Raw genomic sequence first — 144,179 nt, forward strand, 5'->3', positions numbered from 1 at the left:
TGTGTTCGACTATATGTACGAGATTACAGTACAGTGGGGGTAGGAAATTCATCCATATCCACACTGTAGTGTGATCTTGGAGTTGGAATAAATTAGCAGCAGTGGGTGTGGGGTTGCAGGGGGGCTTGCCCCCCCGTGCAAAAACGTGATATGTCATATAAGAGTTTGATTTACATCAGCTCCTATATGGCTATCACATCACATTTTCAGCGACAATGTCGACTACATTGTGTACACTCAAAATGTTTAATTTCGGTTTAACATTTTGTTATTTTGAACAGCAAATGTTTTGCTGTTTGAAATAACAATAGTAAATCATATATACATATATATATATATATATATATATATATATATATATATATATATATATATATATATACATATATATATATATATATATATATATATATAGGTAGATAGATACACATATTTGTGTACATGTTTGTATGTGGTTGTGTAAATATTTACACATGCAGTTTACATATTTTTTGGTTTCTCTTGATTTTATCCTTTTGTTTTGCCCATCTCTGACCCTTTCCCTTTCCTCTCCCCTCTGTGTTCTGAGCTTGGGAATTTTCATACACACACATCTTTGCACTTGTTTTTTTTTTTTTTTTTTTTAGATTGTCCTAGTATCAACTCCAAGGGCAACTGGCTTTATTCTCTTTCATACACACACATCTTCTCACTTGTTTTTTTCTTTTAGCTTGCCTTAGTACCAACCCCAAGGGCAACTGGTTTATTCTCTTTTCTCATATACTTCCCAGACTCACAATCAGTTGCTAAGTCCTAATTACACCTTTGCCCTTAGCAGCATAATTCTTTTTTGAGTTCGGATAACCGTTATGCTCCTCCTCTCTAGCATCACAGTATTCGGCACAATGGTGAATCTCACTGCCATCTGTTTTTATTATTTACTGCAGTAGTATAACAGAAATGTCAGACTAGACGTGTTGTTATTTGATGCTGTACCTAGCACATTGATTAACAGCCAGATAAACATTAGATAAGGAGTAAATAGCACCAAACATAATACAAATGCAAACGATATATGTAGCACTGCTCCAGTCACTGTCACTCAATGTCATCTGTTTAGGTGCTCTTGGATTCATTTCTTCATTGTACATAATTTACATTGCTTTTTGTATATAAAATGTATATTATGTATTACTTAAATGTATAACTTAGATCTGACAAGGACAAAAGCTCTCATCTTTTGTTTTTACATAATAAACCATGGTTTAAACAAGCAATGGCAGCTTAAATCCTGTTTTCTTGTTTATAATAAGTATGCAAAGTGATCTTTAACACAGATCTTATATTAGAGTTTATGACACTAGTCTATTTAAGCAATATGTATGCCGATATCATTCCTGTATAACTAGGTTTTTTTTGGTTTGTTCTTCCTTAAGGAAAGTGTTTACTACCCTTATGTCTAGAAAACCACATTACTCAATACTAAGTTTAATTGTCTGAAAACTCCTTCTCGGATGGTAATACAATCCTCCCAAATAATTTTTACAGTATTTGATGCATACAGGAAGTCTTCAGTTATGTATTAGCTTAGTTACCTGCAGAAGGATTAGCAGTGTTTAATAGTACCGGAAGTGGCAAGAAATGAATTTTGTTAACAGAAAGCTGTATTGTACATGGTAGAACAGCTGGATAGTGGGTAACTAAATAGGAGTGATTGTATATTTACTGTGTTGTATGCCATAGAACACATACAGATTATGGTTGCTGTTCTCTGTATGATGCAATGTTATACAGATGTGGAAAGAAAACAGATTTTGCAGAGTGGAATTGTAATATTTCTGCTTTGCCATTTATGACTACATGAATGTAACATACATAAGTTTGAAAATGATTATTTAATAGTAGCATTTAAAACTGCACTGTTGAAAATTTATAAAGCTAGAACAGAGAATCTTAGCAAGTGAGAGAATGACAGTGATTTTGGTTTTAGCTTTACATTTTATGACACACACCTCTCATTAATATTAACAGTAACATTTCTTATCAGTAGCGCATACTTTTGAAAATGAATTCATTTGAGTGCTATATTGCTTTGATCTTTGCAGATCTGCATATGGGTTTGCTTTGAACTGGCTTTGACGTAGCCTGCCTTATAGGACCATTTCACAGCAAAAAACACTGTGTATGGTCATTTAATTTAGAGTAAAAAGTAATATAATTTGACAGCAAGTATTAACAGGAGGTAACAACAGTGAGAACAGCAAGTGAAGAGAAAGTACAACTGTAGAGTAGAGCATTCATTTTAATGAAAGGTGGTGAGTGCAAGGAATATTTACAGCTATTTGCAATTGTAAACATATATAGGGGAGTGAAGGATCATGTTATGAATAACTGGTAGATTAATATTTCAGTCTGCCAAAAATTCTTATCATTGCCCTATCATGCACCAATAAAACATGATAGATTCCACCAAGCTGAGAAAATCTTGCAGAAAGCATTATCTCCCACAAAGAAGCAGACGGAAGCCCTAACAAGCTTGTCATCTCCTCAATTTTGTCGTACAGGTGGATAGATACCAGGATTTTACATCAATATGTTAGCATGGGAGGCATGGTAATGCATATCATTTGAAGGTCATTTAAAGGTCAGGAAGGTAATGAGTAGGTTGGTTGTTCATAGCGATGGATATCAATGTAACGTATGAACTTTGTGATCAGCCAGGACTGTAAAATAACACATTTTATTTAATATCCTTTTTGAGGCATGGTAGGTGTACAAGGAATAATCAGTTCACTATTAACTTCAATGTGATGCAATCTAAATTAGCTAGGAAATTCTTCCAGATAGAAGCTAGATGTAGTTGGAATTCTCTGCCATTGGAAATTAGGCAAGTAGATAGTGTAGAGATGTTTAAAAGTAAATTGGACTTATTTTATTTATTTGTTTTACATTTGTTGACCGGGAAAGTCCGGCTGGACACGTCCATTTTCAGCGGATGCCAGGGGAGAAAAGCTCCATTTACATACAGTACACTATCATACTACTACAGACTAGTAATTATTTACAATACAGAGATAAGACACTTCTAGTAGAGTATGGTACATAGCAGACATAAATTCTGTGCATGCATTTGTTTACAATTTATAGATGCAATATTTTCCAATTATGCTTTCATTAGGTCACATTAGAATTAGAAACTTAGAGGGAAACTTTGGTCTATGGCTATGTAAATGGTTGTTGCTTGTATACTTGAAATGTAGATAAGGTATTTCGGATTCTGTCTTCATGGAAAATGACCAATAATTATCTCTCATGAGGTTCTGGACCATTTAGAAAACAGTGAAACATCAAGGCATTGACAACGTCGATATAGATTGAGTAACAAGAAGCAATGCATATTCTAACATATGAATCAGTTGATTAACTCCAAGGGATTTCTTTGGCATTGATATGAGTAGACTAAGTAGCCTGTAGCTGAGTTTAAGCTGTTGCAGTGACTTCTCAACTGCACTTTCTACATGAATCTAAAAAGACAGAGGTTGATCAAAACATAGGCCTAGATATGTTTGATGCTGTACATGGCCAAGAAGAGTATTGAGTGAGTCTAGTATATGACTTGGGTAACTTCTTTTATTCTTAATGTAGTCCCAAGAATGATTTAATGATCCTTACAGGTTCATAAGTTAATGTTAGCTCAAGAGCCTAGCCAAGCTTACCCCATACTTACCAAAAATATTGCTGATGTGTCAATATCCCAAAGAATTTTAAGGTTATAATAAATATTTAAGCATATTTTTTCAAATGTTTCATGGTTAGTTGAGGTCCCAGGTTTAATATTTATTTTCAAAGGAGACAGATGTGTTGTCCAAACTATCCAATGAGGACTTTACACAAGGGGTAGTGCATTGTTCTCTCATGTTTGTGAGGACCAGATCAAGGATACTTGCACCCCTGGTGAGTGTACAGGCTAGCTGTTCGAGAGTATTTATGTTAACAAAATCCAGGAATCCCTGGGTCAACATATCTGAGGTTGTGCATCATTACTGAATAACACAAACTTTAAGTAAAACAACAATTCACATAAACTCAAATATCAAAAATAAAGTGAACTGAGTAATGTAACAAAAAACAATAAACTTTAATGAAAAACAAAACTTTCAGTTCACAAACCCTTCATCAGTGTTAGCATCATATTCCAATAAACACATTTAAATAGTATCAAATCCACTTCACAGCCAATCAGTTAAAACAATTAACTCAATTAATTTAAAGATACACTTCTAAAAAATCAATTATATACAAAGCAATAATAAAAAAAGATATAAATAGAATATATGCACATTGCTACAATATTTAAAACACTATACATATAACCATAGACGATTTTTGTTAGATAATTTCAAAAAACTTTGTCTATGTTTAAGAATCAGTTTCAACATTATAGTCTAATTTAAACATGGCATTTGATCTGCACATAATCGCAATATCCATTTATATTCTTTCTTTCCAAACTATTAACGTCACCTCTCCTAATACCAGTAATGACCAGTAATGTCAGTGACTCTAAATATAAAAGAATGCAGTGTATTGGTTTCACTAATGTGTTTTGCTAAAGCATTTAATGTTACATTTCGTCTAATGTCTGAACTATGTTCTGTTATTCTGTCTTTTAGTCTCCTAGTTGATTTTCCAACATAAAAGCTGGGGCAAGATTTACATGTTGCCAAATAGACCACATTTGTTGAATTATAAATAGAAAAATACTTAAATTCATATTTCTTACCAGTTACAGGATGAATGTAACTGGAATCTTTATTAATATAGTTACAACAGCAACAATTGTAGCATGTATAAATACCATTTTTACTGGCTTCTATTTGATGGAAACAATTTTTTATGTCTTTATAACATAATTGTTGCTTTAAGTTAGGACAATTCCGATATGCAAACTTAGGTAATTTGTTGGGTACTTCTATTATAGGTGTTATGTAACGTATAACAACATTGTTATTGTTAACATTATTCATATGGACCAACATCTCAGAATTTACAACTTCATTACTAAAATATGGTCTAGCTGTAGTATTTCTTAGTGAGATTACTTCATTATAAGAATCAGTTAACATATCATTTCCATAGCCCCTTTCGAGGAATTGTTGCATCATCTCTTGTTTTTGCTTCTGATATGTAGCAAACTCATTATTCAACCAGCTCAAATGCATCATCTGAGAGCTGACTATTCCTTTAAATATATGGGGAGCATTTATTTATTATTTATTTTATTTTACATTTGTTGACCGGGATAGTCCGACTGGATACATGTCCATTTTCAGTGGAGGCCTGAGGAGAAAAGCTCCAGGTTACAAAAGTAAACAATTCCACTTATAAAACAATAATATCTATACAGTACTTAGGGAGGTGGCCCAGTAGAGGGGGATCACACAAAAATGACAGTGATTACAAAATACATGTTGAATATAGTAAAAGCAGGGTTATATGCTTGAGTTGTTAAGCAGCACATAATGAGATAGAAACTATTTACAAGTTACTTACAGCTTATTTACAAAATTACATACTCTGTGGTCTTAGGGAGGGAGTATAAAGACTTTTGCTGCATATCAGAAAGACTTGGCTGATATCAGTAAAGAAGCAAGTTTGGCCTACATAAGACAGATGGTTAAGATAGGAGTTAGTCAGGGTTGGTACAGGAACAGAGCCAAAGTTCCATAAGATATTGTTTGAGGCCTTTTTTGAACTGGTTTAGTGAGGGTTCCCAAGTAAGAATAGTTGGGAGAGAGTTCCATGTTTTTCTAACGAAGTTGGCAAACAGGGAGTCACCAGCAGAATTATATGCTTTTTGAGTTTGGACAAGTGATTTGTTGGATGATCTAAATAGTCTGAGATTATGATATGGTTTTATGATATTTGTTAGAACTGGAGTGTTTTCAGGTTTGTATAGTATTTTGTGGGTGACAATGAGCTGGTTGAACTGGATTAATGTGGGTAGTTTGAGCCATCCGAGGAGCTTAAGGTTTAGGCAATGATGGGACCTGTATGAAGAGCCTGTGGCAAATCTAGCGATATGGTTATAGCAGCAAGTAAGTTAATTTAGCTCCAGTTTATTCAGATTGGTGAGAATGGGGGAATCGTAGAGAAGGGTTGAGAGTAGGTGGGAGCGGGTGGTAGCAGTCCTAGCTAATGGGGTTAGGAAGGATTTATTTCTATATAGTAGGCCAAGCTTTGTATTAATGGTTTTGATAGTTTTATTGATGTGCAGGTTGAATTTGAGATTATTGTCAACTATTACACCTAGGAGCTTAGTATGGCTCTCAGGAGTGATAAAGGAGCCATTGTTGGAGGTTATGGAGAAGGTGAAGGTGGTGGATCTACTGGTTGGGGAGAAGAGTAAATTAGTTTTATTTGTGTTTAAAAGCAAGTGGTGATTAGCGAGCCAGTTTTCAACTGTGTGAAATGCATTCTGGGTTAAGGTTTGCAAGCTGGACAGGGAAGAGGCCATACAGATCAGTGTGGAGTCATCGGCGTATTGGATACAGGTTGCTTCAGGGATGGCTGAATGGAAGTTATTAATGAAAATTGAAAAGAGTAGAGGACCTAAGATAGAGCCCTGGGGGACTCCGAGGGTGAGAGGTAGCAGGGTGGACAGTTTATCCTGCCATAGGACAGCTTGCTGTCTACCACTTAGATAGAAATGGAACCATTGAATGGCAAGGTTGTCCAGGGAAATGGTTTTAAGTGTTTGTTAAAGAAGATAACGGTCGACCATATCAAAGGCCTTTGATAGGTCTATGAAAAGGGCAGATGAAAGCATGTTGTTATTCTGATTTTGGTGGATAGCATTAGTGAAAGAGAGAAGGGCGGAAGTGGTGCTGTGCTGTGGCCTGAATCCATGTTGGGAGTTAGCTAGTATGTTGTTCTGGGTAAGATAAGTTGCTTGTGGACACATTTCTCCATGATCTTCGCTAGTGGTGAAAAGGATGGCTATGGGTCTATAATTGGATAGTTCTGTAGAACTTCCCCCCTTATGTAGTGGAATGACATGGGATACGTTCCAGATGGTTGGGATAGTGCCCTCTGTTAGGGTTCTATTGATTAGGGTGGCAATGGGGTATGCTATGGCTTCTGCAGCTTTTTGTAAATACTCTGCTGGTAGGTGGTCGGCTGACACAGAACAGCTGACATTTACATAGAAGAAGCATGCATGCTTTTTCTATGTCAATATTTATTTCTATGTACTGGTTTCTTATACATTGAGGTATGTATGTCTAATCCATCATATTGAAGAGCAACATCTAAAAATTCCACCCTTTCTTAAGAACTAATCCACAGAAAAATTCAAAAAATTGATACTATCGTTCAAAAATTCAACATGCTGGTTAAATTAATCATCAGTACTATTCCAAATAAAAAAACACATCATCCACAAATCATTTAAATAAGCAAACTTTGCTAGAAAGATGCACAGATGCATTAAATACAGTTTCACTCTCCCAATTACTTAGAACTAAAGTGACATAGGTGTTTGCCACAGAAGTACCCATCGTTACCCCATATATTTGATGATAGTATTTATTATTAAATACAAAATTATTATTCTCCAAAACAATTTCTAACAGCTCACAGATAATTTCAATCTCTTGACCTGTTGCTTTACCAATTTCTAACAATTTCCTGACTGCTGATACCCCATATGCAATCGGGATAACTGTAAAGAGGGATTTAATATCCATCACTACCATAGTAAAATATGTCAACTTGCTGTTCTTATACCATACACTCAGCTGGGTAAGGAAATCAGCAGTATCTTTAATGTAACTTTTTACGTCTCTATATTAAATTGTTGAAATGGCATTACAGTGAATGCCATTTCGCCGACATGTAAAGAGCAAAATGCTCAAACAGCGACACCCCAGGTCACCGGTAGACCAACAAAACAAAACACACCATTTAAAACATTTTAAAGTAGAAGGGCTTCTCCCCCACACCCCCCCAACTAAATATACTAACTCTGAGATCATACTACAGTGGGGTAAATGGCAATGTCACGGCTCAGGCCAAGTGACTTTTTTCCCTAGGAAAAAAATCGCTGACCTGAGTTTCACTGTTTGAGCATTTCGCTCTTTACATGTCTGCGAAATGGCATTCGCTGTAATGCCATTTCAACAATTTAATACAGACCCCCTTTTTACATATCTTAAATAGGGGCATAAGATAGTTTGTAAATAAATAGATATGAGCTCAGTGAGCCACCCTCTCCCAGAGACAATTCAGCTCATGGAAGGGTTATCCAAAGACTTATGCACCTTAGGCAAACCATATATAATTGGTATTACTGGAGATGGTACTGTAAAGTAATTAAAAGTATCAATATCAATATCATTCATCGCTTGTAGAACATATAAAATCATATTAACTTTACTAATCGTTTTGTTAATATCTACATCAGTAATTTCCTTAAAGGTGTTAAAGTCAGATAAAAGAGTATACAAAGACTGAAAATATTCATTCTCATTCATTACAATTGCCCCACCCTTGTCAGCTTCTTTTATCACAATATTATCAATATTTTTCAGTTTGACAAGGGCATTGCATTCCTCTTTAGATAAATTATAAAATTTACAGAACTTTTGAGCATTTTGACGTGGCAGAGTTGAAGATGTTAAGATTTGCACTGGGTGTGATGAGGATGGACAGGATTAGGAAAAAGTATATTAGAGGGTCAGCCCAGGTTGGAAGGTTTGGAGACAAAGCCAGAGAGGCAAGATTACGTTGGTTTGGTCATGTGCTGAGGAGGAATGCAGAGTATATTGAGAAAAAGATGCAAAGGATGAAGCTGCCAGGTAGCAGAAAAAGAGGAAGGCCTAAGATTAGGTTTATGGATGTGGTGAGAGTGGACATGCAGGTGGTTGGTGTGACAGAGCAAGATGCAGAGGACAGGAAGAAATGGAAACAGTTGATCTGTTGTAGCGACCCCTAACGGGAGCAGCCAAAAGAAGAAGAAGAAGACAGAACTTTTGAGGATCTTAAAGACATTGTATATGTAATTCACATATGCTGTAAAATGCATGTGCAACAGGATGGCTACTAGGGACAAAAACATTTATTCACCTACAGGCAAGATTAGATGCATCAAGACTGTTCCTAAAAATCAACCTTAAGTCTAACAACTCATGTATAAACAGTTTTAAATCAGTCAATGCATCAGGTGAGCTGCCCATGTTTGCTGGTATGAAACTTAAACACTTTTGAAGTAATGATACATCTGATATCGTTAACTCTGTGTCTGACAAGTTAATTATAGAACAAAATACTGCACTACCTATTTCCAAATCTTGTTGTGCATATGAGAAGTGCTATGACTCCTCACCCTTTTCCTTTGTACCGAGCGTCCTCTGGATACATTCTGTTTATTCGAATGAAGTTGTTCCAGTAACTTCAAATGAACCGTTTGTTGAGGCAGTTGAAAAACCACAGGAACTTCCTTGTTCTGTTTATTAATCAATGGTCTGAAGTTTTGATCAATGTTGGAAGCACTTGACTAATTGATTGGTTGTTGTACCACTTGTTCATTCTTTATATGGCCAACTGGTGACTTCACTGACCCAATTTGTGTAAACAGTATTGCAATTTCATCTAGGGCATACATTGAGCCTGATTTTGATGGAAGTTTAGTATTTCCATTGTCAGAACTGATTTTATACAGTTATATACCTTTCTGTCGAGGCCAAGAAAATATACGTCCGATATTAAAATCATTAACGTCCCTTCGTAATTTACAGCATTTGGCAGTTTCCAATTTCTTGTCATATTTATTTAATCATTCCAGCATATTATCATACTCAGCTGTGTGTTCAGAGAAGGTGGGTAACAGAAATCTCACCTTCTAGCTTACTTATTTCCTCTTGCAATTGTTTCTCAATGTTCATGAAATAATTATTCATTAGGAACATATAATCAAGTCCCAACTTTATGTTTATTTCCTTCCATTTTTTTAGCAATATAGGATGTGTGTTGCCATATGAGGGCATCTTTAGTATTCTTAAACCCTGAGGTATGATGCCCAACTCTAGATATATTGAGAAACTAAAGCACTGCCATTGAAGTACCTTAAATGTCTCCACTTTACGCTCAAGTTGATTAAGGAGATAAGAAAAATTTTGGTCCTCAACTACAGGCTCCATCTATGGTTGAGTAAGGTTAACCAAATTCATAAAGTATAGTAACGGATTTGAATGTGCTGTCAGCATGTCACTCAGGTCCCAACTCATATTAAAAAGTTGTATTAAGAAGTTGTTATAAATGGCTGCATGTGGTAAAAACTCTTTGCTGTAATATTGCCGATACATCTTAAGAAATACATTTTTACATAGAAGAAGCATGTATGCTCGCCATATATTTAAAGGAATAGTCAGATCTCAGAGGATGCATTCAAGCTGGTTGAATACTGATTTTGCTACTTATCAGATGCAAACACAAGAGATGATTTAACAATTCCTGAAAAGGGGCTATGGAACTGATATGTCAACTTATTTTTATAATGAGGTAACCTCACTAAGAAATTCTACAGCTAGACCATATTTTAGTAATAAAGTTGTAAATTCTGAGATGTTGGACCATATGAGTAATATTAACAATAATAATGTTGTTATACGATACATAACCTATAATAGAAGTACCCAAACAAATTAAACAAATTTTATCTGATAATTGGGGTATATTGAGAGCACTACCTGAGCAACTTCAATTTATTGGTGGTATACCTAGGTTTGCGTATCAGATTTGTCCTAACTTGTAGCAACAATTATGTTATAAAGAAATAAAAGATGGTCTCCATCAAATATAAGCCAGGAAAAATGGTACTCATCCATGCTACGATTGCTGCTGTTGTAACTATATTAATAAAGATTCCAGTTACATTCATCCTGCTACTTGTAATGCAACAAATGCAGTCTATTTGGCAACATGTAAATCTTGCCCCAGACTTATGTTTGAAAATCAACTAGAAAACTAAAAGACAGAATAATAGATATAATTCAGACATTAAAAGAATTGTAATATTAAATGCTTTATCAAAACACATTAGTGAAGCCAATACACTGCATTCTTTTATATTTAGAGTCATTGACATTACTGGTAAAGGTATTAGGAGAAGTGACGTTAATAATAAATTGGAAATGAAATAATATAAATGGATATTGCGATTATGTGCAGATCAAACACCAAGTTTAAATCAGACTATAATGTTAAAACCAATTATTAAACACAGGCAAAGTTGTTTGAAATGATCTAACAAAAATGTTCTATGGTTATTTGTATAGTGCTTTAAATATTTTTAGCAATGTGCATATATTCTATTTATATCTTTTTTATTATTGCTTTGTATATAACTGATTTTTTAGAAGTGTATCTTTAAAGTAATTGAATTAATTGTTTTAATTGACTGGCTGTGAAGTGGATTTGATACTATTTAAATGCATTTATTGGAATATGAAGCTAACACTGATGAAGGGTTTGTCACCTGAAAGCTTTGTTTTTCATTAAAGTTCATTGCTTTTTGTTACGTTACTCAGTTTGCTTTATTTTTGATATTTAGGTTGTGCATCATTCCCAGTTAATGTTAGGGTAGTTAAAGTCCCCATTGAATATTGTGTTGGATTGAATGAAGAATGTCCCCAGTTCATTCAAGCACATGGCATGGGCTTCAAGGGTCATGAAGAGGAACCTGTAGCTTTGGGACTTTACTTATGCCAAGCTGTGTGTGGTGAAGATCAAGTATGACTTACTGTTTGACCAGCCTTGAGGTGTATTCATGTTTGATGTAAATTGAGACTCCTCCACCTTTAGACCCTACTCATGCAGTAACTAGTATAAATGTGTAAAAGACATTATAGCTTTGCACTGCTGGGGTCCTCTCTGCAGGTTTAAACCAGGTATTAGTAACTGCAGAGATGTCTATGTTCTCCAGGATAATTAGATTTTGCATAGGCAGGAGTTTTCTGGCATGGATCAGTAACACCTTCAGATTATTTTGAGGCAGTTTAGTTATGTTAGTAGGTTTATCAGATTAGCACTGCCTAAAAAGGCACTGCGAGTGTAGACAATATTTTAGCCAATATTGAAATACCTTTTGGGGTTGGACAGCAGTAGATCATCCCTAGGAAAACTACAGGATCTGTCTATCATATCTTCCCAGGCAGACAAATATTATAACCCCTTACAGTGAGACAAATACTAAGCCAATTATTAAAGTCATTTTTTTCCTCTGGGTACTGTAGCATAGTCTATGGAGAAGAAAGAATGTTGCTTAGTACTAGGCATGTACAGGCCTAGGACATTAAGTCTGACATCTCTATAATGTCTCTCTTCATACAGGCCAGGGAACTACATCAGGTCATTTTTCTTAGGGTCACAGGTGTGTACTAGGCTAATCACCAACAAGGGCCTAAAGCCTAGCTATGTATCCCAAATCTCTGACAAGTTCTGGTACCCTAGATAAGTGTAAGCGGGAGCTTGGGACATGATTTTACACTCACATGGACTATGCAGTCATACTGGTACATATGGTGCAATGGCTTGAGTGCATGTGTGATCTGGTGTACCCTGGCTAATGACGGGCAGCCGACTGCGACTTTTTTCTTGCTAAGCCTGGTATATGGGACATTTGTGCGTCTCATAATAGAATCTCCTGTGACTAAAATGTTATGTTGTGGGGTGGTATTCCTTACGGGCTTAGAGGTTGAAAAACCTTGTGATGATGCTTTATCTTTCTTGGTACGTGTTACCTTAGTAGAGTGCTCTGAAAATTGATGAGGATACTTGTGTTGTGTGATATGTCTGGAGGCCTTTAATGTTTTGGAAGATTACATTTAAGAACCTCAGCATACATGAGTCTATGTATCTGCTCTGCACTATGTGTAGTAGGTGTGTTACTGGAAACCTGTTTCATGTTGTTTTTGTTGGTAACCAAGGGCCTTGCCTCCAGTGACATTGTGTAACAATATCTCAAACACGCTGTATCAGTTTGCTTTAGAATTAGGTGGTTATCAGTAAGCATGAGAAAACTGATACATTTCCTTTGGATGCCCATACCCACCAAGATGGCTGCAGCTATAGCAGGGAAGTACATATCCATGGATACAGATCCTTAATTAATTTTGTTAGTAGTAGATGGTACAAGAGGGGTTAATGGCTGGCCACTAGGCTATTACTTGTTTTTGCAGGGCTGTGCTCCTCAACACAAAAGTTAGTTGCTCTCTGTGCAGCTAGTTACTGGGGAGTTTTTGAGGTCGTCTTTTATAGGTAAAATTTTACTTCAAAGTTATCTGTGACTATACAGGGCAGTATAAGGAGCCTCCCAAACTTAATCTCCACTAAATCTAAATAAATAAATCTAACTCACTAATTTGGCACTAAAACAGTGCAAGCAGTATCATTAGTAAGCATCTTTTTACATTGTAAAATGTCCTTCAAATGACACTTTTTACTCTGTCATGGACTGTAAAAATTATGGAAACTAGTTTCTTGTAGACCAGATTAGAAGAGTAGAGATAGAAGTTTATGTACAGTCAATATTAAGGATTTTATCAAAGGTCCCTTAGCCTGGTGAAAAGCATAATAGGAGAGGCTTTGAAAATTATGTTTATATGCTTATTGTCAAGAGCAAGTAAATGGAAAGTCACAGGGTATTATGTTTAAGGGAGTGGGCAACAAACACTGGGTTTAAGAACACAGTTACACCAGTGTGTATAGGAAAGTAAACTACTGGAGCCTTTGCTTTGAGCTGAATGGTGTATAACTGTTTTAATGCAAACACAAGTCCTGAACTAGCCTGAGACACAGTCACTACATATAAAAGAACCTAAGGATTAATACTAACAGTTATTCCTCTTAAACAGAAAAATGCAGTGCAGCTACGTATCCTTTGTTGACCAGACTAGTCCCAACTAAGCTAGTAGCCTATTTTCAAGGGAGACCCAAGGTGATATTTATGCTACTAGGAAAACATTGGCCAGGGCACTGAGGAACTTCCCCCAGCTTTTTTCAGTAGCTGCCATGGAATCTTTTACATCCATCTGAGTCACCACCATCTCAAGAACATGTGGTCCAAATGGAGAGACTGGGGTAGCAAGCAAAGGGGAGGAGTAGTGCTGAAACTGAATTCATCCTCAAGTCTTGGTGAGTACCTTCACAAGATGGACCCTGTTTCCACAAAATCTCACCAAGGCGACACTGATATATAGACTGTATTTATATAGGATACTCCATGGACAGAACTAAGTCAAAAATTAAAAGAAATAGCTGTGTGCACAGGACCCAGGATAAAAAAGTGCCCAATCCTGTTAGGCACACTGGTGACAGGACTGAAAAAAATGTCAGTGTAGAATCCTCAAAATACAGAAACATTCCTACAATGGGGCCAGGTCAGGTCTAGGGGGAGGATGACCCCCTGTTGCAGAAGGAAGTAGGAGTCCACAAAAATCACAAAAACAGATAGGCCAAAGAAGAGCCATAAAGATGATAGAGTGGACATTTGAGGATAAGAAAGAAATTATGTATTGTTACTATTATGTAAAAAGCCCAGAATTTCCAGACACAAGATATACAAAAAGACTGAGAGAGAAATTAGAGAAAAGAAAAATACTTCTGCAAGAAGAACTGTCAGAAGCTTCAAATGAAAATTTGTGCTCATTAATGCAACAGATTTGTGAAAAACTTTAATATAGATCAAGAAACTTTTGATCTGTTTGGAAAAAAAAGCATCTGAGGAAGTGCGAAAATATAAACACAAAACCTAGAGATATTTGAACAATATAAAAATAAATATGGACATAGGAAAGAAAGAGAGATGTGATATGGTGCAATATTTATGCAAAGGAGAAAGCCAAATTAATCAATATAAAGAAGGCAGCCCTAAAGATATTCAAAGAGAAATACAGGTAAAGACATCCGGATATGGAAAATTTTACAATAAAAAAATAATATTACAAAGATGGAATGTAGAAAAGAAGATTAGTAAGGTAAAAGTTAAAAAATAGAAGTTGAAGTTATGGAGTGCCTGCAAAGTGAAAGATTTGGTGTAGAATGTCTAATACAGGTTATATCACAACATGATGGAGTGAGTCCCCAAAGTAATGAGAAACAGGAAGATCAGGAAATATGGACATGGGAAAGAAAAAGAGATTTAATATGGTGTAATATCTATGCAAAGGAGAAAGCAAAACTAACCAATACAAAAAGAGCAACACCAAAGATACTTGAAGAGAAATACAGGCAAGGGAATCCAGACATGGAAAACTTTACAATACAAAAAAAAAAAAAGAAGACAAAGAGGAAAAGTAGTAAAGGAGATCAGTAATGGAGAAGTTAAAGAAATAGAAACTGAGGTTATGGCGAACCTGCAAAGTGAAGGATTCAGTGTAGAAAATCGAATGCAGAAAGCACAACAACAGGATAGAGCAATATCCAAATTAAGGGGGAACCAGGAAGCTATTGGTCAGGAAATCAGTATAAACATTCACTTGAAGCGAGACAGCAAGGGAAGGAACAGGAAACTGTGGAAACTCAGATGCAGTCAATGTTGAGGAGTGATAGGCCAATGAGTTCCCATATGACAGAGCAATGGATGAAACTGAAGAGAAGGTACCATAGGAAGATGCTATAGAACTTTCTATAGAATGCCCACAGGAAATGGAAAACAAGGGTGTGCCCTCAGTTTGGAAGAAAATGAGCTAAGAGAAGAGTTGTTTGTTTTAAAAGACATGAAGATCAATGAGAGAAATAGACTGCAGGAGGTCAGTAAAACCCAAAAAGTCAGAAGTCTAATAAAACAAATGAACACATAAATTAGAACTGTCCATAGAGATCCATGCAATATAACACAAGTAAACATGATATAATACTGTGCTGGTAAACTAATAACTGATAAAGTTCTACCACAAGAACACAGGGTAGTGAGGGAAAGGAAGGGGAGGAATCAAATACCATCTTGGAAATATGGAATATAGAAAACTATAAAGCAATTAAGACAAGAAGTGGCACTGTTAGAAGAATGTAGAAGAGGGAATAGATGAACAAACATAGTGAGAAAGATGTGATTAAAGCAATGCACAGTATTAGAACAGACCAGGATCTATCATGCACTATCACAAATAAGAAACTAAAAAGTTCAGCACAAGTGCAAGTGGAAAAACGTAGAAGATACACAGATAAATATAAAGGAAAAGTACAAAATAAGCAATTTATTGATTAAAAAAAGTTTTATAGAGAATTGGGAAATAAGGTAAAAGGAATTGAAAGACTGACAAAAAAGAGGCAGTAGATACATTTTGGAGAAGTATCTATGAAGATCTTATGGAACATAACAAAGATGCTAAATGGATAGAAGAAGTAAAAGGAAGGATAAGTAGTTTAAAGCTGCAAGATATGAAATGGGATGAAGTAACAGCCAGAGAGCTTGAGATAAAGTTAAGAAAAGCCTCTAATTGGAAAACCCAGGCCCAGATGCAGTACCTAACTTTTGGTTAAAAGTATTAACATCTTTGCATGAGGATTTAGCCATGAGTAAAAAATATTTATATGCGCACCCCAAACAGACACCAACCTGGCTAACAACAGGCAAAACAATGCTCCTTCTTAAGAATGAACCTGCAAGCTACCCTAAAAATTATAGATCAATAACTTTTCTTCCTATGACGTATAAACTATACACAAGAATTGATGCCGATAGAGTTTATGGTCATTTAGAAGAAATCTCAATTATGACAGTAGAACAAAAGGGCAATAAAAGAAAGTCATATGGAAAAAAGGATCATTTGTTGTTAAATAAAGTCATACTGGAAAACTGTAAAAAGGGGAAGAATTTAAGTATGGCTTGGATTGACTATAAAAAAGCATTTGGTAGTATCCCAATGTATAAGATACACCCTAAACTGATCAACTCTATTACAGTGACCATGAAACAGTGGCAGACCACTTTGCAATTAAGCCATGATAAAGGACAGATTATTATCCCAGGGATAAAAGTTCAAAAGAAAATATTCCAGGGTGACTCTCTGTCACCATTGCTATTCTGCCTTCCCATTAACCCATTAAGCTGTTTACTTAACAACTTAGGCCATGGCTACAATTTGGGTCCTAAAAAAACAAAAAGTGTAAAGACTTTTCATCTTCTCTTTGTCAATGATTTAAAACTGTATAGTTTATAGTTCTGGCTCAGAACACATTTTTAAGTTCTTTGTACTCCAGGTTTTAGATGTTAGTATTAGAGGGGGTGACACATCTAATAAAACAGAAAGGGCTAAACAGTAATGGATCTTGCTCTTGAATGCAGAAAAACTGCCTGCTTTAAATGGTGTTTCTAGCCTTAAACCATTCTTGAAAGCATGTCCACTTAAGCATTAATGTTGTTTTTAAACTTAGATTTTTATTTTGTATTGTTTCCTTTGTATTTATAACAATTGCTGTATTGTTTGTGTGTGCACCTTTTAGTCACTTCATCAGATTTGCATACGATAACTGGTTGGTTTTGCTTTTTTTTATACTCATGTTTTTTATTTATCAGTCTGAAGAAGTGATAGTGTTATCATAAAAGTGCTAACTTTACTTTCTATTTTGTTTAATTAACAGAAGTTTTTGCCCAGCCGTGTTGGTTCAGTACTTGTTTTTTACTTCAAATATCTGCTGACCTCACTAGACCAAAATGTAGTGAAAGTCTTGAAACGTGAGGAGAATAAGTCTAAGATGACTTCTCTGCTTAATTTAGTAGAAGCATATCGGCTTCAAGCAGGAATGGAAATCAAACCAGAAGTAGATAAAAATCAGGCAGCAACTGAATGTGCCAAAAAATAAAAGAAAGACTATAAGGTGAAGGACCAGATGAGAAGGCAAGAAATGCAAAAAAAGCATAAACATAGTTGCAAGTATAGAAAACTTCTGGAAGAACCTCATGTTGATCAGGAATGAACACAGGAATGGTTAAGGAGAGACGAATTCAAACCAAGAGATGAAAAGTTAATATTGGCAGCCCAATACAGTGGGCTACGTACATGCTGGTTTACAAAGTCCATTGAACATGTGGGAGAAACAGATAAATGTAGGTTTTGTAAAACCGAACTGGAAACAGTCATACACCTCATTGCTGGGTGTGACATACTAATGGGAGAAGGACTGTATACTGAAAGGCATAATAATGAGGCACGACTGTTGCACTGGGGATTTTGCAAACATTATGGTATTGAAGTGGATGAAAAATACTGGAAACATGAGCCACAAAGCATTATAGAAAATGATGAAGTTTATATCACATAGGATCACCCATTACTAATAGTTCAAAAGATAGATGCTAGAAATCCGGATATAGTGGTCCAAGAAATGAAGATAAAAGTAGCATTGATCACTGAAATTGCAACACCCAGTGACTACAATGTCTTGTGTACAGAGAGACACAAAGTCATAAAATATCAGGATATGCAGGCAGAAACAAGAGAAATGTGGAAGAAAGATACCCAGACAGATTCAATAGTAGATAGAGCAATGGGTTTTATAAAAAAGAATTTACAATCATATTTAGATATGTTAACAATCCATGTAACCCCGTACGAATTGCAGGAGTCATTACTGTGCACATTGCGAGTGCTGCGAAGAGCATTTTTGGCTGACATAAGAGAATTAAACAATACTAATTTCATGAACTTTTATTGTACTTTGACTTAGGAATGGGGTCCATTCCCATCATAGTAATAGAAACCCAAAAGATTTGGAGAAATTTAAAAAAAGGCCTCAGTTTAACATCTCATCCAAAGTTTTTCACATTGAAGAGTGTAGCACCCCATTACAATATACTGCAGTGTTAGCAATTGATCTAACTAGTATGGAATTAGAACCCACAGCCTTTCGCACAAAATGTGAGTGTACTACCTGTTACACCACTGACACAGAAAATACACTTCAGTCAATAATATAGACATAATGACTTTAGCTAAAATAAATTCAGATTATTAAAATGAACTTAAAAATAGATCAAAAAATTGAAAAGCTTAACTTATCTTTGTTGCTGTAAATACCCTTCTTTCTTTTTTCTTTCTTTCATCCTCTGCCATGAGACTGTGATGTGAGCACAGACAAAAGGAATTATCCAGTAGCGATGACTTTTTCAGTCTGTAACTAGTGGAGTGGAAAGCTATTAGTTTGCTCCGGTATTCATAAGAGTTGCATTGAGCAACATGAATAAACTCAACAGCTGCAGAAACTTGAACATTGTTTTCACTGTGAGTTCCTCTCATAGGTTCATAAGTTTATAGGTGTGTACTAGGCTACTGACCACAGGGGCCTTTTTAATCCTAACCACGCATCCCAAATTTCTGACAAGTTCTGGCTCCCTTGATAAGTATAAGCAGGGGCTTGGGAGAAGAAACATTTACAAGCATGGACCTGGGAGATGGACCTTTTACAGGATGCCTGTGTCCATTAGAGACACAGGTGCCAAACCAGGGATGGATTTCTTGTTTCCCATCCAATTGTCCAAGATGCACTTGAATTGGGTTAAGGAGGAACTTTGCTTCACATGGAAGAGGAGCCTGTTCCAGAGAAGGGATAATTTAAGGGATACATACCTGTCTCACCGGCAGGTTCTATTTATATTACAGGCAAGGTTTAAGTCTTTAGAATGGGTAATTCTGGTGCTGTTTTTTTTTTTGCGGATATGTTGGAGGTCCATTAGAGTGGGGTCTGACAATGCCTTCTATGCCAGGCATAGGTCTCTCCTCAAAAGTCTGTTGGAGACAGAATAGAGGGATAGGACCTTCAGGTGGCCTGCACAGAACATGATATTTATGTCCTGTATTCTTTTAGTGAGGAACCTGTGTGGACATTCCAAGTGTCGGATATGCCCTTTACTGATGACCACCAATCACATAGCAACCCACTAACAAAAACTGTAAATGAACCAGGACTACATATAATTTGTTCTCTAAGTTCTTTCCAGCTCCCAAATTGTCCATAGCAGAGATGTAGCTGATTTCTTATAAGGGCACACCGAGGCTGGCTTACTTTGAGGACACACTTCAGAACTGACTCCTTATAAGGACAGACTTCAAGACTGACTCAGTGTAAGGGCACACTTCAGGGGTTACACAGTATAAGGATACACTTCAAGGTTGACTGCGTATGAGGGCACATTTCAAGGCTGACTACCTATAAGGGCACACTTCAAGGCTGGCTCTGTATTAGGGCATACTTCAAGGCTGCTCCATACAAGGGCACACTTGTATAAGGGTACACTTCAAGGCTTTGTCACTAAAAGGGCACATATCAGGGTTGACTCAGTATAAGGGTGCACTTCTTGGCTGGTTCAGTATAAGGGCACACTTCAAGGCTGACTCCTTATAAGATCACACTTCACAACAGCAACATAAGTACCAAAACAGAACAAAATGCCATACAAAAAGAAAGGAAACATCCCAGCAGGAGGCAGAATTGCTAGTCCTGGTCCAGTGGTGGGGCATCACATTTATTGTTGGCAATGGTGGGATCACTATTTCACTTACTGGGATTCAGTGGTGTGGATACTGAACTCCTGTAGCCTGTAAACAGTGGTCACTAAAGAAGGTGTTTGTACTCTCAAAGCATCCACACAGTGAACATTCAGACTTTCATATCACAATAGTTTTATTTATTTATTTATTTATTGTTAGCTTAGTCAGTCAGGGAGAGCAGGCAAGGATGGCAGCAGAGGAGTGTGGCAAGCTGACAAAAAGCAGTTGGCTGAGATGTGCCAAGCCAAAGGATGGGGGCATGCCAACCTGACTAAAGCAAAAATTATTGCAGCCTTAGGCACAGCTGTATCACAGACCAGCAATCAGCAGGACAACCAGACTGGCCTTGGGGATGTACAACTCAGAAAATGGACAATTCAGTCTTTCCACAGAGGACTTAAAAATTCATCTGGAGTTAAACAGACTTGAAATGGAGGCCAATCATTTGGAAATAGAATCAGCAGAGAGACTGGGACATCTGGAGGCTGAAGACAATGAGAAACTGAGACATCTGGAAGCTGATGAAAAGGAGAGGCCGAGGCAACATGAAAAGGAGATCCTGACACTTCATCAGGGTTATGGAGGTAATGGGGAAGGGAGTAATTGAACTCCAGAAGCAACAAAGGTCAGTAAAGTTTTTCCACAGGGTATGTAAACAGTATAATGTTGACCAAGGGCTCTGGGTATGGTTCCCAACCCCCTTACTCCATGGTTAAGCTGTAACTGCTGTTTCTAAATTGGCTAATAGTGATTGCTTAAATTTTAATACTTTTAGAAATTGTTTATTAGAGTGTTTTAAGGTAACACCTGAAGCTTATAGGAAAAAGTTTTGTGAGTACAGATGCATAGCAGATGAATGTGTGTGTGAATATATTGCTTAACTAAACAGTTATTTTAATAGGTGGGTGAATGGGTGTCAGGTCACCACTTCGGAAGTGCTGGCAGACCTTTTGGTGAGGGAACAAGCCCTTAGCACGTTGCCCGAGGACATGCAAATCTGGTTGGCAGATAGGGAATGCAATACTGCAGAGTTGGGGGAAAAAGGGAGACCTATACCTAGCAAGAGGGCATCACTGCACAGGAAAGGGATACCCAGTGCTGTACATGCATCTAAGGGAACCCATGGTGGGCAGTCTGTACTGCCCCAACAGAGTCTGACAGTAGCAGGGGAATCCACTAGTCCAGGTACACAGCCAGGACCAAGGTTTAAATATTTTAAATACAACCAGTGGGGCCATGTAGTATATAGATGTCCATGAAGACAAGGTGAGGAACAAAAGTTGGGAGAGCCAGTAAGTGGGAATGACAGAATGCCAGCAGTAAGTTGTCTGGAGACAAGAAGGGTACCAAACTACCATAAGAGGTTATATCCTATCTTTAGTAGATGGGAAACAGGCCACTGCTAAGAGACACACAGCCTCTGACCTAACCATTGTGAAGCCTACAATGGTTAAAGAGGAGCACTACTTGCTTGAGCAGTCTGCTCCAGTCAGAGCTTTAGGAGAATCCCATTCCAAATACCTTTGGGTAGGGTTCACCTTGGCTGGGAGGGTGGAAAAATAATGAAGCAATTAGGTGTGTTTGAGGATATCCCTGCAGATGTCTTGATAGGAAATGATTTTGATAATGCAGTACCTTGTGTGCATGCAGTTACATGCAGTCAGGCTTAGAGACAAGCATGTGGGTATAGTAGCCTGGAGGGACCAAGACAGACCGCATACAAGGTGAGGTAGCTACTTCAGGGAAGGAGATAACCTGTAGCAGTGAGACTGAAGGTGACACACAGCTGCTTGTGGGTACTAATGTTCCCTTGGACAGAGTGACTGCAATGTCAGAGGTGAGTAGTAGTACTCAGGCTGATGGTGTGACACAGCTGTCAGAGGATACCAGACTTCCTGTGGAAGGGGAGCTGGGAAGGGTTACAAAGAGAGAGTTGAGACAGGCTCAGCTCTCAGACCCTACATTACAAGGCTTGAGGGAGGTAGTCACTGAGTCACCTGATTTACAAGTAAAAGGGGAATCTGTATACTGGGATAAAGGGCTACTGTATAGAGTGGACCCCTGAGGGAGGGCTAGAGAATGAGAGAATGCAGCAGTTGCTACTGCCCAGAGACTACCATCTGGCACTTCTAGCCATAGCCCATGATACTCCCTTTCCAGGTCATATGGGCATAAAGCATACCAAGAGATGCAATATGCAGAATTGTCATTGACCTGGGATTTCTAGAGCTATAACCAGGTACTGCAGGACCTGTGAGCAGTGCCAAAATGTAGACAAGGCAGGAGACAAGGTCAAGGCTCCTTTGATGCCTTTGCCTGTGACTGAGGAGCCATTTAAGATGGTAGCTGTGTATATTGTGGGGCCTCTGAGTACCCCAAGTTCCACAGGGAAAAAGTATATCCTAATGATAGTATATTGTGCTACCAGAAACCCTGAAGAGGTGGCCCTATCCTCCACTGAGGCAGAAAAAGTGGCAAATGCTTTGTTAGAGATTTTCAGCAGGGTAGGTTTCCCAAAAGAAATACTAACTGACAGAAGTGCCAATTTCATGTCAGATTTGCTGGCTTGTCTGTGGGAGCTCTGTGGGGTGGAGCACATAAAGACCACCCTCTACCACCCCCAGACTAATGGTCTGGTTTAAAGATTAAAGTCTACACAAAAGACCATGCTACATGTCTTTGCAGAAAGGTTTAAGAGAAAGTGGGCAAATATTTGCCCCATCTGTTGTTTGCTTACAGAGAGGTGTCCCAGGAATCCACATTTTTTCACCCTTTGAGTTGCTGTATAGGCATAGGGTGAGGGTGCCTCTAGAGTTGATTCTTGAGGAGTGGGAGGGTGAGTGTGAATCCCACAAGGAGTCTGCTGTGGCATACATCCTAAACCTCAGGATGAGGCTCAGGGAACTCATGTGCTTGGTCCAGGAGAACCTGGCAAAAGCCCAACAGCAGAAAAAGGTCTGGCATGACAGGAATACTCAAGCTAGAGAGTATGCTGTAGGGCAGCAGGTTATGGTTCTCATTCCTTTCAGACACAGAAATCTGCAGGCAGCTTGGGAGGGACTCTTCAAGGTGGTGAGGAAGGTCAGTGATGTTAACTATATGGTAGAACTGTTAGGCAGGAGGCAGGGGTATAAACTGTACCATGTTAACACAATGAAACCTTTCCATGATAGAGAGACCCTAACGCTAAGCATTTGCAATAGGATGCATGAGGAGTCTGAAGGGGATCTATGGATACAAGGATCCAGCCAGCAAAATCCCAAATTACTATGGTGGAGTCTAGGATTGCAAGCATACGATAGAACATTGCAGCACTGTACTGGGGTCAGCAATGCCAGGACAGCTGGAATCTCAAGACAGAGAATGGGGTAATGTATTCCCATATAGGCTCATCCCTCTCAAGAAATGTTTCCAAGGGTCATTTGAAAAACTAGCCTGATTCTTTGGGGGGTGGGCTTTCACAAAAGGAGATACTGCCAGTCCAGCTATCTGAAATTTTGTAAATAATTATATGCCATTTGTGAATATCAACATGATTCATATAAGGTACTTGTGTTACAAATGTATTAGAACTATATGTCAGGTGTATATCAAAGTGCTGGTACAGAAGTGTGTCTGTTGAAAAGTTTTTTGCAAAGTGCTTAAAATATAACAAAAGCATGCCCTACTGGAGTAGAACAGAAATGTACCTGCACTATTGTAACTGTTTAGATGTATATATTTTAACAGTGGACTGGAATACATAAGGTCAACTTCAGAAAAATAGCTGAAACTGGAGTAGAACAGAAGTGTACCTGCACTATTGTAACTGTTTAGATGTATATATTTTAACAGTGGACTGGAATACAGAAGGTTAACTTCAGAAAAATAGCTGAAATTAAATTACTTTATGGCCACACAATAAAAATATGTTATCTTTCAGTTTCAGCGCAGCAGGAGACAAAGTATTGTCTTTAAATGTGGAGGAATGTAAATTACAATTTCCAGCATTTGCCAAAAAATCTGAGGTCTATGTATTTTCACAGGTGGATGTTAAATACTGCTAGCTTTCAGCAGTGGGGATTTTACCTGGGATAGAGTCAGATGACTGGACATGATGTCATTTTGGAAGCTATCCCACCAGTAATATTTGAGATATTAATTTGGGAAGTCTCTGATAGAGAGATACTGCATTCTGTATTCTGTCTTTGACCTGACATCATCAGCTATCACACATCTGATTTGCTGTTCTAATTAATTAAGTGTGCTAAGGTATAGTAATTCTCTTAGATATAGTCAGAAATATAGCAATGCTTAGCTTAGATGGTTTTCTTTATTTATTAGAGACTGTCCTGCAATGTTGTTTTAAATATTTTCTGTGATTTTGAACTATGCTGTCACTGTAAATATATACTGAGTATTTTCTTGTTCTTTTAATAGTTATTATTAAATATGTTTAAACATTTCACTGTGGCTGATCTTTGTGAAGATATTTAAGTTCTGAGAGTACTTGCATATTTATTGCTCTTGGTCAAATTACCATTTGTACTGGTAGCAACATTACACAGTAAGATTGGACATCCTTTGTTAAGGGCCTTAAAGTAGCTGATAAGGAGCTGGCTGGTGGCAGTAATAACTATGTTATAGTCTGGTCAGAAGGGGGCATAGCTGGTAAACCTATGCCAGTGTTTCCCAGGTGGTGTGTGTGTGTGTGTGTGTGTGTGTGTGTGTGTGTGTGTGTAAATCAAACCTCAACATGTGTGTGTGTGTGTGTGTGTGTGTGTGTGTGTGTGTGTGTGTGTGTGTGTGTGTGTGTGTGTGTGTGTCAGCTACTTGGGCAGGGACACAAAGCACTGGTTGGACAGAGAGAATATCAGAGGTCTTGGCTTGGTCACTCCAGCTGAGATCTTAACTTTATAGCTGTGCCAGTGGGGAGTCTTATTGGGGATCTGAAGAAAGAGGCAGAAAGCAGCCCTGGACTGACTGTGGTCTCTGTGTGCTCTTAAGGGAAATTGCACTTGGTGCAAAGAGCTGCATCTGGAAATACTGTGTGTGTACCTGTCATCCTCCCAATGTACGTCCTCCACCGGTGCTAGTGGTGAGGATTGAGGCTCCTTGATTATTGGTCCAGTGGTGGGGTGTCACATGCTGAATGAAGGATGATAGTTTATACTGATCTGGACAGATATTTATGAAGAAATGAACAAGATAACTAAATACAGGATAAGATTATGTTCAGACCTGAAATCAGTATGATGGCAAATCTTGTTTCATTCATAAGAAAACAACATGCTTTATCTGAGTGACTTTAGAGAATTCTAAGTCTGAAACTGGAAAGCTGAGACTAGAAAACTTAGCAAATGTGTCTTACCTGTGGAATACAGCACGTAAACAAAATCAGAAATAACACATTTCCTTGGGCAGAAAATATTCTAGCTTTTAGCAAAGGACTGTATGACATATTAAATATGTAATTTAAATGCACAATACTAATACATTAATTAAGTGCTTCTGCTGCAAGAAGTATGTTCCTTAGACATTGCTGTCAATCTCTATTGAAGAAACTAGTAGAGTGCCAAGCTTGGTACAAGCCTAGTAGAGCTTCTGATTAGGAAACATGACCTTAACTGTCAGCTTAGGCTGTCCTCTTTAATATCTAGAACATGCCTGAAGTGTGCGTGTGGGATAAGAAAATACTGAAGTGTCATCTCCGTAGATCAAGCATGCTGTTGGCCTCAATTAAACCAAACAGGTATCCAGAGACTGTCGGTTTAAGGAAAGACCATCTCCACTTTTAATTAATGGAATATGTTTGGAAGGATATGCCACTCTCGCAACTGATGCCTGATTAATGTGTGTTAAAATATTCTTGCATTTTCTAGTGGAAAAAAATCATCTGGGATGCATGTTTGCGGGACCGGTTAGTTCTCCAAATTGCTCTTATGACCTTGTAATTGTGTTAACATTTTAATACTACTTAAACTTGTGTCTCTGATTTTCTGATCTGGTCTACATGAAACTAGCTTCCATAATTTTACAGCATAAAAGCAGTCATCTGAAGCACATTTTACAATGTAAAAAGATGCTTTTTATTTTACCTTTTTTTCATTAAATATGTAACTAGGTAAATCTTGCATGCTAGGCAAAATAAAAGTCCACTGAATTTGTATTTATATGCTTTAAGATGCCTCTCTACCTGAACATTATAAAATATGTTTCCCCATGACTTTTCTGTATAAACTATAATATGGTACAGAGTACCTTTCATGCACAAATCAACAGAGCCATGTATAGGCATGAAAGTTGCTTTCAGTATCATGCCGTGTCCTTTCCTTCTGAATCTCATTTTCAGTACTTTTAAGAGTATGAAGTACTAAAAAGCTTTGGGGGATTTTCTCACTTAGCGTAAAATTACTACCATCATAAATATTTAATGGAGCAATGTCACTAACCCAAAGGCTTCTTGAAATGATTGACCTGAGGAGATATTCTTAGGTAGATATATGATCACATATATCAAGCCCTACACAGCTATTGCCACCATGATTTCCAGAGAATCCTATGGAAGGTGACAGAGAAATGTGCTCTTTGCAATAGAATTCAAATACAATATCTGCCTTCTTATAAGCCAAAGAGCAGTCATGAAGTCCTAATAGGTGTTTTTATTTGTATGGTAGGTATGAAAATGTGAGATTCTTTTTTGGCAGTTAGATGACAGTTCTTCACTGTTTTTGATTTCACTACACTACATTACTATCAGTTATAGCCATGTTACAACCTCAGATATTTCATGTCCTTGTCTGCATTAAGGCCTAATACTGCAGCCCACACAATCCTCATCACTTCCTAGGGAAGAAATGCATCATACAGCAATGCCTACCCATCATTCACAAATGTCAGCTTAGCTTCTACATCTTGCACCAAACCAAGATCCAGACTATAATCTGTAAGTCCTAGATTTCAGTTTCTGCCTGAAGGACCATCAAAGAATTTCATTAAGGATGTCATGACATCTAAAAGGTTGCAGGTGTGTTGCTAATTCTGGCAGCACCACTGACAGTACTCAAGTTCATGATAACAAAAACATCACGTCAGACTACACTTGAAATGCGCATGCAAGGTGCAAGGTGGTATGCATGGTACACACACTACTGCACAGCCAGGGGAATTATGAGGCAAGAGTCCAAAGTCTCTGGACATATCTTTACCATGTGTACCCTCAGTGTCATATTGCACTTATAAAATGAGCATCTGTATTTTTTTGGAGTTTGAATTTTCCATTCAGTAGTTTATTTATAATAGTTGTATGTTTTTTAATGCAAAGATATTTCCTCCACTTATTTTAGATAACTGCTTATTCTGTATTGTTATAACTTTTTTAACTGTTTAGAATTTTGGTATGAAATGTTCAGGGTGGTCATTTTAGGGACCCTTGTCAAATTGCTATGTGCTGTAGTACAATTCCATTTGTAAATGTTATCCGATAGTCATTTTTGTAAATCACATTTTGGATCTGAGTTGTACATATTCACTGTCATAGTTTAGATGCTATGGTGTCCCACAGATGAGCTCAGAATGTTAAGTCTGGCCACAGTTATAGGCGTTTGCTGAAACTATTTGTTTAAAAAATGCATTACCAATTGTAGCTAAGTAGATGGTTACATCTTTTTAATCTATGTTCAGTTTTTATACAACATTTTCAAGGTTGCCATATTAGGGACCCTTCTGTCTGTTATGAGCTGCTGTACAATTTCTGTAAAACCACAAAAACTGAGAAGGCCAGTGATACAAAAATGCAAAACACTTTGATAAAATAAAAAAAAACATGCAATTCTCTTAGTGCATTAGCTAAAACAAGCCTTTACAGAGTATAACCTCCTTTATTCCATACACTCCTTATATATGCCCCCAATCCAGCAATCAAACAATTAAACAATCAAATAATATAACAATTAAAAAAAAATCCCACTTACAAAAATCACTTCCAGTTGCATTCCCTATTGAGTCCTACAGGAAAAGGAGTATTAAACTTTAAATAAATACAGGACAGAGACAGTCTGTAAAATAACTCATGGCTCCAACACCCAAAGACCCACTACCCTGATACTACCTCATCCCATATCTGGGGAGTTAAGATATAATATTGCCATATCCTGAGTATTATTGGCTAGTCTTGTAAAGGCTCTTGTGCCATTAGCCTAGTAAGCACCTATGAACTTATGAACCAATGAGATGCAACGTGGAAAATCACTTTACTGCATTAAGTTCCTTTATGGTACTTTTTCATGTACTATGCTGTGCTGTTTCAGAAAAAAATGCAAAATTTGAAAGTAAACATTCGGTAAAGAAAGATCTGAACATGGAGTGATAGTCTATGTTATTACCGCATAATGGCAGCATCAGAAACATATCAAAATGCAAAGGCATTTATATTATGGTCATATTCAAAATAGAGCATCCACAATCATTTTATAGAGATGATCTAAAAGTCTTCTCACAGAAAATGAAATTTAGTGGCAAGTAAACATAGAGAGACACCAAAACAAAATGGAGAAGGCAATACTATGGGATAACTGAAATGACAAAGGCAAAGCAAAGAACAGGAGGATTAGCAGCTGCAGTTCCTTAGTTTTGTGCATGTGGTTAAGGAAAAAGCTTAACAAGTACACTGTCTGCAGTTCAATTGCCATGCAAGTCTGTAGCATATATTTTTTAACAATAGAGATATGTTTGATACTATAATCTCCAGATATTTCTTCTTATTTTGCCTATATTACATGGTAGAGATGTCTGTCGTTTTAGTATTTACTATGTGATAGGGATTTATGTACTTAGTTATTATGTGATATTTGAGTGGTGCGGTGCATTTTAACATCAGTATTGTGGTAGAGTGCATTTTTACTGCAGGTAACCATTTGGCCACTGATGGTACATTCGTATTACTTAGAATTTACTTAATTTATTACTTACTTGCTTATATTCTCTTGTATTTCTATTGTTCATATTTCCTTTTGATGTTTGCTTGCCAATGAATTGCAGCATTGCTGAGAAAGCTTTCCAAATCATCTGTGTATGATGATTGTAGATGCACTATTTTAGGATTTGACAATAATGTAGGTCACTGAATACAAGATGTGTTTTTCCTTCTTTCATAACCATGAAGGAATGTGCCAAATTAAAATTGTCTTAGCGGGTTAAAAAGCAGTTGGGATACAAACTTGGTAGCAGTGGTCATTGTGCTGAATTGCTAAGCAAATACCAATAAATAACTTGTCTGATCTTGACTTGAGAAATTCCATACTGCTAAATAGAGAAAATAACTCTGTATTTACTGGATGAATTGATCGCAGATACGTTTAAGCAAACCAGAAAATTCAGGTAAGTTTTAGAAATGAAGGATTAAATGACAACATTCCACTGGCCTCATGGAAGAGAAAAATGGACACTAGTAGGTTTGTGAAATTTCTTTGAAGGTCAACTAAAAAAGATATCAATTAATAAATCAGTAAAGTAAAGTATTTGCTAAAGCAGTATAGTAATTAACGTATGTGATTATTTTTATTTAAAAGTAAAATAACCTAATTATTTCATAATTTTAAAAGTCTGTCATCTTAAAAATCAGCTGTTATTTATAATGAAGGAAATGGTTTAATAATGGGCACAATGAAACATTAATAACATCGATAAAATGGACTATTTCTAGCAAAAAATGAAAAAAAAAACATAATAAGGCTTGCATGCAAACACACGCAAACACACAAATGCATACACACACTCAGAAATCTAGCACACAGCAACACAATATCAATAAACACACAAAAAATTGTTAAGTGCAAGAATATCTTCCATGGTGAGCAACACAAGGAAACAATCAATATTCCAATGGTGGAGAATGTGTCACCTATACTGCCAGACTTTATAACATCCCTTGTTGCTCTGCCATTTTCCTAGTAATGCCCACCCTGTTTGCTTATACAATCTCATGGCAAACCTGTTTCTTTAAATCACTGCCATAAAATTAGTGGCAGTCCCTGGACCTGTGCTAAATACAGAATTTATTTACAGAATTTTACATTTTTTACTGCTATTTAAAAATTATGAAATAATAAAAATCTAGTCATGAGCAGCAATCTAATCACTGTGAAAATCTGACAAACTACATATGATGACTGCCAGAACAAATGACTAATATAGTATACATTTAAGTAAGCAGTATACTAAGATTCTTGAAATAATGACACAGTTGTGTTAGTAATAATAATAATAATAGTAATTTGCAACAAATACTTTGGAATGTTCCTCCTTAGACATCCTCTGAAAAGTTTTTTTTTTTTAATTAAACCCAACCCGACAAACCTAAACATAAAATAAACTAAAATAAAGTAAAATTACATTTGATGACAACTCAAGATAGTATAGACTTGTTAACTTTGAAAATCAAAATATGAAAACAAAAGTACTAGGACTATAAAACAAGAATAAAGCAATATCTATTCTACTGTAATATTTCAGGTCAACATTAGTAGAAATTTAGGTTGCAGATTTTGTTCAGTTCAAAAAATAATCATTTTAAAATGCCAATCATGTTTATATAATAATTTTATGTAACAAAATACAATATTTTAAACGCAAACAATTAATTTGTCTTTCATTAAAAAGTTTTTGTTTACAGTGAAAGTAGAATGATACAGTTCTGTACTATTTCATTGACTGACCACCTATCGAAGGGATACTAAAAGGCTGGACATGATGAATCTAACATGCAAGCTGTAATAATTATTAGAATGGTAAAAAGGTAAAATTAAATAAGGAGTGTTTAAAACAGAGTAAACACATTACACTGAAACTACATGTCAGTCAGACCACTAATCAACTGAAGATGAAAGAATTTTCAAAGGAATAATGTATAACCAAAAAAAGTTTTCATCTTATGTAAAAAATGCAGTCATATGTGCATATTTTATTTCATTTTGTGTATCCTTTGTTGACTGAGTTATTCCCACTAGTCACATGGCCTCATTTCAGTGGAGACCTGAGGTGATATTTGTACTACTAGGAGAAATTTGGCCAGGGCATAGGGGAACATCCTCTACGTCTTATCGTTGTGAGTGAGTCCCATTTTGGTGGAGCATTTCCTGTTTCCATTCCAGGCTCAGAGAAACCGGGAAGCTGATGGAGAGTGAAAGAGATGAGGATATGGTGAAAGAAATGAAGAAGAAAGCAAATATCAAGATAGGAGAATGTGTGCAGGATTCTGAGGAAATGCTTCAGAGAAACCTGTTTGAAAGAGATGCACCAGCAAATGATGGATGTATAATTATAGCCCTCCAGTCAGGATGGTTACAGGATGATCTACAAAAAATGGTGGTGCAGAGTGAGCAGGAAAATAAAGGAGATGTTTCCTCAGAGACATTATGGAGAAAATACAAAAGTAGGATGCAGAGACAATCCTGAAGAATAGTATTGAGATGGAAAAGAAAACCTATGCTGAGAAATTAAAAGAAGGCAAAAGAGTAATAGCAGAAAAGAAGGCAGAAGAAAATGAAAAATGGAAGCATGTGGTAAGGATTCAAAGTAAGAAGACAAAGAAATGGACAGGCATGAAGTGTGGGACAATTTAAGAGCTCATTTGGGTGTAAAAAGCACATAACATAAGAACATTTATTCTTTAAAAAGTAAACATTTTGTGACATTATATTTAAGATAGTTTTTTCAATGGATTTTTTTCTTGGGGGATATGAAAAAAGAATGACTGCAACCCATGGAATCTTTAAATGATAAAATCATTTAACAGGGAAATAAAAAAAGAATATTCATGTATAATTTCTAATGAGTAAGAGAGACTTTGAATGGACATTTGAAAGCTTTATATAAAAAAGTACTGGGCATTGCAAACATTTATGGCAAAAGGGGTTTATGGACTGGTGGCAGGTATTGCAATATTGTAAAAATAGAAAAAGAAAAAAAATACATAAGGTTGGGAGGGTGGCCTAATGGTTAAAGTGTTTGCCTTACAAACACAACGTGTAGAGTTTGAGTCTCACAAGGGATAATTGGCTAGGCTTAAAAAGGCTCACAAGGGCAGTTAGCTTAGTACCAACCTATGAAACTATGATAATTATGGAGGAGAATAGGGGTGTTACAAAATACTGGGAACAACCCAAAACATTTTTTTTTGTAAAAAAGCAGGACATTTGATAAGTAACTGTGACAAAAGAAAATGTTATATTTGTTGGGGAATGAAACATGATGCAGAAAATGTGAACTGAAATTTTATAAATGTAACAAAATTGGACATTTATGGGTGGATTGCAAAAATGAAAGTAAGTAAAAAAAAAGGAAATAGAAGAATCTGAACAAAGAGAATACATTTCAGAAGCAGTAGAAATAGATGAGAAAATTAAAAAAAGAAAAAGACAAAGGTTTTGAAATAAGAAATGAAGAAGGCATACATAAATTGGGGAGTACTAAAAGGGAAAAAGGAATTCTGCTGGTAAAAATGTAAAGACAGGAAAAGAAAATTTAAATGGATAATTGCAAAAGAAAAAAAGACATGGATGAAAAAGAAAATATGCAGCTAATGAATGGGACTTGTTATAATGGTTAATGTGTTTAATTCCCAGACACAAAGTCCAGTATTTGATTATCACCTTGGGGAAACAAATTAGATAAGCTTAGAATGATTTGCAATTAGCTATGACCTTATGAAACCATGAATTAAAGGGAAATTAAAAATTTAGAGTGCTTTCTGTAAATGTGAATAGTATTAAAATACAGTAATAAGAATAGGAATTTTGGAGTGGTGTAATACAAGTGATGTAAATACAGTTATATTAGAAGACACGAGATTTTAAATGAAGAAAGATTACAAGCAGGGACACTATGGGGAGGAAAGATAATCTGGCATTTGGGAAATGAGACATTTTGGAAAAGCTGTATTCTGTAGAAATACAGTAAAGATATTACATGTAACTTTATCAAAAATGGGAATATTAACCATTGTAGATTTAAAATGGAAAGAACAAATGTATAGGATTATAACATTATATGTTTATACCAATTGTAAAGAAAGGGAAATCTTATTTCATCATATTTTAGACTATATAGTGATAAATATGAATATTATAATAACAGGAGACTTTAACTATGATTTAAGAGGCAAGTATAAAAAGCAAGGAAATGATATAAGAAAAATGTTAGAAGTTATAAGATGCTGTAAGTTAAAACTTTGGGACAAAAATTCATGGATTTAAAAAGAGGGAATGTATAGAACTGAAATATATTATTTTATAATATCAGTAGGTTTAATTATAGGAGAAAGGGAAATAGTCAAAACAGGATTTTCTGATCTTCTTGCAATATAGCTAGAGATAAAGGAAACAAGGACTATATAAAATATGCAATATGCATACAAAATGTATGTAAAAATAGGCAAAGGCATAAAAAGGATAAATAAAAAACATGGAATGAAGAAGGAAGAAGATTAGTAATACAGTTATGGAAAGATCATATTACTATGAGAACATTTTATAAAAATTGGTCTGAATGGTGGATGATATTTAAGGAAAAATACAAAAATTATATAGTGGAACGCTTACATTCATATGGAAAAATGAGGATACAAGGCAATTAAAAAAATGGAGACTGAATATTGAATAATAATTATTATAAGATCTATGAAAATAATGCAGAAGAGATTTGAAACTAAAATGGAAAAAATTAAGGCATATATTGTATAAAGGAGAAGGGTTGTCAAGAATTATTAACAGCAGAAAAAATGTTGATATTATGAACAGAAAAGAAGAAGTATAAATCATGATACGAGGTCTTAATGAAGCATTTAACACATGTTGACATAAAATCTTATGGGTAATAATGAAAGAATATAATGTAAGTGAGAAAGTTAGGAAATTATGTATGTCAGCATATAGTAATAATAAAGTAAAAATACTTGTAAATGGCTGGTTAAACCAAGAGGTAGACATAGAGAGTGGTATAAGACAGGGATGTCCAATGATTTGTATACTCTTTGCATTAGTTATGAATGTGATAGTATGTGAAATAAATTACAAAATGAAGGAGGCGTGGTATATAACACCTGAAGGGTTAAGAATTACAGTTTTGTTAACATATGCAGATGACATTATAATTATTGCACAACACAAAATTTGGATAAAAGAGGTAATAATTGCACGGATGAGTGTCTAGAGATGATAGGGATGTTCTTAAATAAGGAGAAAAATAAAGTTTTAGGTGAAGTAGTAAAGATTGGGGGTATATATTTTACAATGAATTAAATTTCTGTGTTAGGTATAAAATTTGAGAATAAAGATGTAAATAGAATTCAATAGGAAAAAATAGAATACATAAACAAATCTGACTTTTCTGGAGAACATATAAATTAGCATTCAGAAAAAAGGCTTATTTGATAAATTCAGTACTGATGGGAAAAATTGAACACTTAGCAAGTGAATTTATGCTGCCAACAGTATTTTGAGAATGAATTATTGCAGATAATTTTTTCATTAATATGGAGTTCTAGATTAAACCTAATAAAAAAGGAGTTTTGTATGCAAATAAAAAAGGAGGTTTAGGGTTTATTAATACAGTGATATAGGATGTTTCATTAAATTTGTGCAAAGTGTTAAAGTGGATAAATGAAAAAGATGGGAGATTAGTAGTAAAATTATATAAATATAAATATGATAAAATTTAGTGTATGCTAAATAAATAAGTAATAAAAGAGAAAAGAGTGCATAAATGAAAAATATTATCAAGAAAAATATTTTTGTGGAAAATAAAAATTGATGATATAGAAAAAGATAGAAAAGTATGGGAAAATAATATAATGATAAAATATTACTATATAAATCATGGAAAATCTAACAGATGAAAAAAATTAAAGTTATAAAAATAAGAAGCAAATGTTATAATCAGAAAGTAGAATGCTAAGATTTTTTTTTTGTAGAGACTGGTGTTAGATAAATTGCCAGTAAAAGGAAATATGCCATATAAGAAGAAAAGTGATATAATATGTTTACACTGTCAAGAAGAAAAAACTATACAACATTGTGTCAATTTAATAAAATCAGTGTAAGTCCTACATGGAAGGCCATGTCTGCAGCTCCCCCTCGGCAGCGCACCTTGCATATTAATGAAGGCGAGCTACTGAGGGACAGCCATGTACACAGTTACAGAATCAGTGTAGGGGGTGTGTTACAGTGTCCGGAGATGAGTAACACTCCCCCTGCACCGTAAAATTGCCGAATAGTCAGTGTATGGCATGGAAAATAAAATTTAAATAGTTTCATTTTTTTGTGTGTGTGTTTGTGTGGTGTGGTGCAGTGCTTAGCAATGGACATGTGCCAGACATCTAAAAATAGAAACCAGTCATTGTAGTGTATGGCACGGAAAATAAAATTTAAATAGTTTAGTTTTTTTGGGTGTGTGTTTGCGTGGTGTGGTGCAGTGCTTAGCAATGGACATGTGCCAGACATCCAAAAATAGAAACCAAATGGATTCAATTACAAATAGAAATGTCAATTTTAAGAATAGCTGAGTGGGTTTGTATTGCAAGCTGCAATGCTCAATGGTGCTTAAACTAGTTGGCGATATATATATATATATATATATATATATATATATATATATATATATATATATGAGAGTACAACAGCAATTCTCACAGCTATGTAGCCAAATGGTTAGAGTGACAGCCTCATGTGCAGTAGGTGCAGGGTATGAATACACAGACCAGTTATTTTGTAAGTACACCTTCTGAGAGTTCTTTTAAATCCCGATGAAATACTTTGTGTGATTACACAGACAGGTTATTAATATTATTGTGCAAATACACATTTAAGAGATGTATTATTAAGCCCTGATTGAATTTTGTATGAATACACAGGTTATTAAGCATGTGTGTTGCAAATACATGTAAAAGATGTATTTTAAACCCCTGATGGAATATTGTATGTATGTATGCACAGACATTTTATGAAGCATTTATTTTGCAATTACACAATTATGAAATGTATAATGAAATCCTGCAGTGTCCCTGCTAAGCTCCACTAAGCATAGCTAAGCCTAGCCAAGCACTGCTTAAATAATGAATGTTTTAGCAGTGCTTATCCATTTTGCACATTGCTAAGCGATGCAAATCACTGCTAAGCAAACTCCATTTGAGCAGTGTTCAGCTGAACTAAGGTGGTTTGCAGACCAATAAGCATTGCTAAGCATTGCCAGTTTAAGCATGCTCAGCTGAGCTCAGTGGGTTTGTGTAGTGCTAAGCAAATCGCTGCATTTTTAAAAATGGCCCAATGGCGGCAAAGGGCAGGAAAACAGCCTTATTTATGTGCAACAGGTGGGAATACAGCAAAAATCTCTTGGAGTTTGATCTTGGCAAAGACCATGGCAGGAGTTGGAGAGGGTTCACTCTTTCGGGCACAGCAGTGTGGCATTCTGGAGTCCACGGTCATGGTCAGCTGCTGTAGGGCCAGAACCAGGGGTCAGAATACAAATCGGAGGCCTAGGACCAGCTGGCACATGACCTCACCAGTGCCACTGGTATCCCCTGCACAGGTGAGCAGGTGCATCACCATTTTTATGACCTGAAGCATAAGAAGGGGGATCTCTTGGCCACTTGGATCCAAGATATAACAGATGGGAATGTCCCACCAGTTTGTAAGAATTGTTATCATTGCTTTACCAAATTCTACTCTGAATGTGTGATAGGCAGTTATGTATAATGGTGTGTTTTTCTCCCCACAGCTGCAGAAGAGAGGTCTCACAACCTGGAGGCTCATGTAGGGCACCTGGCCAAGTTGCGATGAGAGTGTGGTGAGTACAGATGCATCTTGCAATCTATAGTCATATAAACAAGTAAACAAGAAAGAGCACATTAGTAATTGTCAGTATGTTTTGAGTGTACTGCAATGAATGTGGTCATAGACCTAGACTGATATAACTGAGCAATGCCAGGTACAGTGCAATAAAGATGAAAGCATAATACCTGATAATGTTATGGAAAAAAGTTTCTACTGCATTAATAATGTTAAGGAAATAAAGTTTCTACTACATTGATTGTGGAATTACAGCTGTATTGCAACACCTGCATTATAGAAGTGTTCATCAATAAAGATTTTTACATGTATACCAATCATTGCATGATGTCACCCCTAATAAAGCTGTGTTGTGCAATATGTGTGTATTTTGGGCTGTTGGTCATGAAATTAAGTAGTACAACTGCTGTGAAGTAAAAATGAGGATAATACCACAGAGTGACTGAAGGTTAGCTAATAATGAAGTGTTTTGCTAAACTGTAGATGTGGAGCTGTACTACAAGATATAATGCATTATATTTGTTCTGCACTAAGACCTGAACCTAGAATAGGAACAGCCAAGGTACATAGTGTGTATCTCAGGATTGTCTCCTGTTAACCATTGCATTTTAGCTATATTCATTCCTGGTCTTAGTTACGCTGCTGCAGGCAAGTATGAAACTGTACTAGCTGTAGACTGCAAATATACCATCTGCAACTGTATATGGGTCAGGAAGCCAATCCAATACTCCAATATGGTCTGTACACATCACACATAGTTCCCCCACTAAGGGTTAATTGTCTACACCTACATACTATCTCTGTCATGCATGAATCTCATGCATGTGTGTTCAAGTGTCACTGCAGTCTTATATATCACTCTACCTTTATTGCCAGGTGATAGTTTGTTACCAGGTCAGTTCTGGGCACATATCAGTCAATTAATATTCAGCAGTGACTCACTAGCTCAGTTTGATAAGTACTAGGTATGATGTAAATGTTGTCACACACAGACTGGGATTTGAATCCAGGGACAAGTACTACTAAATATTTATAGAAACCATTATGTATTGTTAACAGATGTTCTCCCCACAGGAATTTCAAGTAAATAAATGGCTGTAGTAGCCGTTTGAATGGGTTACTAATTTGTGTGTCCAGATGTACTAGAGTGTTAACAGCATTACTCAGCAAGGTGATAAGACATCAGTATATAAAAAGTCAACAAGGACAATACTAATACAGTTTAATAAAACAAATAAAACTGCTTAATCTTGGTATGGCTGTATGTCTGGTGTGTCTGTGAATGTCTGCTGTCTAACCCCATGCCTGCCAAGGATGGCATGATAAGTGTAACATCTCTGTACTATGCACGATACATGCCTCTCAAGTGTCACACTGTCACTGACCATGATCACTGTTGCCAAATCCCTAGGATACAGATTTAACATTCACTGGATTTATGTTAATAGCACAGTCACACTACATCAGTCCACAGTGCACCTTGGTACTCATATATGTTCCCCTGACATGTAATAATCCTCTGTAGTTGTGTACCTGTAAGTGTGACAGCTTGACCCATACTGGCCCATTTTGAGAGGTATGTAGGTGGTACAGAAGCTATAGGGTACTTTTGTACATAAAGTAAGGGCAGACCTATACAGTATATCAGAGTACTGTTGCAAACAGTATAGCCTATACTAGTAGTAATGGAATGTCTTTTTCTCTCCCCCCACCCTTATCTGCATCATAATTTATTATTGTTATACACCGGGTATGGCTTACTTTTAAAATATGTTGTTCTCAAAATGTTATGTTGGGCCTTGTGTTTTATTATTGTTATATATTACAATGGTTGCATACTAACATACCTTATTGAATTAACTACTTTGTTGGCCTTTTGCAGTAACTGTTACTGGCATGCTGTTAAAATACTTACTGTTATACCACTTATAGTTGTGTTCCATATGCTATGCAATGTTATATTACTGGGTTAATTGGAACAACCTGCCATGCTGTTATAACTGATGTTTAAATGTTCTGTTCATTACTAACCTATACACTATGAAAAAACCTCAACATCATAGCTTGACTGCGTGGGCCAGTTCCAGCGAATCCACCTACTCTACCCCAACAGGCCATGGCACCAGGTCCACGCATGTTTGGGACCCAACCTGGAGCTGCCCCTCCAGAAGTCCTGCACCACCTACGGGTGGAACCGCCTAAAGGGATGAGGCCCATCCCCCCTGGGAGCGGGAGCAGAGAGGGAGTTGTCATCCAGTGATAGCTACTAGTCATGGTGCGCAGGATTGTGCAGAAAGGGTTTAACAGTGACTGCACTAGACTGATGGCAGACTGGCCAACCTGGAGGGACAGGCTGGCCCCATCAGCCAGCCCCCAGCACAGCCAACTTTGGGGCAGTGAGTGAGCAGTGTTGAATGCCTATGAGTGGGGAGCTCAGTCTCACTGTTGCCATCTGGGGGCACATGGCTCTCTGATTCCGCAACATCCTCCCAGTCCAAGATGTTTACCCCCTCATGTGTCATACACTGCCCCTGCATGCTGTCTTGCTGTCTTGTCTGTTTGCAAATGCAACCTCTCCTACCCAACTTACCTCCCCACATGTACCTATATCCCTTCCCCAACATTCCACTCTCTCCTTTAAAAAAATGGACATCTGTCCCATAAAAAATAACTCTCCATTTTGCCCCCACGTACACTGTCCACAGTCAATCATTACAGCAATTAATCAGCACAGTTATGTCACACACACCCCTCTCTCTGGGATGTGAGGCTCCAAATTCCAAATTCTCTACAGCCTGCACAGCTGTTGCTGTACAAGAAATGGAGACCTATGGTCCTTTCCTATGCCCATCTTGCATATCCCTACCTGCCTTTCACATTGTTTTTCCCCCTGATTGCCCCCATTTCACCACTTTCCTATCAGCTCTTTTTTCTTTTCTTTTTTTTTTGGAAATAGTGCCGGTGTAAATGGAGCAAAGTGCCGCACTGCATAGCAGCACATTTCACAAACCTGTGCAAACCCACTTAAAGCTGTGAAAAACTGCTTTAATCACCTCCTGTCTTTCTGACATTGTTATGCACATCAGCAAAATGATCACCCCTGCCAAGTCTCAAACTCTGCCAACTATGGCATAGTGTATTAACCCATTAGGCCACTAAGTTCGGAAGAATAACAGTTGTTTCCATAAATATATCCTGAGTATCAGTAATGCACATCAGCAAAAAATTCACCCCTGCCAAGTCTCAAATGCAGGACCCTGTCAACTATAGCCTAGTGCATTAGCCCACTAGGCCACTTAGCTCTGAAGCATAACAGGTGTTTCCATAAAGATATGCTGAGTGCCAGTGGCACACTGCTTGTACATACAATGGGAAAAAATGACAGCGTACTTGGGACTGTGATGCAGACGCCAAATCAGTACACAGCTAAATAAATATTAATGGATGTACATGAGGCCTAGGATATCAGGTAGAGCTGACAATTGCACAGACTGTTGTAGAATGTCCACAGATGTGCCACCTACCTTTGGCATGGTTGCCACAAAACCTATTCTGTGTGCTGAAATACTGGTAAGTCTGTACAGACTGAGATTAGAAAATCCTGACAGTTCAGTGTCACATGTCATACCCATCCGAACACACACGTTCAGGCCAATCCTGTGTAACAGACTGTATGCATGCACATATTTCTTGCAAATAAATCTGCTATATTATTGACTCAGTAGCTCAATCTGTTACATTCCTAGCATGCTTTACATTTTGCCACCCACAGTCCTGGCTTCTATTCCAATCTGTTGCATGTCATGTACATGCTTGTCAAAACAACAAATAACTGACCAAGCCATGCAATTTTAAGCAGAACCAGTTGCTGCTACTTCAGTCACTGCTACCCATATTTGCAGGTCAAAGGCCTGTAGGTTGAGACACACTTCACAAATATGTATAGGTGTCCCAAATGTCACCAACCATTCTCTGGATGGCACTATTACATAACATATGTACCTGAGGCACATGCCTCATCTGGACTGTATCCTCACCCCCGCTATGCTGTGACAACAGAGCTGACACTGCTCCCTCACTGACATATATAGCTTGCTGTCCCCCAGTGTGTTCAGAATACCCAGTATGACTCCTGGGCAAAATGCAGCAGTTGCAGCCTGCAACATATGCAGCAGTATGTTCAGCTCCCTCCCACAGACCTACCATACCTTGCAACCATCTAGAACAGGGGATCCACACAGCACCCATACATAAAGGGGTGGGGTGAAATGGTCAAGTGGCAGGGACATGTGTCACAGTCTTCTCCTACAAACATACACAGCTGATAGACAAGCAGCTACTGCAGCAGCATGCATATTCTGATGCAAATTATGTAAGACACTCACATCTGTCTGTCCCCTTACTGACCTTAACCCATATTGTTAAACAGTAAATTGTCACATAATCAGAAAGTCTGTTCACAGTGGCCAAACATAGCATGCCAAACTGCGGACATACCACATAAATCCAGACAGTGGACAGTATTTTTACTACCCTCTGTGATGCTGTAGTCCCCACACCTTGATAATGTACATTTCACAATCCAGGAAAAGGGCCAAGGCCTACATGAAGGCACTGTGGTGCCATGCCATTGGCTAATGAAAATGCAGCCCAGCTGTTCTGGATGCAATTAGCAAGTGTGAGCCACAGACTAGTGCACAGGCAATCACATGTTCATGAGCATTACTTACAAAAGGCAAGCTGCTGCCTATGGTAAACAGGTGTGTGACTTTCTTAACAAAAACAGACTGTGAGAACATAAGCATTATACTACAGGATTTCTGCACATAAGTAGAACAGCACTACACCAGGTATGTAATAGAAGTCCCCATGTAAAGAACACAGATGGGAGAATGCAGTTATGGGAAGTAAGGATTAGGACAATAGGTCTGTAGTACATATTTTGGAATGACATGTTGCTGCTAGTCAGCTGTCCAGCACCTACAGCCTTCCCTTTTGGCTCTGGTCGTCTGAGTCCCTCCAATACTGTTCAGTTCATGTATGAATGCTGAAAAACAACTCAGCCAGTAAATCCAAAAGCAGAATTTATTGCTGAAATGACTGTAGACAAGCAAACTCTTTCTCTCTCTCTAGTGCCTCGGCCAATGCTTTTAACAGAGTACAATTACATCCATTCACAACTATGTATATATATATATATATATATATATATATATATATATATATATATATATATATATATATAAACAAAACCAATTAAACAATTAGAGAAACACTTTACAAAAGCTATTTCAAATTAAGCTCTCTATTTAACCCATAAGGGTGCAAAGTATTGCATTTCAAAATAAAAAGTGCTTCTTTATGTTGTAATTTACTTTTTAAACATACATCTCTTTCACAATAAACTTTTTCTAAAACACTTCCTTTCAACTTACTCCCATCACTATTATGGTACATTTTAAAATGTAACCCTAATGGGCTTTCCACTTTTTCATTTTATATATTTCTTAAATGTTCTAAAAATCTAACATGAAAACTTTGTTTAGTTTCTCCTACATAAAATAAATTACATTCACATTTAAGCACATAAATAATTCCCTCTGTCATACAACTATAACCATCACACACATCATATTTCTGTCCATTTATTTTATTAAAAGAAGATACTGTATAATTACATGTACTATAATGACCACATGCCCGAAGACCAAAATTTCTAATAGATCTTTTCAACTTTTCCACAGGAAATTTAAACTGAGCATGTATTAACATATTCTTAATACTCTTCCCCCACCTGTATGATACAATCGGTCTTTGAGGCAACAATTCACCTAAAAAGGGATCCTTTGTTAGAAAATTCCAATTGGTTATAATGATCTTAACCAATTGTTCAGTGTAAACACCATATGTGGTCACAAAAAATATTTTAGCCACTAAAATATTTTTATTTCTATCCCATCTACCCTTATATTCTGCAACTATCTTGTCTTGATTACCTGGCATGTCTATTTCTGGCTTGTTCTACACATTTGGCACTATAGCCTCTATTTTTAAATTTCTCACATATTCTTATTTCTTCCTCTATTTTACCATTATCGCTGGTCAACCTTGAAATGCATAGCAACTCATTATAAGGAAGAGCAGCTATTAAATGGGGAGGATGACAACTGGAGCCATATAAAAAATTGTTTACTCCCTCAAACTTGTGATGAACAGATGTAACTATCTTACTTCCTTCTACCTCCAAATTAACATCTAAAAATGTCACTCTTTCCCCACATTGTTCCCCATCAAATTTAATCCCAAAATTATTTTGGTCCAAATCATGTATAAACTCACCTACCTCAGATCTACCACCTTCACATAAAAAAAAAATAAATCATCTATATATCTAAAATACTCCACTACATAACTTCTGAAAAACTCTATTCTATATAGAAATTCTGCCTCAAAATGTTCCATGAACAGATTTGCATACATTGGGGCAAATACAGCCCCCATCGTTGTTCCCTTAACTTGTTGGTACAAAGTACCATTAAACTCAAAAAAAATTATTTTTGAGACAAAGATGTACCAAATCCATTATGTAGTGAGTTAATAGGGTATCTCCCAAGAAAAACTTTAAGGCTTTGATACCCAATTCATGTGAAATATTCGTATATAGATTTTTAACAAATACAACGTGGGGGAGACAGCAGCAAAACCAACGGGGAAAGAGAACACGATGGTACTAATTTTTAAGAGACTGCTAATATTATAAATTATGTGGATACCCATTATGTGTTTAATTTAACTGGGTATAATTTTACTGATATTGAACTTGCTGTACTTAATTGTGGTTTCAAGTTTATTCCGACGGTTATATCTAAGCTGCATTCTTTTAAAACTGATGTATTTAAACTAGTCATAAAATTGCATTTATTGTGTTTTTTTTTTCTAAAAATGATAAAAATGCAAATATGATTAGTTTTACTGAAGAGAATGTTTCTTTGAATGAATCTGCATCTATGGAATTTTTTTCATGTGATTCTTCTTTTGAACTAAATGAAGATGAAAATGCTTATTGTTTATTACCAACTGAGAATGTTAGGAGTAAGAGCAATTTTATACCTCCTTTTACAAACGAGATAATAAAAGAATTTTCTACTATGGTAAATTATTCCATACAAGGATTTTTCAAGGAACGGAATAATATAAAGTATAATTTGACAAAAAATGAGTGGGAGGCACTAAAAGGAATGAGAAAGAGAAATGACATTGTTTTTAAACCCTCAGATAAGAGTAATAAACTAGTAGTTACAACTGGTGAACAGTATTACAAAATGTGCATGGATAATTTAAGTAATAGTGAGGTATATAGGGCAGCAAAGAATATGAATCGGCATTGACAGCCTATAACGAACTAATACAGAGAGGCTATAGGTTGGGATATTTTATAAAGAAAGATGCAGAGAGGAAATTTTCTACAGATGGATGCTCCATGGCTAAATTTTATTGCCTTCCTAAGTTACATAAAAATAGGATTAATCCCCCACGTCGCCCTATAGTGTCTGTATGTAATTACTTCCTTCACAATATTGGTAGTATCCTACATGAACAGTTACTGACAAAAGTAGAGAAGTTGTCTTCTTATATTAAAGATACTTTTGATTTTCTAAGTAAGGTGAATAAAATCCAGTGGAATGGAAGTAAATATTGGATAGTGACAGATGTTAAAAATCTATATACGAATATTTCACATGAATTGGGTATCGAAGCCTTAAAGTTTTTCTTGGGAGATACCCCATTAACTCACTACATAATGGATTTGGTACATTTTTGTCTCAAAAATAATTTTTGAGTTTAATGGTACTTTGTACCAACAAGTTATGGGAACAGCGATGGGGGCTGTATTTGCCCCAATGTATGCAAATCTGTTCATGGGCCATTTTGAGGCACAATTTCTATACAGAATGGAGTTTTTCAGAAGTTATGTAGTGGAGTATTTTAGATATATAGATGATTTAATTTTTCTATGTGAAGGTGGTAGATCTGAGGTAGGTGAGTTTATACATGATTTGGACCAAAATAATTTTGGGATTAAATTTGATGGGGCACAATGTGGGGAAAGAGTGACATTTTTAGATGCTAATTTGGAGGTAGAAGGAAGTAAGATAGTTACATCTGTTCATCACAAGTTTGAGGGAGTAAACAATTTTTTATATGGCTCCAGTTGTCATCCTCCCCATTTAATAGCTTTTCTCTCTTATAATGAGTTGCTATGCATTTCAAGATTTACCAGCGATAATGGTAAAATGGAGGAAGAAATAATAAGAATATGTGCGAAATTTAAAAATAGAGGCTATAGTGCCAAATGTGCAGAACAAGCCAAAAATAGACTTTTGTCAGGTAATCAAGACAAGATAGTTGCAGAATATAAGGGTAGATTGGATAGAAATAAAAATAATATTTTAGTGGATAAAACATTTTTTGCGACCACATATGGTGTTTACACTGAACAATTGGTTAAGATCATTATGACCCATTGGAACTTTCTAACACAGGATCCCTTTTTGGGTGAATTGTTGCCTCAAAGACCGATGGTGTCATACAGATGGGGGAAGAGTATTAAGGATATGTTAATACATGCTCAGTCTAAATTTCCCGTGGAAAAGTTGAATAGATCTATTAGAAATGTTGGTCTTCGGGCATGTGGTCATTGTAGTATATGTAATTATATAGTATCTTCTTTTAATAAAATAAATGGAAAGAAATATGATGTATGTGGCAGTTATAGTTGTATGACAGAGGGAATTATTTATGTGCTTAAATGTGAATGTAATTTATTTTATGTAGGAGAAACTAAACAAAGTTTTCGTATTAGATTTTTCGAACATTTTAGAAATATAAAAAATGAAAAAGCCCATTAGGGTTATATTTTAAAATGTACCATAATAGTGATGGGAGTAAGTTGAAAGGAAGTGTTTTAGAAAAAGTTTATTGTGAAAGAGATGCATGTTTAAAAAGTAAATTACAACATAAAGAACCACTTTTTATTTTGAAATTCAATACTTCGTACCCTTATGGGTTAAATAGAGAGCTTAATTGGAAACGGCTTTTGTAAAGTGTTTCTCTAATTGTTTACATGGTTTTGTTTTAAGATATATATATATATATATATATATATATATATATATATATATATATATGAGGTTGTGAATGGATGTAATTGTACAATGTTAAAGGCATTGGCCGAGGCGCTAGAGAGAGAGAAAAAGAGTTTGCTTGTCTACGGTCATTTCAGCAATAAATTCTGCTTTTGGATTTACTGGCTGAGTCATTTTTCTGCATTGTATTTTCATCTGTGGTGTCTTGCTATCATGTATGAATGCTACTGGATTGTGTTTTAGACAATAGTGATAATTAGGACTGGTGGATACAGCTGGCATATGACATGATGTACTGTCAGTCAACTCCTCTCAGTCTGTGCATGTCACACAGGCATACTTCAAACATTGTGCAGGTGTTCCTGATGTACTCCTGATGTGTCTAGGTCACTGTGTACTCCACACCTGTATCTCATCACTTGAGAGGCATGTCTAGCATACCTGTTGATCCCCTACAGCAGGATAGTAGGTTATAACCAGTAGTAGTGGGGGGACACTGGCCCACCCTCAGTGTCAGAGTGTATATATCAAGCATACAATGTAAGGGAATGAATACATTACCAGATATTAATGTACCATAACTGTTTTCTCAGGGGTCTGGCATGTGATGGCCAGATTCCCCACAGTCTGGAAACAACCATTACGTATTGTCCAACTGTTTGCCAGACATCCACATTTGTCTGGCAGAGGGTCCACATATATCAGGCACATGTACACATTGAGCAAACATCTGCATACAGTGGATTTTGGTCACCTACAGGTAGGATACCCTACAGCACATTTGCAGTGCTGTCTGTCATTGGGTCACACAGCTGTTGCTGGACTGTGCCTGTATACTTGTAGTACCACTCACCTATTTGTAGGATGGCGGCTGTATGACATGGCACTGGGAAGTAACCCATATGGGCCACACCACAGTAGATGGCAGTGATGGGTGTGGAGACATAACAATGCAGTTTGTCACAGCACACAGGGTCATACCCGGTATACCTGGGATCACAGGAGGTTACTAGAGTAATGGCCCTGGGGTCCTTACAATACCAGGCATTAGTTTATCCCAAGAAAGAAACATCAGTCAGCACCTGTTCTCCTGTCAATGAGGGACACAAGTGGGACCCCTGGGACAGATTTGTGGTTTCCCATCAACTCATCATGGTTGCTGTTGAAGAGGGTCAGCATGGTACTCTGCTTGACGTGTATGGGATGTGTATTCTTGAGACATGGCAGCCTCTGGGAGACAAACCTGTCTCTCCAGCAGGTTGTGTTGCTGTCACATATCAGATTCAGGCCTGTCATGCAGATAATGTGCGAGGAGTTAAACTTACAGATATGGGGCAGCTGTAGTAGGGCAGGGTACAACATTGCCTTGTAGGCATGACACAGCCCACCTCTGAGCAACCTGTTTGGTACCAAGTGAACCAATACTGATTTGAGCCTGTCTGCATGGGACAGGTGTTGGAGGCCATGGATTACCTTTGTGAGATATTTCCATGGCCTTTTCAGTTGGTGCAGATATCAGTATAGGTACATACCAAATGGGGCATTGTATTAAAATATTGATCTATGGAGTGAGGATTATAGAGAGGTAATGAGGACCTTTTTTCTGGATGCAATCCCTTTACCTATGAGATGAACCATGTACAAGGCTCTTCTGACCATTGCTGCTACATGATGGTTGAATGCAAAATTGTTATCAACCTGAGTACCCAGGTCTCTCAACACAGGTTGTATGTTTAGGGGGTTGCCATTGATGTGGTAAACAGTGGGGCAGTGTCTTTGCTGAATGGTATGAAGATACATTTTTTCCATTTAGTTTGAGGCCAGGACCTTAACACCTATCCATAGTTGATGTAAGACCCTCTTGCAGTATGTTAACATCATTTTTGTAGTCAATGACAGACAGTACCCAACTTTCAGTCATCCACAAACTTGTCAGTACCTACAAATGTAGATGGTGGCGGGTAGCACTCCTGCCTACATACATGTGGGTTATTTAGCAGCAGCAGCAGCAACTCACATGGCCTCAAAATGTATACATATTGCACACATATAGGCAAGACAGACTAGGGTTACACCTCGTCAAATGCCTGATGCGGGACACTTTTTGTAGTAATGTGAGAGTTGAGAGGATAAACCATACCCACGGTGAGTGCAATGGACAGAACTTCACTTTTTTTCCAATATAATAGCTTATTTTTGTAGCATTTGCCTATATTATGGTATTTTTCATAACATTTAGGTGTTTCTGATGTAAAATGACTGTTTTATGCAACTATCAGAATAATATAGGAAAAGTTTGTTGTCCTACACTCTCGGGAAATTTGTATTGTTTTAGTAGTTTTCACAGGACACATCTGGCCAAACATGGACTACATCTTCTGGTTGTACATACTATAGTGCGAAATATGTATTGCATGTGCCACGGAGCTTATGTGTTTTTGGAGTATCTGGCACTACTGTTCAGGTGGATGACATCTGCAGGCGCTGTAAAGGTTGCCAATGGGGGTTAATAGGTCCTTAAAATTGTATAACCATTGCACAAACTCACAGGCAAGACAACCACACTGCTGTGAGGGGATGTGCTTACACACACACACACACACACACACACACACACACATACACTCACAGAGTTGCTGGTTTAGAGATTAGATCCCCTAGCTATCTAGTTATATACACTACAGTGCTACATACTTATCACATGTGGCATGGAACTATTGCGTTTGGTGAGTGTCTAACTGTGCTTTTAAGGTGGATGACATCAGTAGGCCCTGAACAGGTTGCCAATGTGGGGATTAATAGGTAGGTACAGCCCTTAAAATATATTAGTATTGCACACACATAGACAAGACAAACACACTGCTGTAAAGGAATATACTTGCACACACTCACAGAGTTGTAGTTGTTGGGATTAGAACCCCTACCTTTCTAGCTGTACATACAATAGTGATATGTACTTATCGCATGCACCACTGGTCTTATGTATTTGGAGAGTCTCTAACTGTGCTTCTAAAGTGATGACATCAAGAGGCCTGTAAAGCAAGCCACTGGGGAGTTAACAGGTAGTCACGGCCCTTAAAATGCATTAGCATTGCACACATAAAGGCAAGACAGACACACTGCTGCAAGGGGATATACTTACACACACATGCACACTCAGAGAGTTGCTGTTGTTGGGATTAGAACCAAACCCCTACCTATTTAGTTGTATATATTATAGTGATATGTATGTATCGCATGCACCACTGGGCTTATGTGTTTGGAGAGTGTCTGCCACTGCTGTTGTGGTGGATGACATCAGCAGCTGTTGACAGCGAGACCACTGTTGTGGAGTTAAGTAGTGACAGGGCCATAAAATGATTGACCATTGCACAGACCTAGGCCTGTTGGGCATGTGTATACTGTTGTATGTGGAATATGTACACACACAAACACACACACACACACACACACAAGATGGGTGATGTGAGATTAGAACCCCTACCTACCTCCTATTATATACTACAGCTCACTGTACTAGTTGCATGCACCACTGGTTACAATTGGTGCACAAGTGGCTGTAGCACTAAATCACTCTATACATTTCTGTGTCTCTCTAGCTATCTATCCCCCCCCCCAGTCTGGCTCTCTCTATATAATATATGTATCTATATAAAAGTCTACAGATATGTATATATTGTATATGTGCCACATACTGCTAGATTAGGGTAATCATGTCTGATGGGGATAGGAAAAGACAGTTAGGTATACATAGCTGTCTGTATGCACAGAGATATACTGACATCTCAGTTCTTTAGGCAGATTAGACTTCAGACATGGGCTGAAATTAGCTATGTGTAGGAGCATGCCCAGTGTGACCATCAGTACATACAGGGGGACTCCATGCCACACCTACCTGTACTCCAGATTTTGTGTGCTACAGCTAATTGGCTGCTGCACCTGATTAAATGGTCCAGCACCTCCCTGATATAATGGCCAAGGGATTCCCCAACTGTAAGCTGGCCATAATATCTGACTCAAACCTAGGGTATGTACAGATTGTATTAGACTGAACAGTTTTTTGCATCATATGTCTGGTATATTTTACATAGCAATGTGATTTCCTGGTACATCAGTAGCAGATCATTATAGATTGATGTGAAGGACTGCTGACAGGCATTTCAGTTACTGAAACCATACACAGCAGGGAACCCATGCTGCTGCATGACCTGTTCTGCTCTGCACTTTCTACATTTGTCTGCCAGTAGTTCATCCTTATCCTTATATGTGGGCCTTTGTCCTGCTCCAGTTCCTGGCTTTGTCCACAGTTGCTGCTCTATGTAGTTGTAGGTATGCTGTGACTGGGGTACAAGATGTAACACCACACAGGGTTACAGACTTCACACCTCTGACTGTACCTGTTCTGCAGGATGTCCAGCATTGCGCCCCATATGTCTGCACTGGTCCTCATTTTGTCTTGTATTGGAATTATAATGCTACATGGTGCCCATACTTCTCAACCTCTTATAGCAGGAAACCTGCATAAAGTCATATATAAAAGTGGGACACAGGCCCACAAGTAGGGACAATTTTTTAATATTGTTATTACAAACCTAGACAGTTGGTAGAATAACAGGTTTTGTATTAGCATGAATTTTCTGAAGGGTAGGAAGTCTGTATCTGAAATGTCTGTCATTATTTTTTAATGTCAACCTTTATTGATTTGCAAAAATGCAAGTAGCGATCACAGAACGCTAATAATCGCTAATCTACTCACAGCCACTAGACTCCAAAACTGGGGATAAATATTGTCCAAACTCCACAAATAGTATAAAAATAGATTTAATACAATAAAATAAGAACCATATGTTGAGCGCTTTCACCCACTAACCGTGGGCTTCATCAGAACAAACAAACAGCTGGTCACTACCATTTAAATATCCAACTTTGGCGCCCAAAATAATTAATTGCTCATTCTTAAAGCTATAACAAGTAAAATGCACATATATAAAGTTGGTCATACAAAATATTGGTCAAAATGTAGGCAATACTCTTCCATATACAAAATACATCCACATAGTGGACAAAGATGTTGATATGTAATAAGGTCTGTGTTTTCAAATAATACATCACCCTATCATTTCCAACACTGGTTTAATAGTAATGTACTTGTTTAACCCTGGTGGCATCATAGCTTCTGTTAATAATTGCCACCACATCTCCTTATACCCAAGTATATTTTTAATATTCCCACCTCTTGGATTATTTAGTACATTTTCTAAAATCGCAAATCTGAAATAATGGTCATCTCCTTGACTGCTAATGTGTTTGTATAAAGCATTTTTAGGGTCTTTTGTTTTGATGCTATATAAATGTGAGTACATCCTTTTCTTAAAATTCCTCTCGGTCTTCTCTATATAAAATGAAGGACAGACCATACATTTTGCCATGTAAACTAAGATTTTAGTCTTGCAGTTACCTTGTTTGAATTTAATTTTAGTTTTGTTAATATTCTGCAGTGTAGTTTCAGCCTCTTCATTTATAGCAAAACATTGATGGCAAGCACCACATTTTGAAGTATGCATACGCCCCCCAATTCCACCTGCTCCATAGCTATACTCCAGTAATTTTTTCAAATTACTTCCTATTTTGTAAACAAAGTTTGGTTTTGACCCTAAAATGTCTATTTTTTTCTTGATCGGTCAAAAGAATGTACCAATTCCTAGTTAAAATTTCTTTGATTTGATTAATATGGGGACCATATTCTAATATACATGCTCTAACATTGATTTGTCATCGTTGGTTCCACTGCGTGTATCATTAATGAAAGAATCTGTGTTCCGATTTATTCCTAAAAGTGGAACATATTTCTTCCCCCATTCACTGATGACATATGTATTAACATCATACATCATATTCCTATCATATCCCCTTTCTTCAAATAGTTTAGAAATGTGTCCAATTTCATCCAACATATCATCGTATCTAGATGTCATTCTAAGGGCTCTTATACATTGCCCTTTGTATATATTGTATTTTAAATTCCTAGGAAGGTTACTGTTAAAATCTAAATAGGAATTGGAAAAAGTAGCTTTTCTATGTATTCTTGACTTAAATCTGTTACCTTCCGTAGTGATCAATGTGTCTAAGTATGCTACCCCCTTTGTATTGCTTTCAGAGGTAAATTTCAAATAATCACTACTCTTGTTGAGATATTCCAAAAAGTAATCAAAGGACTGTTGGTCCCCTTTCCACAAAATATATATGTCGTCAAGGAATCTTGAGTAATACTGTATATTCCTCAATATGTTCACTTTTAAAAATAGTCTCCTCTTCCCAGTCCAACATTACAAGATTCACATATATGGGGGGCACAAGCTGTCCCCATAGCAACTCCATTAGTCTGCTTGAACACCTCACCTTCATAATATATACAATTGTTTTCCAGCACTATGGACATTAGTTCAGTAATTAAACATATCTTGTCCCAGTCAAAGTTACAATATTTCTGAATGCTGTTTGTAAAAGCCTCCATTCCTTGTGTCAATGGGATACATGTAAAAAGATCAATCGCATCAATCGATGCGAATAATAAGTTAGTATTCTCAATGTCAGTCGGAAATTTCATCAAAAATTCCCATGAATCTTTGACTAGATGTTTAATCTTCCCATAAATCGGTTTTAACATAAAACCCACTGCTGCTCCTAAAGGAAAAGTCTTGGACCTGCTACCAGATATTATTGGTCTAAAGGGGGGGGGGGGTTGATACATTTTTGTGGACCTTAGAGATTCCCACAATCGTCACCATGTAGGGATACTCTACCTTTAAATAATTATATAAATCCTCAGTGATCCTTCTGTCTAATAAAAACTCTTCTAAATACATGTCAATTCTTCTGTAAGAAATGTTAACTTCATTCATAGACATTGCTACATAATTACCTGACCCATGTAATATGTCATGCATCCTGGTAGAGTATTCTAACGTGTCGTAAATCACAATGCCACCTCCCTTATCGGGTTTCATAACTCTAATGTTGACATTCGTTCTAAGTTCCTCTAATACTCTAATCTCATCCTTTGTTAAATTACTTTTAACATTCCTTCTCCTATTCTTGTTGTTGAACTGGTATATCTCTCTTGTAACCATTCTATCATACATCTGAACACTAGGATTCATTATAGGCATAAAACTACTTTTCTTCTTAAGAACTTTCTGCTTAACAATATTACTGTCCTTTTTTTCTTTAAACATTAGTGCTAGGTTTAACTTCCTTGTATACTTTTTGATTTTGCTCAAACAGTCGACTACATGAAAACGTGTAGTGGGTATAAATTTCATCCCCCTAGATAGCAAACTAAAATGTGCTTTGTCCAAGTCCAACTCATTGTAATTAAAAATTTTAAAATTATTGTAACTGTAAGTAATACCTTCCTGCACAATCTGAGTATTGACATCAAGTACATGACCATCCTTATTAACTAAACTACCTGTTAAATCGTTTACCATTTTGCTTGTGGTTGGTTGTTCTCCCTTCTCCACATCTCCCCCTTTGTCCACTTGGAATTGTTTCCACCCTTGTGTACATGATAAAAATTTCCCTTGTCAGAGGGTGGTGTACTGTATATATTCTCATTAATGTTATCAGAATCATGGTACCACTGTCCCCTCCCCCAATTATACACTCTACCTACATTGTATTGTTCAGTATCTCTACTTATTTTCTTGCTTTTTCTTTCAAAAGCCTTTTTTGTCCTAGATTCTGCTAACTCAAATTGTTTAAAATATAATATCTCCCAATTTTCAAACATAAGATCCTTTAAAATAATTTCCTTCATCTTTTCAACTTCGCTGATAGTTTTACATAACTTCATGTCATTATGTTTAATCAAAAGCTTCATATATTCCATTCCAAAAGAGTCAAATAACTTGTTAAAGTCACATTTCACCTCACCGGTTAAGTCAATGCCCATCGGTGTTTTGAAAAAACGTAAACCCAATGGAACTATATTCAAAGTAATACAGTCAGATAAATAAGCATTGTCCAGTTTAATAGCATTTATAGCGTTCAATTTTTTTCCAAACACGTATATCATGTCTTTTAGAGTTCCCTTAATTTTATTAGCATTAAAGTTCTCATTAAACTGTACTTCGTTCAAATTTTCAAATAAACAATGAGTACTGAAAAAGTCCTGCAAAACAGAGTCTTTTTTAGTTTTATGCATGGTCGCACACTTGTTTTGTTCATTTTTAGAAATAAACTCAGTACCTTTGTTGCTACACCCAGCGGTGTTAGCTTGTGCGTATGTCCTTGTTGGTTGACTGTGTTTGGGCTTCGTGCTGATTCTCTTAGCTTCTTCAGTAAAATTCCCGAATGAAAAATCAAATGTAAAATCCGTAACAGCTGTCATACTATGAGTATGTTCCATCCGATCCGGGATAACTGGCAAATCAATTCCTTCCTGGTGTCTAGACCTGATAATCTGCCCATTGGTAATCTCCGGTGATGAAGTTGCCAAACCAATATTCGGTTTGGACGGTGTGGACTTATCCACCTGACTATTGACCAGTTCAGATCTCTGTAAAACGTCACTGAACGAATTGTTATTACCTTCCGTTTTATTTGCCAGTTCGCTGTTCAACACCTCCTCTTTTGAAGACACCAACATATTGAATAGACTGAGTAGTTTGCTGACTTCACCCCTCAGAGATGTGACTTCCGACCGAAGTACCGATAATTCGTTACACTGTAAAGGGGATATTACCCCTGGAGAGTTGTGAGTAGAATCCATGGACAACAACAGAAATCAAGCGTTCAGTTCAAATGCGAAAATGCAAGCAGCGATCACAGAACGCTAATAATCGCTAATCTACTCACAGCCACTAGAATCCAAAACTGGGGATAAATATTGTCCAAACTCCACAAATAGTATAAAAATAGATTTAATACAATAAAATAAGAGCCATATGTTGAGCGCTTTCACCCACTAACCGTGGGCTTCATCAGAACAAACAAACAGCTGTTCACTACCATTTAAATATCCAACTTTGGCGCCTAAAATAATTATGTATCTATATAAAAGTCTACAGATACATATATATCGTATATGTGCCACATACTGCTAGATTAGGGTAATCATGTCTGATGGGGATAGGAAAAGACAGTTAGGTATACATAGCTGTCTGTATGCACAGAGATATACTGACATCTCAGTTCTTTAGGCAGATTAGACTTCAGACATGGGCTGAAATTAGCTAAGTGTAGGAGAATGCCCAGTGTGACCATCAGGACATACAGGGGGACTCCACGCCACACCTACCTGTACTCCAGATTTTGTGTGCTACAGCTAATTGGCTGCTGCACCTGATTAAATAGTCCAGCACCTCCCTGATATAATGGCCAAGGGATTCCCCAACTGTAAGCTGGCCATAATATCTGACTCAAACCTAGGGTATGTACAGATTGTATTAGACTGAACATTTTTTTGCATCATATGTCTGGTATATTTTACATAGCAATGTGATTTCCTGGTACATCAGTAGCAGATCATTATAGATTGATGTGAAGGACTGATGACAGGCATTTCAGTTACTGAAACCATACACAGCAGGGAACCCATGCTGCTGCAATACCTGTTCTGCTCTGCACTTTCTACATTTGTCTGCCAGTAGTTCATCCTTCTCCTTATATGTGGGCCTTTGTCCTGCTCCAGTTCCTGGCTTTGTCCACAGTTGCTGCTCTATGTAGTTGTAGGTATGCTGTGACTGGGGTACAAGATGTAACACCACACAGGGTTACAGACTTCACACCTCTGACTGTACCTGTTCTGCAGGATGTCCAGCATTGTGCCCCATATGTCTGCACTGGTCCTCATTTTGTCTTGTATTGGAATTATAATGCTACATGGTGCCCATACTTCTCAACCTCTTATAGCAGGAAACCTGGATAAAGTCATATATAAAAGTGGGACACAGGCCCACAAGTAGGGACATTTTTTTTAATATTGTTATTACAAACCTAGACAGTTGGTAGAATAACAGGTTTTGTATTAGCATGAATTTTCTGAAGGGTAGGAAGTCTGTATCTGAAATGTCTGTCATTATTTTTTAATGTCAACCTTTATTGATTTGCCAATAGTTTGCCAGAAAACTGCAATGTTATGAAAAACAGACCAGAAATATGAGGCAAAAATGTGGACATTCTGCAAAACTCTATACATCTGAGAGGTATGATGGTACCCACTGACTTGTAAGTACTGACACAGTTACTTGACAACTTGACATCCTGCTGCTACACTGACTTGTTACAACTAACCACTGTCTAGGTTACTCAGAGCAGTGTACTGTCCATATCTGTGGCCCCCTGTTCCCTCATTGTCTCTGGCTTTGCCCAGCTTTCTTGCAGTAACAAATAGTGACATATGAACAGTCTGTAGAGCTCCTACCATAGGTGTAGCTCACATGCAAAATAGTAAGTGCAGTCAGTCTCGAAGCATGAACACCATCATCCATGGTAATATATTTAGCCCACTAAGCCACAACAACCACCAGACAGTGCAGTTTAATTCCTGATACTATCAAGCACAGATATACATAGCACATTGACCCCTGCATATTGTGGAAATGGAACATGCTATCATGTTGATTGGGACAGCTCTGGGATTGTGTGGTCTGCTGCCATTACCCTGCAAACATAAATGTTATTGCAGTTGTATGGGAACATGAGTGTGATAGGGGTGGGGAACTCTAGCATTGACAGTCCTGCATTGTCCTATGACCCCACCGTTTGTCATTTTCCTCGCATAGTGCAGCTGAATTTGCTGCCTTGGGGCCTACTGCATATTATGGTGCGGCCAGTATTAGGCAGTGAGCTCCTGTTGTCCCACATAGCTATCAGTTGTCTGCAGGTATCCCAGTAGCCCACTCTATTCCCTAGCATACATGCTGCAGGTCCATACATATGCTACCATAATCTAGTACCCCATACATTTGGTGTAAAGAAGAGTGACTTACCTTGTGTCTGCAGCAGTTAAGATCACAGTGCTTCAGGGCTGACTCTGTCAGATGCACACAGTACACAGCCAATACATGGTAAGGTACAGGTTATGTGATGTAGCTGGCATCCTTTTTACTATGTATGTGAGTCAGAGTGAGGTGTCAGTCCCTAAGTCCCTAGGATGTCAGTGCATGTGCTATGCATTGCCTCTTTCCCAAGGCCAAGGCATACTGGGCATGCCTATGTCTACCTACAGAGATAGGTTCAAGGGGTTCCTCCTCCAACTCCTCCTGTGGTTGTGGGGACCTTGGCACTGGTGGGGGGCTGTGTGTCCCTTCCCTGTGATGTTCTTGTTGCAGCTGTTTCCACAGGATCATATTGTGTAGCATGGCACATACTGTAAACGTGTGTGCACATGTGGCTGGAGAGTAGTGCAGGGCCCCACCAGATATATCGAGGCAGCAGAACCGTGACTTGAGCAGCCCAAACACATGCTCTATAATGTTCCTAGTGTGTCCATGTGCCTCATTATGGTATTCTTCAGTAGTTGTGTATGCATTTCTGATGAGTGTCATCATCCACTGTTCCACTGCATAGCCAGTATCTCCCAGTAGATGGCCATACGAGATGTCCCCCTCTGGCAAACATCTGGTACAGCTGTGATGCATGCCAGATGTGGGAGTCATGATAACTGCCAGGACTGCCAGCACACACATTCATGATAATGCCCTGGGCATTGCACATGACCTGGCAGTTGATGGAGTGATACCCCTTGTGGTTGACGTAGACTCTACCCTCCTTACCAGGTGGTGCTTTGATATGTGTATGAGTGCAGTCTATGGCACCCAGTACCTCACGGTAGTGTGCTACATGTTGGAAGAAATGCATATTGCTGGCCCTCTCCTCAGGGGTGCGGGGTAAATATATGTGCTCAGTGGCATGTGTTTGCATGGCAGCCAGGAACTGGTGGAGTACCCTGGATGCAGATGCCTGTGAGACCCCCATCGTGTCCCCAGTAGGTCTTTGAGAAGTACCTGTAGCTAGTATTTTTAGGGCTACATGTTCCTTTGTTTCCACTGGGATGGGCTCCCCTCTGTTGGCTCTGGGTCTGAGTTGAGGGTGGCAAAGCTCAGTGAGTTCTTGTAGTATGTCAGTGCCCTCCCTGTAGCACTCTACTATCTCCAGCTCATGTAGCTCCTGAAAGGTTACTCTGGGCCTGAACACTGTTTTCCTTCTCAGTCTAGGCCTATTGTCAGCATCAGCACCAGCACTGACCTCAGCCACTAGTACATACAGATGTAGCAGAGCAGCAGCAGCCCCTATAATTTTGTCAGTTAAAATTCCCAAGTGTGTACTTCAATGGTGCAGAGTATGTGGGGAAAATCAGATTGAAGGGTGTATGCATACATTATAGTGGTGTGCTGCAGATGTAGCCTGTGTGATTGGCTGTCTATGATGCATTCCATCTGCCAGGTCTATCACTGAAGGTTTTGAATGGCCCAGTGTCAGTGGAATAGGACTTGTCATTCATTTATACTTGACTGGCTTTTCCAGGCTATTTCCATGTATTTTTTTTTTATTTCTTTCACTGCTAAGCACTGGGGCACAGCGCACAAAATGGTGGCACTAGTATAAACAGTGCTCAGCAGTTTAGACACACCCCCATGGATAGGCAAGCTCAGCTTAGCTTAAACCAGCTAAAACATGAGCTGCGCGGCTAAACACAGCTTAGCAGTACTGGACACTCCCCCCTGCTTAGGTGTGCTTAGCTGAGCGGAAACAGGTGCCTCTGAGCTACACAGCATGACACACTCCCTTTTGATGTCATCTACCTGTTCTACTAACACCAACATGGTTTTGGGCCTACACAGGTTTTATCTGTGGACACAGTAGCCCATTTTTGCTATTCAGTAACCCCAGCTTATTTGCATATAGACCCTTGCAAATTCCCTGGATACTTCACTATTCCAGGGCCTGCCTACTTAGCAACCACTGAAACCTGCCATTGTACATTCTGCATGCAGGGTCCTATAATGCATTATTTTTGCAAATGCCTTATTTTCAGTTTTTCAACATTTAATATTTTTTGTTGCATAACAACATGTTTGCACATTACTGCGTGCCATGCAAACGTAATATGTGTACTAAAAAAAAATTATATTTTATAATGATTTGCATTGCTTTTTGGACTCACTGGGCATAATTTTGTTCATTTCCATGCCTACTTTGCAATATCCAACCTTCTTTGTGGGCTTTTACAGACCCTGTTTAATCTTTACATTTCTGTACACAGTTACTTTTTGTGTACATTTCTGACACCAACACACCTCCTACACAGGTACCATTCAGCTTATGGGATCACAAATCACCCTCATTTGTATGGATTTCACCTGCTTATGAGGTGGTTTGCATTCCACAGATTCTTCCATGTCCACACATCATGCACACCCCCTCTGCTCTGTTTACTGGATCGCTCGGCTGCCAGTTTCCATGTTGGGGCCATGGCAATATGCCTACATGGAAAATCAGTCCATATAGGCTTTATTGAATTCTCCCATGTGTTTTGAAATATAAAATAGTAAAAAAAAAGTTATGAGAAAAACTATGTAAAGAAGATTTTTTTAAGATATAAAAGCAGTGGATAAAATTAACATGAATATTATAAGAACAGAAGTAAAGAATATGTTAAAATATGAAATGAAAGAATAAAAGAAATTATGTTTAATCGTAAATGGGTTTTAGCCAACAATATTAAGTAAAATCAGATGGTAGTTATGGAAAAAGGAGTGGGGTCTAACAGGGATGAAAATTTGGGTCTTTATTAGAATAGTGAAAGTTTAATTCACTTGGCCATTATCAGGAATTTGCCCTTTTCCCCAATGTAGAATGATCTCAGAGTTGGCTTATTTAGTTAGGTGGGGGGTTGGGGGGCAAAGCCCCCCACTTAATTAGGGTTTGAATGTTTGTTTTAGTGTTCAATGACCAAGTGAATTTTTTCCCTATGAAAAAATTCCCGTAAGTGGCCGTTCGTGGTTGTAAGCTTTCGCTGTTTAGCTGTCAATGTTTAGGTGGTCGACAAGCTAAACTTTTGAGTATATAATATAGACCCAAAAAAGTTGTATGATTGTTAAATATATATATATATATATGGTTCTACCTGACATAGCCGAAACCACACAACACCGACAACCACATCACCGACACCACATATTCGACAGTCCATAAACACGAAACCACACATAACCGACAACGAAATAACCGACGGTACACAAACACGAAACCCCATACACTGCACACACCACAATAACAATTATTAAAAACAAAACACATCCCCATTCCACAAACCACACACAACACAAGCACACCAAAATCCTTACAAGCCCACACTAAACCTTACCTAACCCTAAGGTCCGTCACTGTCAACCCTAACTCACTTAACCCTCCTAACCCTAACTCACTTAACCCACCCCTAACCCTAACTCACTTAACCTAACCCTAACTCACTTAACCCACCCTATAACCCTAACTCACTTAACCCACCCCTATCCCCACAGACCGTCAATCTCCACACTTACCTGCCTACTCACACAGCCTTTCCCCATGTCGGCATCCTCGGCGTTGGTGTTGTCATCCGTCGTGTCGGTCTTCTGCATTGTCGATGTTCTGCAACCGGTCTTCTTCGTTGATCTTCTGGAGCTCAATTCGCTGTCGGTCTTCTGCTGTCGGAAGTCAGGTAGAACCATATATATATATATATATATATATATATATATATATATATATATATATATAAATACACACACACACACACACACACACACACACACACACACACACACACACATACACATTTGTTTACCAGGATAGTCGGACTGGGCTAGCAGCCCATTTTCAGTGAAGGCCCATGGGGAAAAGCCCTAAGGTGAAAAATGACAAGAATATAAAATATAAAAACAGAAGATAGCAATATACAGATTAAACAGTAAATTTAAAATGTAAGGAATTAACATTATTAACAGAATTAACAAAAATAATGAAGTTACAATATATACAGAGTTTAACGATACTAACATATTTTTGGCAGATACATGCTATAAGCCTCAGCAGAGTAAAAATGTGGAAAGGAAAAGTGAGGAAGGTAAGAAGAGATTTAATAAAAAGGAACAATTAGTAATATGAAGAAGGTTAGAGAAAAGGTTAAGTGGAGATCTGCTAGGAGGATTCAGTAAAGGCAAAGTGAAGAGTGAGAAAAGATAAAGTTATCCAGGAGAAATACAAGAGCAGAGCCAGTTAATATTTAGATGTTCTTTAAAAAGGAGTTTGAATATGGTGGCAGTTGGGGTGTTTACTCTATGTTGGGAATGATGTTCCAAACTTTTGCAATTTGATTTACAAATAAAAAGTCACCAAAGAGTTGAAGCATTTCTTAGATTTTAGAAGTAGTTTGTTGGATGAGCAGCAGGTAAGGGTTGCATTGTAAGGCTGGACTAGGTTCGTTAGTGCTGGACAAGCTTCTGGTTGATGTAAGATATGAGCAACTGTGAGTCGATTAAGAGTGAGAAGATTTGGTAGCTCCAGCCACTGTAGTTGTTTCAAGGCTATACAGTGGTGGGTTCTGTTTTAGAGGCCAGCAGCATGCAAGCAATTTTATGATAGGTTATCTCCAGTTTGGACAGCTTAGACTTTAAGATTAGTGAAGATGGGAGAGGCATACATTAGTGTGGACAGAAGATGTGTTCTGGCTAAGGCTTGTCTAGTTGAGGTGGTAAGGAATGTTCTTGACCTATAGAGGCAGCCAAGCTTCATATGTACATTTTTACAGTAAGGGCTATGTGCTTATCATATTTTAAGGCACAGTCTATTGTGACACCAAGTAACTTAGTGCCATCTACTGGTTCAATTATAGTGCCGTTGGAGGAGAGTATGTGAAGTGGATAAGGAGGTACTGTTGATTTATTATTGGAGAATATTATTAGCTGTGTTTTGTTAGGGTTTATTATGAGTTGTCTTTCTTTGAGGAACTATTCAGTGTCAGAAAAGGCAGCCAGAGTCTTAGATATAAGTTCAGGGAGGGAAGGGGTTGTGCAGATAACAGTGAAATCATCTGCATATTGCATGATGGTAGCATGTATGGATGCCGAGCTAAGATTGTTTGTAAAGATGGAGAAGCATAGAGGCCCAAGAATAGAGCCTTGAGGACTCCTACAGTAACAGGAAGAAGGGTAGAGGTCTCATCTTTTCAAATAACTGCTTGTTGGCAGTCAGATAGCTAGCTAGGAAACCAGGTAATGGATGATAGTGAGGGATGGAGAGATGATAAATCTTCAAGAAGTTTTTGATGGGATACAGTGTCAAATACTTTTGACAGATCCAAGAAAATAGAAGAGACGAGGTTGTTACAATTTCTATGGTGGGAGATGGTGTCTGTAAAACTTAATAGGGCTGTTGTGGTGCTATGTTTTGGTCTAAAGCCATGTTGGTATTTGGGGAGAAGGTTATTTTGTACAAGATAGGACAGTAGCTGAGTATGAATGCATTTTTCAAGTATTTTGCTAAGAGGTGACAGTATGGCAATGGGTCTATAGTTTGATAAATCAGTGGATTGGCCACCTTTGTGCAGAGGAATTATATGGGAGATTTTCCAGAGTATTGGTACATATTGGTCAGTAATGGAGTGATTAATAAGTACTGAAACTGGGTATGAGATAGATTCAGCTGCTAGTCTAAGAAATTCACTTGGGAGCTTATCTACTGCAAGTCTGCTTAGTTCCAGTTGAAGAAGTAGTTTTTTGATGTATATAGTCTGAATGGTCTGAAATGAGAAAGCTACAGATTCATGGACAGTAGTTGTGGGTATGGTTAGAGGGATATGGGTACTGCTGTTTACTAAGGACAGGATGGAGTTGATGAAATGAGAAGTGAAGTGTACAGATATGCTTATGTTGGGATTAAGGTTGGTTGGTGAAGGCATGTTGGATTGTCTTGAATTTAAGTGTTGTTTAATGACTGCCAAAATGTCTGGGGTTATTTTTATGTTTTTGTTGAATCTGGGTGTAGTAGTTTTTTGTCTCATCAAAGTTGATTTTTGGCTAAGTTATGTAACTGTTGGTAGATGAGGAGGGAAGCTTGGGTTTTGGAAGACTGATAGTTTAGCCATGCCCTGTCTCTTTGTTTCATTATGTTTATGGAGTCTTTAGTTAGCCAATGAGCTGGTGTGGATTTGCAATGTGCTTTTCTAATAGGGGCTAGTGAGTTTAAGATGTTAGGAATGAGTTGTTAAAGTAGATGACTGCCTTATCAAGGGGAAGTTGTTTTAAGGTAGACCAATTATGATGTTTTATATCTATATCTATATATGTACAATATATATATATGTGTGTGTGTGTGTGTGTGTGTGTGTGTGTGTATATATATATATATATATATATATATATATATATATACATATCTACTTCAGAAGCTCAAAATTTAAAAACTTCAAACTTCAAATGACCGAGACCATAAGATTGAAGTTTTGAAACTTCGAAAACCTAATTAAAAATATATATATTTTTTTTACATTGCCCCCCTGCATCCCCCACACCCCATGCTAACTAAATATACCAACTCTGAGATCACACTGCAATGAGGAAAACAGCAAAAATCATGTTCCGCACTGTACAGCAATCTCCTTTCAAAATGTCAAAGTTTCAAAACTTTGATCTTGTGGTCTCAGCCTTTTGAAGTTTTGAAACTGAGCTTCTGAAGGGGGATCATATATATATATATATATATATATATATATATATATATATATATATATATATATATATATGGGTCCCCTTCACATGCTCGACATTTCAGAACATATGATCGACATTTAAAATGTTGACCATGCAAAACCGGCATCTCCATACAGTACAGAATGGAAAGATTTCCATCTTCCACACTGTAGTACAATCTCGGAGTTGGTATATTTAAGTTCCAGGGGGTGTGGGGGGCAGAACCCCCCATGGGAGGGTGTAGGGGGTGTATGTAACCCGTAGTACTCATAGGTTTTATTCAATGGTCGTCATTTTGAATGTTGATCATATGGTCTTGGCCATATGGTCTTTGACATTCTGAAATTTCGACCATATGAAGTAGATCCATACATATGTGTACACTTGTAAATATTTGTAAATATGTGAATATTTTGTAAATAGTTATTTTTGTATATAAATAAAGGACCCCTAGTCATTTCAATAGGTGCCATGGGAACTTTTATATCTACCTCGGCTATCACCAACTCATGCAGATTTGGCCTCGGTTTAACATTTCATCTGAGGGACAGCACAATCAAGAGTGCAACACCCCTGTCTGCTGCACTGCAGTGTCAGCAATCAGTCTACCTGCTGTGGGAATACAACCCACAGCTTTCTGCACCAAAGCTGAGTGTGCACAACTGACATCATTGATAACTATAGGTCCCCCACCATGAACCAACAAATGCACGCTGCCTAACTGGAATTACTGGGGTCACTTACCATACACCCCAACACCTTAGTTATGGGAGAGTTCAACTATCCTTCCATCAACTGGGTGACATACATGGGCACGGAGATGTTCACCCAGAGGTTCCTGGGCTTTATCAGTACAAATGTATTTATTTATTATTTATTTATTTGCAGTTTGCTTATTGCAGTTTGTTTACCAGGATAGACCATTGGGCCACTAAGAGCCCATTTTCAATGGAGTCCTGGAGCGAAAAGCTCCAGACAGTACATATTCACACTACAAAGTAGTAATTCCAATATAAGCATCACAAAAAGGCTTTACAGGAATAGAGTAAATATGAAAGTAATAAGAAAATATCAAATAAATTTGGAATGGCATTTCTCATAAGCATTATAAAAAGATTTATAGGAATGCAGAGTAAATATGAAACTAGCACACTAACAAAATTAACGAGAACATATCAAATACATTTAAAATTGTAAAGAACCCCCCCCCCCATGGGATAGTTGTTCAGCAGTTGGTCAAGATACTCAAGGAGCGGTGAGGAGACAATGTGGAATTGTTTCGTTTTAGGAGAGTGGTGAGGGTATTAGGGGAATCAAGTGGGATGGGAGTAGGAGCATTCCCATAGTGAAGTTAGGTGTGAGTGAAGTGAGGTTTTTAAAAGAGGGGGAGACTGCTGGTAGAGTGGATAATGGATGGTAAAGAATTCCAGAGGTATGCTAGGGAGGAGGACATTAGTTGATTTCCTGATGGTCAAGCTGGTTTGTGCAACCTAACTAATTTTTGAGAAGTAGATCTAAGAATGTGGTCAGGTTCATGCATGGTGAAGGTAGTGGCTAAGGAGGGACTAAGAGAGGAATTGTAAATCAGTTTGTGTGCTTGGATGAGTTGGGTGAATGTGAGGATGTTAGGTAGCTCAAGCCAGTTTGGTTGATGAAGGGAATTACAGTGGTGGATGCTAGCTCTGTGAATGGAAGCAAATTTGATATCTTGTTGTAACAGGAGGATAGTTTAGCTTTGAGGGAGGAGTGCAAGTTGGAGGGGATAGATGCACCGTATAGGAGGGATGGGATGAGATAAATATTTGCTAGTATCAGCTTGTTGGAGGGAGATATTCTGCACTCCCACAAAGGGCTCAAATGTCCTAGACATAGTACTCACTCCTGCGTGATGACCTCCCTGGTAAGGTCAGACCATAAATCAGTCTCTTTCAAAATAACTATTGAACCTATCACCACCACAGGAGCCAAAAAACTAAAAAAAATTCTAAACAAACTACAGCCCATTAAGTGATAGTATAAAATGTTTTATACCTTCCACAATCACAGACAATAATGAAGCCGATGTAGAGGTGTACATAAATGCCCTGTATAAACACTTAAGCAAATGTATAGACTCAGCTGTATATGACCATATTAAAACCAGGTCCTCCCAAAAAAACAAGCCACCATGGTGGACCTCGAGTATAAACAGGTTATATAATAAAAGGAAGAAACTGATGGCTATGAACAAGAGGGAACTGACTCAGTAGAGGAAGAATTCCCTCCGTAGCTTGAACAAGCAAATCAGAAATCTTGTAAAGTCCTCTAAAGCTAATTATGAAGCTAAAATAAGATTCCTAGCTAAGGGTAATCATAAGGCATTCTTTAACCATGTCCAAAATCTAAAAGGAAATGCTCAGCTATGTACTAAACTGGTAGTAGATGGTACTACTCATACTATACCAGGGGAAATTGCGAAACTGCTAGCTGACAGATTTGACACAAACTTCAACCCCCTCTCCCCACCAACTATACCCTGAAGCATACCTGACACCAGTCCTCTGCTGAGTATCTCTAGAGCCTCTCTAAGGCCAAAACACAGCCTCAATGGGACCAGATAACATCCCAAGCTGCTTATTAAGCAATCTAAAACAGGACCTAGTGGATCGACTTGGTGTTCTCTTTAACCATTCCGTGAAAACTGGCTTTGTCCCAGCAGAGTGGAGAATAGCAACACTAATCCCCTTACACAAAGGGGGGGACATCAACCAACCCTGGGAACTATAGACTCATAAGTCTATCCAGCCTCATCTGCAAGGCCATGAAATAAATTATCATGTACCTTATCAACAAGGACATAGGTGACCTTCAAACTCTAGACCCAACCCAACTTGTCTTCGTTAAGGGTAGATCATGCTTATTAAACCAAGAAGACTTCTTCAAGAAAGTCACCGTAGCCCTGAATGAAATAAGACAGTGCATACTGCCTATCTTGACTTAGTCAAGGCTTTTGACATAATCCCCCACTTAGCATCATTAAGAAACTCTCCCAACTGAGAATTAACCCTTACATCACTAGATGGGTAGCCAATTGGTTCACCAACAGAACACATACTATCAAAGCTAGTGACTCCACCTCTACCAGTGGTGTACCACAAGGATCTGTGCTGGGCCCTTTACTGTTTGGAATCTATTTCTTGGAAGTCCAGACTAAAGAAGATGGCCTTTGGCTTACCAAGTTCACTGATTATTACAGATTGTGTGCAATCAATGAGTCCCCTAATGATGTTAACGTATTACAAACAAATGACTGATGCCAAAGCCACAGTCTAAAACTTAACACAAACAAAATGCATTACTACCCCCTTTGGAAAAGCAAAATTCCCTACTAATTACAATATTGACAGCGCACCCCTTACTTCAGACACAGTGATGTGAGATCTGGGAACACAGGTAGATAGCAATCTGAACTTTGACCACCAAGTTTCCACAGTGGTAAGGAAAGACTTCTACGTTATGCATCTCATAAGTAAGGGCATCACATCTAGTTCTAAGGATGTTATAACTCCACTGCATTTGACTCTCATCAGAGCATTAATAGAGTACACAGCTCCCTTCTCCATGAAACTCATCAGACACCTGCAGCAGCTGCAGAGACCACAGAGGATTCTCATCAAGAAAATAAAGGACATCAAAACAATGACTTATGTGGATAGACTGAAAGCCCTGTCATTGTACTCTGTATCATATAGACTGCTGAGAGACAATTTGTGCCTGGCTTACAGGGCAGTCTCTGACCCTGCCCTGATGGATATGCTGCACATCCGCAAGAATAATGGGACAAGAGTCATTCACTCTCGAGGTCTTAACCTAGCCTGTGACATTAACAGAACATGCTGGAGAGACAGATATATCTCCCAGAGATTGCCACTTCTCTGGAATAAACTTCCAATTCACATGAAGCAGAGCTCCTCATTGACTATATTCAAGTGCAACCTAGAGAAATGGATGGAAGACCACAAATTTACCCCAGGCATATGGGTGGCATCCGTGTCCCTGGTGGACAGGGATAGTTGGTGTTTATCATAGATTTGCTCTACAAATTACATCCATCTAACCAAGGACAACTGAGGCAACTCAGGATTAACATGGTTAGGATTGTAAAGGCTCTAGGGCCTCTAGCCTAGTAACCTCCTATGAATCTATGAACAATTGGATCCCAAAAGTCTTATAAGAATTTTTCTGATATTTCTCTTTTAAAAAAGCATATTTATGCTGCCAAGATGTACCATTATGAACATCATTCATAGCTTTGAGAATGGCCATGGTTCCTTTACTTAAGTAAATTAATTAGAAATGTTTTGCAGTGGTACAGTTTTTCTTTGAAAATGGAAAAGATAAGGAAAAGCAGATTTGCAGTCAAATGTAATAGCTGTATTATGCAGCTTTGAAAGAAGTCTGTCCACTCAGGGGATACTAGTCTACTTATAGCCTCGTGATCTGCCCCTGTAAACCACAAATTCTGCCTAGTGAACTTTAATTAAAAAAAAATAGAAGCATAAAATGGCTTCAGTACAAAAACATGGTTTTGATTAATGCACTGACCTTTTCTGATCCTGACATTAATGGTAAAGGTAAAACTATAACAAAAAATATCATATTCTTGGAATTCAGTAAAGCTTCCAGTAGTGATGAATTATCAATTTAACTCACTAGTAATCAGTGGCACTGTGAAAATGACAAATAAATATCTACGACATCTATAACAAAAATACATTATATGTCAGATCTATGATGTGATGAATATCAAAACATCAAATGTTGCAGGTAGTCTGTTGCTATTTTATAGTGTGTGTGTGTGTGTGTGTGTGTGTGTGTGTGTGTGTGTGTGTGTGTGTGTGTGCATGTGTGTGTGTGTCTGTGCATCATACAGTTGGACTCTATTTCTGAGAATCTGTTCTTTATGATTCTCATTTTGCTTGTGTAAGTCACTGTAAAATGGGATGCGGCATTGTGAATACACGAACTTAAGGCCATTTTATTTTTATAGATTTTATTAAATGATTTCCAAAGCAAAAGAAGCTGAATGGAGGAAGTGAAGATGAATGACAGAAATGCCTAAATAGTATTTATGTATATATACTGTGCTGATATATTACTGAACTCAGCAACATTATGTAAGTCATTAAATAATGGCCAACAGTCATTTAAGTGACTATGACAGAGCAAGGGTCCTTAAGAGTAAGATACTCATAGTTATAAAAGCCAAACTTCTAGGCCTTTATATTGCTAGTCTAAACTCTGAAATCTGGTATACTTTGCAGAATGATGATGGATTCAAACATTCAACAGAGTATCTTAGGGATGGAATGAAGAGCTATTATTTTATGGGCAATAACATACTTCTGTGTACAAATTAGTGATGCAAATATAGTAAGTGTTAGGAACTGTTTTTCTGGTATAGTCCAGAGTTTTTGATGCACATAAAGTGTTATGTTTCTTTTGCTAACCAAGTAGTCTCATTAAGCCAATGCCTTACCTTCCAGAAAAACCCAAGGTAATATTCATACTGACTTACTAAATTCAGCACTGGGAGAATTCTTCTATTTCTGAGAAGTGTTTTGGAATTTTGTTTTAATCAATCTGAAGTGGTGTCACCTCAAACAGATGGATCCTTGGTTTAAAAATTCAGTGGCAGCATAATCAGGACTACAATCCTCCTAAGATGCACTGTCGTGTTAGGATAGGAAAAGTATCTTGAATGAGAATAGAACTCACTGCCTTCTTATCTCCCAGCATTAAAGTGTGTGACCAGTGGAGCTACTGACACTGTAGTTTCTGTATTAGACATCCATGATTTAATAACTATTTAAGTGTAACATTTAAAGGCTGAATAATTTTTCTGTGATAAAGCTTAGCAGTTCAGTTACTGGAGATATAAGTGAAAGGAAGAAAGCAAGGATTCACTTCTCTATAAGGTAAATAAATGTCAGTTTTCCTTTTCCTGTACGTATTACTAAGCTAATATTCTATATTTTATTTTCCATATTAAATATATGTCTAAGCCTAATACTTATTAAGAAATTAATTCTTTATCTAATCATAAACTTTCTTTACATATATATTCTAGTTTCCTTTCATCAAATATGTGCCACATAAATCTTAAAGTGATAGCTCATGATAAAATAATAGCAAGTTGCTCACTCTACATTAAATAAGTGTGTTGTGAATAGACTGAATATTTATGGTGTTTTTAACTTTTAACTTTTAATTCACATGGCATGGTTGATTGGAATATGTGAGGTGTTGTATGTATGAGATTTAGATGTGCTTTCTCTAAGAGATATCAGACTGAGTGCTTCATTACTAATACAGTGATAAAATGGTAGGTGTATGCAGTGTGTATTATTTATTTATTTTATTTCACATTTGTTGACCAAGATAGTCCGACTGAGCTGAGTAGCCCTTTTTCAGTTGAGGCCAGGGGAGAAAAGCTCCATGAACATTACAATAATGGTTATGCTTAAGTTATTAAACAAGTTATACAGAAAATACATGTTTTAATAAGTTGTTAAAATTAAAGCAAAAAGAATATAAGGAGACAATATAAAATACCTCACAAGACATCTACAACAACTGGAAAGGCTGCAGAAATACCTCACAAAGAGGATTACTAGCCTCAAACAGATGCCCTTCGCAGACCGTCTCAAAAAACTCCAGCTTTACTCCATCGCATATTGCCTACTCAGAGGCAATCTTTGTCTAACATACAAAGCTATGTCATACCCAGAGCTGTTGGACATGATCCACTTAAAGAAATCCTAATCCCTCTGAGCTACATGCTTTTGGGACCTAAACCTTGTCACCACAATAAACAGAACATGCTGGAGGGATAGATTCCTGTCCCAGAGACTTCCCATACTCTGGAACAGACTACCTATCTATGTCAAACAGAGCTCCTCATTAGCACTCTTCAAGAAAAATATTGATGATTGGATGGGAAATAGGAAATTCACCCCGGGGATTACTTCTGTGGCTCTTCTTGACAGGGGCACAGGAAAACAATTTTCTTGGGTGGCAAAAGCCAGGGTACCTTTTTGGCTAGGCTTATATAAGCCCTAGGGCCAATAGCCTAGTACCTACCTATGAACCTAATAGCAACAGTGTTAATAAAAGTATAGTGAATGAAGCTGTTTTCTTTTTTTTTCTATTCTTTCTTTCTTTTTTATTTTTCTTTCTTATTTAGGCTTATCTGTGATATTTGGTGCTGGTTTATTCATTGGGGAGGGGTTAGAAGAGGAGAAATACAGTAGTAAAAACAATTTCTTTGTTTTAACTCATGCTTGTGGTAAAAAAATGGCAATTCATGAATACTAAAGGAGCTGTGAATTAAAGCAGCATTATTTTGAGACTGTTGAAGCTTGTGCATTTACTTTGACTGATTTTTGCATGTTTTATTCTCTTTATGAGTCTCTGAGATCTCTTGAAGTCCCCGCCAAGGTTGCAAGCTTTGTTTTACCTGTTAGGCAAATTTTAAATAAAAGGGGAAGCTAAATACAAAGTACTTAACTGTGGCAAACAGTTTTAAAGGTCAAAGGGTACATTAGCAGTCAAGATTTAAAGGGAGAGTGTCAAAGACTCTTAAGACAAAATGTTTTATACTTGAGTTTAACACACAAAAATTAAGTGCACAGTAGTAAGAAGGTGTTAATTAGGTTGTGCTGTCTGATATATTTACTTCACATTATTATTTTAGCACTTGTAAAATCTATATTTTCCTCTTTAGGTTATATAGTACATTTTATAAGTAGTGTGCCACCAAGCACAATATAGAATTAATTTCTTCATTTCAGCTTTTATCCTAAGATATTATATTATTCAAACTACACTCTCTTCTATTAATTTAAAGAAGGGAGGATTTTCTTTATGTCTGTTGATGTCAACCCGTTGGTTGGTCAACTTGTCCAGCATATGTAGGCAATTGTTGGTTTCTGTGTGGATGTGCTTTTTGAGCTTGAAGTGAGGAGCTCAAATACATGTCAATATTAGAAGCTCATGATCTAAGAGTTAATTGGAAGTCTGATGCATAGTAAAGGAGTGACTAATATGAAAGTAATAGAATGCTTTCCACAAAGTCAGACAAAATTACACAGTCATTTTGATAAGCTAGGAATTTATGTGTCGCGTAAAAAGACTGTAGTGAGTATATTGCCAACCATATGTTATCCCTCAGTACAAATATAATTCTGGGAATATATTATTAGTTATTTTAGACATTATAGTTGCTCTTTTATTACTTTATATCTAATAGTATGTTCTAGTGAATATGATATCCTATTTATAGAAGAGACACGTTTTGAATGATAATTGTATATGCAAGTTCCCACAGACAGACAAAAAATTTCTTAGAGAAGATCATTTTGTTTTTTGAAGTATCATCCGTGTCTACTATAATATCCAAGCATGTATAGTCTTCTAGTCAGAAGCATGCACCAGCGCTTCTGCACTAATCTTGCATGGTCTAAGCCCTGGTATACAAATCACCCCATTTGCAGGTGAAATCCATGCAAATTAGGTAATTTTGCAATCCAGGAAGCTTGCAACAATCCATGCAAGACTAGTGCTATCTGCAGAAATGTACTCGGTTAGTAACTGAGTACATTTCTGAAAAATCCAAAACGGAGCTATGACAGCTCCAAATAAAGGCTGCATATCATTGAGGAAGCATGCTGATGGCCAATTATAAGGCCATTGGCATTGCAAACAATACAAAAAATAAAAAAATCAATTTTATTTTTTTTAGCCGATCTCAGCTGTTTAAGCATAGGGCAGCAGCGCGCAAAGAGGATCGGGGGAAAATGAGAAAATAAACCTAAAATAAGCATTTTAACTAAGATCAGTATTCTGCCATGCAAGTCAATGGCAGGCAGAAGACAACCTGGCCAGTGAGTAGTGGTTGCTAAGGGGGGAGGCTCAGTGTGACACATGTAACTATGCATTAGCAGGCAATCCTATGCAAAAGAGGGGAGGGATAGTGAATCCCAGTTTTCCCCCAGCATGTGAGCCAGGTCAAAAGAGTGTTGAGTATGAATAGCTGGATGCAAGCCTAGGAGGTAGGTGACATCATGGGATTGTGTGTCAGGCATTCAAGAGGATTGGAGCCCTGTGACTTGGGTTTGCTCCTAGCTTAGCACAGCTAAGCTAGGGGGTGTGTCTAAACCTGCTTAGCACTCTTTACAAAGTGTAAGTGGGTGTGCGCACCATGCACCGGGTTTTACAGGAATAAAAAATAAGTTAAACCAGGAAATTGCAGCACTGTGCACATTTGAGCACTCTGTTTGCACTGCGCGCACACAGGCTTAAACAGAAAGGCAATGGGAAGGGAAAACAGCAGTAGGAAAGTAATCAAGGAGTATTAGCTTAGCTGCCAGGTGAAACGTATCAGAACCAGGCAATTACACAGGCAGCAGACCAGCCCAGCCTAGAACACTACTATAAACTATGCAAATACCTACCCCTCTGCTTTTTTCCACACTCTACACCACCGGTGTAAACAAGCGGGGAACTATTAACACTCACAACAGCAAAATGTTAGAGGCTGCAATAGCTATCATAGAACTTCTGGAAGAGGCTGAGGGTGGCGAGGATGTGAATGCTGCCAAGCAACCCACAGTGAGGAGACAGAGAAGAGTGTACAGACCCAGGGTAACCTACCAAGAGCTACATGAGCTGGAGATAGTAGAGTGCTATAGGGTGGACAGGGACCTTCTACAGCAAATTGTTGAGCTGTGCTGGCCACACCTCATGCACAGAACTAACAGAAGGGAACCCATCCCAGTGGATACCAAGGTATGTGTAGGTCTAAGAATACTAGCTACAGGTGCCTTCCAAAGGCCAACTGGGGATATGATGGGGATTTCACAGGCATCAGCATCCAGGGTACTCCACCAGTTCCTGGATGCCATGTCAGCACATGTCTGTGAGCACGTATATTTCCCCAACACCCTTGAGGTGTTGGCCAGCAATATGCGCCTCTTCCACCAAATAGCAGAATACCCTGAGGTAGTGGGTGCAATAGACTGCATGCACATATGCATCAAAGCACCACCCGGTGAGCAGGGTAGGGTCTACATCAACCACAAGGGCTTCCTCCATTAACTGCTAGGTTGTGTGCGATGCCCAGGGCAAAATAATGAATGTGTGTGCTGGCTGCCCTGGAAGCTATCACGATTCCCACATCTGACATCTGACGCAGCTGTACCAGAGATTTGCCAATGGCGGCCATCCCACACGGTTACCTAATGGGGGATGCTGGATACGCACTGGAGCTGTGGCTGATGACACCCATCAGAAATGCACTCACACCCGAATAAGAACTCCATAATGAGGTACACGCACAAACAAGAATCATAATAGAGCGTGTGTTTGGGATGTTCAAGTCATGGTTCCAGTGCTTGGACACATCCGGTGGAGCCTTGCAGTACTCACCAACTACCTGTACCCAAACTGTCCTTGTATGTGTCATTGTACACAATATGATCCTGTGGAAACAGCTGCAGCAGGAACAACATAGGGCAGGGCCAAACAGCCCCCCCCCCACTGTTGCCAAGGCCTGTACAGGCACAGCTTGACTCGGAAGAGGAAAAACCTGAGCCTGCCCCAGTAGGCAGAAGGAGGAGTGCCCAGTATGCCCTGGTCTTGCCAAAGGGGCAACGCATAGCACATACATTGACACGGGAGGGACCCAGGGATTAACACCTCTGCCTGACTCTCACATACAGTAAAAGGGATGCCAAACATTACACTGCCTGTGCCTAACCATGTGTAGTGTACTATGTACTATGTGCATCTGACATAGGCAGCCCTGTAGCACTACCCTCAATACTGGGACACCCACAAGGTAAGTGACTCACACATGCCAATCGAGGGGGGGGGTCACATACCCAACAACAGTCACAGCCAGCAGGACAGGTGTAGACACACACAAACAAATGCTGTACTATGGCCTCTAAATGAGGCCTATGGGTAACCTCCTCCCAGGCCAACACAGACAGACTACAGCAGCCAAGCAGTGGGATGTCAGTAGTGAAGGCTAGGAAGTCAGAAACTAATATGTAGGTAATTAAAAGCTAAGAACTGTAGTACATTTGTAAGCCTCTAGCCAGTGCAATATGTAAGGCTACAGACTGAAATGGAGTACCCGACATACCAGTACAGTCCTAGCAAATGTGTACAAGTGTCAGGTGTGCCCTCCATCCTACGTAGACATATAGTAACAGTCAGGTGTGCCCCCCTCTCCTGTGCATAAATGTAGAACTAGTCAGGTGTGCCATCCCCCCATCCTACATAGAAATATAGTAACAGTAAGGTGTGCCTCCCCAATCCTGTGTAGAAATAGTCAGGTGCCCCCCCTACTATGCAGAAATGTAGCAACAGTCAATGCCAAATGATCGATGGATACCCAGCAGACACAGCATGCTACCTGTCAGTGCACAACACAAAGGGCAGCACTGCAGTACAAACTACCTGGACTTGATCCACACATGCAATGCAGACGGCCATACTGGGCATGCTCACACACTTAGAGAAATGAAGGCAATGTCAGTCAACAACATACTGAAAGGTTATACTGGGCATGCTCACACATTTAAACACATGAAGGCCATGTCTGCAAACACCAGTGGACCAGACATATCTGGCAGCTGCAGTTGTTAGTGCAGACGCTTGTCAGTATGCACCACTCATGCCTTGCACACATAGTGGATAGGAATACAGACATATATGTAAGGACAACACACTATAATAAGCCAAAGGTAGATGGACACAGATGTGTGGAAGAGGGTGATCGTGAAAAGGAGCCATCCAGGCCTTTCCCACCCAGCACACAGCCAAAGGGCCCCAAACACATGAGGTGCAGATATCACTCACTGCAGATACTAGCCACCAGTACCTGTCAGAATTACAGACTATGTGGTGCACGTGCCAGCTGTGCAACATGACTGTACAAGGAAGTAGTCATCTAGTAGCTGTATACACGTACCTGTGACATATGACCTTGTGTGTGGCCGCATGTGGTGTATCAACCCCTAGATGAATGGGTTATGGCCCATGCACACACCGTCCTCCCCACAGCCCTACTATGACAAGCCTGCTGAGGTCATCCAATGTGAAATACACTTTTTGGAGAGTTGTAGTCCAGAAATCTCTGTGGCATGTCCTATAACTGCGTACTGCTGTAGTGTGATAAGCTAGTTAGGTAGGAGTTCTAACCCCAGACTTGGTGAGTGTGTGCTTGTGTGTGTGTGTCTGGCTAACGGTGTAGAGAGCAATGCTTTTTAGGCTACTCACACTCCTTACAATTTATATACTCAACTTTGGCAAGACTGCTGCTGTCACCCACCTATAAATACACCTCTGGGAAAGTTGTTACCTAGTAATCTCTGTAGCATGTCCTGTAACCGTGTACTGCTGTAGTGTGATAAAACAGCTAGGTAGGAGTTCTAATCCCAGGCATGATATGTGTGTGTGTGTGTGTGTGTGTGTGTGTGTGTGTGTGTGTGTGTGTGTGTGTGTGTGTGTGTGTGTGTGTGTGTGTGTGTGTGTGTGTGTGTGTGTGTGTGTGTGTGTGTGTGTGTGTGTGTGTGTGTGTGTGTGTGTGTGTGTGTGTGTGTGTGTGTTGGTCGGACCCTGTCTGTGTAGAGAGCAATGCTTGTTAGGGTACTCACACTCCTTACAATTCATATACTCAACTTTGGCAAGGCTGCTAATGTCACCCACCTAGAAATACACCTCTGGGAAGGTTGTAGCCCAGTGATCTCTGAAGTGCATCATGTAACTGCATACTGCTGTAGTGTGATAAAGTAGTTAGGTAGGTGTTCTAATCTCAGACATGGCAAGTGTGTGTGTGTGTGTGTGTGTGTGTGTCTGTCGAACCCTGTCTGTATAGATAGCAATGCTTTTTAGGGTACTCACACTGCTTACAATTCATATACTAAACTTTGGCAAGGCTGCTGATGTCACCCACCTAGAAATACACTTCTAGGAAAGTTGTAGCCTAGTAATCTCCATAACATGTCCTGTAACTGCGTACTGCTGTAGTGTGATTTAGAACTGTGGTAGGGTTCTATACCCACCCATGGCAGTTCTGGATGTTTTGTGTGTGTGTGTGTGTGTGTGTGTGTGTGTGTGTGTGTGTGTGTGTGTGTGTGTGTGTGTGTGTGTGTGTGTGTGTGTGTGTGTGTCACTGTCTGTGTAGGGAGCAATGCATTTTAGGCTAGTCACACATAGTATATTTCAAATGCCCTATTTTGGCAATCCTGTTGATGTTATTCATTGTGAAATACACCTTTGGGGAAGGAGTACTCAAGTAATGTCTGTGGCGCGTACTGTAATCTAGCTAGGTAGGGGTTCTACTCCCAGACATGACAGGTGTGTGTGTGTGTGTGTGTGTGTGTGTGTGTGTGTGTGTGTGTGTGTGTGTGTTTGTAACTCATATCTTGTGTAGAGGTGGGTGTGAGTGTGTGACACCTGTGGCCAATGTGGAGTGGGTTTTGCATATTTCTTATTTGGTGGCACTACTATATATCACAATGTCCACCATACAGGGATAACAAATGTGAAATAGCTGAAAGGCTGGGGTGCAAATCCATACCCATACATGTGACATCAAGGCCAAGCAATCACAGTTAGCAACCCCAGTATTACCCAGAGCACACTCTCAACCCATGTCTCTTACACACACACACGACTAGACAACAAACAATATGTGGGTAGTACAAAGCATATTGGCCACTGATAGTAACTATGGAGTGATAGCAGTGGGCTACAGAGGGCATGTCACCCTGTCCATCTGTCCAATATGCATGTACATGCAGACAGTGCACCTCCCCCATGTTCACCAATGGACACCTGCACCACCTGTGGTGCCATCACATGTGACCCACAACGGACATACCATGCCTGACAACATGCCCTGTATGGACAGATGCCACTGACACCAGGGAATGCTGTTAGCATGCTATCAATGTAGGTGCAGGCTAAACCTACTGCCCATTAGCAGTTCCCACCACAGGTGAGCAAGACTGGCACATCTGATGATAATCTGTGTTCACAACATGGGCCAGACACCCCAGGTACAGTTCCACATGTTACTTTACATGCATGTGGGAGGTGTGCACATCCCAAACATGGTCCATGTCATGGACTAAGGGACACATACATGGCAAACAATGCACAGCATTGGCCACACACAATAGTCACCCAGGTGACTGGATGAGGGATACAATACTCACCTCTCTGGGCAACTGCAGAAACTACAGCTTTGAGCCACAATGCAGACCATTACCATGTGGCCTGACGCCAAGGTATACCCATCTCCTACCCTTGTATAGCCTGCTGGCACAGTCGACCACCACACACCCATGCAGACATGCACACATGCATGTCAGTACAGGCACCCTGTGTGTTTGTGTGTGTGAGGTATGGTGCATATGTTCACATTCACATTCACTACAACCCCCATGGGCATACTGAAGCATGTTGTCTGATTCAGACACCTCCTCATACCCTTTGCTCATACAACCTCCATATGACCCATGTGGTGCATGTGATACCTGCACAGTGATGTGTTGTGGCAATCCCACTGTAATGAGTTGTACTCCTGGCCCTGCCAAGTGTGTCAATGTGTATGTGTCCCTGTGAGAGTGTGGCTGTGTTGACACTGGCACCTGTTCATGCAGACAGAAACGTGTACGTCACCTACTGTATAGCTACCATATCCCTGTTATATTCTCTGAGTGCTCCACAACAGGTAACCCATGTGGTGCATCTAGAAACTGCATCGGACTGTGACAGCGCTACATAGTTGTCAGGGGGTTGATACCCTATGCTGGTAGGTGTGTGACACAAACATGCTTCAGTTTTACTCTCCCACCCCTCCCTGACATGTCTTTGCCTCTGTCTGCCTCTTCCACTCCTTCACTGGTGGATTTGGAGACCTACACCTGCTTTGCTTAGGCAGCAGCATTTGTATTTTAAGTGATGCTCATGATCAGCTCATGACCTCTGCATGAATTGCAGCCCTCCCCTAGCTGATTGCATGTGGAACAGCTGTGGTAACATTCTTGTAGCCAATTGCATGGAAACATTGTGTTGGCCCTTTTCATTCATTGCGAGCAGGAACTAGATCTGTTGTTTGGCAAACAGCATCTCAGATGGACTGGGGATTTACATCTAACAACATACACTGTGGAAAGAGGGCAACAAACAAGAGGGGGGTGTGCCTGACCTGACTACATACTGCAAGTGCTGCTATACTGCATTTGGAGTAATATTGGTTTAACAGTGTATGTGTGGATATGGCTGTCATACATGTCTCAATACCTGCCATGTCAGTGCCATGTTTATGACGAATCCCCATCTGCAGAGTCATCTGCAGACTGGGCAGTGTTGTGCCTTTGGTTTCATGTGTTACCCATGGAGCATCGTTCTGTGGACTGCAGAAGGTAGTGTGAGGATTGCAGTCTGTAGATGGTGAAAGCCATGATAGTTAATGACGTCATATCCCTCATAGGATATATGTTGCAATAAACCCCATTACAACAGTAAATGTATGAGGTTATCGCAGCAACATGTCAGTATTGGCCTTGTGTATGTGCTTCCAGCCACACCTCTGTCAACCTTTGTACATATGCCATGCATGAAGTGGTGCATATGTACTGTACACCATAATTAGTGTCATCATATCTGATAACAAGCCAGTGATATATCAGACTGCTATGCATGTTATGTAAAGTAGGGGTTATATTTCATGACATAACCTGGACATTCTATGGATGTTTGTACAGTACTGAGGTCTGTGTACTTATGGTGAATGTCAACAGTGTGTATTGTTAATATATACTTTAGCCTGTGTACAGACTGTGGTAGATGTCATTGTTCAAGTTCCCCTCCTATTTGATGTTACATACTGCTCCATTGTATGGTACTGTATTGGCGTACATGTTTGTAGGGCCATACACACACATGTCCCATACTACAGACAGCCATCAGACCGAACTGTGTAGCAGCCCAGTATATGTAGGGTCAGTCTGTGAGTGGCACATATGAGGATGGTGTAGAACAGATAGTCCATATACTGTAATATTATGCTAGCATACCATATGTGGCTGTGGCTGTATTCACATTGGTTGTGATTATGCACTTTCACACAGGTGTATCTTACCCTGTGCTGTGACATGCCTGTTGAGCCTGCTATATATGCAGGAACATGTGCATTCCCCCATAGGAGATGTAGGCCAATGTTGAGCCAGTTTGCCTGTAGCCTGCACAGTGCATTGTTACATGCCTAGCAGCTTAGTGTACTTACCCAGTGAGATGTCATGTGCAGATACTTGCCAGATGTACTCCTGCCGGACCTCCCTTAACAGTCATGTATGTCAGACAGAGCAGTGGTATGCTGTACAGAAGTATGGCAGTATCTAGTGGGAAGTATGTGGCCATGGAACCCCTGTACCAGCGGACATTATGTGTCAGGCCAAACACGGTGTGTAAATGCATAACCTATGGTGGCAAATGTATACCAGTTGTTATGTGTTATACCCATCTACATGGCTGTTTACATCAATATTGCCAGGCATGGTACACATGTTTTCCACTAAGGGCTTATGTGTATACCTCTGGACTGTACAGAGTGTGTCAGAATTTCCACATATATTGTCCAATATCTCTGCTGCAGTCCACAGGGGCATTACGTGCTAGCAGCGGTACTTTACAATGATGTCCTTAGTCTGCGGCTACCACTCCACCCATACAGTATAAGAAGGAATCAGTACTAAACAAGGATATACATTTTGAGCCTCAAGAGCAGGGTCAGTCCACCCAGGCATTCTACTTTACTTACTATGTTTTATGAGAATGAAGCTATTACATTAGCAGTATTTCTTAGTAGTTCGCAGCTTACTAATAAAACTGACTGCTGTAGCCTTGTGTCCTCCACCAGCTAGTACAGTAATCCTAACTGTCCAACAGACAGTATACATTTAATTCAGATCCCTGTGACTAAATTAACGATCAAGCTGACCTCTCAGTGCTTTATGCTTAGTTTGTATCACTTGGTGGCCCACCTGTTCATTTGCATCTCTATAAATTCCCCAACATTGTTAATGTATCTCCCTACTCTAATCTGTGCACAAACTGGTTACTATTCAGCAAGTCAATGTGAAGGCACACTCCCAACCTTAATAAACTTTGCTGTCTCTTCTCTCCTTCACTTTACAGGTAGTTTGAATTATTACTTACCCCATCTGAGGCCTTCAATGATTTACACTGATTGCCTCTCTGGTTTCTTTGCATTTCACCTGGTTTACACCTTTTGTGCTATCTCCATCCCCCAATACTAAGTCTATATTAGAATCCTGCGAAGTATGGAGCAATCTTTAAATTTCAGATTTGTAAAGTAATACATTTTTCTCTTGTCTTGGTGGGCTCTGGTTTACACCCCTTGTGCTATCTCCCTCCCCCAATACTAAGTCTATATTTGAATCCTGCCAAGTATGGAGCCATCTTTGCATTTCTAGTCCCCACCAGGACACAAGTGCTCTTCAGTAATTACATTCTCCTTGCTGGTAAGCCATTATACCTCAGGAATTTGTTTAAAGTGTTCAGATTTGTATAATAATACTTACTTTTTCTATTGTCTTGGTAGGCTGTGGTTTACACCCATTGTGCTATCTCCCTCCCCCAATACTAAGTGTATATTAGAATCCTGTTGAGTATGGAGCCATCTTTAAATTTCTAGTCTCCAACCAGGACACACGTGCTCTTCAGGAATTCTGCTTGCTTAACCAAATTTTAAATTTTTTAAATTTTATTTTTTAAAATTCAAATTTTTTTTTGTTTTGGTGGGCTTTTTTCCCCCCCATTTTTTAAAATTTTTAATCTTTTGAACCTAGGACCCAAATTTTGTTAAAAAAATTTGATTTAAATTCTTTTTCCTTGCTGGTGCCTTAAACCCCGGAATTTTTTAAATTTAAATTTTTGAAATTCATTTTTCTTTTTTTTGGGGGGGGGCTCTTTAAACCGTGCCCCTTCCAATTTTCTTTTGAACCCTTAAAGGGGAAATTTTAAATTTTAGTTATAACTCTTTGCTTAAATTCTCTTTAACCGACCTCAAATTTTTTAAATTTTTTGGGAAAAAATTCTTTTTTTTTTCTTTTTTGGGGGTCTTTTAAAATTTTCTTTCCCCTTTGTCTTTTAAACCTTTGGTATCTTCAATTTTAGTTTTTAAAGGGACCAAGGCTCTTAAATTCATTCCCCCGGAAGATTAGTTAAATTTTTTGTAATTTTAAAACTTTTTTTTTCCTTTTTCCCTTTTTCCCCCTTTGCTTTTCCCCCCCCTTTTCTTTTTTCCCCCCCGGGTATAGCTTTTAAATTTCTATTTAAACCAAAAAATGCTTCAGAAAAATTTTTTCCAACCATTGCCTCGGAAAGTTTAAATGTTAAAGGTAAATTATTCCTTTTTTTTGGGGGGGGGGGTTTTTTAAACCCCCTTGTGTTCTCCTCCCCAATACTAAGTCTTATTAGAACCCTCTGGGGAAATTTTTTATTCCCCACCCCCAAAAGCCTTTCCAAAAATTCTCCTTTTGGTAACCAAAAGCCCCAAATTTTTTTTTTTTAAATAATACTTTTTTTCTTTTTTGGTGGGCTCTGGTTTCCCCTTTCTTCTCCTCCCCCAAATAATTTTTAAAAATCCGAGTAGGACCATCTTTAATTTCTAGTCTCCCCCCGGAAAAGTGCTCTTCACAATTACATTCTCCTTCTGGTAAGCCTTTTGACCTCGGGAATTTTAAAGTTTCAATTTTCTCTTTTTTTTTTGTTTTGGTCTTGTTTCCCCCTTTCTATCTTTCCCTACAAAGCATTTAAAATCCTGTTTAAGGACCATCTTTAAAATTCATCTCCCCGGAACAATGTTTTCAGAATTTTTTTTGGGGGTAAGTTTTCCTAGGAATTTTTAAAATTTCGTTTGTCTTTTTTCCTTTTTTTGGGGGGCCTTTTCCCCCCTTTTGTCTATTTTCCCCCCAAAAACTTTTAAATCCTCTAAGGAACCATCTTTAAATTTTTAGCCCCCCCCGGGCAAAGTTTTTCAGAATTAATTCGTTTGTGAAGATAAAAAATTTTTTTTGGTTTTTAAATTTCTTTTTTTGTTGGGCTTTTAAACCCGGGGCCCCCCCCAATCAAATTTTTAAAGAACCCATTTGGGCCATTTTTAAATTTCATCCCCCCGGAACCATGCCTTAGAATTAATTTTTGTGGTAAGCCTTTAACTTAGTTTTTTGTGTAAATTGTGTATTTCTTTTTTTTTGTCTTTTCGGTTTCCCCCTTTCATCCCCCCCCAAATCTTCAATTAAATCCGCGGAAAAGGGCCATCTTTTTTGTTAAGGCCGAGAGAATTTTTTTTCTTGCGGGTTTTCCTGTTTTAAAGATTTTAAAAAATTTATTTTTTCCTCGTTACACCCCTTGGTACCCTTTCCCTAAATTTATTTAAATTTCGATTAGCCATCTTTTTTTCTTTCCCCCCGGCCTGTTTCACTTTTCTCTTCTTTAACCATTAGACCTCAGGAATTTTTTAAATTTCATTTTTAAAAAACATTTTTTCCTTTCTGGGGGGGTTTGGTTTTAACCCCTTGACCCCCCCCCAATTTGTTTAAATTGTCTTTTGATATAACCTTTTTTTTTTTTTCCCCCAAGGACACAAGTGTTTTTCCCTTAATCTGCTTTTAAAAACCTTTGGATTTGATTTTAAAATTTTAAAAAATTTTTTTTCTTTTCTTTTTTAAACCGGTTTCCCCCCAATTTTAAGTCAATTAAATCCTTTTTTTGGGTCTTTTTTCTGTTCCCCGGCAAATCTCCCCAAAATTTCTTTTCTTTGGAATTTGACCTCAAATTTGTTTAAAGGCCAGTTTTAAAGAATTTTTTCCCTTTTTTTGGTGGGCCTTTAACCCGGTTATTCCCCCCAATTAACTATATTTCCTCTTTTTCCCCTTTTAAATTCTATCTCCCCCAAACAAAATTTCTTCCCAAATTCTTTTCCTTTTTAAAAATTTAGCCCAGGAATTTGTTTAAATTCCGTTTGTGTAACCTTTTTTTCTCGTTTTGGGGGTCGGTTTAAACCCCTTTTTTCCCCCCCCCCTTGTCTTTTAAACCTCTATATCCCATTTTTAAATTTTATTCCCCGGAAAGGGGTTCTTAAATTCATTCCCCCGGAACCTTTTGCCTTTGGGAATTTATTTTGTTTTTTGTAAAAAAACTTTTTTTTTTTGGTGCTCGGTTTAATTTTTTTTTTCCCCCCCCCCCTTTTCTTTTAAACCTGGGGTATCCTTTTTAAATTTTCTAGTCTAAGGGACACAAGTGACCACTTAATTCTGTTTTTTAACCTTTTTCCCAAAATTTTTTAAATTTCTTTTGTAAATAATTTTATTTTTTTTTGGGGGGTCGTTTAAAATTTTTCCTTTTTTTAAAAACCGGGTTTGGCCTCTTTAAATTCTATTTTTAAGGCCAAAGGCTCTTAAATTTTTTTCCCCCAAAGACTCGGGAATTTTTTGTGAAGTTTAAAGAATTTTTTTTTCTTTTTTTGGGGGGGGTCTTTTCCTTGTGTTTCCCCCCCCTACAACATTTGAATCCCAAAAGAATTTTAAATTTCTAGTTACCAAAAATCCTTTTAAAATTACATTTTTTTAAAAACATTAACTCTTTTTTTTAAATTAAAATTTTTAAAGTTATTTTTTTTTTTCTTTTCGGGTTTTTCCCCTTGTTACCCCCTTATTTCCCCTTTAAATCTGATAGGAACCTTTTAAATTTTATTAAAAACATTTTTTTTTGCTTCTTCGTTCTGTAACCTTCCCTTGTTGTAAAAATTACTTTTTTCAGAATTTTTTTCCCCTTGCTACCCCCAAAACCCTTTCAATTTTTAAAAAAAATTTTTAAAAACCCGGTTACCCATCTTTTTTCTCCCCCCCGGCCAAAAGGTTTGTTAATTTCAGGGTAAGATTCCTCGGTTTTTTTTAAAATTTCAATTTTTAAAAATATTTATTTTTTCTTGTGGGTCTGGACCCTTTGCTATTCCCCCAAACAAGTTTTTAGAATCCTCTTTGGGAAACCTTTTTTTAAATTTTTGTTAAAACAGGTTTTAGAATTATTTTTCCCCTTGCTGGTGCCTTTTAAAAATTTTTAAAAGTTTTCTTTTTAAAATATTTACTTTTTTCCTGGTTGGGCTTTTAATTTGTTCCCCCCCAAATTCTAAGCAATTAAATCCTGCTGGTAAGCCATTTAAAAATTTCGTTAACAAAGTGCAGTTAAATTACTTTTTTCTTGCTGGTGCCTTAACCCGGTTTTTTTTAAATTTTTTAAAAGTTTATTTTTTTTTTCCAAATTTAAATTTTATCCCCCCCCCAATACTAAGCAATTAAACCCTGCTATTAGCCATCTTTAAATTTTGTTAAAGGCAAATTTTTACAATTTTTTTTCTTTCTGGTCCTTGACTGGAAATTTTTTAAATCAATTTGAAAAATTTTCTTTTTTTTTTTTCGGTTCCCCCCGGCCATCTCCTCCCCAATACAATCTTTTGAACCTTGAGTAGAATTTTAAATTTCTAGTTGGAAAAGTGTTTTACTTCATTCTGTTGCGGGAAAAACCTTGTCCTCTTTTAAATTTTTGAAAGTAAAATTTTTTTTTTTTCCGGACCCCGTGCTTTCCCCAATAAATCTTTTTTTCCGTGGGAAAATTTTAAATTTTATTAAACCAAACATTTTTTTTCTTCTTTTTTCCCCTCTTCCCCCCAAATTTGTTCTTTTTTAAACTTTAAATTTTAAAGGAAATTTTTTCCTTCTTTGGGGTTTTGGTTTCCCCTTTTGGCCCCCCCCAAATTGTTAATTAGTTTTCTGGTTTTTAATTTTTTTTCTATTTCCCCGGACACTGTCCCCCCAAAATTTAATTCTTTGGAACCATTGATGGGAAATTTTTTAAATGTCAAAAAGTTCTTACTTTTTTTTTCTTGGTGGGCCTGGAAAATTTTTTTTCCCCCCCTTAATTTATTAAAATTCTTTTGGGGGCCTCTTTAAACTGTCTCCACCAACAAAAGTCTTTAGAATTTCTCTTTGGAACCCTTTTCCTAAATTTTTTAAAGGAATTTGTAAAAATTTTTTTTTTTTCTTTTGGGCCTTTCCCCGGTTTATTTCCCCCAATTAAGTCATATTAGTCCTCGTTGGTTTTTTTCCCCCGGCACTCCTTCAGCAATTAACCCCTTTTGGGCCTTTTCCCTTTAAATTTTTTTAAATTTTTCAAGAAAGTAAATTTTTTCTTTCTTGGGGGCTTAACCCTTTTTTATTTCCCCCCAATTAAGTTTTTAAAATTTCCTCGTTGGGGCCATTTTACATTTTGTCTCCCCCAAACGTTTTAAATTAAATTTCTGTTTGTGGAAGCCTTTCTAAATTTTTTAAATCCAAGAAAAGTTTTTACTTTTTTTTCTTTCCTTGGGCCCCCTTGTTTTCCCCCCAAAATAACCTTTTTTCCCGGTGGGCCCCTTTTAAATTTTTATCTCCCCCAAACAAGTCTTTAAATTTCTTCTGTTCGGGCCTTAATTTCATTTTTTAAAGGTTTAATTTTAAATTTTTTTTTCTTGTCTGGGGTTGGGTTAAAATTTGTTTTTAAAATACTATTTTTTGATTTTCCTTTTACCCTGTTCCCCCAAACCCAAATTTTTAAACCCCTTTTTCCTTTTAACCTTAGACCCAAAAATTTTTTTTGTTTTTTTTCCTTTTCCCTGGGGGGCCCGGACCCTTGTGTATTTTTCCCCCCAATCAAGTCATAAAACCTCATAGGACCTTTTTAAATTTTACTCCCCCCGGAAAAATCCCTTTTCAAAATTTTTTGCTTTAATCCTCAAATTTGTTTAAATGAATTTTAAAAAACATTTTTTCTGTTTTTGGGGGTTTTTTTACCCCCCCCAAACTAAGCAAAGAATTTAAAAAACCATTTTAAATTTTATTTTTCCCCGGCGTGTTTTCGTTAAATTGGGGGGGCCCTCCCAAATTTTTTAAATTCGATTTAAAAGAATCTTAAAATTTTTCCCCGGGGGGGCCGGGTTTCCCCTTTTCATCTTAAAAAATTCAAAGTTTTTAAATTTATTAGATTTTAAAATTTTTTTTTCCCCCCGGCCTGTTTCACAATTCTTCTTTTCTTAAGCCATTAGACCTCTTTTTGGGGAAATTTCAATTTGTTTTTAAACCCGTTTTTCGGTTTACACCTTGTGTTTCCCCCCCCCTTAAATTTTTAAATTCGATTAGATTTTTTTCTGTCTAGGCCCCCCTTTAAAAAATTCTTCTCAAAAATTAACCTCAAAATTTTAAATTTCTTTTTAAAAAACTTTTTTTTCCTTTTTTGTTTTTTTTCCCCTTGACCCCCCAATTAAGTCTAATTGAATTTTTATTCCATCTTTTTTCTGCCCCCCCACCCCCTTTTCACAATTAATTCTCCTTGGAAACCATTAAAAGGGTTTTAAAAAATTTCATTTTTTCCTTTTTTTGGGGGGTCGGGTTTTAACCCCTTGCTATTTTTAATTTAAGTTAATTAAATCCTTTGGGTCTTTTTTCTGTTCCACCAGGCCAAACTTCAAAATTTACGCTTTGGAACCATTAGACCTCAAATTTTTTTAAATTTAAAAGGAAAGTTTTTTTTCCCTTTTTTGGGGTCGGGTTTTAAACCCCCTTTGGTTTTTAAACAAATCTTTTAGCCTCGGGTTTTACCCTTTTTTCCCCCCCAACACAATTTTTTTTAAAACCCAAACTTTTTAAAAAAAAATTTTTTAAATTCGTTTTTTAAAAAACTTTTTTTTTTGGGGGGGCCCCACCTTTTTTTTTTCCCCTTGTCTTTTAAAAATTTTTGGGTATCCCCCCTTTAAATTTTAGCCCCCCAGGAAAAATTTTCCAAATTCCTTGCCCTGCCTCGGGAATTTTTAAATTTCTTTGTAAATACTTTTTTTTTTTTTGGGGGTCGTTTAATTTGTTCTCCCCCTTTGTCTTTTAAAAACCCTGGTATCCTCAAATTTTAGTCTAAAAACCGTGTTTAGAAATTAATTCTTTTTAAGTTTTTGGTTTTTTTTTGGTGTTTGTTTAAATAAATTTTTTTTTTGGGGGGGGGTCTTTTCCCCTTGTGTTTTCCCCCCCTACAACTTTTAAAATCCTTATAAGATTTTAAATTTTCTGTTTTAAGGAAAAATCTTAAATTCATTCTCTTGGGAAGCCCCTCAAATTTTTTAAATTTTCTTTGAAAATTTTTTATTTTTTTTCTGGTGGTTTTACCCCTTTTCCCCCCCCCCCCTTTTTTTAAACCTGTATTCCTTTTAAATTTTAGTTCCCCCAAAGGCTCTTAAAATTAAATTTTTTTGGGGAAAACCTTAGAAAATTTTTTAAATTTTCGATTTGTAAATAAATTATTTTTTTCCTTTTTTTGGTTCCACCCCCTTGTCTATCTCCCCCCCAATATAAGCTATATTAAAAAATGGAGCCATCTTTAATTTCTAGTCCCCAAAAGGACAAAAGTGCTCTTCAGCAATTACTGCTTGCTGGAACCATTAGCCTTTCAGATTTGTTAAACTTTTTTTTGTTAGGGGTCCCCCCTTTCTTTCCCCCCTTTAACTTTTTTCCCCCTTATCCCCCTTTTAAATTTCTAGTCTCCCAACAAATTTTTCACAAACATTTGTTCTTAACCCATTAACCTCGGAAGTTTAAATTTCAGATTTTAAAGTTACTTTTTTTTTTCTTTTCTCTGGTTTTTTGGTTTCTTAAAACTAAGCTTTTTCCTCTTTTTTAAAGCCATTTTAAATTTCTAGTTGGAAAAAATTCCTTAAATTTTTTTTCCCCCGGGAAGCCTTAGATAAATTTTTTGTGTTAGATTTAAAAAGAATATTTTTTTTCGTTTTCTCTTTTTTCCCCCTTGTGCCCCCTTTAAAACTGTCTTTTTTCCCCAAATGGGGCCATTTTAAATTTCTAGTTACCAAAAATCTTTTCAAAACATTTTTTTTTTCCCTTTTGCCTCGGAATTTTTTAAATTTCAGATTTGAAAAAAATTTTTTTTTCTTTTCTTTGGGTTGGTTTAACCCTTTGTTTTCCCTCCCCAATACTAAGTCTATATTAGAATCCTCTGAGTATGGAGCCATCTTTAAATTTCTAGTCTCCCACCAGGACAAATTTTTCCACTTACATTTCTTCTTTTTTAAAAAACCCAAAATTTTTAAATTTTTTTTAATTTTTGTAAATTTTTTATTTTTTTTTCTTGTCTTGGTGGGCTCTGATTTGCACCCCTTGTTGTATCTCCTTGCCCCAATACTAAGTTTAATTAAATCCTAATTGGAGCCATCTTTAAATTTCAAGTCCCCCACCAGGACACAAGTGCTCTTCAGCAATTACATTCCTTGCGGGGCCTTAAGCCGGTTTTTTAAATGTTCAGATTTGAAAAGGGTTATTTACTTTTTCTTTGTTTGGGGCTCGGGTTTTCCCCCCTTGTGCATTTTCCCCCCCAAACTAAGTTTAATTAGAATCCGCGTAGGAGCCATCTTTAAATTTCTAGTCTCCCACCAGGACACAAGTCCCTTTCACAATTCATTCTGCTTGCTGGTAACCCATTAGCCCTTTCAAAGTAAAGTAATACTTTTTTTTCTCTTGTTGGGGGCTTTTACACCCTTTTTCCCCCCCCCAATATAATCTATATTAGAACGGATGGAGCCATCTTAAATTTCTAGCCCCAAAAAAACCAAGTGCTTTCAGCAATTACATTCTTTTGCGGGTCCATTAGACCTCAGGAATTTTTTAAATTTTAATTTTAAAGCTACTTTTTTCTCTTGTTTTGGTGGGCTCTGGTTTACACCCCTTGTGCATCTCCCCCCCAATACAAAGTCAAAAGAATCCTCTGAATAACCCATCTTTAAATTTCTAGTCCCCCACCAGGACACAAGTGCCTTCAGAATTTTTTTGGGCTAAATTAAACCCGGAATTTTTTAAAGTGTTGAGTAAATAATTTCTTTTTCCCTTTTGTTTTGGGGTCTTTTCCCCCCTTTTCACCCCCCCCCCAATATAATCTGTATTAGAACCTTTTTATTACCCCAAACAGTCTCCCCGGGCCAAATGTTTCGCTTAAATTCTGGTTTTTCCCTAAAAAGGAATTTTTTTGCTGTTTTTTAAAAATCTTTCTTTTTTCCCTGGGGGGTTTTGTCCCCCCTTTTGCCCCCCAATTAATTTATTAAACGGAAGGGCCCTTTTTAAATTTTCATCTCCCCGGAAAAGTGTTTTCAGAATTTTTGCTGGGGAAAACCTAAATTTTTTTGTTTTTTTGTGTTCCCCTTTTTTTTTTTTCTTTGGGTCTTTTAAACCCCCCGGGTTTTCCCCCCAAATTAAGTTTTAAAGAATCCTCGATATCCTTTTTAAAATTTTAGCCCCAAAAAAAGTGTTTCAGAATTAATTCTCTTCGGGTCCTTGCCTGGTTTTTTAAATGTTAAATTTTTAAAAATTTTATTTTTTTTTTTGGGGGGCCGGGTTTAACCTTTTATCCCCCCCCAAACAAGTCAATTTAGAATCTGGTTGGAGCCATTTTAAATTTCATTTTAAAGGCAAATGTTTAGAATTACTTTTCTCTGGTTTGCCTCATTTTTTTAAATTTTAATTTTTAATACTTTTTTTTTGTTGGGTGGGTTGGGCCCCCTTTTTCTTTTAAAAAGTCTTATTAAATCCTCTGGAATTTTTTAAATTTTTGTTAAAGGCAAAAGGCTTTAGAAAAAATTTTTTCTGGTCCTTGGGTTTGTTTAAATTTTTTTTTAAAAAATTTATTTTTTCTTGTTTTGGGGGGCCCTTTTTAATTTCTATCCCCCCCCCAAACAAGTCTGTTAAACCCTTTGAGTATGGACCATTTTTTTTATTTCCCCCAAGGAAAAAATTTTTTTTAAATTTTTTCCTTTTTAAAATTGTTTTTTTAAATTCTTTTTTTTTTTTTAGGTCCCCCCCAAAAAAAATTTTTTTTCTGCTTTTAAATTTGGATGGGCATTTTTAAATTTTATTTTTCCCAGGCAGGCTCTTAAAAATTTTTTGGGAACCCATTAGCCTGAATTTTTTAAAATTTTCAAGAAAGAATACTTTTTTTTTCTTTCCTTTTAACCCTTTTTTTCCCCAATAAAGCATTTAAATCCTGCTTAACCATCTTTAAATTTATCTCCCGGAAAAAAATGCTTTTTTAACTCGTGGTAAGTTTAACCTCTTTGTTTGGTTCGTTTTAAATTCATTTTTCCTTTTTTGGTCTTTTTAACCCTTGGTTTTCCCCCAATTAATTTATTTCCCAAAACCATTTTTAAAATTTTCATCTCCCCCGGACCATCCTTAGAATTTTTTTTGGGGTAAGTTTTGTAGGAATTTTTAAAAGTTTCTTTGTGTCTTTTTTTTTCCCTTGGGGGCTCTTTTCATTTGGCTATTTCCCCAATACAATTAATTAGTCCTCGAAGGAATTTTAAATTTTTCCCAAGGCAAAGTTTCAGAATTTTTGTTATTTAAGTTTCCCCAAAATTTTTGTGTTTTTTGAAAATAATTTTTTTTTTTTTCTTTGGGTCTTTTCCCCCCCCTTGGTTTTTCCCCCCAATTAATTTTAAAAAATTCCCGGAAGCCTTTTAAAATTTTCCCCCGGAACAATGCCTTCAGAATTTTTTTTGGGGTGATTGATAAATTTTTTTTTTCTTTGTGGGTTTTTCTTTTTTTTTTTTTCTTTTGGTCGGGTTTCCCCCCCCTTGGTATCTTAAAATCAAACCAAAGAACCAAAGGGGGGCCTTTTACATTTCATCTCCCCCGGAACAAGTCTCTTATAATTACTTTCTTGCTGGTGCCTTGCCTTAAATTTGTGAAATTTTTTTTTTCCCTTTTTGGGTCTATTACACCTTGTGTTTTTCCCCCCCTAATTCAAATTTAGCCCCCGGCCAGGGCCTCGAAATTTCTATCCCCCCAAAGGGAAAAAGGGCCTTTTCAGAATTTTCTTTTTGTGTAAGTTTAATCTTTTTTGGTCTTTTTAAAACTCTTTTTTTCCTTGTTTTGGGGGGGGCTCTGGTTTAACCCTTTCTATCTCCCCCCCCAAACAACAATTTCCTCAGATACCTCTTTTTTCTTTTCCCCAAAGGGCCCAAAAGGTTTTAAATTTAAAATTTTGAAACTTCCCCTTTTGTTTGGTTCGTTTGGGGTTAATCTTCTTTTCTTTTTTGGTCTTTTTCCCCCCCCTTGGTTTTCCCCCAATTAATTTATTAAACCGGAAGGGTTTTTTTCATCTCCCCCGGAAAAAAATGTTTTCAGAATTACATTTGTTGTGGTAACCAAAAATCTTTGTTTGGGCTCTTTTGAAAATTCCTTACTTTTTTTTGTCGGGTGGGTTTTTTTAAAATTTCTATTTTCCCCCAAAAATTTTTAGAATCCGGGTATGGGGGCATCTTTAAATTTTGTTAAGGCAAATTTTTACAATTACTTCCCCTTGTGGTGTTCCCTTTTTGGAATTTTTTAAATTTAGTTTGAAATTAAAATTTTTCTCGTTGGGGCTCTTTTACATTTGGTCTCCCCCCAAATTCTAAGCAATTAAACCCTGCTGGTTGGAGCCATTTTTAAATTTTAGTCCCCCAAGGAAAAGTTTCCTTGCGGGGCTGGTCCCTTGACCTCAAATTTTCTAAATTTATTTTTGAAAGTAAAACTTCTTTTTTTTTTTCCCCAAACCCAGGGGTTCTCCCCCCTTAATCTTTTTAGTTGGGATTTTTAAATTTTATTCCCCCCCAAAATGTTTTAAATTAAACTTTTCTTCCAAAACCTAAAATTTTTTAAACCGACTTGAAAGAAAATTTTTTTCTCCGCCGGGGGTTGGACACCCTTTCCCTTTTCCCCAAAACTAAGATTTAAATTTTTCCCCAAATTTTAAATTTTATCTCCCCCGGCCGTGATTCGTTACACCTTGGGGAAACTAAAATAAATTTTTTAAAATTTTCATGTTTTAAAGAATTTATTTTTCTCGACGGGGGCTCGGTTTATATTGTGCTACCCCTCCCCTAAATTTTTAAATTTCCCGATGGAAATTTTTACTTTTTCTCCCCGGGTTTTGTTTTTTTGTCTTTCCCCCTTTAATCCAACCCCTGTAAATTTGGTAAATTTTTTAAAAGGGTCTCCCAAACCCCAAAGGCCCTCATTCATTCTTTAACAAACTTTGGAAAATAGCCAATTGTTAACCCCCCCCCCTTTCTGTCTTTTGTTTTTGGATCTCCAATTTTCTAGTCTTGGGACCCAATGTTTAGAAATTAATTTCTGGTCCTTCCCCAGGAATTTGTTTAAAATTTCTTTGTAAAAAAACTTATTTTTTTTTTGGGGGTTTTTAAACCCCCGGGTTTTTCCTCCCCTTGTCTTTTAAACCTTGGTATCCTCAAATTTTCTAGTAAAAAAAGGGAACCGGTTTAGAAATTAAATTTTCTGCTCGGAACAGGGATCGGGAATTTGTTTAAAGTTTTAATTTGAAATTAATTTTTTTTTTTTGGGGTCTTTTCCCCTTGTTTTTCCCCCCCCCAAATTAACATTTGAACCCTCCAATATAGCCATTTAAATTTGTAGTTCCCCCCCCAAAAAATCTTTAAATTCATTCTCCGGACCATTGCCTTTGGGAATTTTTTAAATTTTCTTTGTAAAAATACTTTTTTTTGTTTAGGGCTGGTTTAACCCTTTTTCTCCCCTTGTCTTTTAAACCTGTGATTCCATTAAATTTAAATCTTCCACCGGAAACCAATCTTTAAATTCATTTTTTACGAAAATTTCAAATTTTTTGTGTTAGTTTGTAAAAATTTTTTTTTTTTTTTTTCCTTTTTTGCCCCCTTTTTGTTCTTTTAATACTTTTGAATTTCCCTATATAGCCTTTTAAATTTTTCTTCTAAGGAACAATCTTTAAAATTTATTCTCCGGAAGTTGGTGGTTTTTTTTAAAGTGTAGATTTGTAAATAATATTTATTTTTCCGTTTTGGTTGGCCTTTTGCACCCCTTTGCTTTTCCCCTAAAAACAAACCAATTTGAAACATAAAGACCACACTTTCTACTCCCCCAAACAAGTTTTTATAATTAATTCTGCGTGGAAGCCATTAATTCAGTTTTAAAGAAATTTTTCCCTTTTTTTCCTGGGTCTGGTTAACCCCTTGGGCTATTTAATTTCATTTAATTAAATCCTTGGGCCTCTGTAAATTTCTATCTCCCCCAAACAAGTCTTTAGAATTTCTTTTTTTTTTTGGGGAAGCCTTTCCTAAATTTTTTAAAGGACAATTTCAAAGCAATACTTCTTTTTCTTTGCTTGGGGGGTTGGGTTTAAAATTTTATTAAATACTAACTTTTTCCCCGGGTTTGGGCCCCTTTTAAATTTCTACTCCCCCAAACAAGTCTTTAAATTTTTTTTTCCTGCGGGAAGTTTGGACCTCAAATTTTTTAAAGGCAATTTGTTAAATTACTTTTTTCTTGTTTTGGGGGGGTTTTGGTTCAATTGTTACCCCCCCCCCCAATTAATTTATTTTTCCCTCTGGTTGGAGCCTTTTAAATTTTATCTCCCCCAAACAAGTCTTTAGAATTCTTTTGCTTTTTAAAAACCCCCAGGAAATTTTTTAATTTAAAAAGTAACCTTTTTTTTTTTTTTTTGGGGGTTGGGTTTTTTTTCTTTCCCCCCTTGTCTTTTGAACCTGGGGCCCCTTTTTAAATTTTCTAGTCTTTAAAACCCTAATCCAATTACATTCTGTTTCAACCATTGCCTCGGGAATTTTTTTGTTTTTTTGTAAAAATATTTATTTTTTTTGTGTTGGTGGGTTTTTCCCCTTTTTCTTTCCCCTTGCTTTTAAAATCCTCATATAGCCATTTTAAATTTTCTATTTCCCCACCTAACAAGTCCCAGAAAATTCTTTTTTTTAAACCATTGCCTCGGAATTTTTAAATTTCAGATTTGTAAATAATACTTTTTTTTCTCTTGTTTTTGGGGGGCTCTGGTTTACACCCTTTTTCTACCCCTCCCCAATATAATCTGTATTAGAATCATTCTGAGTATGGAGCTATCTTTACATTTCTAGTCTCCCACAAGGACACAAGTGCTCTTTAGCAATTACATTCTGCTTGCTGGTAAACCATTAGACCTTCTGATTTGTAAAGTAATACTTACTTTTTTCTCTTCTTGGCTGGTTTACCTTTTTCCCTCCCCTTTTGTCAAATTAAATCCTGTTGGTATGGAGCCCTTTTAAATTTCTAGTCTCCAACCAGGACAAGTGCTCTTCAGCAATTATTTCTGTTGCTGGTAAGCCATTGACCTCAGGAATTTGTTTAAATGTTCAGATGGAAAAGTAATATTTTTTTTCCTTTTTTGGGGGGGGTTTTTCCCCTTTTACCCCATCCAAAAAAAATTTTTTAAATTGGGTTCTTTTTTTTCCCCCCCAAGCCGGTTTAAAAACCTTTTCCCTTCCCCCAATTTTTTTTTAAATTTTTAAATTTTAAAGTAATACTTACTTTTTTCTCTTGTCTTGGTGGGCTCTGGTTTGCACCCCTTATGCTGTCTTCCTCCCCCAATACTAAGTCTATATTAAAATCCTGCTGAGTATGGAGCCATCTTTAAATTTCTAGTCTCCCTCCAGGAGAAAAGTGGTCTTCAGCAATTACATTCTCCTTGCTGGTAAGCCATTTGACCTCAGGAATATATTCAAAGTGTTCAGATTTGTAAAACAATACTTTTCTTTTTCTTGTCTTGGTGGGCTCTGGTTTACACCCCTTGTGCTATCTCCTTCCCCCAATACTAAGTCTATATTAAAATCCTGCTGAGTATGGAGCCATCTTTAAATTTCTAGTCTCCCACCAGGACACAAGTGCTCTTCAGCAATTACATTCTGCTTACTGTTAAGCCATTATCCCTCACAAATTTGTTTAAAGTGTTCAGATTTGTAAACTAATTTTTACTTTTTTTCTTGTCTTGGTGGGCTCTGGTTTGCACCCCTTGTTGTATCTCCTTCCCCCAATACTAAATTTGAATTTAAAACTGATATGGAGCCATCTTTAATTTCAAGTCTCCCCCCAGGACACAAGTGCTCTTCAGAAATTAATTCTGTTGCTGGTAACCATTAGACTCGGATTTTTTAAATTTAATTTTTTTTTTTTTTTTTTGCTTTTTTCCCTTTTTGCCCCTTTTTCATTTTCCCCCCAAATACAACCTTTTAGAACCACCAAAAAACCATTTTTACACAGTCTCCCCGGGAAAATCTTTTCCCAAAACTTTTGCTCGGAAATTAATTCAGTTTTGAAAAGTAATACTTTTTCCTTTCTTGGGCTCTGGTTACACCCTTGTGCTATCCCCCCCCCCAATATTATTCTATATTAGAACCCTGCTGATTAGCCATCTTAAATTTCTAGTCTCCCACAGGACACAAGTGCTCTTAGCAATTACATTCTGTTTGCTGTTAAGCCATTAGACCTCAGGAATTTGTTTAAAGTGAAATTTTTAAAGAATCTTTTTTTCCTTGTCTTGGTGGGCTCTGGTTTCCCCTTGTGCTATCTCCCCCCCAATACTAATTAATTTCCTATAGAACCTTTTAAATTTTTCCCCCCCAGGCCCCCTTTAAAATTTTTTGCGGTAACCCTTGCCTCAGGAATTTTTTAAAGTGTTCAGATTTGAATAATACTTTTTTTTTTCTTGTCTTGGTGGGTTTGGGTTTTTCCCCCCTTGTTTTCCCCCCCAAATTTAAACTTATTAGAACCCTATTAGCCACAAACAGTCTCCCCCCAACACTCTTCGAAATTCCCTTTTGAAAAAAATTTTTTTTATTTTTTGTTTGTTTTTAACTTTTTTTTCCTTTTTTTCCCCTTTTCTTTTCCCCTCCAATAAAGCATTTAATCCTACAAGGACCATCTTTAAATTTTATCTCTCCGGAAAATGTTTTCAGAATTTTTTTGGTAGATTGTTAGGAATTTTTTTAAAATTTCGTTTGTGCTCTTTTTTTCCTTGTCTTTTTTTAACCTTTTATTTCCCCAAAATATAAGCATTTAAACCCTCAAGGACCATTTTTAAAATTTTCATCTCCCCCGGAACAATGCAGTTGAATTTACATTCTCTTGCTTGCCATTAACCCTTTGTTTTTTAAATTTTAAAAAAACCCCTTTTTTTTTTGGGGGGTCTTTAATTTGGCTCCCCAAACAAGTCTTTTAGAACATCGGGTTAGCCTTTTTTTAAATTTTTGTTAAAGGACAAATTTTTTAGAAATTTAAAATTTTTTCTGGTCCTTAACCTGGTTTTTTAAAAAAATTTAAAGAATCTTTTTTTTTTCCTTCTTTTTTCTGGTTTCCCCCGGCCATCTCCCCCACCAATAAAATCTTTTGAACCCTTGATCGGGAAATTTTAAATTTCAGTTGGAAAAGTACTTACTTTTCTGTTTGGGGGGTTTTAACCATTTTTTAAAGTTTTTGTTTGTAAAGAATCTTATTTTTCTTTTTTGGGGGCCGGGTTTCCCCCCCTTTCTATCTTCCCCAATAAATTTTTTGCTATTTGGGAGATTTTAAAATTTTTCTCCCCGGGGCTTGTTACACCTTTTTGTCCCTTTTCCTCCAAATTTTTTAAAATTTTCAGATTTGAAAAATTTTTTTTTTCTTTTTTTTGGGGGCCGGTTTCCCCCCTTTTTTCCCCCCCCCCCCCCTTAAGCTAATTAGAATTAAGTTAGATTTTAAATTTCTATTCCCCCGCCGTGCCTCGTTACACCTTGGGGTATCCTTCCTTAAATTTTTTAAATTTAGTTTAAAAGAATTTTTTTTTTGTTTTAGGGCCTGTTTACACCCTTTGCTTTTTCCCCCAATACAAAGTTTTTAAATTCGATTTCCTTTTCTTTCTGTTGGCCGTTTCACTTTTTCTCTTCTTAAGCCATTAGATCAGGTTTGTTTGGGAAAATTTTAAAATTTTTTTTCCCCATCTTTGGGGCCTTTTTCCCCTTGCTCCCCCCCCAAAACAAAGTTTTTTAAAGGGTTATAATCTTTTTTTGTCTCCCCCGGACCCCCTTTAGAAATTTAAATTTCTGTTTATGGCCTTTTCCCTAAAAATTTTTTAAAGTTTCAAGAAACAATTTTACTTTTTTTCTGCTTGGGGGGTTGGTTTGCCCGTTTTTTTCCCCCCCCAAATAATTTAATTTCCCTGCTTTTGGGCCCCTTTTAATTTCAATCTCCCCCCCCCAAAGCAAATTTTCTGTTTGTGGAAGCCATTAATCAGTTTTTTAAAGGCCAGTTTTAAATAAATTTCTTTTTTTTTTGCTTGGTTTTTTTTTGTCATTTAAAATTTTAAACCTTTTTCCCGGGGCCTTTACTTTCTATCCCCCCCAAACAAGTCTTTATCAATTACATTTTTCTGGTCTTCCCAAAAAAAACTTTTTTCTTTCTCTGGGTTGGGATTAACCCGGATTTTAAATTTCATTTAATTAAACCCCTCTGCTTGGGCCTCTGTAAATTTCTATCCCCCCAAAAACCCAAAGTCTTTAGAATTTTTTGTTTGGGCCTTTCCTAAATTTTTTTAAAGGAAAATTTCTAAAGCAATACTTTCTCTTTTTTTAACCCCCTTTTGGTTTATCCCCCAAATTTAAAAAAAACCCCTTTGGGCCTTTTTAAATTTTGTCTCCCCCAAAAAAGTCTTTAGTTTTTGGGTAACCCCTAAATTTTTTTAAAGGCAATTTTTTTAAAAATTCTTTTTTCTTGTTTTGGTGGGCTTTTTCAATTTTTACCCCCCCCCAAACTAATTTTTGCCCGGGGGGTTTGGGGCCACTTTTTTTATCTCCCCCAAACAAGTCTTTAGAATTTCTTCTGTTGCTTAACAATAGCCACAGGAAAAAGTGCCTCATTTTTTAAATTCCTTTTTTTTCCTTTTTTTTTGGGGGTTGGGTTTAATTTGTTTTAAAATAATTTTTGTTTTTGGTTTGGGGGCACTTTTTTCTATCTCTCCAAACAAGTCTTTAGCCCACCCCCCTTTCTTCATTACCCCCAGGAATTTTTTAAATTTCGTTTGAAAAGCATACTTTTTTTTTTTTTGTTTTCTTTTCCCCCTTTGTTCCCCCCCCCAAAAATTCCTATATTAAATTCTGGAGGAGACTTTAAATTTTTTCCCCCAAACAAGGGTTCCAATTACTTTCCCCCTTTGCGGGAAAAAAAATTTGTTTAAAGTTTCATATTTTAAAAATACTTACTTTTTCTCTTGTTTGGTGGGCTCGTTTCCCCTTGGGGTATCCCCTTCCCAATATAAGTCTATATTAGAATCTGGAGTAGGGAGCCATCTTTAAATTTCTAGTCTCCCCCCCGGACACAAGTGCTTTAGCAATTAAATTTTTTTGGAAAACCTTAGACCTAAATTTTTTTAAAGGGCAATTTGTTTCCTTTCTTGGTGGGTTTTGGTTTCCCCCTTTCCTCCCCCCAAACAATTATATTAGAATCCTGCTGAGTAATTTAAACTAGTCCCCCCCAAAAAAGTGCCTTCAGCAATTACATTCTGCTTGCTGGTAAGTTTTAGCTCAAATTTTTTAAATTTTCTTTTGTAAAGTAATACTTTTTTTTTCTTGTTTTGGTTTTTATCCCTTTTCACCCCCTTTAATCTAATTTTAAATCCTTCCAAAGGAAACCATCTTTACATTTCATCCCCCGGAAACAAATTTTTGGGTTTTTTTTGGTTTTTGGGTAAAAAACCCCTTTTCCCCTTTTGGGTCTTTTTAAAACTGGGGCCCCCCCAAATTCATGGGAACCTCATTTGAATTTTTTAAAACCCCCAACCGGGGAGGCTCAGAACATTTTGCTCTTCCCCAATACTAAGTTTTTAAATTTTTGGTTGATTTTAAATTCTTTTTCCGGGGGTTTTAGTTAATTTCTCTTCCAAAACCTGGGTTTTTTAAATTTCGATTTAAAAGAATTTATTTTTTTTTTTCGGGGGGGTTCACATTTTGTTTTTCCCCCCCCCAAATACTAAGATTTAAATTGTATTTGGGAATCTTTTTTCTTTTCCCCCAAAAAACCTTGCAATTCCTCCATTTTAAGCCTTTGGGACCTCAGGAATTTTTTAAATTTTTTTTTTGGAAATTCTTTTTCCTTTTTTTTGGGGGGTCGGGTTTTAACCCTTTTGGCTATTTAAAGTTATATTGAATTAATTCCTCTTACTTTGTGCCCCCCAAAACCGTGCTTTTCCAATTAATTCTGTTTGGAACCTTGATTAGGAATTTTTTAAATTTTAGTTTTAAAAAAAAGTTTTTTTTGTTTGATGGGTCTTTTCCCCCTTGTGTTTTTCCCCTAATTAAGCAATTAAATCCTTGAAGGGAGCCATCTTTCTTTCTATCTCCCCAAAAAAAAAGCTTTAGAATTTTTTTGGGCCCCAAATTAGCCTCAGGAATTTTTTAAAAAGCTTTTTTAAAAATTTTTTTTTTTACTTGGGGGGTTGGGTTTAAAATTTGTTTAAATACTAATTTTTTGTTTTGGGTTTGGGCCCCTTTTAAATTTCTATCTCCCCCAAAAAAGTTTAAATTAGTTTCTGTTTGTGGAAGCCTTTTTAAATTTTTTAAAGGCAATTTGTTTTTTTTTTCTCTCTTGTGGTCCTTGGTTTAAAATTTGTCCCCCCCCCTTAAACTATTTTCGGTGGCCCCTTTTACACTGTCTCCCCCAAACAAGTTTTTATAATTAAATTTCTGTTTGGAAGCCTTTAAAATTTCGTTTTAAAGAAAATTTTTTCCTTTTGGGGGGGCCGGGTTTTAACCCCTTGTGATTTAATTTTATTTTAAGAACCCTTCTTGGAGCCTCTGTAAATTTCTATCCCCCCAAAAAACCAAAGTCTTAAATTTTTCTGTTTGTGGAAGCCATAAATCGGGAAGAAAGTGTTTGAATACTTTTTTTCTTTGCTTGGTGGTTTGGGTTTAATTGTCATTTTAAATAATCTTTTTCCCTCTTTTGGGCCCTTTTAAATTTTATCTCCCCCAACAAGTTTTAGAATTACTTTTCCCTTTTTAAAATTAAACCCCAGGAATTTTTTAAATTTCGTTTGTAAAAAACTTTTTTTGTTTTGGGGGTCGGTTTAAAAAACCCCCTTTTCTTTTTTCCCCCCCTTGTCTTTTAAACCCTTGGGGTATCCCTCAATTTTCTAGTCTATGGGAACGGTTTAGAAATTACATTTGTTTCGGGCCCTTTCCCAAAATTTGTTTAAATTTATTTTTGGGTTTAAAAATTATTTTTTCTCTTGTTTTGGGGGGTTTTAAACCCTTGTGTATCCCCTTTCCCCAATATAATTTTTTTTTTCCGGGAAGGGGCCATCTTTAAATTTTAGTCTCCCACCAGGACACAATTTTAAATTCTTTCTTTGGAAACCTTCCCGGAATTTTTTAAATTTTTTTTAAAATATTATTTTTTCTCTTGTCTTGGTGGGCTCTGGTTTTTTCTATCTCCTCCCCAATACTAAGTCTTATTAGAATCTTCTGAGTAGGGGCCTTTTAATTTCTAGTCTCCCCCCAGGACACAAGTGCTTTTAAATTTTCTTTTGGGAAAAACCATTAGACCTTTGATTTGAAAAAAATATTTACTTTTTCTTGTTTTGGTGGCTCTGGTTTCCCCTTGTTATCTCCCCCCAATATTAAGTCTTTTAATCCGGGTTTGGGAAATCTTTAAATTTCTAGTCTCCAACCAGGACAAAAGTGCTTTTCAGCTTCTTTTTTTTTGGTAAATTTAGGAATTTTTTTGTTGTTAAAAATTTTTTTTTCTTTGGGTCTTTTAACCCCTTGTTTTCCCTAAATCAAAGTTTTAAAGAACCGGGGTTCAAATCTTTTTTCTTTTCCCCAAGCCCAAAAGTTTTAGCAATTAATTTCTTCTTCCTTGCCTGGTTTTTTTAAAATTTTTTAAATTTTTCTTTTTTTTGTTTTGGGGGGGGATCTGGTTTCCCCCCCCTTTTATCTGTCTCCCCCCAAACAAGTCTTTTAAAATCCTCGGGTTGGGGAACTTAAATTTCAGTTTGGGGAAAAACCTTACTTTTTTTCCCTTGGGGGCCTTTACCCGGTTATTCTTTAAATTTTTAAAAACAATATTTTTTTTTTTTTGGGCCTTTTATTTCTACCCCTTCCCCAAACAAGTCTTAAAAATCCTGCTGGTTGGAGCCTTTTTTTAAAATTTTTTTCCCCGGAAAATTTTAGAATTTTTCTTGTGGTTTTAACCCGGAATTTTTAAATTTCATTTGAAATCCTTTTTTTTTATTTTTAGGCCGGTTTCCCCCCTTTTCTTCCCCCCCCCCCTTAAGCATTAAAACCTCGATTGGGGAATTTTAAATTTTAGTTCCCCCCCTTTTTGTCTTGAATTTTTGCCTTTAAACCCATTTCCCAAAATTTTTTAAATTTCGATTTTATTTTTTTAAATTTTCTTTTTTTCTCAGCCCCCCTTTTTGCCCCTTCCAATACAATTTGTTGAACCCCCTAGGAATTTTAATTTCAATTAAAACAATCTTTCCTTCTTCTGTTGCTGGTAACCTTACTCTTTTTTAAAGTCAATTTAAAAGTAGTTTTTATTTTTCTTTTTTTTGGCTCCCCCCGTGCTTCTTAAAATTAAGCCAATTTAAAACCTCAAAAATTTTAATTTCAGTTAAAACTCTCTTTCTTAAATTCTGTTCTGTCCCATTCCTTTCTTTTTTAAAAGTAATATTTTTTTCTTTTGTTGGGCCCTATTCCCCCCCGGCTTCTCTCCCCAATTCATTCTGCCCTGCTGATTACCTCAAATTTTTCCCCCCGGGAACAATCTTTCACTTTTCTTTTGTGTTCCTTCCCAAATTTTGTTTAAATGACTTTTTAAAGAATTTACTTTTTTTTTTTGGGGTGCTAAAACAATTTTCTCCCCCCCCTAAGCAATTTAAAACCTGTTTTAGCCATTTTAAATTTTATTCCCCCCTCCGTGTTTGCTTTTTCCCTTGCTTCCAAACCCTGGGTATTTTTATTTTTCAGATTTGAAAAATTTTTTTTTTCTTTTCGGGGGCCGGTTTCCCCCCTTTTTTTCCCCCCCCCCCCAAACTAAGTTGATTTAATCATTCTTTACCTTTCACTGTCTCCCCCCAATTTTTAAAATTTAAAATTTGCTTTGGAAGCCATTTTCTGTTTTGGAAACATTTTTTCCTTTCTATGGATTTTTAACCCCCAAATTTCCCATATAAGCATATTACTCCTTTGTTTGGGCTTTTTAAACTGTTAACCCCAAAATCCTAAGCAATTATTTCTGTTTGTTAAACCTTCCTAAATTTTTTAAGTTCAAAGGAAAGTTTTTTTTCCCTTTTCTTGGGGGGTTGGTTTAACCCTTGTTTACCCCAAATTAATCTATTTCCTGGGGTTTGGGCCCCTTTTAAAATTTCTATCTCCCCCAAACCCAAAGTCTTTAAAAAAATTTCTCCGGTTTTGACCTCAAAATTTAAAAAGTTTCAAGAAAACAATCTTTTTTTTCTTTTTTGGGGGGGTTTGGAAAAACCCCTTTGATTTTAATACTTCTTTAAAAAACCTGGTTACCTCTTTTTTCATTTTTCCCAAACAATCTTTTAGAATTTAAAATTTTTTTAAGCCAAGCTTCGGGAACTTGTTTAAATTATTTTTTTAAAGAATTTTTTTTTGTCGGTGGGTTGGTTTATTTTTTTCCCCCCCTTTTTTAAAAATTTAAACCCCAAATACAAGCCATTTTAATTTTATTTCCCCCCAAACCAAATCTTTTCACAAACATTCTCTTCCTTAACCTTGTGTTAGTTTTGAAAGAATATTATTTTTCCCTTTTTTATCTTTTTTTTGTTCCCCCTTTAAAACTGTCTATTTTCCTCTAGTATAGAGCCATCTTTAAATTTCTAGTCCCCCACCAGGTCACACGTCCTCTTCAGCAATTACATTCTGCTTGCTGGTAAGCCATTAGACCTCAGGAATTTGTCTAAAATGCTCAGATTTAGAAAGTAATACTTACCTTTTTCTCTTGTCTTGGTGGGCTCTGGTTTTCACCCCTTGTGCTATCTCCCTCCCCAAATACCAAGTCTATATTAGAATCATGCTGAGTATGGAGCCATCTTTAAATTTCTAGTCTCCCACCAGGACAAAAGTGCTCTTCAGCAATTACATTCTCCTTGCTGGTAAGCCATTTGACCTCAGGAATATATTCAAAGTGTTCAGATTTGTAAAACAATACTTTTTTTTTCTTGTATTCATGGGCTCTTTACACCCCTTGTGCTATCTCCCTCCTCTAATACTATTTATATATTAGAATCCTGCCGAGTATGGAGCCATCTCTAAATTTTTAGTCTCCCAGCAGGACACAAGTGCCCTTCAGCAATTGCGTTTGACGTGCTGGTAAGCCATTAGACCTCAGGAATTTGTTTAAAGTGTTCAGATTTGTGAAGTAATACTTACATTTTTTTCTTGTCTTGGTGGGCTCTGGTTCACACCCCTTGTGCTATCTCCCTCCGCAATACTAAGTCTATATTAGAATCCTGCGGAGTATGGAGCCATCTTTAAATTTCTAGTCTCCCACCAGGACACAAGTGCTCTTCAGCAATTACATTCTGCTTGCTGGTAAGCCATTAGACCTCAGGGATTTGTTTAAAATGTACAGATTTGTAAAGCAATGCTTACTTTTTTCTCTTGTCTTGGTGGGCTCTGGTTTAAATCCCTTGTGGTATCTCTGCCCTCCCCCAATACTAAGTCTATATTAGAATCTTGATGAGTATGTAGCCATCTTTACATTTCTAGTCTCCCACCAGGACACAAGTGCTCTTCAGCCAGTAAATTCTGCTGTCTGGTAAGCCATTAGACCTCAGGAATTTGTTTAAAGTGTTCAGATTAGTAAAGTAATACTTACTTTTTTCTCTTGTCTAGGTGGGCTCTGGTTTACACCCCTTTTGCTATCTCCCTCCCCCAATACTAAGTCTTTATTAGAATCCTGCCAAGTATGCAGCCATCTTTACATTTCTAGTCTCCTAACAGGACACAAGTGCTCTTCAGCAATTACATTTTGCTTGCTGAAAGCCATTAGACCTCAGGAATTTGTTTAAAGTGTTCAGATTTGCAAAAGTAATACTTACTTATTTCTTCTGTCTTGGTGGGCTCTGGTTTATACCCCTTGAGCTATCTCCCTTCCCCAATACTTAGTCTATATTAGAATCCTGCTGAGTATAGAGCTATCTTTAAATTTCTAGTCTCCCACCAGGACACACGTCCTCTTCAGCAATTACATTCTGCTTGCTGGTATGCCATTTGACCTCTGCAATTTGTTTAATTAGACCTCAGGAACTTGTTTAAAGTGTCCAGATTTGTAAAGTAATACTTTTTTCTCTTGTCTTGGTGGGCTCTGGTTTGCACCCCTTGTGCTATCTCCCTCCCCAATACTAAGCCTATATTAGAATACGGCCGAGTACAGAGCCATCTTTACATTTCTAGTCTCCAACCAGGACACAAGTGCTCTTCAGCAATTACATTCTGCTTCCTGGTAAGCCATTAGACCTCTGGAACTTGTTTAAAGTGTTCAGATTTGTAAAGGAATACTTACTTTTTTGTCTTGTCTTGGTGGGCTCTGGTTTAAACCCCTTGTGCTATCTCTGCCCCCCAATACTAAGTTTATATTAAAATCCTGCTGAGTATGGAGCCATCATTAAATTTCTAGTCTCCCACCAGGACACAAGTCCTCTTCAGCAATTACATTCTGCTTGCTGGTAAGTCATTAGTCCTTAGGAATGTGTTTAAAGTGTTCAGATTTGTAAAGTAATACTTTTCTCTTTTCTTGGTGGGCTCTGGTTTACACCTCTTGTGTTATCTCCCTTCACCAATTCTAAGTCTATATTAGATTCCTGCTGAGTATGGAGCCAACTTACATTTCTAGTCTCCTACCAGGACACAAGTGCGCTTAAGCAATTACATTCTGCTTGCTGGTAAGCCAACAGACCTCAGTAATTTGTTTAAAGTGTTCAGATTGGTAAAGTAATACTAATTTTTCTCTTGTCTTGGTGAGTTCTGATTTACACCCCTTGTGCTACCTTCCTCCCCCAATACTAACTCTATATTATAACCCTGCTGAGTATGGAGCCATCTTTAAATTTCTAGTCTCCCACCAGGACACAAGTCCTCTTCATCAATTCCATTCTCCCTGCTGGTAAGCTTCATTACTCACTCGAGACACTCCTTAAAATGAAGAACATCGATATCTGTGCAGTAACTGAGACCTGGTTCAAGGCTCCAGAGAGCAGCCCTGCACTACCAGGCTATAAGTCATACCACACTTTTCGGCCATGTAACCTGGACCGGAACACCAAAGGCGGAGGTGTGTCCATATTCATTAAGGATATCCACACCTCCAGGCTAGTTGCTCAGCATAATGCAGCTGAGGTTATCCAAGTACAACTAACTCTGGGCAAAACTGCAATCCAAATTGTAGCTTGCTACAGATCACCCACTATGCCCCAGGATTACCACTCCTCTTTTCTTGATGTACGAGAAAATATTAGGGTTCAACCAAACACCCTAATAATGGGCTTTATTTCAACTACCCCACCATTATCTGGGGGATGGGAGGATGGCAGAATGGTTAAGGGGTTTACCTTGCAGACACAAGGTGCATGATTGATTCTCCCATGGTGTATTTGGCTAGGCTTAAATGGTCCACAATGGCAAGTAGCCTAGTACTAATCTATGAACCTGTGAACCTATGTACCAACTCCTTCGCTCAACGCTTTCTGGAATTCATAAACTCCAATGCCCTGGATGAACTTATCCACACCCCCACCAGGGGCAACAATATCCTGGATCTAGTCATTACCAATGCCTCATTGGTCCGCTCCGACCATAAGCTAATTGCCCTAGATATCCACATCCTGCCTCCACCCTCCATTAGGGAAACCATGGTAAAAAGTTTCTACAAAGCCAACTTCATGCTTCTTAAGACAGAAGTGGTGAACTTCATGACACCCATACAGATGGACAATACAGTTACGACTACTGAATACTACACAATTGCACTTTATAAGCACTGACATGAGTGCATGGATCGTGCTATCCCAAACAGAACCAAGACGCTATCCTCCAAAAAAAGAAAGCCAATCTGGTGGTCCCCTGCCATAAACAAACTGTACAACAGAAGGAAGAAACTCCTGCAAAAGAGAGTAAAATCCCACGAGTGGAGGAGCTCCCTGGTCAGCCTCAGTAAGAAGCTGCGATCCCTGATAAAATCCTCCAAAGCTAGTTATGAAAACAAAATCACCACTGATTCTAAAGACAACCACAAAGCATTCTATAGCTATGTCAAGAATCTCAATGGCAACACTCAGATCTGCTTTGAGTTACAGCACAATGGCACTAAATATACAGACCCAACCGATATTGCCAAGATCCTGGCAGATATGTTCAGTGCTAACTTTACCCCCCTCTCACCCCCTAAAAAGCCCATCTCTATACCGGAAGAATGCAATGTTCCTGTAATCATGGCTGTACAGGTAAAAACCACACTCTCCAAAGCCAAGAACACAGCATCCATGGGACCAGACAACAACCCAGGCTGCGTTCTACACGAACTACCTAAGTACCATGTTCAGTCATAGCCTCACCTCAGGCTTTGTGCCTGCTGAATGGCGCACAGCAATGGTTATCCCACTCCACAAGGGGGGAGCCACCATGGACCCCGGGAACTACCGCCCCATTAGCATGACGAGCCTGGTCTGCAAGGCCGTGGAACGTATCATCATGGAACTTATAAACAAAGATATTAGTAATCTCCAAACTCTGGATCCCACCCAGTTCGGGTTTGTAAAAGGCAGATCGTGTCTCCTAAACCTGATAGACCTCTTTGAAGCAGTCACCAAAGCCGTAGACAAGGGTAAGGTCGTTCACACAGCCTATCTAGATCTTTCCAAGGCTTTTGACACCATCCCCCAGTCTGGAATTATAGATAAACTGACTAAACTAGGTATAAATCCCTATGTCACAAGATGGGTTGCCATCTGGCACACTGACAGAACCCACACTGTAAAAGTAGCAGACTCCAAATCCGACTTCAGACCAGTGACAAGTGGACTACCACAGGGTTCAGTCCTGGGTCCTCTCCTGTTTGGTATCTACTTCTCTGAAGTACAGGCTAACACAGAAGGTCTTTGGCTAATGAAGTTCACAGATGACTGCAAACTAGGAGCCATAATCAAAACTCCTAACGATGTGGACATCCTACAAAGGGCCTCACTGAGACAGATGCCTGGTGTCAAAGCTGTGGCCTCAAGCTCAATGCCAAAAAGTGCATTGTCATGCCCTTTGGTAAAAACTCTGTACCCATGTACTACAACATAAGCAGTAGTATACTTAACACTGAAAGTGTGATAAGAGACCTTGGGACAAAGGTGGACAGTAGACTCTCCTTTGAAAATCACATTGCCACAGTAGTCAGGAAATCCTTCTACGTGGCACACCTCATCACAAAAAGTTTCTCATCCAGAAAAAAAGAGGTCATTGTCCCTCTCTACTCATCACTATTAGACCCATTATAGAGTACAATGCCCTTTTGGTATGTACCTCACAAGACATCTACAACAACTGGAAAGGCTGCAAAATACCTCACAAAGAAGATTACCGCTTCAAACAGATGCACCACGCAGACCGCCTCAAAAACTCCAGCTGTAATTCGCCACATATCGCCTACTCAGAGGTGATCTCTGCCTAACTTACAAAGCTATGTCAAACCCAGAGCTGTTGGACATGCTCCACTTAAAGAAATCCCAATCCCTCCAAGCTACACGCCTAGGGACCTAAACCTTGTCACCACATTAAACAGAACATGCCGGAGGGATAGATTCCTGTCACAGAGACTTCCCATACTCTGGAATAAACTACCTATCTATATCAAACAAAGCTCCTCATTCACTCTCTTCAACAAAAATCTTGATGATTGGATGGGAAATAGGAAATTCACCCCAGGGATCACCTCTGTGGCTCTGCTTGACAGTGGCACAGGAAAATAATTTTCTTGGGTGGCAAAACCAGGGTACCTTTTGGGTTGGCTTGTATAGGCCCCAGGGCCGATAGCCTAGTACCTACCTATGAACCTATGAACCTATTAGACCTCAGGAATTTGTTTAAAGTGTTCAGATTTGTATAATAATACTTACTTTTTTCTCTTGTCTTGGTGGGCTCTGGTTTACACCCCTTGTTCTATCTCCCTCCCCCAATACTAAGTCTGTATTAGAATCATTCTGAGTATGGAGCTATCTTTACATTTCTAGTCTCCCACAAGGACACAAGTGCTCTTTAGCAATTACATTCTGCTTGCTGGTAAACCATTAGACCTTCTGATTTGTAAAGTAATACTTACTTTTTTCTCTTGTCTAGGTGGACTCCGGTTTACACACCTTGTGCTATCTCCCTCCCCCAATATTAAGTCTATATTACAATCCTGTTGTGTATGGAGACATCTTTAAATTTCTAGTCTCCAACCAGGACACACGTGCTCTTCAGCAATTACTTTCTGCTTGCTGGTAAGCCATTAGACCTCAGGAATTTGTTTAAACTGTTCAGATAGGTAAAGTAATACTTTTTTCCCTTTTCTTGGTGGGCTCTGGTTTATACCCCTTGTGCTATCTCCCTCCCCCAAATACTAAGTCTATATTAGAATCCTGCTGAGTTCTAAGCCATCTTTAAATTTCTAGTCTCCCACCAAGACACAAGTGTCCTTCAGCAATTACATTCTCCTTGCTGGTAAGCCATTAGACCTCAGGAATATATTCAAAGTGTTCAGATTTGTAAAACAATACTTTTATTTTTCTTGTCTTGGTGGGCTCTGGTTTACACCCCTTGTGCTATCTTCCTCCCCCAATACTAAGTCTATATTAAAATCCTGCTGAGTATGGAGCCATCTTTAAATTTCTAGTCTCCCTTCAGGACACAAGTGCTCTTTAGTAATTACATTCCGCTTGCTGGTAAGCCATTAGACTTCAGGAACTTGTTTAAAGTGTCCAGATTTGTAAAGTAATACTTTTTTCTCTTGTCTTGGTGGGCTCTGGTTTGCACCCCTTGTGCTATCTCCCTCCCTAATACTAAGCCTATATTAGAATCCGGCCGAGTACAGAGCCATCTTTACATTTCTATTCTCCCACCAGGACACAAGTGCTCTTCATCAATTACATTCTACTTCCTGGTAAGCCATTAGATGTTCAGATTTGTAAAGTAATACTTACTTTTTTCTCTTGTCTAGGTGGGCTCTGGTTTACTCCCCTTATGCTATCTCCCTCTCCCAATACTCAGTCTATATTAGAATCCTGCTGAGTATAGAGCCATCTTTAAATTTCTAGTCCCCCACCAGGTCACAATTCTGCTTGCTGGTAAGCCATTAGACCTCAGGAATTTGTCTAAAATGCTCAGATTTAGAAAGTAATACTTACCTTTTTCTCTTGTCTTGGTGGGCTCTGGTTTTCACCCCTTGTGCTATCTCCCTCCCCAAATACCAAGTCTATATTAGAATCATGCTGAGTATGGAGCCATCTTTAAATTTCTAGTCTCCCGCTAGGACAAAAGTGCTCTTCAGCAATTACATTCTCCTTGCTGGTAAGCCATTTGACCTCAGGAATATATTTAAAGTGTTCAGATTTGTAAAACAATACTTTTTTTTTCTTGTATTCATGGGCTCTTTACACCCCTTGTGCTATCTCCCTCCTCTAATACTATTTATATATTAGAATCCTGCCGAGTATGGAGCCATCTCTAAATTTTTAGTCTCCCAGCAGGACACAAGTGCCCTTCAGCAATTGCGTTTGACGTGCTGGTAAGCCATTAGACCTCAGGAACTTGTTTAAAGTGTTCAGATTTGTGAAGTAATACTTACTTTTTTCTCTTGTCTTGGTGAGCTTTGGTTCACACCCCTTGTGCTATCTGCTTCCCAAAATAATAAGTCTACATTAGAATCCTGCTGAGTACGGAGCCATCTTTACATTTCTAGTCTCCCACCAGGACACAAGTGCTCTTCAGCAATTACATTCTGCTTGCTGGTAAGCCATTAGACCTCAGGGATTTGTTTAAAATGTACAGATTTGTAAAGCAATGCTTACTTTTTTCTCTTGTCTTGGTGGGCTCTGGTTTAAATCCCTTGTGGTATCTCTGCCCTCCCCCAATACTAAGTCTATATTAGAATCTTGATGAGTATGTAGCCATCTTTACATTTCTAGTCTCCCACCAGGACACAAGTGCTCTTCAGCCAGTAAATTCTGCTGTCTGGTAAGCCATTAGACCTCAGGAATTTGTTTAAAGTGTTCAGATTAGTAAAGTAATACTTACTTTTTCTCTTGTCTAGGTGGGCTCTGGTTTACACCCCTTTTGCTATCTCCTCCCCAATACTAAGTCTTTATTAGAATCCTGCCAAGTATGCAGCCATCTTTACATTTCTAGTCTCCTAACAGGACACAAGTGCTCTTCAGCAATTACATTTTGCTTGCTGAAAGCCATTAGACCTCAGGAATTTGTTTAAAGTGTTCAGATTTGCAAAAGTAATACTTACTTATTTCTTCTGTCTTGGTGGGCTCTGGTTTATACCCCTTGAGCTATCTCCCTTCCCCAATACTTAGTCTATATTAGAATCCTGCTGAGTATAGAGCTATCTTTAAATTTCTAGTCTCCCACCAGGACACACGTCCTCTTCAGCAATTACATTCTGCTTGCTGGTATGCCATTTGACCTCTGCAATTTGTTTAATTAGACCTCAGGAATTTATTTAAAGTGTTCAGATTTGTAAAGTAATACTTTTTTCTCTTGTCTTGGTTGGCTCTGGTTTGCACCCCTTGTGCTATCTCCCTCCCACAATACTAAGCCTATATTAGAATCCAGCCGAGTAAAGAGCCATCTTTACATTTCTAGTCTCCCACCAGGACACAAGTGCTCTTCAGCAATTACATTCTGCTTCCTGGTAAGCCATTAGACCTCTGGAACTTGTTTAAAGTGTTCAGATTTGTAAAGGAATACTTACTTTTTTGTCTTGTCTTGGTGGGCTCTGGTTTAAACCCCTTGTGCTATCTCTGCCCCCCAATACTAAGTTTATATTAAAATCCTGCTGAGTATGGAGCCATCATTAAATTTCTAGTCTCCTACCAGGACACAAGTGCTCTTCAGCAATTACATTCTGCTTGCTGGTAAGCCATTAGTCCTTAGGAATGTGTTTAAAGTGTTCAGATTTGTAAAGTAATACTTTTCTCTTTTCTTGGTGGGCTCTGGTTTACACCTCTTGTGTTATCTCCCTTCACCAATTCTAAGTCTATATTAGATTCCTGCTGAGTATGGAGCCAACTTTACATTTCTAGTCTCCTACCAGGACACAAGTGCGCTTAAGCAATTACATTCTGCTTGCTGGTAAGCCAACAGACCTCAGTAATTTGTTTAAAGTGTTCAGATTGGTAAAGTAATACTAATTTTTTCTCTTGTCTTGGTGAGTTCTGATTTACACCCCTTGTGCTACCTTCCTCCCCCAATACTAACTCTATATTATAACCCTGCTGAGTATGGAGCCATCTTTAAATTTCTAGTCTCCCACCAGGACACAAGTCCTCTTCATCAATTCCATTCTCCCTGCTGGTAAGCCATTACTCACTCGAGACACTCCTTAAAATGAAGAACATCGATATCTGTGCAGTAACTGAGACCTGGTTCAAGGCTCCAGAGAGCAGCCCTGCACTACCAGGCTATAAGTCATACCACACTTTTCGGCCATGTAACCTGGACCGGAACACCAAAGGCGGAGGTGTGTCCATATTCATTAAGGATATCCACACCTCCAGGCTAGTTGCTCAGCATAATGCAGCTGAGGTTATCCAAGTACAACTAACTCTGGGCAAAACTGCAATCCAAATTGTAGCTTGCTACAGATCACCCACTATGCCCCAGGATTACCACTCCTCTTTTCTTGATGTACGAGAAAATATTAGGGTTCAACCAAACACCCTAATAATGGGCGATTTCAACTACCCCACCATTATCTGGGGGATGGGAGGATGGCAGAATGGTTAAGGGGTTTACCTTGCAGACACAAGGTGCATGATTGATTCTCCCATGGTGTATTTGGCTAGGCTTAAATGGTCCACAATGGCAAGTAGCCTAGTACTAATCTATGAACCTGTGAACCTATGTACCAACTCCTTCGCTCAACGCTTTCTGGAATTCATAAACTCCAATGCCCTGGATGAACTTATCCACACCCCCACCAGGGGCAACAATATCCTGGATCTAGTCATTACCAATGCCTCATTGGTCCGCTCCGACCATAAGCTAATTGCCCTAGATATCCACATCCTGCCTCCACCCTCCATTAGGGAAACCATGGTAAAAAGTTTCTACAAAGCCAACTTCATGCTTCTTAAGACAGAAGTGGTGAACTTCATGACACCCATACAGATGGACAATACAGTTACGACTACTGAATACTACACAATTGCACTTTATAAGCACTGACATGAGTGCATGGATCGTGCTATCCCAAACAGAACCAAGACGCTATCCTCCAAAAAAAGAAAGCCAATCTGGTGATCCCCTGCCATAAACAAACTGTACAACAGAAGGAAGAAACTCCTGCAAAAGAGAGTAAAATCCCACGAGTGGAGGAGCTCCCTGGTCAGCCTCAGTAAGAAGCTGCGATCCCTGATAAAATCCTCCAAAGCTAGTTATGAAAACAAAATCACCACTGATTCTAAAGACAACCACAAAGCATTCTATAGCTATGTCAAGAATCTCAATGGCAACACTCAGATCTGCTTTGAGTTACAGCGCAATGGCACTAAATATACAGACCCAACCGATATTGCCAAGATCCTGGCAGATATGTTCAGTGCTAACTTTACCCCCCTCTCACCCCCTAAAAAGCCCATCTCTATACCGGAAGAATGCAATGTTCCTGTAATCATGGCTGTACAGGTAAAAACCACACTCTCCAAAGCCAAGAACACAGCATCCATGGGACCTGACAACATCCCAGGTTGCTTGACATGAACTACAGAATGAACTACCTAAGTACCATGTTCAGTCATAGCCTCACCTCAGGCTTTGTGCCTGCTGAATGGCGCACAGCAATGGTTATCACACTCCACAAAGGGGGAGCCACCATGGACCCCAGGAACTACCGCCCCATTAGCATAACAAGTCTTGTCTGCAAGGCCATGGAAAGTATCATCATGGAACTTATAAACAAAGACATTGGTAATCTCCAAACTCTGGATCCCACCCAGTTCGGGTTTGTAAAAGGCAGATCGTGTCTCCTAAACCTGATAGACCTCTTTGAAGCAGTCACCAAAGCCGTAGACAAGGGTAAGGTCGTTCACACAGCCTATCTAGATCTTTCCAAGGCTTTTGACACCATCCCCCAGTCTGGAATTATAGATAAACTGACTAAACTAGGTATAAATCCCTATGTCACAAGATGGGTTGCCATCTGGCACACTGACAGAACCCACACTGTAAAAGTAGCAGACTCCAAATCCGACTTCAGACCAGTGACAAGTGGACTACCACAGGGTTCAGTCCTGGGTCCTCTCCTGTTTGGTATCTACTTCTCTGAAGTACAGGCTAACACAGAAGGTCTTTGGCTAATGAAGTTCACAGATGACTGCAAACTAGGAGCCATAATCAAAACTCCTAACGATGTGGACATCCTACAAAAGGGCCTCACTGAGACAGATGCCTGGTGTCAAAGCTGTGGCCTCAAGCTCAATGCCAAAAAGTGCATTGTCATGCCCTTTGGTAAAAACTCTGTACCCATGTACTACAACATAAGCAGTAGTATACTTAACACTGAAAGTGTGATAAGAGACCTTGGGACAAAGGTGGACAGTAGACTCTCCTTTGAAAATCACATTGCCACAGTAGTCAGGAAATCCTTCTACGTGGCACACCTCATCACAAAAAGTTTCTCATCCAGAAAAAAAGAGGTCATTGTCCCTCTCTACTCATCACTCATTAGACCCATTATAGAGTACAATGCCCCTTTTGGTATGTACCTCACAAGACATCTACAACAACTGGAAAGGCTGCAAAAATACCTCACAAAGAAGATTACCGGCTTCAAACAGATGCACTACGCAGACCGTCTCAAAAAACTCCAGCTGTACTCCGTCACATATCGCCTACTCAGAGGTGATCTCTGCCTAACTTACAAAGCTATGTCAAACCCAGAGCTGTTGGACATGCTCCACTTAAAGAAATCCCAATCCCCTCCAAGCTACACGCTCTAGGGACCTAAACCTTGTCACCACATTAAACAGAACATGCCGGAGGGATAGATTCCTGTCACAGAGACTTCCCATACTCTGGAATAAACTACCTATCTATATCAAACAAAGCTCCTCATTCACTCTCTTCAACAAAAATCTTGATGATTGGATGGGAAATAGGAAATTCACCCCAGGGATCACCTCTGTGGCTCTGCTTGACAGTGGCACAGGAAAATAATTTTCTTGGGTGGCAAAAACCAGGGTACCTTTTTGGCTGGGCTTGTATAGGCCCCAGGGCCGATAGCCTAGTACCTACCTATGAACCTATGAACCTATTAGACCTCAGGAATGTGTTTAAGTTGTTCAGATTTGTAAAGTAATACTCACTTTTTTCTCTTGTCTTGGTGGCCTCTGGTTTACACCCCTTGTGCTATCTCCCTCCCCCAATACTAAGTTTTTATTAGAACCCTGCTGAGTATGGAGCCATCTCTAAATTTCTAGTCTCCCACCAGGACACACGTGCTCTTCAGAAATTACATTCTGCTTGCTGGTAAGCCATTAGACCTCAGGAATTTGTTTAAAGTGTTCAGATTTGCAAAGTAATACTTACTTTTTTCTCTTGCCTTGGTGGGCTCTGGTTTACACCCCTTGTAAAATCTTCCTCCTCCAGTACTAAGTCTATATTACAATCCTGCTGAGCATGGAGCCATCTTTAAATTTCTAGTCTACATCCAGGACACAAGTGCTCTTCAGCAATTACATTCTGCTTGCTGGTAACCATTAGACCTCAGGACTTGTATAAAGTGTTCACATTTGGAAAATAATACTTACTTTTTTCTCTTGTCTTGGTGGGCTCTGGTTTACACCCCTTGTGCTATCTCCCACCACCAATACTAAGTCTATATTAGAATCCTGCTGAGTATGGAGCCATCTTTAAATTTCTAGTCTCCCACCAAGACACAAGTGCTCTTCAGCAATTACATTCTGCTTGCTGCTATGCCGTTTGACCTCTGGAATTTGTTTAAAGTGTTCAGATTTGTAAAACAATACTTACTTTTTACTCTTGTCTTGGTGGGTTCTGGTTCACACCTCTTGTGCTATCTCTCTCCCCCAATACTAATTAAATATTAGAATCTGAGTATGGAGCCATCTTTAAATTTCTAGTCTCCCTTCAGGACACAAGTGCTCTTCAGTAATTACATTCCGCTTGCTGGTAAGCCATTAGACCTCAGGAACTTGTTTAAAATGTCCAGATTTCTAAAGTAATACTTTTTCTCTTGTCTTGGTGGGCTCTGGTTTGCACCCTTGTGCTATCTCCTCACCCAATACTAAGCCTATATTAGAATCCGACCGAGTACAGAGCCATCTTTACATTTCTAGTCTCCCACCAGGACACAAGTGCTCTTCATCAATTACATTCTACTTCCTGGTAAGCCATTAGACATTCAGATTTGTAAAGAAATACTTACTTTTTCTCTTGTGTAGGTGGGCTCTGGTTTACACCCTTGTGCTATCTCCTCCCCAATACTTAGTCTATATTAGAATCCTGCTGAGTATAGAGCCATCTTTAAATTTCTAGTCTCCCACCAGGACACACGTCCTCTTCAGCAATTACATTCTGCTTGCTGGTAAGCCATTAGACCTCAGGAATTTGTTTAAAGTGCTCAGATTTAGAAAGTAATACTTACCTTTCTCTCTTGTCTTGGTGGGCTCTGGTTTACACCCCTTGTGCTATCTCCCTCCCCCAATACTAAGTCTATGTTAGAATCCTGCTTAGTATTTTGCCATCTTTACATTTCTAGTCTCCCACCAGGACACAAGTGATCTTCAGCAATTACATTCTGCTTCCTGGTAAGCTATTAGACCTCTGGAACTTGTTTAAAGTGTTCAGATTTGTAAAGGAATACTTACTTTTTTGTCTTGTCTTGGTGGGCTCTGGTTTAAACCCCTTGTGCTATCTCCACCCCCCCAATACTATGTTTATATTAAAATCCTGCTGAGTATGGCGTCATCATTACATTTCTAGTCTCCCACCAGGACACAAGTGCTCTTCAGCAATTCCATTCTGCTCGCTAGTAAGCCATTAGCCCTTAGGAATTTGTTTAAAGTGTTCAGATTAATAAAGTAATATTAAATTTTTTCTCTTGTCTTGGTGAGTTCTGATTTACACCCCTTGTGCTACCTCCCTCCCCCAATACTAAGTCTATATTAGAACCCTGCTGAGTATGGAGCCATCTTTAAATTTCTAGTTTCCCGCCAGGACACAAGTCCTCTTCAGCAATTACATTCTCCCTGCTGGTAAGCCATTACTCACTCAAGACACTCCTTACAATGGATAACATCGATATCTGTGCAGTAACTGAGACCTGGTTCAAGGCTCCAGAGAGCACCCCTGCACTACCAGGCTATAACTCATACCACACTTTCCAGCCATGTAACCTGGACCAGAACACCAAAGGCGGAGGTGTGTCCATATTCATTAAGGATATCCACACCTCCAGGCTAGTTGCTCAGCATAATGCAGCTGAGGTTATCCAAGTACAACTAACTCTGGGCAAAACTGCAATCCAAATTGTAGCTTGCTACAGATCACCCACTATGCCCCAGGATTACCACTCCTCTTTTCTTGATGTACAAGAAAATATTAGGGTTCAACCAAACACCCTAATAATGAGCGATTTCAACTACCCCACCATTATCTGGGGGGTGGGAGGATGGCAGAATGGTTAAGGGGTTTACCTTGCAGACACAAGGTGCAGGGATTGATTCTCACATGGGGTATTTGGCTAGGCTTAAAATGGTCCACAAGGACAAGTAGCCTAGTACTAATCTATGAACCTGTGAACCTATGTACCAACTCCTTCGCTCAACGCTTTCTGGAATTCATAAACTCCAATGCCCTGGATGAACTTATCCACATCCCCACCAGGGGCAACAATATCCTGGATCTAGTCATTACCAATATGACTGACCGGTGTTCCACACCTGAAGTCAACGCCTCATTGGTCCGCTCCGACCATAAGCTAATTTCCCTAGATATCCACATCCTGCCTCCACCCCCCCCCATTAAGGCAACCATGGTAAAAAGTTTCTACAAAGCCAACTTCATGCTTCTAAGACAGAAGTGGTGAACTTCATGACACCCATGCAGATGGACAATACAGTTACGACTACTGAATCCTACACAATTGCACTTTATAAGCACTTACATGAGTGCATGGATCGTGCTATCCCAAACAGAAACAAGACGCTATCCTCCAAAAAAAGAAAGACAATCTGGTGGTCCCCTGCCATAAACAAACTGTACAACAGAAGGAAGAAACTCCTGCAAAAGAGAGTAAAATCCCACGAGTGGAGGAGCTCCCTGGTCAGCCTCAGTAAGAAGCTGCGATCCCTGATAAAATCCTCCAAAGCTAGTTATGAAAACAAAATCACCACCGATTCTAAAGACAACCACAAAACATTCTATAGCTATGTCAAGAATCTCAATGGCAACACTCAGATCTGCTTTGAGTTACAGCACAATGGCACTAAATACACAGACCCAACTGATATTGCCAACATCCTGGCAGATAGGTTCAGTGCTAACTTTATCCCTCTCCACCCCCTAAAAAGCCCATCTCTGTACTGGAAGAATGCAATGTTCCTGTAATCATGGCTGCACAGGTAAAAACCACACTCTCCAAAGCCAAGAAGACAGCATCCATGGGACCAGGCAACAACCCAGGCTGCTTTCGACATGAACTACAGAATGAACTGGCACCCCACCTAAGTACCATGTTCAATCATAGCCTCACCTCAGGCTTTGTGCCTGCTGAATGGCGCACAGCAATGGTTATCCCACTCCACAAGGGGGGAGCCACAACGGACCCCAGGAACTACCGCCCCATTAGCCTGATGAGCCTGGTCTGCAAGGCCATGGAATGTATCATCATGGAACTTATAAACAAAGATATTGGTAATCTCCAAACTCTGGATCCCACCCAGTTCGGGTTTGTAAAAGGCAGATCATGTCTCCTAAACCTGATAGACCTCTTTGAAGCAGTCACCAAAGCCATAGACAAGGGTAAGGTGGTTCACACAGCCTATCTAGATCTTGCCAAGGCTTTTGACACCATCCCCCACTCTGGAATTATAGATAAACTCACTAAACTAGGTATAAATCCCTATGTCACAAGATGGGTTGCCAACTGGCTCACTGACAGAACCCACACTTTGAAAGTAGCAGACTCCAAATCTGACTTCAGACCAGTGACAAGTGGACTACCACAGGGTTCAGTCCTGGGTCCTCTCCTGTTTGGTATCTACTTCTCTGAAGTACAGGCTAACACAGAAGGTCTTTGGCTAACGAAGTTCGCAGATGACTGCAAACTAGGAGCCATAATCAAAACTCCTAACGATGTGGACATCCTACAAAAGGGCCTCACTGAGACAGATGCCTGGTGTCAAAGCCATGGCCTCAAGCTCAATGCCAAAAAGTGCATTGTCATGCCCTTTGGTAAAAACTCTGTACCCATGTACTACAACATAGGCGGTAGTATACTTAACACTGAAAGTGTGATAAGAGACCTTGGGACACAGGTGGACAGTAGTCTCTCCTTTGAAAATCACATTGCCACAGTAGTCAGGAAATCCTTCTACGTGGCACACCTCCTCACAAAAAGTTTCTCATCCAGAAAAAAAGAGGTCATTGTTCCCCTCTACTCATCACTCATTAGACCCATTATAGAGTACAATGCCTCTTTTGGTATGTACCTCACAAGACATCTACAACAACTGAAAAGGCCGCAAAAATACCTCACAAAGAAGATTACTGGCTTCAAACAGATGCCCTACGCAGACCGTCTCAAAAAACTCCAGCTTTACTCCATCACATATCGCCTACTCAGAGGTGATCTCTGCCTAACATACAAAGCTATGTCAAACCCAGAGCTGTTGGACATGCTCCACTTAAAGAAATCCCAATCACTCCAAGCTACACGCTCTAGGGACCTAAACCTTGTCACCACATTAAACAGAACATGCTGGAGGGATAGATTCCTGTCCCAGAGACTTCCCATACTCTGGAATAAACTACCTATCTATATCAAACAAAGCTCCTCATTCGCACTCTTCAAGAAAAATCTTGATGATTGGATGGGAAATAGGAAATTCACCCCGGGGATCACCTCTGTGACTGAGCTTGACAGTGGCACAGGAAATAATTTTCTTGGGTGGCAAAAGCCAGGGTACCTTTTTGGCTGGGCTTGTATAGGCCCCAGGGCCAATAGCCTAGTACCTACCTATGAACCTATGAACCTATTAGACCTTAGGAATGTGTTTAAAGTGTTCAGATTTGTAAAGTAATACTTACTTTTTTCTCTTGTGTGAGTGGGCTCTGGTTTACACCACTTGTGCTATCTCCCTCCCCCAATACTAAGTCTATATTAAAATATTGCTGAGTATGGAGCCATCTTTACATTTCTAGTCTCCCACCATGACACAAGTGCTCTTCAGCAATTGCATTCTGCTTGCTGGTAAGTCGTTAGACCTCAGGAATTTGTTTAAGGTGTTCAGATTTGTAAAGTAATACTTACTTTTTTCTCTTGTGTGGGTGGGATCTGGTTTACACCCCTTGTGCTATCTCCCTCCCCCAATACTAAGTTTTTATTAGAACCCTGCCGAGTATGGAGCCATCTCTAAATTTCTAGTCTCCCACCAGGACACACGTGCTCTTCAGCAATTACATTCTGCTTGCTGGTAAGCCATTAGACCTCAGGAATCTGTTTAAAGTGTTCAGATTTGCAAAGTAATATTTACTTTTTTCTCTTGCCTTGGTGGGCTCTGGTTTACACCCCTTGTGAAATCTTCCTCCTCCAATACTACGTCTATATTACAATCCTGCTGAGTTTGGAGCCATCTTTATATTTCTTGTCTACAACCAGGACACAAGTGTGCTTCATCAATTACATTCTGCTTGCTGGTAAGCCATTAGACCTCAGGACTTGTATAAAGTGTTCACATTTGGAAAATAATACTTACTTTTTTCTCTTGTCTTGGTGGGCTCTGGTTTACACCCCTTGTGCTATCTCCCACCACCAATACTAAGTCTATATTAGAATCCTGCTGAGTATGGAGCCATCTTTAAATTTCTAGTCTCCCACCAAGACACAAGTGCTCTTCAGCAATTACATTCTGCTTGCTGCTATGCCGTTTGACCTCTGGAATTTGTTTAAAGTGTTCAGATTTGTAAAACAATACTTACTTTTTACTCTTGTCTTGGTGGGTTCTGGTTCACACCTCTTGTGCTATCTCTCTCCCCCAATACTAATTAAATATTAGAATCTGAGTATGGAGCCATCTTTAAATTTCTAGTCTCCCTTCAGGACACAAGTGCTCTTCAGTAATTACATTCCGCTTGCTGGTAAGCCATTAGACCTCAGGAACTTGTTTAAAATGTCCAGATTTCTAAAGTAATACTTTTTTCTCTTGTCTTGGTGGGCTCTGGTTTGCACCCCTTGTGCTATCTCCCTCCCCAATACTAAGCCTATATTAGAATCCGACCGAGTACAGAGCCATCTTTACATTTCTAGTCTCCCACCAGGACACAAGTGCTCTTCATCAATTACATTCTACTTCCTGGTAAGCCATTAGACATTCAGATTTGTAAAGAAATACTTACTTTTTTCTCTTGTGTAGGTGGGCTCTGGTTTACACCCCTTGTGCTATCTCCCTCCCCCAATACTTAGTCTATATTAGAATCCTGCTGAGTATAGAGCCATCTTTAAATTTCTAGTCTCCCACCAGGACACACGTCCTCTTCAGCAATTACATTCTGCTTGCTGGTAAGCCATTAGACCTCAGGAATTTGTTTAAAGTGCTCAGATTTAGAAAGTAATACTTACCTTTCTCTCTTGTCTTGGTGGGCTCTGGTTTACACCCCTTGTGCTATCTCCCTCCCCCAATACTAAGTCTATGTTAGAATCCTGCTTAGTATTTTGCCATCTTTACATTTCTAGTCTCCCACCAGGACACAAGTGATCTTCAGCAATTACATTCTGCTTCCTGGTAAGCTATTAGACCTCTGGAACTTGTTTAAAGTGTTCAGATTTGTAAAGGAATACTTACTTTTTTGTCTTGTCTTGGTGGGCTCTGGTTTAAACCCCTTGTGCTATCTCCACCCCCCCAATACTATGTTTATATTAAAATCCTGCTGAGTATGGCGTCATCATTACATTTCTAGTCTCCCACCAGGACACAAGTGCTCTTCAGCAATTCCATTCTGCTCGCTAGTAAGCCATTAGCCCTTAGGAATTTGTTTAAAGTGTTCAGATTAATAAAGTAATATTAAATTTTTTCTCTTGTCTTGGTGAGTTCTGATTTACACCCCTTGTGCTACCTCCCTCCCCCAATACTAAGTCTATATTAGAACCCTGCTGAGTATGGAGCCATCTTTAAATTTCTAGTTTCCCGCCAGGACACAAGTCCTCTTCAGCAATTACATTCTCCCTGCTGGTAAGCCATTACTCACTCAAGACACTCCTTACAATGGATAACATCGATATCTGTGCAGTAACTGAGACCTGGTTCAAGGCTCCAGAGAGCACCCCTGCACTACCAGGCTATAACTCATACCACACTTTCCAGCCATGTAACCTGGACCAGAACACCAAAGGCGGAGGTGTGTCCATATTCATTAAGGATATCCACACCTCCAGGCTAGTTGCTCAGCATAATGCAGCTGAGGTTATCCAAGTACAACTAACTCTGGGCAAAACTGCAATCCAAATTGTAGCTTGCTACAGATCACCCACTATGCCCCAGGATTACCACTCCTCTTTTCTTGATGTACAAGAAAATATTAGGGTTCAACCAAACACCCTAATAATGAGCGATTTCAACTACCCCACCATTATCTGGGGGGTGGGAGGATGGCAGAATGGTTAAGGGGTTTACCTTGCAGACACAAGGTGCAGGGATTGATTCTCACATGGGGTATTTGGCTAGGCTTAAAATGGTCCACAAGGACAAGTAGCCTAGTACTAATCTATGAACCTGTGAACCTATGTACCAACTCCTTCGCTCAACGCTTTCTGGAATTCATAAACTCCAATGCCCTGGATGAACTTATCCACATCCCACCAGGGGCAACAATATCCTGGATCTAGTCATTACCAATATGACTGACCGGTGTTCCACACCTGAAGTCAACGCCTCATTGGTCCGCTCCGACCATAAGCTAATTTCCCTAGATATCCACATCCTGCCTCCACCCCCCCCCATTAAGGCAACCATGGTAAAAAGTTTCTACAAAGCCAACTTCATGCTTCTAAGACAGAAGTGGTGAACTTCATGACACCCATGCAGATGGACAATACAGTTACGACTACTGAATCCTACACAATTGCACTTTATAAGCACTTACATGAGTGCATGGATCGTGCTATCCCAAACAGAAACAAGACGCTATCCTCCAAAAAAAGAAAGACAATCTGGTGGTCCCCTGCCATAAACAAACTGTACAACAGAAGGAAGAAACTCCTGCAAAAGAGAGTAAAATCCCACGAGTGGAGGAGCTCCCTGGTCAGCCTCAGTAAGAAGCTGCGATCCCTGATAAAATCCTCCAAAGCTAGTTATGAAAACAAAATCACCACCGATTCTAAAGACAACCACAAAACATTCTATAGCTATGTCAAGAATCTCAATGGCAACACTCAGATCTGCTTTGAGTTACAGCACAATGGCACTAAATACACAGACCCAACTGATATTGCCAACATCCTGGCAGATAGGTTCAGTGCTAACTTTACCCCCCTCTCCACCCCCTAAAAAGCCCATCTCTGTACTGGAAGAATGCAATGTTCCTGTAATCATGGCTGCACAGGTAAAAACCACACTCTCCAAAGCCAAGAAGACAGCATCCATGGGACCAGGCAACAACCCAGGCTGCTTTCGACATGAACTACAGAATGAACTGGCACCCCACCTAAGTACCATGTTCAATCATAGCCTCACCTCAGGCTTTGTGCCTGCTGAATGGCGCACAGCAATGGTTATCCCACTCCACAAGGGGGGAGCCACAACGGACCCCAGGAACTACCGCCCCATTAGCCTGATGAGCCTGGTCTGCAAGGCCATGGAATGTATCATCATGGAACTTATAAACAAAGATATTGGTAATCTCCAAACTCTGGATCCCACCCAGTTCGGGTTTGTGAAAGGCAGATCATGTCTCCTAAACCTGATAGACCTCTTTGAAGCAGTCACCAAAGCCATAGACAAGGGTAAGGTGGTTCACACAGCCTATCTAGATCTTGCCAAGGCTTTTGACACCATCCCCCACTCTGGAATTATAGATAAACTCACTAAACTAGGTATAAATCCCTATGTCACAAGATGGGTTGCCAACTGGCTCACTGACAGAACCCACACTTTGAAAGTAGCAGACTCCAAATCTGACTTCAGACCAGTGACAAGTGGACTACCACAGGGTTCAGTCCTGGGTCCTCTCCTGTTTGGTATCTACTTCTCTGAAGTACAGGCTAACACAGAAGGTCTTTGGCTAAAGTTCGCAGATGACTGCAAACTAGGAGCCATAATCAAAACTCCTAACGATGTGGACATCCTACAAAGGGCCTCACTGAGACAGATGCCTGGTGTCAAAGCCATGGCCTCAAGCTCAATGCCAAAAAGTGCATTGTCATGCCCTTTGGTAAAAACTCTGTACCCATGTACTACAACATAGGCGGTAGTATACTTAACACTGAAAGTGTGATAAGAGACCTTGGGACACAGGTGGACAGTAGTCTCTCCTTTGAAAATCACATTGCCACAGTAGTCAGGAAATCCTTCTACGTGGCACACCTCCTCACAAAAAGTTTCTCATCCAGAAAAAAAGAGGTCATTGTTCCCCTCTACTCATCACTCATTAGACCCATTATAGAGTACAATGCCTCTTTTGGTATGTACCTCACAAGACATCTACAACAACTGAAAAGGCCGCAAAAATACCTCACAAAGAAGATTACTGGCTTCAAACAGATGCCCTACGCAGACCGTCTCAAAAAACTCCAGCTTTACTCCATCACATATCGCCTACTCAGAGGTGATCTCTGCCTAACATACAAAGCTATGTCAAACCCAGAGCTGTTGGACATGCTCCACTTAAAGAAATCCCAATCACTCCAAGCTACACGCTCTAGGGACCTAAACCTTGTCACCACATTAAACAGAACATGCTGGAGGGATAGATTCCTGTCCCAGAGACTTCCCATACTCTGGAATAAACTACCTATCTATATCAAACAAAGCTCCTCATTCGCACTCTTCAAGAAAAATCTTGATGATTGGATGGGAAATATGAAATTCACCCCGGGGATCACCTCTGTGACTGTGCTTGACAGTGGCACAGGAAATAATTTTCTTGGGTGGCAAAAGCCAGGGTACCTTTTTGGCTGGGCTTGTATAGGCCCCAGGGCCAATAGCCTAGTAACTACCTATGAACCTATGAACCTATTAGACCTTAGGAATGTGTTTAAAGTGTTCAGATTTGTAAAGTAATACTTACTTTTTTCTTGTGTGAGTGGGCTCTGGTTTACACCACTTGTGCTATCTCCCTCCCCCAATACTAAGTCTATATTAAAATATTGCTGAGTATGGAGCCATCTTTACATTTCTAGTCTCCCACCATGACACAAGTGCTCTTCAGCAATTGCATTCTGCTTGCTGGTAAGTCGTTAGACCTCAGGAATTTGTTTAAGGTGTTCAGATTTGTAAAGTAATACTTACTTTTTTCTCTTGTGTGGGTGGGATCTGGTTTACACCCCTTGTGCTATCTCCCTCCCCCAATACTAAGTTTTTATTAGAACCCTGCCGAGTATGGAGCCATCTCTAAATTTCTAGTCTCCCACCAGGACACACGTGCTCTTCAGCAATTACATTCTGCTTGCTGGTAAGCCATTAGACCTCAGGAATCTGTTTAAAGTGTTCAGATTTGCAAAGTAATATTTACTTTTTTCTCTTGCCTTGGTGGGCTCTGGTTTACACCCCTTGTGAAATCTTCCTCCTCCAATACTACGTCTATATTACAATCCTGCTGAGTTTGGAGCCATCTTTATATTTCTTGTCTACAACCAGGACACAAGTGTGCTTCATCAATTACATTCTGCTTGCTGGTAAGCCATTAGACCTCAAGACTTGCTTAAAGTGTTCAGATTTGGAAAATAATACTTACTTTTTTTTCTTGTCTTGGTGGGCACTGGTTTACACCCCTTGTGCTATCTCCCACCACCAATACTAAGTCTATATTAGAATCCTGCTGAGTATGGAGCCATCTTTAAATTTCTAGTCTCCCACCAAGACACAAGTGCTCTTCAGCAATTACATTCTGCTTGCTGCTATGCCGTTTGACCTCTGGAATTTGTTTAAAGTGTTCAGATTTGTAAAACAATACTTACTTTTTACTCTTGTCTTGGTGGGTTCTGGTTCACACCTCTTGTGCTATCTCTCTCCCCCAATACTAATTAAATATTAGAATCTGAGTATGGAGCCATCTTTAAATTTCTAGTCTCCCTTCAGGACACAAGTGCTCTTCAGTAATTACATTCCGCTTGCTGGTAAGCCATTAGACCTCAGGAACTTGTTTAAAATGTCCAGATTTCTAAAGTAATACTTTTTTCTCTTGTCTTGGTGGGCTCTGGTTTGCACCCCTTGTGCTATCTCCCTCCCCAATACTAAGCCTATATTAGAATCCGACCGAGTACAGAGCCATCTTTACATTTCTAGTCTCCCACCAGGACACAAGTGCTCTTCATCAATTACATTCTACTTCCTGGTAAGCCATTAGACATTCAGATTTGTAAAGAAATACTTACTTTTTTCTCTTGTGTAGGTGGGCTCTGGTTTACACCCCTTGTGCTATCTCCCTCCCCCAATACTTAGTCTATATTAGAATCCTGCTGAGTATAGAGCCATCTTTAAATTTCTAGTCTCCCACCAGGACACACGTCCTCTTCAGCAATTACATTCTGCTTGCTGGTAAGCCATTAGACCTCAGGAATTTGTTTAAAGTGCTCAGATTTAGAAAGTAATACTTACCTTTCCCTCTTGTCTTGGTGGGCTCTGGTTTACACCCCTTGTGCTATCTCCCTCCCCCAATACTAAGTCTATGTTAGAATCCTGCTTAGTATTTTGCCATCTTTACATTTCTAGTCTCCCACCAGGACACAAGTGATCTTCAGCAATTACATTCTGCTTCCTGGTAAGCTATTAGACCTCTGGAACTTGTTTAAAGTGTTCAGATTTGTAAAGGAATACTTACTTTTTTGTCTTGTCTTGGTGGGCTCTGGTTTAAACCCCTTGTGCTATCTCCACCCCCCCAATACTAAGTTTATATTAAAATCCTGCTGAGTATGGCGTCATCATTACATTTCTAGTCTCCCACCAGGACACAAGTGCTCTTCAGCAATTCCATTCTGCTCGCTAGTAAGCCATTAGCCCTTAGGAATTTGTTTAAAGTGTTCAGATTTGTAAAGTAATACTTTTCTCTTTTCTTGGTGGGCTCTGGTTTACACCTCTTGTGTTATCTCCCTTCCCCAATTCTAAGTCTATATTAGATTCCTGCTGAGTATGGAGCCAACTTTACATTTCTAGTCTCCTACCAGGACACAAGTGCTCTTCTGCAATTACATTCTGCTTGCTGGTAAGCCAATAGACCTCAGGAATTTGTTTAAAGTGTTCAGATTAGTAAAGCAATATTAAATTTTTTCTCTTGTCTTGGTGAGTTCTGATTTACACCCCTTGTGCTACCTCCCTCCCCCAATACTAAGTCTATATTAGAACCCTGCTGAGTATGGAGCCATCTTTAAATTTCTAGTTTCCCGCCAGGACACAAGTCCTCTTCAGCAATTACATTCTCCCTGCTGGTAAGCCATTACTCACTCAAGACACTCCTTACAATGGATAACATCGATATCTGTGCAGTAACTGAGACCTGGTTCAAGGCTCCAGAGAGCACCCCTGCACTACCAGGCTATAACTCATACCACACTTTCCAGCCATGTAACCTGGACCAGAACACCAAAGGCGGAGGTGTGTCCATATTCATTAAGGATATCCACACCTCCAGGCTAGTTGCTCAGCATAATGCAGCTGAGGTTATCCAAGTACAACTAACTCTGGGCAAAACTGCAATCCAAATTGTAGCTTGCTACAGATCACCCACTATGCCCCAGGATTACCACTCCTCTTTTCTTGATGTACAAGAAAATATTAGGGTTCAACCAAACACCCTAATAATGAGCGATTTCAACTACCCCACCATTATCTGGGGGGTGGGAGGATGGCAGAATGGTTAAGGGGTTTACCTTGCAGACACAAGGTGCAGGGATTGATTCTCACATGGGGTATTTGGCTAGGCTTAAAATGGTCCACAAGGACAAGTAGCCTAGTACTAATCTATGAACCTGTGAACCTATGTACCAACTCCTTCGCTCAACGCTTTCTGGAATTCATAAACTCCAATGCCCTGGATGAACTTATCCACATCCCCACCAGGGGCAACAATATCCTGGATCTAGTCATTACCAATATGACTGACCGGTGTTCCACACCTGAAGTCAACGCCTCATTGGTCCGCTCCGACCATAAGCTAATTTCCCTAGATATCCACATCCTGCCTCCACCCCCCCCCCATTAAGGCAACCATGGTAAAAAGTTTCTACAAAGCCAACTTCATGCTTCTAAGACAGAAGTGGTGAACTTCATGACACCCATGCAGATGGACAATACAGTTACGACTACTGAATCCTACACAATTGCACTTTATAAGCACTTACATGAGTGCATGGATCGTGCTATCCCAAACAGAACCAAGACGCTATCCTCCAAAAAAAGAAAGACAATCTGGTGGTCCCCTGCCATAAACAAACTGTACAACAGAAGGAAGAAACTCCTGCAAAAGAGAGTAAAATCCCACGAGTGGAGGAGCTCCCTGGTCAGCCTCAGTAAGAAGCTGCGATCCCTGATAAAATCCTCCAAAGCTAGTTATGAAAACAAAATCACCACCGATTCTAAAGACAACCACAAAACATTCTATAGCTATGTCAAGAATCTCAATGGCAACACTCAGATCTGCTTTGAGTTACAGCACAATGGCACTAAATACACAGACCCAACTGATATTGCCAACATCCTGGCAGATAGGTTCAGTGCTAACTTTACCCCCCTCTCCACCCCCTAAAAAGCCCATCTCTGTACTGGAAGAATGCAATGTTCCTGTAATCATGGCTGCACAGGTAAAAACCACACTCTCCAAAGCCAAGAAGACAGCATCCATGGGACCAGGCAACAACCCAGGCTGCGTTCTACATGAACTACAGAATGAACTGGCACCCCACCTAAGTACCATGTTCAATCATAGCCTCACCTCAGGCTTTGTGCCTGCTGAATGGCGCACAGCAATGGTTATCCCACTCCACAAGGGGGAAGCCACAACGGACCCCAGGAACTACCGCCCCATTAGCCTGATGAGCCTGGTCTGCAAGGCCATGGAATGTATCATCATGGAACTTATAAACAAAGATATTGGTAATCTCCAAACTCTGGATCCCACCCAGTTCGGGTTTGTAAAAGGCAGATCATGTCTCCTAAACCTGATAGACCTCTTTGAAGCAGTCACCAAAGCCATAGACAAGGGTAAGGTGGTTCACACAGCCTATCTAGATCTTGCCAAGGCTTTTGACACCATCCCCCACTCTGGAATTATAGATAAACTCACTAAACTAGGTATAAATCCCTATGTCACAAGATGGGTTGCCAACTGGCTCACTGACAGAACCCACACTTTGAAAGTAGCAGACTCCAAATCTGACTTCAGACCAGTGACAAGTGGACTACCACAGGGTTCAGTCCTGGGTCCTCTCCTGTTTGGTATCTACTTCTCTGAAGTACAGGCTAACACAGAAGGTCTTTATTAACGGTTCGCAGATGACTGCAAACTAGGAGCCATAATCAAAACTCCTAACGATGTGGACATCCTACAAAAGGGCCTCACTGAGACAGATGCCTGGTGTCAAAGCCATGGCCTCAAGCTCAATGCCAAAAAGTGCATTGTCATGCCCTTTGGTAAAAACTCTGTACCCATGTACTACAACATAGGCGGTAGTATACTTAACACTGAAAGTGTGATAAGAGACCTTGGGACACAGGTGGACAGTAGTCTCTCCTTTGAAAATCACATTGCCACAGTAGTCAGGAAATCCTTCTACGTGGCACACCTCCTCACAAAAAGTTTCTCATCCAGAAAAAAAGAGGTCATTGTTCCCCTCTACTCATCACTCATTAGACCCATTATAGAGTACAATGCCTCTTTTGGTATGTACCTCACAAGACATCTACAACAACTGAAAAGGCCGCAAAAATACCTCACAAAGAAGATTACTGGCTTCAAACAGATGCCCTACGCAGACCGTCTCAAAAAACTCCAGCTTTACTCCATCACATATCGCCTACTCAGAGGTGATCTCTGCCTAACATACAAAGCTATGTCAAACCCAGAGCTGTTGGACATGCTCCACTTAAAGAAATCCCAATCACTCCAAGCTACACGCTCTAGGGACCTAAACCTTGTCACCACATTAAACAGAACATGCTGGAGGGATAGATTCCTGTCCCAGAGACTTCCCATACTCTGGAATAAACTACCTATCTATATCAAACAAAGCTCCTCATTCGCACTCTTCAAGAAAAATCTTGATGATTGGATGGGAAATAGGAAATTCACCCCGGGGATCACCTCTGTGACTGAGCTTGACAGTGGCACAGGAAATAATTTTCTTGGGTGGCAAAAGCCAGGGTACCTTTTTGGCTGGGCTTGTATAGGCCCCAGGGCCAATAGCCTAGTACCTACCTATGAACCTATGAACCTATTAGACCTTAGGAATGTGTTTAAAGTGTTCAGATTTGTAAAGTAATACTTACTTTTTTCTCTTGTGTGAGTGGGCTCTGGTTTACACCACTTGTGCTATCTCCCTCCCCCAATACTAAGTCTATATTAAAATATTGCTGAGTATGGAGCCATCTTTACATTTCTAGTCTCCCACCATGACACAAGTGCTCTTCAGCAATTGCATTCTGCTTGCTGGTAAGTCGTTAGACCTCAGGAATTTGTTTAAGGTGTTCAGATTTGTAAAGTAATACTTACTTTTTCTCTTGTGTGGGTGGGATCTGGTTTACACCCCTTGTGCTATCTCCCTCCCCCAATACTAAGTTTTTATTAGAACCCTGCCGAGTATGGAGCCATCTCTAAATTTCTAGTCTCCCACCAGGACACACGTGCTCTTCAGCAATTACATTCTGCTTGCTGGTAAGCCATTAGACCTCAGGAATCTGTTTAAAGTGTTCAGATTTGCAAAGTAATATTTACTTTTTTCTCTTGCCTTGGTGGGCTCTGGTTTACACCCTTTGTGAAATCTTCCTCCTCCAATACTACGTCTATATTACAATCCTGCTGAGTTTGGAGCCATCTTTATATTTCTTGTCTACAACCAGGACACAAGTGTGCTTCATCAATTACATTCTGCTTGCTGGTAAGCCATTAGACCTCAAGACTTGCTTAAAGTGTTCAGATTTGGAAAATAATACTTACTTTTTTTTCTTGTCTTGGTGGGCACTGGTTTACACCCCTTGTGCTATCTCCCACCACCAATACTAAGTCTATATTAGAATCCTGCTGAGTATGGAGCCATCTTTAAATTTCTAGTCTCCCACCAAGACACAAGTGCTCTTCAGCAATTACATTCTGCTTGCTGCTATGCCGTTTGACCTCTGGAATTTGTTTAAAGTGTTCAGATTTGTAAAACAATACTTACTTTTTACTCTTGTCTTGGTGGGTTCTGGTTCACACCTCTTGTGCTATCTCTCTCCCCAATACTAATTAAATATTAGAATCTGAGTATGGAGCCATCTTTAAATTTCTAGTCTCCTTCAGGACACAAGTGCTCTTCAGTAATTACATTCCGCTTGCTGGTAAGCCATTAGACCTCAGGAACTTGTTTAAAATGTCCAGATTTGTAAATTAATACTTTTTTCTCTTGTCTTGGTTGGCTCTGGTTTGCACCCCTTGTGCTATCTCCCTCCCACAATACTAAGCCTATATTAGAATCCAGTCAAGTACAGAGCCATCTTTACATTTCTAGTCTCCCACCAGGACACAAGTGCTCTTCATCAATTACATTCTGCTTGCTGGTAAGCCATTAGACCTTCAGATTTGTAAAGTAATACTTATTTCTCTTGTCTAGGTGGGCTCTGGTTTACACCCCTTGTGCTATCTCCCTCCCCCAATACTCAGTCTATATTAGATACTGCTGACTATGGAGCCATCTTTAAATTTCTAGTCTCCCACCAGGACACAAGTGCTCTTCAGCAATTACATTCTGCTTGCTGGTAAGCCAATAGACCTCAGGAATTTGTTTAAAGTGCTCAGATTTGTAAAGTAATCCTTACTTTTTTTCTCTTGTCTTGGTGGGCTCTGGTTTACACCCCTTGTGCTATCTCCCTCCCCCAATACTAAGTCTATATTAGAATCCTACTGAGTATGGAGCCATCTTTAAATTTCTAGTCTCCCACCAGGACACAAGTACTCTTCAGCAATTACATTCTGCTTGCTGGTAAGCCATTAGACCTCAGGAATTTATTTAAAGTGTTCAGATTTGTAAATTAATACTTTTTTTCTCTTGTCTTGGTGGGCTCTGGTTTGCACCCCTTGTTGTATCTCCTTCCCCCAATACTAAGTTTGAATTAGAATCCTGCTGAGTATGGAGCCATCTTTACATTTCAAGTCTCCCACCAGGACACAAGTGCTCTTCAGCAATTACATTCTGCTTGCTGGTAAGCCATTAGACCTTAGGAATTTGTTTAAAGTTTTCAGATTTGTAAAGTAATACTTACTTTTTTCTCTTGTCTTGGTGGGCTCTGGTTTACACCCCTTGTGCTATCTCCCACCCCAATACTAAGTCTATATTAAAATCCTACTGAGTATGGAGCCATCTTTAAATTTCTAGTCTCCCACCAGGACACAAGTGCTCTTCAGCAATTACATTCTGTTGCTGGTAAGCCAATAGACCTCTGGAATTTGTTTAAAGTGCTCAGATTTGAAAAATAATACTTAATATTTTCTCTTGTCTGGGTGGGCTCTGGTTTGTCTCCGTGCTCTTCAGCAATGATGGTAAGCCATTAGACCTCAGGAACTTGTTTAAAGTGTACAGATTTGTAAAGTAATACTTATTTTTTCCTCTTGTCTTGGTGAGTTCTGATTTACACCCCTTGTGCTACCTCCCTCCCCCAATACTAAGTCTATAGTAGAACCCTGCTGAGTATGGAGCCATCTTTAAATTTCTAGTCTCCCACCAGGACACAAGTCCTCTTCAGCAATTACATTCTCTCTGCTGGTAAGCCATTACTCACTCGAGACACTCCTTAAAATGGAGAACATCGATATCTGTGCAGTAACTGAGACCTGGTTCAAGGCTCCAGAGAGCACCCCTGCACTACCAGGCTATAACTCATACCACACTTTCCGGCCATGTAACCTGGACCAGAACACCAAAGGCGGAGGTGTGTCCATATTCATTAAGGATATCCACACCTCCAGGCTAGTTGCTCAGCATAATGCAGCTGAGGTTATCCAAGTACAACTAACTCTGGGCAAAACTGCAATCCAAATTGTAGCTTGCTACAGATCACCCACTATGCCCCAGGATTACCACTCCTCTTTTCTTGATGTACGAGAAAATATTAGGGTTCGACCAAACACCCTAATAATGGGCGATTTCAACTACCCCACCATTATCTGGGGGGTGGGAGGATGGCAGAATGGTTAAGGGGTTTACCTTGCAGACACAGGTGCAGAGTTTGATTCTCACATGGGATATTTGGCTAGGCTTAAAATGGTCCACAAGGGCAAGTAGCCTATTACTAATCTATGAACCTGTGAACCTATGTACCAACTCCTGTGCTCACTGCTTTCTGGAATTCATAAACTCCAATGCCCTGGAACAAATTATCCACACCCCCACCTGGGGCAACAATATCCTTGATCTAGTCATTACCAATATGATTGAGCGGTGTTCCACACCTGAAGTCAACGCCTCATTGGTCCGCTCCGACCATAAGCTAATTTCCCTAGGTATCCACATCCTGCCTCCACCCCCCATTAAGGCAACCATGGTAAAAAATTTCTACAAAGCCAACTTCATGCTTCTTAAGACAGAAGTGGTGAACTTCATGACACCCATGCAGATGGACAATACAGTTACGACTACTGAATCCTACACAATTGCACTTTATAAGCACTTACATGAGTGCATGGATCATGCTATCCCAAACATAACCAAGACACTATCTTCCAAAAAAAGAAAGCCAATCTGGTGGTCCCCTGCCATAAACAAATTGTACAACAGAAGGAAGAAACTCCTGCAAAAGAGAGTAAAATCCCACGAGTGGAGGAGCTCCCTGGTCAGCCTCATTAAGAAGCTGCGATCCCTGATAAAATCCTCCAAAGCTAGTTACGAAAACAAAATCACCACTGATTCTAAAGACAACCACAAAGCATTCTATAGCTATGTCAAGGATCTCAATGGCAACACTCAGATCTGCTTTGAGTTACAGCACAATGGCACTAAATATACAGACCCAATTGATATTGCCAACATCCTGGCAGATAGGTTCACTGCTAACTTTACCCCCCTCTCACCCCCTAAAAAGCCCATCTCTATACCGGAAGAATGCAATGTTTCTGTATTCATGGCTGCACAGGTAAAAACCACACTCTCCAAAGCCAAGAACACAGCATCCATGGGACCAGACAACAACCCAGGCTGCGTTCTACACTAACTACAGAATGAACTGGCACCCCACCTAAGTACCATGTTCAATCATAGCCTCACCTCAGGCTTTGTGCCTGCTGAATGGCGCACAGCAATGGTTATCCCACTCCACAAGGGGGGAGCCACCATGGACCCCGGGAACTACCGCCCCATTAGCCTGATGAGCCTGGTCTGCAAGGCCATGGAACGTATCATCATGGAACTTATAAACAAAGATATTGGTAATCTCCAAACTCTGGATCCCACCCAGTTTGGGTTTGTAAAAGGCAGATCATGTTTCCTAAACCTGATACACCTCTTTGAAGCAGTCACCAAAGCTGTAGACAAGGGTAAGGTGGTTCACACAGCCTATCTAGATCTTGCCAAGGCTTTTGACACCATCCCCCAGTCTGGAATTATAGATAAACTCACTAAACTAGGTATAAATCCCGATGTCACAAGATGGGTTGCCAACTGGCTCACTGACAGAACACACACTGTGAAAGTAGCAGACTCCAAATCCGACGTCAGACCAGTGACAAGTGGACTACCACAGGGTTCAGTCCTGGGTCCTCTCCTGTTTGGTATTTACTTCTCTGAAGTACAGGCTAAAACAGAAGGTCTTTGGCTAATGAAGTTCGCAGATGACCGCAAACTAGGAGCCATAATCAAAACTCCTAACGATGTGGACATCCTACAAAAGGGCCTCACTGAGACAGATGCCTGGTGTCAAAGCCATGGCCTCAAGCTCAATGCCAAAAAGTGCGTTGTCATGCCCTTTGGTAAAAACTCTGTACCCATGTACTACAACATAGGCGGTAGTATACTTAACACTGAAAGTGTGATAAGAGACCTTGGGACACAGGTGGACAGTAGTCTCTCCTTTGAAAATCACATTGCCACAGTAGTCAGGAAATCCTTCTACGTGGCACACCTCATCACAAAAAGTTTCTCATCCAGAAAAAAAGAGGTCATTGTTCCCCTCTACTCATCACTCATTAGACCCATTATAGAGTACAATTCCTCTTTTGGTATGCACCTCACAAGACATCTACAACAACTGAAAAGGCCGCAAAAATACCTCACAAAGAAGAATACCAGCTTCAAACAGATGCCCTACGCAGACCGTCTCAAAAAACTCTAGCTTTACTCCGTCACATATCGCCTACTCAGAGGTGATCTCTGCCTAACATACAAAGCTATGTCAAACCCAGAGCTGTTGGACATGCTCCACTTAAAGAAATCCCAATCCCTCCAAGCTACACGCTCTAGGGACCTAAACCTTGTCACCACATTAAACAGAACATGCCGGAGGGATAGATTCCTGTCCCAGAGACTTCCCATACTCTGGAATAAACTACCTATCTACATCAAACAAAGCTCCTCATTCGCACTCTTCAAGAAAAATCTTGATGATTGGATGGGAAATAGGAAATTCACCCCGGGGATCACCTCTGTGGCTCTGCTTGACAGTGGCACAGGAAAATAATCTTCTTGGGTGGCAAAAGCCAGGGTACCTTTTTGGCTGGGCTTGTATAGGCCCCAGGGCCAATAGCCTAGTACCTGCCTATGAACCTATTAGACCTTAGGAATGTGTTTAAAGTGTTCAGATTTGTAAAGTAATACACACTTTTTTCTCTTGTGTGGATGGGCTCTGGTTTACACCACTTATGCTATCTCCCTCCCCCAATACTAAGTCTATATTAGAATACTGCTGAGTATGGAGCCATCTTTACATTTCTAGTCTCCCACCAGGACACAAGTGCTCTTCAGCAATTGCATTCTGCTTGCTGGTAAGTCGTTAGACCTCAGGAATTTGTTTAATGTGTTCAGATTTGTAAAGTAATACTTACTTTTTTCTCTTGTGTGGGTGGGCTCTGTTTTACACCCCTTGTGCTATCTCTCTCCCCCAATACTAAGTTTTTATTAGAACCCTGCCGAGTATGGAGCCATCTCTAAATTTCTAGTCTCCCACCAGGACACACGTGCTCTTCAGCAATTACATTCTGCTTGCTGGTAAGCCATTAGACCTCAGGAATTTGTTTAAAGTGTTCAGATTTGCAAAGTGATACTTACTTTTTTCTCTTGCCTTGGTGGGCTCTGGTTTACACCCCTTGTGAAATCTTCCTCCTCCAATACTAAGTCTATATTACAATCCTGCTGAGTGTGGAGCCATCTTTATATTTCTTGTCTACAACCAGGACACAAGTGCGCTTCAGCAATTAAATTCTGCTTGATGGTAAGCCATTAGACCTCAGGACTTGTTTAAAGTGTTCAGATTTGGAAAATGATACTTACTTTTTTTCTCTTGTCTTGGTGGGCACTGGTTTACACCCCTTGTGCTATCTCCCACCACCAATACTAAGTCTATATTAGAATCCTGCTGAGTATGGAGCCATATTTACATTTTTAGTCTCCCACCAAGACACAAGTGCTCTTCAGCAATTACATTCTGCTTGCTGGTACGCCATTTGACCTCAGGAATTTTTTTAAAGTGTTCAGATTTGTAAAGCAATACTTACTTTTTTCTCTTGTCTTGGTGGGCTCTGGTTCTCACCTCTTGTGCTATCTCTCTCACCCAATACTATTTAAATATTAGAATCCTGCTGAGTATGGAGCCATCTTTAAATTTCTAGTCTCCCTTCAGGACACAAGTGGTCTTCAGTAATTACATTCCGCTTGCTGGTAAGCCATTAGACCTCAGGAATTTGTTTAAAGTGTTCAGATTTGTAAAGTAATACTTTTTTTTCTCTTGTCTTAATGGGCTCTGCTTTGCACCCCTTCTGCTATCTCCCTCCCCCAATACTAAGCCTATATTAGAATCCAGCCGAGTACAGAGCCATCTTTACATTTCTAGTCTCCCACCAGGACACAAGTGCTCTTCATCAATTACATTCTGCTTGCTGGTAAGCCATTAGACCTTCAGATTTGTAAAGTAATACTTATTTCTCTTGTCTACATGGGCTCTGGATTACACCCCTTGTGCTATCTCCCTCCCCCAATATTCATTCTATATTAGAACCCTGCTGACTATGGAGCCATCTGTAAATTTCTAGTCTCCCACAAGGACACAAGTGCTCTTCAGCAATTACATTCTGCTTGCTGTTAAGCCATTAGACCTCAGGAATTTGTTTAAAGTGTACATATTTCTAAAGCAATACTTACTTTTTTCTCTTGTCTTGGTGGGCTCTGGTTTACACCCCTTGTGCTATCTCCCTCCTCCAATACTAAGTCTATATTAGAACCCTGCCGAGTATGGAGCGATCTCTAAATTTATAGTCGCCCAGAAGGACACAAGTGCTCTTCAGCAATTACATTCTGCTTGCTGATACGCCATTTGACCTCAGGAATTTGTTTAAAGTGTTCAGAATTGTAAAACAATACTTACTTTTTTCTCTTGTCTTTGTGGGCTCTGGTTCACACCTCTTGTGCTATCTCCCTCCACCAGTACTATTTAAATATTAGAATCCTGCTGAGTATGGAGCCATCTTTAAATTTCTAGATTCCCACAAGGACACAACTGCTATTCAGCAATTGGATTCTGCTTGCTGGTAAGCCATTAGACCTCAGAAATTTGTTTAAAGTATTCAGATTTGTAAAGTAATACTTACTTTTTTCTCTTGTCTTGGTGGGCTCTGGTTTACACACCTTGTGCTATCTCCCTCCCCTAATACTAAGTCTATATTAGAATCCTGCTGAGTATGTAGCCATCTTTAAATTTCTAGTCTCCCACCAGGACACAAGTGCTCTTCAGCAATTACATTCTGCTTGCTGGTAAGTGACTAGACCTCAGGACTTGTTCAAAGTGTTCAAATTTGGAAAGTAATACTTACCTTTTTCTCTTGTCTTGGTGGGCTTTGGTTTACACCCCTTGTGCTATCTCCCACCTCCAATACTAAGTCTATATTAGAATCCTGCTGAGTATGGAGCCATCTTTACATTTCTAGTCTCCCACCAGGACACAAGTGCCCGTCAGCAATTACATTCTGCTTGCTGGTAAGCCAATAGACCTCTGGAATTTGTTTAAAATGCTCAGATTTGAAAAGTAATACTTACTTTTTTCTCTTGTCTGGGTGGGCTCTGGTTTACACCCCTTGTGCTATCTTCCTCCCCCAATACTAAGTCTATATTAGAATCCTGCTGAGTATGGAGCCATCTTTAAATTTCTAGTCTCCCACCAGGGCACAAGTGCTCTTCAGCAATTACGTTCTCCTTTATGGTAAGCCATTAGACCTCAGGAACTTGTTTAAAGTGTACAGATTTGTAAAGTAATATTTACTTTTTTCTCTTGTCTTGGTAGGCTCTGATGTACACCCCATGTGGTATCTTCCTCCCCCAATACTAAGTATATATTAGAATCCTGCTGAGTATGTAGCCATCTTTAAATTTCTAGTCTCCCACCAGGACACAAGTGCTCTTCAGCAATTACATTCTGCTTCCTGGTAAGCCATTAGACCTCAGGAACTTGTTTAAAGTATTAAGATTTGTAAAGGAATAGTTACTTTTTTCTCTTGTCTTGGTGGGCTCTGGTTTACACCCCTCATGCTATCTCCCTCCCCCATTACTAAGCCTATATTAGAATCCTGCCGAGTACAGAGCCATCTTTACATTTCTAGTCTCCCAGCAGGACACAAGTACCCTTCAGAAATTACATTCTCCATGTTGGTAAGCCATTACACATCAGGAATTTGTTTAAAGTGTTCAGATTTGTAAAATAATACTTTCTTTTTTCTCTTGTCTTTGTTCGGTCTAATTTACACCCCTTGTGAATTCTCCCTCCTTAAATACCAAGCCTATATTACAATCCTGCTGAGTATGGAGCCATCTTTAAATTTCTTGTTTAGGACACAAGTGCTATTCAGCAATTGGATTCTGTTTGTTGGTAAGCCATTAGACCTCAGGAATTTGTTTAAAGTGTACAAATTTGTAAAATAATACTTACTGCGGTGGTGGTGCTGTGGTAGCATTGTTGCCTCACATTAAGACGTTGCCCCGTTCGATTCAAAGTTAGAGCGTCTTCTGTGTGGCGACATGCATGAATGGGCGTTCCTTCGTTGAAGGTTGTGCATCAGGCCTGGCAAGTCGGCACGTAAAAATCTACTGCCAATCATTAGCGGACCGGAGTTCCGCTGTGGCGACCCCTAACCGGGAAAAGCCGAAAGACAACAACTTTTTATCTTATCTTGGTGGGCTCTGGTTTAAACCCCTTGTGCTACCTCCCTCCCCCAATACTAAGTCTATATTAGAATCCTGCTGATTGTGGAGCCATATTTATATTTCTAGTCTCCCACCAGGACACAAGTGCTTTTCAGCAATTACATTCTGCTTCCTGGTAAGCCATTAGACCTCTGGAACTTGTTTAAAGTGTTCAGATTTGTAAAGGAATACTTACTTTTTTTTCTCTTGTCTTGGTGGGCTCTGGTTTAAACCACTTGTGCTATACCCCCCCAATACTAAGTCTATTTTAGAATTCTGCTGAGTATGGAGCCATCTTTAAATTTCTAGTCTCCTACCAGGACACAAGTGCTCTTCAGCAATTACATTCTGCTTGCTGGTAAGCCATTAGGCCTTAGGAATTTGTTTAAAGTGTTCAGATCTGTAAAGTAATACTTATTGTTTTCTCTTTTCTTGGTGGGCTCTGGTTTACACCTCTTGTGTTATCTCCCTTCCCCAATTCTAAGTCTATATTAGAATCCTGCTGAGTATGGAGCCATCTTTAAATTTCTATTTTCCCACCAGGACACAAGTGCTATTCACCAATTGCATTCTGCTTGCTGGTAAGCCATTAGACCTCAGGAATTTGTTTAAATTGTACAGATTTGTAAAGTAATACTTTTTTTCTCTTGTCTTGGTGGGCTCTGGTTTACAACACTAGTGCTACCTCCCTCCCCCAGTACTAAGTCTATATTTGAATCCTGCTGATTATGGAGCCATCTTTACATTTCTAGTCTCCCACAGGGACACAAGTGCTCTTCAGCAATTACATTATGCTTGCTGGTAAGCCATTAGACCTCAGGAATTTGTTTAAAGTGCTCAGATTTGTAAAGTAATGCTTGTAGTGATGGGCTCTGGTTAACACCCCTTGTGATAACTCCCTCCCCCAATACTAAGTTTTTATTAGAATCCTGCTGAGAATGGAGCCATCTTTACATTTCTAGTCTCCCACCCGGACACAAGTGCTCTTCAGCAAATACATTCTGCTTGCTGGTAAGCCAATAGACCTCAGGATTTTGTTTAAAGTGTTCAAATTTGTAAAATAATACTTATTTTTTTCTCTTGTCTTGGTGGGCTCTGGTTTTCACCCCTTTTGCTACCTCCCTCCAATAATACTAAGTCTATATTAGAATCCTGATGATTATGGAGCCATCTTTACATTTCTAGTCTCCCACCAGGGCACAAGTGCTCTTCAGCAATTACATTCTGCTTGCTGGTAAGCCATTAGACCTCAGGAATTTGTTTAAAGTGTACAGATTTGTAAAGTAATACTTACTTTTTATCTTGTCTTGGTGGGCTCTGGTTTAACCCCTTGTGCTATCTCTCTCCCCCAATACTAAGTCTATATTAGAATCCTGCTGAGTATAGAGCCATCTTTAAATTTCTAGTCTCCCACCAGGACACAAGTGACCTTCAGAAATTACATTCTCCTTGTTGGTAAGCCATTACACATCAGGAATTTGTTTAAAGTGTACAGATTTGTAAAGTAATACTTTTTTCTCTTGTCTTTGTTCGGTCTGGTTTACACCCCTTGTGCTATGTCTCTCCCCCAATACTAAGTCTATATTAGAATCCTGCTGAGTATGGAGCCATCTTTAAATTTCTAGTCTCATACCAGGACACAAGTGCTATTCACCAATTGCATTCTGCTTGCTGGTAAGCCATTAGACTTCAGAAATTTGTTTAAAGTGTTCAGATTTGTAAAGTAATACTTTTTTCTCTTGTCTTGGTGGGCTCTGGTTTACACCCCTTGTGCTATCTCCCTCCCCCACTATTAAGTCTATATTAGTATCCTGCTGAGTATGGAGCCATCTTTCCATTTCTAGCCTCCCACCAGGATACAAGTGCTCTTCAGCAATTAAATTCTGATTGGGGGTAAGCCATTAGACCTCAGGAATTTGTTTAAAGTGTTCAGATTTGTAAAGTAATACTTACTTTTTATCTTGTCTTGGTGGGCTCTGGTTTAAACCCCTTGTGCTACCTCTTTCCCCCATTACTAAGTCTATATTAGAATCCTGCTGATTATGGAGCCATCTTTACATTTCTAGTCTCCCACCAGGGCACAAGGGCTCTTCAGCAATTACATTTTCCTTCCTGGTAAGCCATTAGACCTCAGGAATTTGTTTAAAGTGTTCAGATTTGTAAAGTAATACTTACTTTTTTCTCTTGTCTTGGTGGGCTCTGGTTTACGCCTCTTGTGCTATATCCCTCCTCCAATACTAAGTCTATGTTAGAATCCTGCTTAATATTGTGCCATCTTTACATTTCTAGACTCCCACCAGGACACAAGTGCTCTTCAGTATGTTCAGATTTGTAGAATAATACTTACTTTTTTCTCTTGTCTTGGTGGGCTCTGGTTTGCACCCCTTGTGCTATCTCCCTCCCCAATACCAAGTCTATATTTGAATCCTGCTGAGTATGGAACCATCTTTACATTTCTAGTCTCCCACCAGGACACAAGTGCTCTTCAACAATTACATTCTGCTTGCTGGTAAGCCATTAGACCTCAGGAATTTGTCTAAAGTGTTCAGATTTGTATAGTAATACTTACTTTTTTGTCTTGTCTTGGTGGGCTCTGGTTTATGTCCCTTGTGCTATCTCCTTCTGCTAATACTAAGTCTATATTGGAATCCTGCTGACTATGGAGCAATCTTTACATTTCTAGTCTCCAACCAGGACACAAGTGCTCTTCAGCAATTACATTCTGCTTGCTGGTAAGCCATTAGGCCTTAGGAATTTGTTTAAAGTGTTCAGATTTGTAAAGTAATACTTATTGTTTTCTCTTTTTTTGGTGGGCTCTGGTTTACACCTCTTGTGTTATCTCCCTTCCCCAATTCTAAGTCTATATTAGAATCCTGCTGAGTATGGAGCCATCTTTAAATTTCTAGATTCCCACCAGGACTCAAGCGCTCTTCAGCAATTACATTCTGCTTGCTGGTAAGCCATTAGACCACAGGAATTTGTTTAAAGTGTTCAGATTTGTAAAGTAATACTTATTTTTTTCTCTTGTTTTGGTGGGCTCTGGTTTATACCCCTTTTGCTATCTCCCTCCCGCAATACGAAGTTTATATTAGAATCCTGCCGAATATGGAGCTATCTTTACATTTCCAGTCTCCCAGCAGGACACAAGTGCTCTTCAGCAATTACATTTTGCTTGCTGGTAAGCCATTAGACCTCACAAATTTGTTTAAAGTGTTCAGATTTGTATAGTAATCCTTACTTTTTTCTCTTGTCTTGGTGGGCTCTGGTTTACACCCCTTGTGCTCTCTCCCTTCCCTTAATACTAACCCCGGGATTCATGAAGCTTGCGCCAGGCACAGGCGTAGTGTAGGTGGTATAATGCCAAATATGGCCGCCGAGCGATTCAGGTACAATCCAGTTCCACGTGCACTACCAGCGTACGCCAGATCTGTGCAGCCCTTGGCTCAGGTATGCTTATCACCCCATGTGCAGTACTGCAGCATGCAAATGAAGGTACACAGCAATTCATGAAGTGGTGCAGGAGTAGTGTAAGCCTACCGAAATGTAAACCAAAAAAAAAAAAAAATGGTTTACATTTTGCCAAACAGAACATCGGAGCTATGAAAGCAGACCAGACTCATGTATTACAAAGTTAACATATGCCAATGGCTAAATATACAGCCAA

The sequence above is a fragment of the Protopterus annectens genome, chromosome 10.part0 (genome assembly GCF_019279795.1).
Source record: "Protopterus annectens isolate FY-2018-M chromosome 10.part0, PAN1.0, whole genome shotgun sequence".
NCBI lineage: Eukaryota > Metazoa > Chordata > Ceratodontiformes > Protopteridae > Protopterus > Protopterus annectens.